The 142844-nt window shown below is 47.7% G+C and overlaps 7 protein-coding genes and 1 non-coding gene across 10 annotated transcripts; 4 read left to right on the top strand and 4 right to left on the bottom strand.

Annotated features, from left to right (window-relative positions):
* Positions 1–7701: 7701 nt before the first annotated feature.
* TRNAC-GCA (transfer RNA cysteine (anticodon GCA)) lies at positions 7702–7773 on the bottom strand. Its single transcript has one exon. It is a non-coding gene; the product is annotated as a tRNA-Cys (tRNA).
* Positions 7774–11262: 3489 nt separating this feature from the next.
* On the top strand, positions 11263–26837 carry PRODH2 (proline dehydrogenase 2). Its single transcript, XM_089684148.1, has 10 exons — positions 11263–11508; positions 13056–13249; positions 14463–14583; positions 16944–17027; positions 17123–17203; positions 18821–18967; positions 20915–21081; positions 21172–21282; positions 23895–23983; positions 26003–26837. Exons 1-10 carry the CDS (start codon positions 11269–11271, stop codon positions 26170–26172), a joined length of 1404 nt encoding a protein of 467 aa, XP_089540274.1. The 5' UTR covers positions 11263–11268; the 3' UTR covers positions 26173–26837.
* Positions 26838–30503: 3666 nt separating this feature from the next.
* Positions 30504–43704, top strand: LOC149457011 (ADP-ribosylhydrolase ARH1-like). Of its 2 annotated transcripts, XM_089684170.1 has the most exons (8): positions 30504–30710; positions 33019–33242; positions 34164–34262; positions 35492–35597; positions 37914–37993; positions 38214–38397; positions 41270–41484; positions 43438–43704. In XM_089684170.1, the coding sequence occupies exons 1-8, from the start codon at positions 30700–30702 to the stop codon at positions 43593–43595; spliced, it is 1077 nt and encodes a 358-aa protein (XP_089540296.1). In that variant the 5' UTR covers positions 30504–30699; the 3' UTR covers positions 43596–43704. The 2 variants fall into 2 exon arrangements, with proteins under 2 accessions (XP_089540296.1, XP_089540297.1); XM_089684171.1 differs by lacking the exon at positions 34164–34262.
* Positions 43705–50816: 7112 nt separating this feature from the next.
* Positions 50817–55099, bottom strand: NUPR1 (nuclear protein 1, transcriptional regulator). Its single transcript, XM_089684169.1, has 3 exons — positions 54799–55099; positions 52027–52179; positions 50817–51207 (listed from the first exon to the last, which is right to left on the bottom strand). The coding sequence occupies exons 1-2, from the start codon at positions 54899–54901 to the stop codon at positions 52034–52036; spliced, it is 249 nt and encodes an 82-aa protein (XP_089540295.1). The 5' UTR covers positions 54902–55099; the 3' UTR covers positions 50817–51207; positions 52027–52033.
* Positions 55100–65895: 10796 nt separating this feature from the next.
* Positions 65896–79077, top strand: SGF29 (SAGA complex associated factor 29). Of its 2 annotated transcripts, none has more exons than XM_089684168.1 (10): positions 65896–66022; positions 68637–68730; positions 70259–70334; positions 72879–72951; positions 73033–73097; positions 73175–73304; positions 73911–74057; positions 74137–74172; positions 74902–75064; positions 76760–79077. In XM_089684168.1, exons 2-10 carry the CDS (start codon positions 68656–68658, stop codon positions 76874–76876), a joined length of 882 nt encoding a protein of 293 aa, XP_089540294.1. In that variant the 5' UTR covers positions 65896–66022; positions 68637–68655; the 3' UTR covers positions 76877–79077. The 2 variants fall into 2 exon arrangements, with proteins under 2 accessions (XP_089540294.1, XP_089540293.1); XM_089684167.1 differs by having other exon boundaries at positions 65996–66134.
* Positions 79078–83684: 4607 nt separating this feature from the next.
* LOC149457008 (structure-specific endonuclease subunit slx1-like) lies at positions 83685–96994 on the bottom strand. Its single transcript, XM_089684165.1, has 7 exons — positions 96884–96994; positions 93287–93511; positions 92137–92188; positions 88499–88840; positions 86799–86926; positions 85812–85896; positions 83685–84205 (listed from the first exon to the last, which is right to left on the bottom strand). Exons 2-7 carry the CDS (start codon positions 93457–93459, stop codon positions 84176–84178), a joined length of 810 nt encoding a protein of 269 aa, XP_089540291.1. The 5' UTR covers positions 93460–93511; positions 96884–96994; the 3' UTR covers positions 83685–84175.
* A 271-nt stretch (positions 96995–97265) lies between these two features.
* On the top strand, positions 97266–101564 carry LOC149457007 (bolA-like protein 2). The gene is made up of 3 exons (XM_089684166.1): positions 97266–97425; positions 100657–100754; positions 101283–101564. Exons 1-3 carry the CDS (start codon positions 97351–97353, stop codon positions 101380–101382), a joined length of 273 nt encoding a protein of 90 aa, XP_089540292.1. The 5' UTR covers positions 97266–97350; the 3' UTR covers positions 101383–101564.
* A 3522-nt stretch (positions 101565–105086) lies between these two features.
* On the bottom strand, positions 105087–137955 carry CORO1A (coronin 1A). The gene is made up of 11 exons (XM_089684164.1): positions 137801–137955; positions 131514–131719; positions 117944–118066; positions 116644–116773; positions 115035–115216; positions 112893–113012; positions 110693–110797; positions 108872–109017; positions 108655–108712; positions 108365–108580; positions 105087–105939 (listed from the first exon to the last, which is right to left on the bottom strand). Exons 2-11 carry the CDS (start codon positions 131709–131711, stop codon positions 105841–105843), a joined length of 1377 nt encoding a protein of 458 aa, XP_089540290.1. The 5' UTR covers positions 131712–131719; positions 137801–137955; the 3' UTR covers positions 105087–105840.
* Between the last annotated feature and the right edge of the window lie 4889 nt (positions 137956–142844).

Here is a 142844-nt window from a genome sequence, read left to right as displayed (position 1 = left end):
CTAATCAGCTCATTCAGCCATAACACCTGCAAAGGGTTCCCGAGCCTTTAAATGGTCTCTCAGTCTGGTTCAGTAGGAATCCCAATCATGGGAAAGACTGCTGACCTGACACCATCACTGACACCCTCCATAAGGAGGGAAAGCCTCAAAAGATAATTGCAAAAGAAGTTGGATGTTCCCAAAGTGCTGTATCAAAGCACATTAATAGAAAGTTGTGTGGAAGAAAAAAAGGTGCACAAGCAGCAGGGATGACCGCAGCCTGGAGAGGATTGTCAGGAAAAGGCCATTCAGAAGTGTTGGGGACTTTCACAAGGAGTGGACTGAGGCTGGAGTCAGTGCATCAAGAGCCACCACACACAGACGATCCTGGACATGGGCTTCAAATGTCGTATTCCTTTTGTCAAGCCGCTCCTGAACAACAAACAACATCAGAAGCGTCTTACCTGGGCTAAAGAAAAACAGACCTGGTCTGCTGCTCAGTGGTCCAAAGTCCTCTTTTCTGATAAGAGAAACCAAGGACCCGGAGTATGGAGGAAGAATGGAGAGGCATGCTTCTACTTTTCAGAGGTCCGATATTGTTCTATGTACAATCCTTGTTTTATTGATTGCATGGAATATTCTCATTTTCTGAGATTGTGGATTTGGGGTTTTCATGAGCTGTAAGCCATAATCATCACAATGATGACAAATCACGGCTTGAACTATCTTGCTTTGCATGTAATGAGTCTCATATATTAGTTTCACCTTTTAAGTTGCTGCACTGAAATAAATGAACTTTTCCACCATATTCTAATGTTTCGAGTTTCACCTGTACATTGCTATTAGTTTATTAGGGTTAGTTATCTTGCAGCAACCATGACACAACATTAACATGAGAGGGTACCTGGATTTGAACCAGGGACCTCCTAATCTGCAGTCAAATGCTCTGCCACTGAGCTATATCCCCCAATTTAGAGATTCACCTATTCCATCTTCTTTTCCAGAGAAATTTGGGGGAAAATAAGTGAAAAATAAGCCTAAGTGCACACTGATTATGTGTGTAAAATATATATATAATTTATTTTTTTGCTCGACTGGTTGGCTGAATGCACGATTCAACATAGATTCCTGCATCCACAGGAATGGTGGATGCAGACATCTCCCCCATTGTGTTATTGTATTCTGGCAGCAGGGACGCTCCGCTCTCAGAATACACTGATCAACAGCTGACAGGTTTTCCAACCCATCATAATGGGCACAGCAAATGTGTAGATCCACAAACTCAGCACAGGGATGGTGGGGACCGCTCATAATGGCACAGCAGGTGTACAGACCCGGGAACTCAGCACAGGGATGGTGGGAACCCCTCATAATGGGCACAGCAAATGTGTAGATCCACAAACTCAGCACAGGGATGGTGGGGACCGCTCATAATGGGCACAGCAAATGTGTAGATCCACAAACTCAGCACAGGGATGGTGGGGACCGCTCATAATGGGCACAGCAAATGTGTAGATCCACAAACTCAGCACAGGGATGGTGGGGACCGCTCATAATGGGCACAGCAAATGTGTAGATCCACAAACTCAGCACAGGGATGGTGGGGACCGCTCATAATGGGCACAGCAAATGTGTAGATCCACAAACTCAGCACAGGGATGGTGGGGACCGCTCATAATGGGCACAGCAAATGTGTAGATCCACAAACTCAGCACAGGGATGGTGGGGACCGCTCATAATGGGCACAGCAAATGTGTAGATCCACAAACTCAGCACAGGGATGGTGGGGACCGCTCATAATGGGCACAGCAGGTGTACAGACCCGGGAACTCAGCACAGGGATGGTGGGAACCCCTCATAATGGGCACAACAGGTGTACAGGCTCCGCCCACACAGGCTGCATCACTCAATCACAGACATATCTTGTTTCCGAGGGTGGGAGAGGTCTGAGGTGTGAATTGGTCATTACAATGTGTGACAAGCTTGGTAGGAACGTCCTGTGTTCAGTGTTTTTGTCCAATTGAGTACCTTGAAAATGCTTTGCATGCATTTTTCATGAAGAAAAAAGGCTCTGGACAGCATCGGGAACTGGAAGAGTTAAAAAAAAAAAATTTCAGACGCAAATGCTTAGAAACACGATTTGCCGCGTTTACAAGCGGTTTGCGTTTGAAATGCTGATAAAATCGACTGCCGATCGCAAGTTTTCTGCGTTTAAATTAACGACAGTAAACTCAACTGCCTGTAAAGGACGATGTGTACATGGACACATAGGGGAACATTAAGGAGAGAAAACAGGTGGCGCACACACCTAGTGCATTATCCAAGGTTTATTGTAGGAGTGAAAGAATAATGAAAACATACTCACAGACGAAGCATGTATCTAAAAAGCATAGAAAAATGACAATGGCCACAACGGCAGGCGAGGTGTTCTCACTGTCAGTGCGGTCAAATGACTGACGCGTTTCGGGGACAAATCCCTTTTCTCAGAGCTGATGACCAAGCTGTATGGAGGTCAAGTAGTATATAACCAGGGCTAGATGCCTTGGGAGCAAAGCTCCACCTCCTCTACTTGTTATAAGATGAGGGGTTGGAGGGGGTTATTTAAAGTGCAATCTTTTGTAGTTTTTATAAATGCATATACATATACACAGTGCGTTTATATGTGTATATATGTATGTATATGCGTTTATAAAAACTACAAAAGATTGCACTTTAAATAACCCCCTCCAACCCCTCATCTTATAACAAGCATACAGGTTGGTCATCAGCTCTGAGAAAAGGGATTCGTCCCCGAAACGCGTCAGCCATTTGACCGCACTGATAGTGAGAACACCTCGCCTGCCGTTGTGGCCATTGTCATTTTTCTATGCTTTTTAGATACATGCTTCGTCTGTGAGTATGTTTTCATTATTCTTTCACTCCTACAATAAACCTTGGATAATGCACTAGGTGTGTGCGCCACCTGTTTTCTCTCTATCCAGTGGCTGATTTCCCCGTCTGAGGAGGGCTGCACCCCTGAAGCATTTTCTTTGGTTTTCGCTTTCCTGGTACCCTTGGCTTTGCATATCCTGAGGCGCTGGAGAGTACATAGGAACATTAAGGAGAGTTCAGGGGCTGCTGAAAACCTCCTAAACGTGAGTTTATCGGCTGCAGTGTACATGAGCCCTAAACCTTCTTGAAGGGTCACTTGGCTTTGGATCAGATTTGGTTCTTTAGTAGCAATCATGATTGAAAATTAAACCTTCATGAGGGGACACCTGGATTTGAACCTGGGCCCTCTCGGTCTGTGGTCAAAGGCTCTACCATTGAGCTATATGTTGTTGAGTTACCATTGGGTGGAGATGGAATTTTTTTCCTCTACTTGTTTTTTTTCAGAAGCCTTGGAGAAAGACCAAGCTGCCTAAAGCAAACGTGTCTCAAACTCATATCTACCTGAAGGGGCCACCTGGGAAATCTCTGAAGCTGATGTTTTTCTGGTTGTTCTGTGAACTATTCCTTGAGTAATTGTAGCCAAGGGGAAAGGGCCAGCGGAAGGTTTAGTTCCCTCACCTGGCAATACCGCATTCCCCATGGCCAGGCCAATTTTCAGCTTTCAGCTCTGTCACACTGACAATTGCGCATCAATCATGCATCACTGTACATAAATGAAACTGTTTTTAATTTTTTTGAGACAGATGGAACTTTTCTTTCGGTAATATTTAATCACTTCTGTTTTTCTATTGTTTGCTAAATAAATTAAAACATTTTGAAAAAAAAATCTTTTTTCGCTTATAAAATTTTGCAAATAATATTTCTTCATAAATTTAGGCCAAAACGTATACTGCTAATTCTCTATGGTAGAAATAACCCCAACCTGTGTATGTTATGTAGTCTGTAGGAAAGCTAAAGAGTCTACAAACTGTGGGATATATATCTGAAAATCGATCAATCCTGATGTACTGATGACCGATCTCATTTCTTGAGGACCTAAAACACCAGGACAGTACAAATACTCCCCAAATGACTCCTTTTTGGAAAGTCTGAGGTATTTATTAAGAGGCATGAGTTTTTTAAAGCTGTCATTTTTTTGGTCACAATTTTGTGGAAAAAGAACAAATGAAAGAAAATTTCTTTTTTCAAAAATTTTTATACATACTGTCACCGGTGCAGTACAGCATTACCATGTGTGGTGGTGATCAGGCACACTGACTGGTGAAATGTAAAAAAAAAATTATTTTTTTACAATTATTTTTTTTTTTTTTTAGATTTTTTTTTTATATACTGTGATCAGTGTTTTTTTTTTTTTTTTAAACGCCATGATTGTTTATAACAGCGATGATCACTGTTATAACCAATAATTTTTTTATGAATGACATCCATTCATCCAGTGTGTACTATTGTGATTGGCCACAGCTATCACATGGTACAGACACACAATGATTAGTCCTGTCTGTACCATATGATCACTGTGACCAATCACAGAGATCAACACAATAAATGATAGCCATTCAATGTGTACTACTGTCATGTGATCGCGATCACATGGTACCGGCAGCGGCCCAATAGAATGATCTGTTATCCGGTGTGTCTGGTGGAAAAATTGTATGACAGCGCCACAGCGCTGCCCCTAGGGCGAGGAGCGATCCTGCGAAGATGTCATATGACAATAGGCCAGGCGGGAAGCAGTTAAACCTACATGAAGGAGCAACCTGGATGTGGAGTAGAGAACTGCAGATTCTTCACAGTAAGAGCTGTGAGAATGTGGAATAGACTCCCTCAAGAGTTGGTTGTGGCCAGCTTAGTGGATTGCTGTAGGAAAGTCCTGGATTCTTTCTTGGATACACAGAATATAACTGGATATAACATTTATAGATAAAGTTGATTCAGGAAATATCCGATTGCCTCTCGGGGGATCAGGAAGGAATTGTTTCCCTGCAGGAGCAAATTGGATAATGCTTGCTGGGTTTTTTGCCTTCCTCTGGATAAACTGTGGGTGTAGGATTATAATCCCTGTCCAAATTATGCCGCCTCAACCTCCGCAATATCTCCAGAATACGCCCCTTTTTAACCAATGACACCACAGAGCTCCCTATTCACTCCCTGATCATCTCTCGCCTCGACTACTGCAACTCCCTCCTAATTAGTTTACCTTTACATAGGCTTACCCCCCCCCCCCCCCCCCTCTAGTCCAACATGAATGCTGCCGCCAGACTCATCAACCTTACCTACCATTCAGTGTCTGCTACCCCTCTCTGCCAATTTCTGCACTGACCTCCACTCAGTGTCCAACATCCCTCTCTGCCAATCCCTCCACTGACCTCCACTCAGTGTCCTCCATCCCTCTCTGCCAATCCCTCCACTGGCCCCCACTCAGTGTCCTCCATCCCTCTCTGCCAATCCCTCCACTGGCCCCCATTCAGTGTCCTCCATCCCTCTCTGCCAATCCCTCCACTGGCCCCCATTCAGTGTCCTCCATCCCTCTCTGCCAATCCCTCCACTGGCCCCCATTCAGTGTCCTCCACCCCTCTCTGCCAATCCCTCCACTGACCTCCACTCAGTGTCCTCCACCCCTCTCTGCCAATCCCTCCACTGGCCCCCATTCAGTGTCCTCCACCCCTCTCTGCCAATCCCTCCACTGACCTCCACTCAGTGTCCTCCACCCCTCTCTGCCAATCCCTCCACTGACCTCCACTCAGGGTCCTCCACCCCTCTCTGCCAATCCCTCCACTGACCTCCACTCAGTGTTCTCCACCCCTCTCTGCCAATCCCTCCACTGACCTCCACTCGCCCAACGAATATAATTCAAAATACTAACAACATCTTACAAAGCCATCCACAACTCTGCCCCCAGCTATATCGCCAACCTGGTCTCAAAATATCAACCAAACCGCTTTCTTCGATCCTCCCAAGACCTTCTGCTCTCTAGTTCCCATGTCACCTCCTCCCATGCTCGCTTCCAGGACTTCTCCTGAGCTTCTCCCATCCTATGGAACTCCCTACCCCAGTCTGTCCAGCTGTCTTCTAATCTATCCACCTTTAGATGATCCCTGAAAACCTTTCTCTTTAAAGAAATCTATCCTGCTTCTACCTAGTAAATCGGCATTTATTTCCTCCATCAGCTCATCCCCCCCACAGATATTACCTTTTGTATCACTCAACCCTTCCTCCTGGATTGTAAGCTCTAACGAGCCGGGCCCTCTGTGTCCTGTTGTACCAAATTGTATTGGAGCTGTAATGTCTACCTTTAATTTTGTAAAGCGCTGCGCAAACTGTTGGCACCATATAAATCCTGTATAATAATAATATTAATAACTTTTTTTTTGGTTGAACTGGATGGACTTTTGTCTTTTTTCAGCCAGACTAACTATGTAATGTAAGGTACATTCTTCCCACTGACCACCAATGTAAGGAGCATTCTTCCCTCTGACCACCAATATAAGGGGCATTCTTCCCACTGATCACCAATGTAAGGGACATTCTTCCCACTGACCCCCAATGTAAGGGACATTCTTCCCACTGACCACCAATGTAAGGAGCATTCTTCCCTCTGACCACCAATATAAGGGGCATTCTTCCCACTGACCCCCAATGTAAGGGACATTCTTCCCACTGATCACCAATGTAAGGGGCATTCTTACCACTGACCACCAATATAAGGGGTATTCTTCCCAATGGCCACCTATAAATGATACATTCTTACCACTGACCACCAATAAAATGAATATTCATCCCACTGACCACCTATTTAAGTAGCACTCTTCCCACTGACCACAATGTAAGGGTCATTTATCCTATTGACCACCAATGTAAGGAACATTCTTCCCACTGACCCCCAATGTAAGGAGCATTCTTCCCAATGACCACCAATAAATGGAACATTCTTCCCAATGACCCCCAATAAATGGAACATTCTTCCCAATGACCACCAATATAAGGGACATTCTTCCCACTGACCACCAATGTAAGGAGCATTCTTCCCAATGACCACCAATAAATGGAACATTCTTCCCAATGACTACCAATAAATGGAACATTCTTCCCAATGACCACCAATATAAGGGACATTCTTCCCACTGACCACCAATAAAATGAACATTCATCTCACTGACCACCTATTTAAGTAGCACTCTTCCCACTGACCACAATGTAAGGGTCATTTATCCTAATGACCACCAATGTAAGGAACATTCTTCCCACTGACCACCAATAAATGGAACATTCTTCCCACTGACCACCAATGTAAGGAGCATTCTTCCCAATGACCACCAATAAATGGAACATTCTTCCCAATGATCACCAATATAAGGGATATTCTTCCCACTGACCACCAATAAATGGAACATTCTTCCCAATGACCACCAATGTAAGGGACATTCTTCCCACTGACCACCAATAAAATGAACATTCATCACACTGACCACCTATTTAAGTAGCACTCTTCCCAATGACCAAAAAGTAAGGGTCATTCATCCTAATGACCACCAATATAAGGGACATTCTTCCCACTGACCACCAATAAATGGAACATTTTTCCCACTGACCACCAATGTAAGATGCATTCTTCCCACTGGCTTGTAACTATCCATGTAACTATGAATGCTCTACCTCCAAACTGCAGTTCTTGAGTTTTCCTGTTTTTGAAGTTGTTTTTGTTTCCAGTCATTCTTTCTATAAACTTTATGGAGGGATTACCAATGCAAAGCATTCCATTCCCATGAAGAAAGTGCAAACCAAAATTTCTCAAGGGGGCACCCAGATTTGAACCAGGGACCTCTCGATCTGCAGTCGAATGCTCTACCACTGAGCTATACCCCCTTAGATGTTTGAGGTGGGTAATGTAACTTTTTTTCAGTAGTAGGTGCACCTGCATCCCATCTGAGATCATTCATTCTGTCATTTACACCTGGACCCTTCCCAGGCCAAGCAAGGTATCAGTGTTATGTACGGCCATCTTCTACAAAACAGGGAAGATGTTCTTCTGCATGCTAGGGAAGATATTCGACCCAGGCCAGTTGTGAGCAGTAAAGAGGCAACGTTTCATCATAGGAATAGCATAAGGCCTCTTCTATCGCAGGTACGTCATTCTCTACAAGTGACCCTGCCAGGGGCGGACTGACCATTTGGAAAATCGGGCACTGCCCGAGGGCCCGGGGTCAGTAGGGGGCCCCATGAGATGCCCCTGGTACCTTTTTCATAGGCTTTTTTGAGTTTGGGCAAGGACACAGGGGCCCCATGATCCCCTATTGCCCGGGGGCCCCATGAGTTGTCAGTCCGCCCCTGAACCCTGCAAAAGGGTTACTTTAATGCATGGTCAGGTATTTTACACCGAACTCCCTGTAAGTCATTTCAGGTCATGACTTGAACCCTTCCTCTTGGAACAAAATTTTCGCATTGGGATGAGCCAAAATCTACAGAACGAGCAAATTATAAACCCGCTTCTCGAAGCTCAGCAGATACACGGGTTAATCAGTTCTCAGAAGTTAATATATATATCGCTGTGCTGTGGGTATTGGGCACTGGTGCTCTTTGGACTTTTTTCACTGCACAATATCCCAAGCTGATTGCTTTACTATTGTTTGTATAATGTAGGATTTAGGCCGGCCATACATGGGTCGAAATTCGACCGATTTTTCGTCCGAAAATCAGACCTAAGAATAATCAGCCGATTTTCGCTCTGTTAGTGGGTCAATGGCGATTTTCGTGGTTCCTCCCCTTTTCGGTGATCGGGCATGTTGGAAAATCTGTGAAAAACGACAGATTTTCTACTCAATAATGGTCAAATCGTACGATCGTTTTTCTGAAAAGAATATGCGCATGAGCCGTGACCTGGAAGGAACAGAAGTTTTGCCTGCTATATGGGGTGAACTTTATGACTCGGTTTGCTGATTTTCGAAATCATTGATGGGTTACTATTACTTCACCTTACACCAATGCTGGGGGTTATTATTGTATGCACTGACACCAATGCTGGGGGTTATTATTACTTCCACTGACACCAATGCTGGTGGTTACTATTGCTTCCCCTTACACCAATGCTGGGGGTTATTATTGCATCCACTGACACCATGCTGGGGGTTATTATTACATCCACATACACCACTGCTAGGGGTTATGATTGCTTCCACTGACACCAATTCTGGGGGTTATTATTGTATCCACTTAAATCAATTCTGGGGGTTATTATTGTATCCACTTACACCAATTCTGGGGGTTATTATTGTATCCACTTACACCAATTCTGGGGGTTATTATTGTATCCACTTAAATCAATTATGGGGGTTATTATTGTATCCACTTACACCTTTTGGGGGGGTTATTATTGTATCCACTTACACCAATTCTGGGGGTTATTATTGTATCCACTTAAATCAATTATGGGGGTTATTATTGTATCCACTTACACCTTTTGGGGGGGTTATTATTGTATCCACTTACACCAATTCTGGGGGTTATTATTGTATCCACTTAAATCAATTATGGGGGTTATTATTGTATCCACTTACACCAATTCTGGGGGTTATTATTGTATCCACTTACACCAATTCTGGGGGTTATTATTGTATCCACTTACACCAATTCTGGGGGTTATTATTGTATCCACTTACACCAGTTCTGGGGGTTATTATTGTATCCACTTACACCAATTCTGGGGGTTAAATTTGAATAAGCTTCTTAACTTTAACGTAATGCTCCTTAAATTGGTAGTAAACTTGACTTTTTGAGAGAAAAAAAAAATCTTTTCTCTCAAGGTAATGTCATAATGTGCTAGTATGCATCCCATACTAGCACATCATGAAACAATTGCCTTACGACAAAGCCCTCCAGTGGCTTCCATCTTCACCTAGTACAAAGCCCTCCAGTGGCTTCCATCTTCACCTAGGACAGTGGTTCTTAACCTGGGTTCGATCGAACCCCAGGGGTTCAGTGAGTCAGTCTCGCGGGTTCGGCAGAGGTGAAGACCCACACCCGACTCATATGATTCGTGCAGTAAATATTCATTATTATGTTTTTGTGTGAAAATCATGTTTTAATGGTTTTGTTCTTTGTTCTTAACGGTTTTGTTCATTTTGTGCACCTATGTATAAATATATACCTATGTTTTGAATTTTAAAAATCATATTTTATTTTTCCAATTAAGAAGGGTTCGGTGAATGCGCATATGAAACTGGTGGGGTTCAGTACCTCCAACAAGGTTAAGAACCACTGACCTAGGACAAAGCCCTCCAGTGGCTTCCATCTTCACCTAGGACAAAGCCCTCCAGTGGCTTCTATCTTCACCTAGGACAAAGCCCTCCAGTGGCTTCCATCTTCACCTAGGACAAAGCCCTCCAGTGGCTTCCATCTTCACCTAGGACAAAGCCCTCCAGTGGCTTCTATCTTCACCTAGGACAAAACCCTCCAGTGGCTTCCATCTTCGCCTAGTCTTCCTTCCAAGTTAGCGGACTCTGGCTGCTTGATTGGCCGAGCCGCAATGACATCACTCCCGCGCATGTGCGTGGGAGTCTCGGCTGCGGCACAGGGCTCTGAAGGAACGGCGTGGGTATGCTGTTCCTTCAGAGTGCAAGGGTTGATGACGTCATTGGCTGCAAGGACACTGAATATCTCCTGAACGGTGCATGTTTAGGAGATATTCCTTCTACCTACAGGTTAGCTTTATTATAATCTTACTTGAAGGTACAAGTGTCCAGAGGGAGTTTGCTTCCACTTTAACACATGAAAATACATTGCTATTGTGTGACCCTTTTGAAGTGTCTTGAAGGCCGTACTTGAGTTGACCACAACTGGTTTTGGAGGTTTACCTGGTCAGGCATATCTGAACACAGCAGGGTGCACTGTTGGTGAATTCTAAAGCAATAAAACGCTTGCTTAGGTGCTTCCATACATTGGAGGTTTAGAGCTCTCGGGGAAACACACACAGCATGTGCCAAGTCCTTCCTCTCCTGTGTTTGCTGGTCCAAATGCAGTGAATCCATGCCATATGTCAAGGCTTGCTGAGATTTGTAGTTCCACTGCCTCTACTGAGCTTCAGCGTTGCCTAAGCCTTCTTCTATAGCTTCCTGTAAAATCTTGTCAAGTTTGGAGAAGTCAATTTTTTTTGTCCACGTTGCAGATGTTGGATTGTTCCTCTGCTGGTCTGGGTTATCCTGTCACGGTTGGGAGGTCACCCACCTATTTACACAGCCACCAACTGGTACCTTCCCGTGCCCTTCTGTCCTGGGAGTTTCCAGCTGCCATTGGCCGCTGGGCGCCCCCCTCCTTCCTGCTCCTGTCTGTCACATTGTCAAGTGCAGGACAGGACCTGGTTTCGCCATGTGGACTCTTGGTCGGTCTCTGCATCCCAGGTTTTCGCTGGTTCCCCCACCATCCTGGACTCTGATATTGTCCTGTACAGGACGGTCTTGTCACAAAGTGTCAGCTCATGGGGACAGCTCAGCACTGAATTTTTCCGATGGAAGGGTCTTCAGACTGAAGAGCCGCTGGGAGGTGATGAGGGGGCTCCTTATGTTTCAGATGTGCTCCTTCCCCACCCTGGTGAAGAATTCTGAGATGGTAAGTCACGTTTTGTAGAACAACTGCAAATACCATTCAGAAATAAAGCTCCCATATCATTTCAATTTGCTAAATTTGGTCTGTTTAGCTATACTGTCAGCCATTTTAGGCTAGAAAGAGCTCACCAGCCTCATCAGGATCTACTGGATTGTAGGTCTGTCAAAAATGATGTACAACACCCCTCCTTAATCATTTTAATATGGAGGCACCCTTGAAATACCTTACCAGCCTCAGGGAAGCCTGATAATATTTTCTATATCACTGAACATTACCGTGATGGTCAGTGGGATGAAAGCTCCTTATATTGGTGGTCATTGGGAAGAATGGTCGTTATGTTGGTGGTCAGTGAGAAGAATGTCCCTTACATTGGGGGTCAGTGAGAAGAATGCTCCTTACATTGGAGGTCAGTGAGAAGAATGCTCCTTACATTGGAGGTCAGTGGGAAGAATGGTCCTTACATTGGTGGTCAGTGGGACGAATGCTCCTTACATTGGGGGTCAGTGGGAAGAATGTCCCTTATATTGGTGGTCATTGGTTAGAATGTTCCATTTATTGGTGGTCAGTGGGAAGAAATGTACCTTACATTACATAGTTAGTCTGGCTGAAAAAAAGGCAAAAATCCATCCAGTTCAACCCACATGTGATCCATTAGTGAACAGTGGTGAAGAATGACCCTTACATTGGTGATCAGTGGGAAGAATGATCCTTATATTGGTGGTCAGTGGGAAGAATACTCCTTACATTGGTGGTCAGTGGGAAGAATGTCCCTTACATTGGTGGTCAGTGGGAAGAATGTCCCTTACATTGGTGGTCAGTGGGAAGAATGTCCCTTACATTGGTGGTCAGTGGGAAGAATGTCCCTTATATTGGTGGTCATTGGGAAGAATGCCCCTTACATTGGTGGTCAGTGGGAAGAATATACCTAACATTACATAGTTACATAGTTAGTCTGGCTGAAAAAAAGGAAAAAGTCTATCTAGTTCAACACACATTTGATCCATTGGTGAACAGTGGTGAAGAATGACCCTTACATTGGAGGTCAGTGGGAAGAATGACCCTCACGTTGGTGGTTAATGGGAGCAATGTTCCTTTTATTGGTGGTCAGTGGAAAGAATGCCCCTTACATTGGTGGTCAGTGGGAAGAATGTCCCTTACATTGGGGGTCAGTGGGAAGAATGTCCCTTACATTGGTGATCAGTGGGAAGAATGCCCCTTACATTGGGGGTCAGTGGGAAGAATGTCCCTTACATTGGTGGTCAGTGGGAAGAATGTCCCTTACATTGGTGGTCAGTGGGAAGAATGCCCCTTACATTGATGTCAGAGGTTACTTTCCTGAGAGGCAGAAAGTGCTTATTGCTCAAGGAAATCCTAGTAAACTCTGGAGGAACCCTGGTTGGTTTTTATGTGATAGGCTCCAGAAAGAAATGTTAATCAGTTTTTAACTTTTTTCCTATTTGCTGTTTCTTATATAATATGGAATAATGTAAGACTTAAGTGTTATTTAAGCAGCTGTACTGTATAAATGACCCCTTTTCCCATCTCTCCAGCTCATGGCAGTCTCTCGCAGGCTTATGGGTCGCCGTCTCTTTGAATGGGGTATGAGAGGCACCGTGTATGGACAGTTTGTTGCTGGGGAGACCCTTCCAGAAATTCAGGCGTCTATGGAAAGGCTCAGAAAATTAGGTATTCGGCCCATGTTGGCTGTGCCGATTGAGGAAGACCTGGGAGAGGGCAAAACTGGGTAAGCAGCATTTTTTAAGTTGAATGTCAAACATACAACTAAAACAGCATTGGAGTGCTGATACATTAACCGTGTTGCCTGCCACAATTTTGAATTCACGTTGGCCTGAATCAGGACCAGACCAATGGGTTGACAGAAAAGCTGGCCACCTTGGGTGCTTCAGCAGGATGTGCAACCAAGGCCGCTAAGGTTCTTCACATCTCATGGTGGGAGGGGGCACACTTTGGTCTTTTTGTTGTTGTCCCAGCATTGGCCATTCTACAGAACTCGTAGATCCCACTTTTCTTCACTGAAATTAATTATTACAACTTGGTCAACATCCTGTCCTCAGGCTGCTATTGGCAAATAGAAGAGAAGTAACACAATCATAAGGTCATCATGTTACGGTTTCCCCCTCTAAGCCAACCAAGAGTTTTTTGGAGTGCTGCCTTGTTAGGGATTCAAGAATCTTAACATAAAAGCCAAACAGAAGCAAAACATTTTTTTTTCAGTTTCGTAAATGCAAAAGCTTTTGAAGCTCTGCCCAGTTTTTGTTGCTGTCACTGGAGATATTTCCCCCTTACTTCCTGTCTTGGTGACCACAGAGGAAGTGGGGGTAATCAAATCAATGGGGTCACAGGCGGCCATCAAAATAAAAACTGACAGAGGTTCTACCCATCTTCACTGTACTGAGCAAATGTGCTTTAATTGTTGTTTGTTACCCATTCAGAGAGATCCCTCGCACTTCCAGTCCAGCCCCCAGTGGGGCCACAGGTGCCAGTAGAAACCTGATATAGGTTCTAACCTTTTTTCACATTATCCACAACTTAAGAACTAAAGAAAAAATCTTTTTAACCAGGAATTGGCTTTTAAGACTCCTATTTTAGCGCTTAGAAAAATTAATTCAATCATGTTTTTAAAGGCTACATGATTGGGTTAAAAAATGTTTTATATCTGCCTGGAGTTCTGCTTTAATAATTTTTTTTTGTGGACAAAATTTCTCATTAGATTTACTGTATCTTTATAACTTAGTAAAGTCAAACTTTATTTCTTGCACTCTCCTGTGGTGGGCGCTGTTGCTGGCAGATGCCAATGGCACCTCCTGGTGATAAGGAGTACTGCACTCTAGTTATATCGCCTAAAACAATGAAATATTTACTATGGTATGCCAATGTCTGTAGCTTGCTTATTAAATGTATTGGTACGTTTCATGTACATCTTTTCTGTCTGGCAGGGAGAGCTGGTACAAGCAGAATGAAGCTGTCATGCTGAACTGCGTGGATCTCTCATCCCTGGGTGGCGATCGTCCCATGATGCAGCTGAAGATCACAGCGCTCATGAGTGCTGATTTGTGCGTGAGTGAGAAACCGAGGAGGATTCACTATATCCGCTCTCCCCCGGACCCTGCATTCACTATATCCGCTCTCCCCGGACCCTGCATTCACTATATCCGCTCTCCCCGGACCCTGCATTCACTATATCCGCTCTCCCCGGACCCTGCATTCACTATATCCGGTCTCCCTGGTCCCTGCATTCACTATATCCGCTCTCCCCGGACCCTGCATTCACTATATCCGCTCTCCCCGGACCCTGCATTCACTATATCCGGTCTCCCTGGTCCCTGCATTCACTATATCCGCTCTCCCCAGACCCCGCATTCACTATATCCGGTCTCCCCGGACCCTGCATTCACTTTATCCACTTTCCCCGGACCCCACATTCACTATATCTGATCTCCCCAGACCCTGCATTCACTATATCCGGTCTCCCTGGACCCTGCATTCACTATATCCGCTCTCCCCGGACCCTGCATTCACTATATCCGCTCTCCCCGGACCCTGCATTCACTATATCCGGTCTCCCTGGTCCCTGCATTCACCATATCCGCTCTCCCCAGACTCTGCATTCACTATGTCCGCTCTTTCCACGGACCCCACATTCACTATATCCAATCTCTCCGGACCCTGCATTCACTATATCCGCTCTCCCCGGATCCTGCACTCACTATATCTGCTCTCCCCGGACCCTGCATTCACTATATCCGCTCTCCCCGGACCCTGCATTCACTATATCCGCTCTCCCCGGACCCTGCATTCACTATATCCGGTCTCCCTGGTCCCTGCATTCACTATATCCGCTCTCCCCAGACCCCGCATTCACTATATCCGGTCTCCCCGGACCCTGCATTCACTTTATCCACTTTCCCCGGACCCCACATTCACTATATCTGATCTCCCCAGACCCTGCATTCACTATATCCGGTCTCCCTGGACCCTGCATTCACTATATCCGCTCTCCCCGGACCCTGCATTCACTATATCCGCTCTCCCCGGACCCTGCATTCACTATATCCGGTCTCCCCGGACCCCGCATTCACCATATCCGGTCTCCCCGGACCCCGAATTCACTATATCCGCTCTCCCCGGACCCCGCATTCACTATATCCGCTCTCCCCGGACCCCGCATTCACTATATCTGGTCTCCCCGGACCCTGCATTCACTATAGCCGGTCTCCCTGGACCCTGCATTCACAATATCTGGTCTCCCCAGACCCTACATTCACTATATCTGGTCTCCCCAGACCCTGCATTCACTATATCTGGTCTCCCCGGACCCTGCATTCACTATATCTGGTCTCCCCGGACCCTGCATTCACTATATCTGCTCTCCCCGGACCCTGCATTCACTATATCTGGTCTCCCTGGACCCTGCATTCACTATATCTGGTCTCCACAGACCCTGCATTCACTATATCTGGTCTCCCACAGTACACAGAACATGCAAATGCAATTATTTTAGTAAATATAAACTGTTAAATACCTTTTCCCATCAGCAGTTAGACCAGTCTTGTGACTTCTATCAGTGTCCAGCAGAGCACATGTTAAAGCTTGTAGGAGTTTTCATTGTGCTCTAGGAGGATGCAGAACCCCTGACCTCTGTCTGGACAGCGCTGATTGGCCATGTACTGATCACAGGAAAAAAAAAACCCATCTCTAGCAATACATACCAAACTGAGCATGTGCAGAGTGACTCCACACGATATGTGTGATAAGGAGATAAGAGGGGGGCACTGGAAGAAGGAGAGGATCAGAAAAGACAGGATCAAACAGCATTTTTACACATTACAGAGGATTAATCCTTTAGGTCCCACAGTGAGTATAGCAAGCATGCTTTCCTGCATCTACAGACTGATTGTACTGTTGGGGGCTTATTAACACTTTAAAATATGATTACATAAATCAACGAATGTGTTTTGGAAGCCAACGCAATCCTTCACCGGGGCTAAAAAATAAATATAAAAAAAGAATGCAACCTATTATACATATTATATACATCGTATACGTACACACAGATAAATATAAGACCAATTATTCATGAAAAAATACATAAACCTAAATAAATAACTTCAATAATGTGATTTATGAACAAATAATGCAAAAACTGCATTATTTAAGTTATTCATTTTTAAATTAATGATATGATTGTGTCTGCTGTGTGTACTTTGTGTTTATAGATTGACATTCTTTCTTAACATCATATTTCGTTTGTAGCCCTGATGAAGGGAGAGTGTGTTGGCCCCCGAAATGTGTTGGAGTCTTTCACCAATGTTCTGGCAGGCCTGTTGTGTTTTCAGTTGAAGCAGGACAGGTACACTTGAATTGCTACAGGCAAGAAGAGGAAATGCTCCTGATTGCATTATTTTCCCTTCGTTTAGAAAGTTCTGTCCGTGTGTTTGTCTGATCCGCCTCGGAGGAAGGAGCTTAGTCCTCACAGGATAGTGTCCATCATGGAGGGTGAGGTGAGTGCCTATAATCCGGAGAGGATACATGTACGTTGGTGGTCAGTAGCTCTGATACAACCACATCTTCCACACCTTTCCCATCTCTGCTGCAGGACTCCAGTTATTCCTTTCTGTCTGAGCAACAGAACCGGCACCTACAGAACTCAGTTCGCAGGCTTAGCCGGGTTGGAAAGGTAGGTACAATACTATGTTATTATTGGTGTAATGGAGGGGGTTTACTTTAAGAGGGCAGAGACAACCTGCAAAGTCACTTTGTCAGAGCAGCAAAGCATAGTTCATCTTCCACTGCTTGACGTAAATGGGAACTTGACTTTTCATTTTTGTTTTTATTGCTGACTTGTTATTGGCCTGACTCAGTTCTTCGACATAAAAAATGAATTCTGTGCTTGTGCCACCACTGCTGCCTAGAATATGACTAGTAGACAATCAGGGCCAATATAAACATGCAGTATATAGTGCTACAAGGCAGTGATGGTGGTGAGTATGGTCACCATACAGTACACTCCGACCCTACAGTGGTAGACTCCAACATTTCCCCCACAGTGCCATCATGGTGGACTATACACTCCGACCCTACAGTGGTAGACTCCAACATTACTCCACAGTGCTATCATGGTGGACTCTATACACTCCAACCCTACAGTGGCAGACACCAGCATTTACCCCACAGTGCTATCATGGTGGACTCTATGCACTCCAACCCTACAGTGGTAGACTCCAACATTCCCTCCCCACAGTGCCATCAAGGTGGACTCTATGCACTTCGACCCTACAGTGGTAGACTCCAACATTTACCCCATAGTCCCATCATGGTGGACTCTACACATTCTGACCCTACAGTGGTAGACTCCAACATACCCCCCACAGTGCCATCATGGTGGACTCTATACACTCCAACCCTACAGTGGTAGACTCTAACATTTCCCCCACAGTGCCATCATGGTGGACTCTATGCACTCCGACCCTACAGTGGTAGACTCCAACATTCCCCCCCCCCCCACAGTGCCATCATGGTGGACTCTATGCACTCCAACCCTACAGTGGTAGACTCCAGCATTTACCCCACAGTCCCATCATGGTGGACTCTATAGACACCAACCCTGCAGTGGTAGACTTTAACATCCCCCCCCCCACAGTGCCATCATGGTGGACTCTACATTTTGACCCTACAGTGGTAGACTCCAACATTCCCCCCACAGTACCATCATGGTGGACTCTATACATTCCAACCCTACATTGGTAGACTCCAACATTCCCCCCACAGTGCCATCATGGTGGACTCTATGTACCCCGACCCTACAGTGGTGAACTCCAACATCCCCCCCCCCAGTTCACCCGCCACCGATACAGTGTTGGACACCAACATCTCCCCCCCCCCCGCCCAGTGCCACAGTGGTGGACTCCATAACCTTCTCCCTCCTACAGTGGTGGACTCTAACCATCTTTACCCTCCCCCCTCCCACAGTGGCCAACTCCCACAGCCTAGGCAGGCTGCTTTTGCCTGCAGACCACCATGGGTAACGCACATATGTGGTGTTGAGCCTCCATGATTGAAAGACTGGAAATCCCATGAATGAAAGGGATGGCCCTAGTATGTATGAATGTGAGTTAGGGACCTTAGATTGTACGCCCCTTAAGGGTCAGGGACTGATGTGAATGTACAACATATGTAACACACTGTTAAATTGATGGCACTATATAAGTACCTGAAATAAATAAATAAGAAAGAAACATTGTAACTGTTTAAGAATAATAATACAGCCCTGCCCATCTCCTGTTTTCTTTCCCAGCATGCCAAGCAGAAACAAGTGCGGGTCTTGGTGGACGCGGAATATACATACATGAACCCCGCTCTCAGTCTGGTCACCATGGCCATGATGGCTCAGTGCAACCGCGAGGAACCGTGGATCTGGAACACCTACCAGTGCTATCTGAAGGTACTTCCTGTGAAGACATTTATGAACTGAGGTTGAGTCTTGGAAATTTAAATATCTGAACTATTCACCCGCCATCCTTCCAGCTTGATAACTAAGAATATATTTTTGGGCTTCTTTGGTAAGAAGCCATTAAAGAGACTCAACATTTGTAATTACCTCCACTCATAAATTTCTTAAAATAATGTAATTACCACTCAGCTATGACTTTGTTATTTACTTGTGAATTTAGTAATTGGCTTGATGTTCAAGGCAAACGTAAGTTCAACTCAAACATCGGCCGTTCATGTGCTTGGCGAGCACACGGATGGTAAGGGCATTCAGCGGGCTGGTCACCCGCCACGTCCCACAATACACTGTCAGAGCACAGTGCATTGTGGGGTGTGGCGGGCGACTAGCCTGCCGAATGCCCTTACTGTCCGTGTGCTCGCCGAAGCAATGCACCTGACCACAGTAGTTCCGCCATAGGGCGTTCGGAAAGCAGTTAAACAAATCCTCCTATATAAGTTGTACCTGTTTATCAGCGGTCCTCCCTTCTCTACATCCATTCAAAGTACTTAATTTATAAAGCCTGTCAAAGAGGTCAGAAAAAAGGGGGCAGAGAGTTGAACTTACAGTGAGGAGAGCTCTGAGAGCTGATTGGAGGGAAGGGACACACCCCCTTTCACACAGCACACAGGAACTGAGCTGAGGCTGTCAATCTGCTGGAGGTCCCTCCCCCGTCACCTTTTTTCTCTTGGTGTCGGGAAACTTGTCAGAAGTGACATAAGCTGATAGCAGAGGAAGGAAGCAGCAGACAGAAAAGACACTGGACTGAGACAAGTACACACTATAGAGGGATGTGCTTTGTTCATATTTCAAGACTTGTCTCAGGTTTACAACTACTTTAAGAATGTTGATCTAAGACTGAGGTTATCTGGGGCGACCGCTCTGGATTAAAGGGGGGAATGGCAGCATGAGCTTCTATTTAAAGCAGTAGTAAACTGCAAGAAAAAAAAAATCCCCTGCAAGGTAATGTCATAATGTGCTAAGTATATTGCATGCAAGCACATTATGTAAAACTTACCTTAACCCCTTGGCGCCGGCGCCTTCCAGCCCTTTAAGGGTTTCAGAAGCCGGGGTTTAGGGTCATGTGACCGCCGTGACACGCCGTCAAGGCGGTCACATGATCGGGAAATGTCCCGATCGAAAGAGGAGATCGGGACCTTTTCGTGAGTACCGGACATGTGTGCTGGGAGCGTGCAGGGAGCGCGCTCTCAGCACATATGTTTTTTTTAATAGAACGCAAATGTGCGGCCGCTCCGCTCCTAGGCTCAGACGCCGGAAGGCCGCACATTTGCATTTGGCCGGTGCCAAGAGGTTAAAACGAAGCCCTCCAACTGCGCGCTGTCATTGCTGTAGAGGCTTCCATCTTCGCCCGGTCTTTATTCCAGGTTCGCGATCTCCGGCCGTCTGACAGTCCCGAGACACGACACACAGCTCTGAAGGACCGGCATGGGTATGCCCAATCACAGAGCATGATGACGTCACAAGGGGACAGGGGTGAACCGCCGCCCCCTTGTGACGTCATGACAGTATATACGAACTGTCATCGGCGGCACAGCTGTCAGGAGCGGATCTTTTTTTTCTTTCTCTTTTTTCGGGGCGGCGGTGGACATCGTGATTGATGTTGGATCTACTCCGAGAGACGTTTTTTTTTTTTTTTTTAATAAAGGACTTGTCAAAGACTGCCTCCTGTCTTTTTTTACAATTAATAATATATCTCATGCTGTATTTTAGTAACTGAGCGGTACCACATACTCGGTAAGATATCGTTCAGTTGTTCGGTTCGTGTTCGAAGTTTGTCAAATATTCTGTAGGTTCGGATGTTAGATTGCGAACCGAACAGGGGGGTGTTCAGCCCATCACTAGTTGGGACCCCATGACTCAGTACCAGCTTTGTCCCTGCAGGATTCATTACGGAACCTGTCCCAGGATTTGGACACAGCAGTGGGTTTGGGACTGTGTTTCGGGGTGAAGTTGGTGCGCGGGGCGTACATGGACAAGGAGAGGAAGTTGGCTGAAGTGAAGGGTTACCTGGACCCCATACAGCCAGACTGGGAAGCCACTAACAGAAGGTACGGCCGCTTCATATCCTCCGTCTTCTCTGGCAATGTCTCTTTTCCACAACCCATTGCATCATGACTTTCAACCTATTGATTCTTTAGTTATAATTGCTCCCTGGATAAGTTGCTGGATCTGATTGGACAGGAGGGGCAGCGGTACAACCTCATCGTCGCCAGTCACAATGAGGAGTCCGTCCTCCATGCAGTACACAGGTGAGCAGCAAGTTCTCCCAATGGTCCTGTGCCTGACTGTAAGCAATTTGTTGATCTAGGGCTCCATGTACACGGGATGTTTGGAAAACTCTTCTGAATGATGGAAACTGACTGCTGGAAAACGTAGGTTAAAAAACGGCTGTTTAGCCACGTTTGCATACCACGTTTAGAAGGGTTTTTAAAAGATAACCTCAGGAGACCTTCCAAAATGCCCAGAATGCACTGAAAAACAGTAAAAAATTAACTATTTCAGACATTTTGATAGGAATAGAGAGAGCAGAAGCAGAGAGAGCAGTATGTGTTGAGATTAGCTGTCTTTTCTGGTTGTATTCCCTATGGATCCCATCATGACCATAATGCAGCGCGTTCTACCATTGTTTCCTTCACGCGAAACCTGGACCTGACTGCGCTGGTGTACCGGGTCCATTTGAATACATGGAAAACACTTTGCATGCATTTCTGATGATGAAAAAAAGGCTATGGACAGCATCTGGACATGGAACAGTTAAAAAACGCTTCTAAAATGCAAACGTAAATGCGGTTAGCCGTGTTTACACGCGTTTACAAGCGTTTGGCGTTTTAAACGCTGATAAAATCTACTCCTGAACGACTGTCAACTCAATTGCCTGTAAGCGACGATGTGTACATGGACACATAGGGGAACATTAGGGAGAATTCAGGGGCTGCTGAAAAAAACACAGAAAGGTGAGTTTATCAGCTGCAGTGTACATGAGCCCTAAGGCTTCATGTAGTTCAGCAGCTGCTCAACTCGAGTTTAGGAGCTTTTGGCATTTCTTTTGCCAAAGCTCCTAAATTCCACTTCATAAAAGCCTGTGTCCATGTACACATAGGCTTTTAGCAGAGTTTAGGAGCTACTGCATTTACATGAGGTTAAGGCACCATGTACACGGGACACTTCTGAATGATGGAAACTGACTGCTGGAAAATGGAGGTTAAAAAACATCAGTTTAGCCGCGTTTGTATAATGCTTTTATGTGCGTTTGTGCTTAGAAGAGCTTTTTACAGATAAGCACAGGAGAACCTCCCAAATGCCCAGAATGAAGTGAAAAGTGGTAAATTATTAACAATTTCAGACTGTTTCAGAGAAATACAGAGAGTAGAAGCAGAGACAGCAGGATGTGTTGCTAGGTGTGAGTTGCTCATTAACATTTATTTTGTCTCCAAGGGTGAGAAGGTGTCTGGTGGGGGGAGTCATTAAGGCCACCTGGCAGGGATCTTCATGAGGAATTTGTGGTGTGAATGTGCATTAACATATCTTTTCTTTCCAAGGGTGGGAGAGGTCTGAGATGTGAATGGTCATTAACATACCCTTTGATTCTGAGGGTGGGAGAGGTCTGAGGTGTGAATGGTCATTAACATATCTTTTGTTTCCAAGGGTGGGAGAGGTCTGAGGTGTGAATCGTCATTAAGATATCCTTTGTTTGTGAGGGTGGGAGAGGTCTGAGGTGTAAATGGTTATTAACATATCTTTTGTTTCCAAGGGTGGGAGAGGTCTGAGGTGTGAATCGTCATTAAAATATCCTTTGTTTCCGAGGGTGGGAGAGGTCTGAGGTTTGAATAGTCATTAACATATCCTTTGTTTCCAAGAGTGGGAGAGGTCTGAGGTGTGAATGGTCATTAACATATCTTTTGTTTCCAAGAGTGGGAGAGGTCTGAGGTGTGAATGGTCATTAACATATCCTTTGTTTCCGAGGGTGGGAGAGGTCTGAATGGTCATTAATATTTCTTTTGTTTCCAAGGGTGGGAGAGGTCTGAGGTGTGAATTGGTCATCACAATGCGTGACAAGCTTGGTAGGAACATCCTGTGTTCAGTGATTTGTCCATTTGAGTACCTTGAAAATGCTTTGCATGCATTTTTCATGATGAAAAAAGGCTCTGGACAGCATCAGGAACTGGAAGAGTTAAAAGAAAAATGTCAGGCGCAAACGCTTATAAACGCGATTTGCCACGTTTAAAAGCATTTTGCGTTTGAAACGCTGAGAAAATCGACTGCTGAACACAAGTTTTCTACGTTCAAAAGAACGACTGTAAACTCAAATGCCTGTAAATGACGACGTGCACACAGACACATAGGAAAACATTAGGGAGAGTTCAGGGGCTGCTGAAAAAAAACGCACAAAAGCTCCTAAACGTGAGTTTATCAGCTGCAGTGTACATGAGCCCTAAACCTCCCTCTCCTGAATGTGAAAGAATCGCGTTCAGCATAGGAACGTTTTGACTGCCAACCGCAGGACCTAATTTTTGCTGCGATTTGCGGTTTCCCACGGTCGGCGGTCAGCGTAGGCTCGTGTACATGAAGCATAATTCTCCTCTACAGAACTCCTCCACCTTATGTTATGGAGATCAAGAGAGGGGAGTGTTCTGTAGTCCAGCAGAAACGAACTCAGGCAAGGCTGACAACACTGCTTGGGATTTCAGTGCAGCAGAGGCAGCGTTGTCAGCTCAAGCAGGAAGTTGGGAACTCCCTGGATATCCAGCAAATCAACAAATATGCTTTTTTTAATGTGTCAGATTGTTTAGTAGAAGCTTTTTTACTGTCTTTGGCAGTTTTGTTACTTATCAGTGAAATGTGATTTTTTTTCCGATCACAGGATGATGGAACTCGGCATTGATAGGCACAGCGGAGCGGTGTGTTTTGGACAGCTGCTGGGCATGTGTGACCACGTCTCACTCACTCTGGGTACGTTTCCCAATAGGACGCTCCAGATATCATGAAGAATGGCTTCCAATTACCTAAAAGGGTCTTTGCTCACTGTGTGGAAGCAGTGGTCTCTCTGCAGAGGTCTGACACGCCCCCTGTGAATCAAGGCTAGAGCTTTCCAATCAGCAAGCAGCATGAACTTTGCTAGTTGGAGAGATTTTGGCAGGGGGCGTGACTTCTTCAGAGAGACCACTGCTTCCACACAAGGAGCAAATGTCCTCCTTCCTTCAGGGCAGATGGCGGGCTTTTCTATTCGGCCGCTTTTGAACGAAAATAAACTGTAAAGCTCTGAGCACCTTTTGGTGCATCTCAAATGTATTTATTACATATATACTATATGTATGTATATATATATTACCTTCACATCAGTCCCCGCCCCTGAGGAGCGTACAATCTAAGGTCCCTAACTCACATTCATACATACACATACTAGGGACAATTTAGACAGGAGCCAATGAACCTACCAGCGTGTCTTTGGAGTGTGGGAGGAAACCGGAGTACGAGGAGGAAACCCACACAGGCACAGGGAGAACATGCAAACTCCTGGCAGGTGGTGCCATGGTTGGGATTAGAACCAGGGGTGGGCTGACCATTTGGGCATTGCCCGAGGGCCCCGGGGTCAGTAGGGGGCCAGGTGAGAGGCTCACTGGGCACAATTCACAATCCAAGTATGTGGTAGGCAACCGCATAGCATTTAAAAAAAAAAGTTTGAATTCTCAAAAAAACGCTACTAAAATAACGCATGAGTTCTTTTATCAAGTCATGTGGTCTTTTAATCATGAAAACCATGCGTTCATGTTTCAGCCGTCAGCGGGGTTCCCCACTGATAGCTGAATGTAAAAGAAAGAATTACCGGCAATTTCAAAAATAATTTAAAAAACGGCGTGGGGTTCCCCCTCTCATCCATACCAAGCCCTTTGGGTCTGGTATGGATTTTGAGGGGAACACCCACGGCAAAATAAAAAAAAATGGAATGGGGGTCTCCCCCAATATCCATACCAAACCCTTATCTGAGCATGCAGCCTGGTAGATAAGAAAAGGGGGGGAGACGAGCGAGCGCTCCCCCCCCCGAACCATACCAGGCCCCATGCCCTCAACATGGGGGGGTACTTTGGGGTGGTGGTTGTTGGGGTCTGCGGGCAGGGAGCTTATCAGAATCTGGAAGTCCCCTTTACCATGGTCACTATATCCCGCAACCCCCCCCCCCAATGTGAATGCGTATGGGGTACATGGTACCGCTACCCATTCACAAAAAAAAAAAGTGTAGTGTAAGAAATGATAGGAGACAGTCTTTGACAAGTCCTTTATTAAAAAAAGAAAAATAAAAGAATGTCCCCCAAAGCATATCCAACGATAACGTCTTAAATATGTAAGAGGCGGGGCCACCCTTGACATTATGCATGTGGCCCCAACTCTTTGTGCCATCATTGACCCAGAATGCCTCGGTTGATGACGCCACAAGGAGGTGGGGTCACACCCCCACCCATGTTGAGGGCATGTGGTATGGTTCAGGAGGTGGGGGGTGCTCGCTCATTTCCCCTCCCCCTTTCCCAACCTGCCAAGTTGCATGCTCGGTTAGGGGTCTGGTATAAATCTTGGGGGGGACCCCCACACCATTTTTATTTTCTATTTTGGCATGGGGGTTCCCCTCATAATTGGCACAAAAGGTGTGCAGATGTAGGAACTCAGCACAGGGATGGTGGGAACCACTCATAATGGGCACAAAAGGTGTACAGACCTAGGAACCCAGCACAGGGATGGTGGAATCCCTCATAATGGGTACAGCAGGTGTGCAGACCCCAAGAAGTAGAAGAAACTGTCAGCATCTACCAACAACTTTGTGTTGATTGGCCCTTTAAAAGAACTCCATGATATCATCCCCTGAACATGAGTTGCTGGCCTTTTTCTCTCTACCTGTTTTTCTATAATAGATATGCTCCATATTGTTCTATTCTCTGTCTTTTACAGTATAACTTACTTCTTTCTATCCTCCTCCAGGTCAGGCCGGCTATTTGGTGTATAAATCTATTCCGTATGGATCGGTGGATTCTGTGCTGCCCTATCTAGTCCGGAGGGCCCAGGAGAACCAGAGTGTCCTACAAGGGATCCGTAAGGAGAGAGACCTCTTACATCAAGAGTGGAGGAGACGTCTGCTGGGCCGAAACTAGGACCATCCTTCAACATGAGATCTGAGACCCGCCCAGACAGGAGACATATTACAGGAGGACTTTGGGCATACATGGTCATCCTGAGTGTTCCCCTGGAAGGATTCTCATCATTCTGAGCACAGTCTAGAGCATCCTTTTTCAACCAAGGTGCCCAGGCGTCCTGGGAAGCCATATGGGTTCCTCAGGGGTTTCTTTTGCAAAATGTCTAAAAATTGCCTAAAATTGTAAAGAATCCAGCGGGTGGATCAAGCTTGCCATTTTTGTTACAAAAAGCCACAGGTTTTTATTGTTCAGGATGACAACCTTGGGCACCGTGTAGGCCAGCATCCTACCAAGCAATGATGTCATCAGGAGAACTACTGCACAAAATGCTTTTTTGCCCCTCCTTTGGCACTCCCCGTTAGCACTGGGAACATGGGCTACTGGGGGGCGGCATGGGATCTGATTATTGTAGAGAGCACCAGACAAAGAGTAAGAACAAGTAAGGAACAAAGACATCCTCCATTGACACGTTTCTCCCACACAACTGGGCTTCATTTGTACCACAAGACAGGCCTCTATGATTAGGACCAGCCTGATGGGTGAAATGTGCCAGGGGAAGTCCCACACAGGGACTTTTTGTTTGTTTAATAAAACTAATAAAGTTGTCAGTGTCTGAATCTTCATGGAATGCAGCTATCTTCTTTTTTTTCCTGGATTTGCGTGGCATGTTGGGAATACGATCAACCATGGCATTCAGCACCTACTTTCTCAGTGGGGTGACCAGGGGCGGACTGACCATTTGGGAACTCGGGCACTGCCTGAGGGCCCGGGGTCAGTAGGGGGCCCCATCAGATGCCCCTGGTACCTTTCATAGGCTTTTTTGGGTGTGGACACAGGGGCCCCATGATCCCCTATTGCCCGGGGGCCCCATGAGTTGGCAGTCCACCCCTGGGGGTGATCCATTTAGGGCTTGGGAGCAGCACACTCCACAATTCTGTCAAAGGATAAAAGTTGGTTTCATGAGTTCCATGGCTTGGTTCACATCCGTGTGGGACCCACACAAAAGTACCCGCAGCAGCACCACCCGCACAGAGGAATGCGGGCGGGTGCCATTAATTCTAATGGCAGGCCGCCCACACTGGAAATTACAATCGTACTGGGAACCTCGTCTGCGTTTCACGAAGAAGTGCAGAGACCTCTTCTCTGCGTGTCCCGGGGCACGGGAGTCCATTCAAATGAATGGGCTCTCGTGTCTGCACAAAACTCGGCCCGCACCACTGCACATATGTGCCCAACCCCCTCCCGATCCATCCATGTCTCTTTGAAAAACACCCCCTAGCATTTCTGGCCATGGCCATCTTAAAGCGAAGCTCCACCCAAAAGGGGAAGTTCCACTTCAAGGTCTCGCCCCTGCTCCCTGTTAAGAATTGTCACCTTTGGGGAGCGGGTACCCAATTTTGACAGGTTCCCGCTCCCACCTAGGCGATCGGAAGTGGACGTTCCCCCTCCCCGCAGTCTTCTGGGACATGCCTGTGGGACTATTCCCAATGCGCAGCACTGTTCGTGTGTTCGCACATGCCCAGTTGGCACCCGACAATGAAGCTGCAAGCTGTCCCAGCCAGGTGCCCACACTTAAGATGCCTGGTGAACCCGGCTGCGACGAGGACACCGCTGGATTGTAGGACAGGTGAGTGGCTTTTTTTAAAAGTCAGCAGCTACAGTTGGGTGCTATTCATTGGTTGTTAAGGACGCCGGTGGGTGGTTGTTAAGGAACTGGAGCTCGAAGGGTCCTTAAAGAGGAGCTCCACCCAAAAGGGGAAGTTCCGCTTTAAGTCTTTGTCCCTCGCTCCCCATAAAGAATTGGCACCTTTGGGGAGTGGGGGGGGTACCCGAATCTGACAGGTACCCACTTCTGCTGCGATCGCCTAGGCGATCGGAAGTGGAAGTTGTCCTCCCCCCTCCCTGTAGTCTTCTGGGACACGTGACAGGTCCCAGAAGACTACGGGGCCATTCACAAAGCGCAGCGCTTCTCGCGCATGTGCTGTAGGCAAGCTGTCACAGTCGGGTGCCCACACTGAAGATGCCGGCGCCGGGGAGAGAAGATAGTCGGTGAAACCAACCATGGTGAGGACACCGCTGGACTGAGGGATAGGTAAGTGGCTGTATTTTAAAAGTCAGCAGCTACAGTTTTTGTAGCTGCTGACTTTTAATTTTTTTTTTTTCAGGTGGAACTCCGCTTTAACAAACAGAGATAACTACATTGATGCCTCCCCCCAGTACCTCCTTGTGGTCAGCACACTCCAGCTCCACTTGTGCAGGAGCAATGCTACCACCTGAGGGGAGGAGAGGAGCCGAAAAGACTGGGCGAGAAAACCGGGAGCATTGGTACTGCCCCTGCAGGAGATAATGGTGACCACCAGGGGGGCGAGTGCATTGTTTGCTTACATATCCACTAATTGTTTTTGGAGCTATCGTGTGCCAGCTCCTTAACCATCAGCTATTCACTGGTTATTAGGGACGCTGGCGGGTGCCTGCTTCTTAACAATCAACATATTTTTGCCATGTGACCCCAAAAACACACCTAAAATGCACCCTGTGAGCATTTTCTGAGCATTTTTAGTGCGTTTCGCATGACTTAAATGGAAGGTGCATCTTTGGTGTTCTTTTGAAAAGTGCACCAAAGATGCAGCATGCAGGACTTTTCAAACCGCAGCACAAATGCAGAGCAGTGATGTGAAAAGTCACAGAGGAGCTAAAGGGGAATTATTTTGTGCTTTGGTTGCACTAGAAAAGCACTTTCCAGCACGGAAAAAATGCATTAGTGCGAAAGAGGTCTAAGCATTCCCATTGCTTGTCAGAGAACCAAGGAGATGGCTAAGGTCTGATTCCCTTGCAGCAGATGTGACTCAAGCCTGCTTGAGGAGTCACTTAGATTTGGATCAGGCTTAGTTCTTGTGCAGCAACCATGACTCAAATTTAGGCCTACATGGGGGGGGGGGGGGTGACTGGTCATGAACCAGGGACCAAATGCAGATATCCCCTTGAGATACCATAGTATGTATTGATTTTTCTTTTGTCTACGCCCCAGAGTCAGCAGGATATAAAAATGCCCCAGGTCAGCAGAAGGCAAAAACACCCCGGGGTCGGCAGGAGGCAAAAACATCCTGATGTCAATAGGAGGGAACAACGCCCCTGGGTCAGCAGGAGGCAAAACGCCCCGGGGTCAGCAGGAGGCAAAAACGTCCTGATGTCAGCAGGAGGCAACAACGCCCCGGGGTCAGCAGGAGGCAAAAACGTCCTGAAGGCAATAGGAGGCAACAATGTCCCTGGGTCAGCAGGAGGCAAAATGTTCTAAAGTCAATAAGTGGCAACAACGCCCCTGGGTCAGCAGGAGGCAACAACACCCCGGGGTCAGCAGGAGGCAAAAACGTCCTGAAGACAATAGGAGGCAACAACACCCCCCTGGGGTCAGCAGGAGGCAAAAACGCCCCGGGGTCAGCAGGAGGCAAAAACGTCCCGGGGTCAGCAGGAGGCAAAAACGTCCCGGGGTAAGAAGGAGGCAAAAAGCCCTGCGTCAGAAGGAGGCAAAATGTTCTGAAGTCAATAAGTGGCAACAATGCCCTGGGGTCAGCAGGAGGCAAAAACACCCTGGGGTCAGCAGGAGGCAATAACGTCCCAGGGTCAGCAGGAGGCAAAACGCCCCGGGGTAAGCAGGAGGCAAAAACGTCCTGAAGTCAATAGGAGGCAACAATGCCCCGGGTGAGCAGAAGGCAAAAATGTCCCAGGGTCAACAGGAGGCAAAAACGTCCTGATGTCAAAAGGAGGCAACAACGCTCCTAGGTCATCAGGAGGCAACCATACCCCGGGGTCAGCAGGAGGCAAAAATGCCCCGGGGTCAGCAGGAGGCAAAAACAGATTTCCAGCAAACGCTTCCATAATAACAAGAAATCTGGATTTACTGCAGTATGTACAGTATAAATGTTGCATTTTATGCGATTTACGTATCCTTGTTTTATACATTTACCAGATATATATATATAAGGGGTTGTAGGAGCATGCAGAGGGTAAATCCAGAATCTACAGGGTTAACATGTGGCCACACCCCTCCAGAGTCTCCTTTGTTATATATACTGGATGTAAAGTTTTAGGATTCAAACACAGATGTAACTTGGCTTTTATTATTATTATTGTGTTTTCTTTTATTTATAAATACAAAGTATCTTTTCATTCCACAGCCCCGGACTCTGCATGGAGCATAACAATGGATCATGTGGTTGGTGAATGAATTAGAGGCAGCTTTGTGTGTTCTCTGGTGAACTTTGACCCTTGGAGGTGGCAGTTTTCTGGCTGGGGGCCCAGAGTGGCTCCTGATCTACAAAAAAACACCCAGCGCTGACCTCCTAGAGAGGAGACCCCGGAACCAGATCCCAGAGCAGGGGGAGGGGAGAGGAGGACTATCAGCGGCTGCACAAGGAGTAGAGAGGAGAGTTTCCAGGGAAGAAACCTTCAGATCCTTTCTTTATTCCTCCATCCAGAAAACCCGCCATGGACGCCAAGTAAGAGAAAACCATGGAATATATATAGATGGCGCTGAGCTGGACGCGCTCCTTACAGTGTAACTAAAGGCAAAACCATAAATATCTCTCTGCAAACACAAACCGGCTTGCTAACAGAATGTCATGTGTGGTTCTCACTTGGATCACAATGTAGATTGCAGCGCTGGGAGTGAGACTGCAGCTTCCAACCACAATATTCACCTTCAGGCTGGGTTCACACTTGTGCGGTGTGGGACGTGGCGTGTGAATCGCACTGCATTCCTGTGCACATGCGATGTGTGTGCGGTGTGTGACGTGGCGTGTGAATCGCACTGCATTCCTGTGCACATGCGATGTGTGTGCGGTGTGGGACGTGGCGTGTGAATCGCACTGCATTCCTGTGCACATGCGATGTGTGTGCGCTGCAATTTGAACTGTACAGTTTGCATGGCTCAGATCGCACCGACGGCCAAAATGCAGGACCCTTTTTCCCCGCACCTGAATCGCATTGGATGGGTGTTCACACATTCTGGTAATCGCATTGCACAGGTGTTCCCACATTCTGGTAATCGCACTGCCTTTTGCAATCTGTTTCGGGGTGTTGTTAATTGAACATTGACACCCGCGACAAATCGCATGGACGCTGTGTGACTGCAATGTGGTGTGGGAAACGCACAGGATAAGCGGCGTTTCCCATATCGCATCAGTGTGAACCAGGACGGGGGGGGGGGCGGGGGTTGATTTTTTTTTTTTTTTTTTTTAATGCGACTTCTAGCTATGTGATATTGCAGCTCCACCACCGCCAGGAGTTCAAGGCGACAAGTCACCAATAGGGATGAGTTCGGGAACGTCTGAAAGCTGTCAAAGCAGACAGCCAATCATAGGTGGTGGAGACATTGTCCACTCCGTAGCAGATCATATGCAAGGCTGCCTATGATTGGCTGTTGGCTTTGAATGCTTCATGGTCGCATGGGTTAGACAGGTTCAGACTAAGGTCCAAACATGCTTGAGGTCATCACTATCCAGCAGTAGTGCTGGGCTTCGTGTTCGACTCGAACATTGGCTGTTCATGTGTTCAGCGCCGTGCCCTGCAATGCACTGCGCCATGACAGTGCATTGCGATTGGCCAAAGCACAGTGCGTGATGATGTCACAAGGGGGCGGGATCACAGTATTTAAGAACTGTCAGACAGCCGGAGCCAGCAGCGATCGCCAATGAATACTGACAGGGGAGAGGTCTGTATGTAAACAACACAGGTCTCTCCCCTGTCAGCACCAGCGTGCTGCTTTGTATGGCTCTGCATAGCACAGCCATACAAAGCAGCACGCTTACATAGTAAAACACACACAGCACACATTAGTACAGTGTCAGCGATTCCCCGCCAGCAACTGCCGATCGCAGAGTATGACTGACGGGGGAGAGGTCTGTATGTAAACAACACAGATCTCTCCCCTGTCATCTCCTGCACACTTTTTTGTATGGCTGTGCATAGCACAGCCATACAAAGCAGTGTGCTTACATAGTAAATCACACACAGCACACAGTTAACCCTTTGATCACCCCGGATGTTCCTTCCAGTGTCATTAGTACAGTGTCGTTGCCTTTTATTAGCATTGATCACTGTATTGGTGTCACTGGGGATGTCCGTGTCAGTTAGTGTCAGATTGCCTGCCGCAGTCCCACTATAAGCTGCTGATCGTCGCAATTACTAGTACAAAAAAAAAATCCTAGTATATATACCGCCATTTGTAAATGCTATAACTTTTTCACTTTCAAACCAATTAATTTACACGTATCGGGATTTTTATAGCAAAGACACGTCGCTAAATACATTTTGCCCGAAATTTGATTTTTTTACATTTTTTTTACTGGACATGTTTTGTAGCAAAAAGTAAAAAAAAATCGTTTTTTTCTCAAAATTGTGGGTCTTTTTTTGTTTATAGTGCAAAAAATTAAAAATGCACAGGGGATCAAATACCACTGAAAGCTCCATTTGTGGGGAAAAAGGATGTAAATTTCATTTGGGTGCCGCATTGCATGACCGCACAATTGTCATTTAAAGTAACGCAGCGCCGTATCGCAAAAAATGGTCTGGTCCGGAAGGAGGGGGGGTCCTCTGGAGGGCAAGGGGTTAAAAAAACTCATTAGCATTTTGATTGGGGGGGGCAGGGAAGGAGTAATCTAGGCAGACTAAACTTCAGCTTTAATTCTTTCCCTCTAAACTAGAACACAGACCTCTGTGTGGCTTTTATAGCAGATTTCCTTTGAAAGCCCACATTTTTGGTTCACCCCTCCAAATTCTAAGCGTTCTGTGCGTTGTGTGTTTCAGTGCGCCATCCTGCGACTCGTACGTGGCGGCCATGCTGCTGAGTGCTGCAGGGGACGCTCTGGGCTACAGGAACCAGCTGTGGGAGTACTGCAAATCCGGAGCCCAAATCCACAGCCAGCTGAAAGATCTGGGGGGGCTGCCGAAAATAACCGCGTCTCTACCAGACTGGCCAGTCAGCGATGACACCGTGCTCCACTTGGCGACCGCCGAGAGTCTGGCTACAGGTGAGCGAAGGATTGTATTATTCATTTACACGACACCAACATCTGATAGTAACATCGGCTACAATTCCATCTCAGATACTGGAAATACTTACATTCTGTGCAGGAGCTTCCTGTAATAAAGACCGCTCACTGCTGCTCTCTCTCTGTGGACAGTGTGACTGGTCTTGTCTCCGCCCCCTCCTGTAGTTTTCTGCAGGCAGCCTGTAGTGGGTGGAGCCTGCTGGGCCCCTCCTTCAGCTCTGCTCTTTCTCCTTGTGCAGGGTGACTGGTCTTGTCTCCGCCCCGTCCTGTAGTTTACTGCAGGCAGCCTGTAGTGGGTGGAGCCTGCTGGGCCCCTCCTACAGGTCTGCTCTTTTTTCCTTGTGCAGGGTGACTGGTCTTGTCTCCGCCCCCTCCTGTAGTTTTCTGCAGGCAGCCTGTAGTGGGTGGAGCCTGCTGGGCCCCTCCTACAGCTCTGCTCTTTTTTCCTTGTGCAGGGTGACTGGTCTTGTCTCCGCCCCCTCCTGTAGTTTTCGGCAGGCAGCCTGTAGTGGGTGGAGCCTGCTGGGCCCCTCCTACAGCTCTGCTGTTTCTCCTTGCGCATGATTTGGTTGGTTCTTGGCTGGACGTTCGATGGCATGCTGGGAGTAGGAATTGTTGGGCTGCAGGGTGAAGAGAACGAATTCATCACTAGGGACCAGGGGCGGACTGACCACTTGGAAACTCAGGCACTGCCCGAGGGCCCGGGGTCAGTAGGGGGCCCCATGAGATGCCCCTGGTACCTTTTTCATAGGCATTTTTGAGTTTGGGCAAGGACACAGGGGCCCCATGATCCCCTATTGCCCGGGGGCCCCATGAGTTGTCAGTCCACCCCTGCTAGGGACTGTATCCATGTATGATGCCAAACTTCTCAGTCTCTTTTTCTCAAAATGCTTCTTGCAGGGAAGCTGGGAGAAGATTTATATCATGAGCTCGCTACGAGATACGTGTCTGCCATGTCCGATATGGAGGGGAGGAAGCCTGGACCCACCAGTATTCTAGGTAAGTTGGTGTCACCTCCTGGCCCTAGCCTCCATCCCTCATAAAACCTCCATCTGGTCCTGCAGTTTAATGCCTTACGCAGGCCATACGCGGGTCGAATTCCAAACAAATTTTCTTTAGGAAATTTTGTGCGTTTTGTAACCCGATGGCGCCGCCATTGATTTTGAAATTCAACCGACCAAGCCTTCAATTTCCTCCCCATGTTGCTACAGAAAAGAATTTTCGTGGCCAAGAATTTTCTTTTCTCTCCAGGTCAGGGCATTTCTTTTTCACTTTTATTTCCCAGATTCTTGAATTCCTAAAGAATTTTCTTTTGAAAATCTTTTCTAAGAATTTTTGTTTGAATTTCGCACCATTAGGGGGTCACAGAAACGGACGATTTTCATGTGACCATCAAATTTGAGTGGTCGGCCATGTTGGAAATTTTTTGAAAAATGAACAAATATAAACGAAAAAGAAATGAGCATGAGAAATGACCCAGGAACTCAGCACAGGGATGGTGGGAACCCCTCATAATGGGCACAGCAGGTGTACAGACCCGGGAACTCAGCACAGGGATGGTGGGAACCCCTCATAATGGGCACAGCGGGTGTACAGACCAGGGAACTCAGCACAGGGATGGTGGGAACTCCTCATAATGGGCACAGTGGATATACAGACTCGGGAACTCAGCACAGGGATGGTGGGAACCCCTCATAATGGGCACCGCAGGTGTACAGACCCAGGAACTCAGCACAGGGATGGTGGGAACCCCTCATAATGGGCACCGCAGGTGTACAGACCCAGGAACTCAGCACAGGGATGGTGGGAACCCCACATAATGGGCACAGCGGGTGTACAGACTCGGGAACTCGGCACAGGGATGGTGGGAACTCCTCATAATGGGCACAGTGGATATACAGACTCGGGAACTCAGCACAGGGATGGTGGGAACCCCTCATAATGGGCACCGTGGGTGTACAGACCCGGGAACTCAGCACAGGGATGGTGGGAACCCCTGATAATGGGCACAGCGGGTGTACAGACCCGGGAACTCGGCACAGGGATGGTGGGAACCCCTCATAATGGGCACAGCAGGTGTACAGACCCAGGAACTCAGCACTGAGGTCTCCCTGACTCCTTTGAGGCATAGAAGAGACTTTCAGGTAGGTTAACTCTCCAGCATCTATGGAACCAGAAGAAAACCGTTTTGGGTGGAGTAATCCTTTACACTTCTATGTATTGTTCAGGAACCTCTCAGTTGCGTCCCGGGGAACCTGGAGGATTCCGCATTCCATTTAACCCTTCGGCGACCGGCTGTGGAGCAGCGATGAGATCCATGTGTATAGGGCTCAGGTCTGTATTATTAATCCTGCATCACACGATGTAAATGGTCACAAACTGTTACTAACAAATGTCCTGATGAGCCTGTGTACCTCCGAGCACCGGTGGGGGTCATGGGTAATATCTGCAAGACAAGCAGCGTGGAAATACATACAAGAATTTACCTGCCAAAGGATTTGCAATTCTGTGAAGCCAGTTTTGTGATTCATTCACCCTGCCAGACAGCGCAGTCAGTGCCTAGTCAGGAACACACCTGCTGCCTGCTAATTGGGAACGTGGCTACTCAGAGAGATCATCTCTTGAAAAAGAGGAAAGGTGTCTACTCATAGAGCGCATCTCTAGAAGAAGAGGGAAGGTGGCTACTCGTAGAGATCATCTCTAGAAGAAGAGGGAAGGTGGCTACTCAAGGCTACTCATAGAGAGCATCTCCAGAAGAAGAGGGAAAGTGTCTACCCAAAGGAAGCATCTCTAGAAGAAAAGGGAAAGTGGCTACTCAGAGAGCATCTCTAGAAAAAAGAGGGAACGGGACTATTCATTGAGAGCATCTCTAGAAGAAGAGGGAAGGTGTCTACCTAAAGGTAGCATCTCTAGAAGAAAAGGGAAAGTGGCTACTCAGAGAGCATCTCTAGAAGAAGAGTGAAGGTGGCTACCCAGAGGGAGCATCTCTAGAAGAAGAGGGAAGGTGGCTACCCAGAGGGAGCATCTCTAGAAGAAGAGGGAAGGTGGCTACCCAGAGGGAGCATCTCTAGAAGAAGAGGGAAGGTGGCTACCCAGAGGGAGCATCTCTAGAAGAAGAGGGAAGATGGCTACCCAGAGGGAGCGTCTCTAGAAAAAGAGGGAAGGTGGCTACCCAGAGGAAGTGTCTCTAGAAAAAGAGGGAAGTTGGCTACTCATAGAGAGCACCTCTAGAAGAAGGAAGGTGGCTACAATGCTTCCTTTGGGTAGCCACCTTCCCTCTTCTTCTAGAGATGCTCTCTATGGGTAGCCATTTGTCCTCTTCTTTTAGAGATGCCCCCTCAGAGTAGCCACCTTCCCTCTTCCTCTACACATGGTTCCTCTGAGTAGTTACCTTCCTTCTTCCAGAGATGCTTCTTAAGGGTGGACATCTTAAGCAACTTGAGTTTCTTAGGCCTCAGCACAGGTCAGCTTAGATTCCATGCATTCCGTGGCTTGGCACAGGCTCTTGGCTGGGGCCAGGCCCAAGAAGAGGAGTCCTTCAACCTGGTATCCTCACCATGTAAGGACAGAACCCCAACAGGCCAGACAAGACTTTTTATAGAAGGTTGGTGCAAATATTTATCCTGTCCCCTCAGCTCACATCATTGGTTGTCAAGCAGGTGTAGGAGGGGTGGTTTTGCAGACTTATCTTAGAGAGGAATGGTGGGAAATATTGGGCTTTAGATTGTTTAGCTTTGCTTCAAACAGATGGAATCTGATTTGCTATATGTATGAGACACTTCCCACTGGTGTTTCCACATGTACTTTGCGGATTCCAAATGTTTTGCCTTTCTGTAGACCCCTGAGTGAGGTGTATAGCAGGAGCGGACTGACAACTCATGGGGCCTCCGGGCAATAGGGGATCATGAGGCCCCTGTGTCCTCACCCACACCCAAAAAAGCCAATGAAAAAGCCAATGAAAGGTACCAGGGGCATCTCATGGGGCCCCCCACTGACCCTGGGCCCTCGGGCAGTGCCTGAGTGCTTGAATGGTCAGACCGCCCCTGGTGTATAGTATAAACAAGCTTTAATAATTCTTTAGCAACATCACAAGACCGCCAACGCATTTCAGGGGACACAGAATTCACCTTCATCAGGGCTGAAAGCTGAATTCCAAATCTGGATATTTTGGCATAGGTACACGGGTACACCTTGGACCAACGTAACTATACATACCTGACCAGTCATTGTGGACGCAGACACTCGCTGTAGTAGCCACCATTACTACAGTGATCCTTGCTGTCTTCCGGATCCTGCTGCCCTGCTGCATAGTGAGCATATGGGGTCACTCGCTGAGATAGATCTGAATGCAGGATAAGAAGACTTTGTTGTTAAAGACTCCAAGTCTGTGTAAGCTTTCCAAACCTTTAAGCCCCGATGAAGGGGGATGTTGTGTCCACCGAGACTTGTTGTGTGTCTTTGTGATGCGGCTAAAGAGCTATTAAAGCATTGTTTTGAACTCTGCCTTTGGCTTGGCACCTCTGTTGTATGTTTGCAATGCCTTCCTTGGTACCCGCTGCAATGGATCCTTGTTTTATGTGAGTAGTATATTCCTGTTACACAAACAGTATATAATAAGACCATTTTATTTGGTGTATATTCCCTTCCCAGATTTCCCCGACCGTCGGAGCTGTCCCTCCTGGTCGCCGTCAGCGTGGAGAGCGGGAAGATGACCCACAACCACCCCACAGGTCGGTCACCATTTCAGGATCAGGTTGACTGCAGTTGTGTCTCCAGTTACCATAAGTATATATCTATATAAAAAAGATGAAATGTATGATAAAAAAAAAAAAAAAAAAACCCTGGACAGGACGTTGGTATTTGTCAGTGGCCACCCAGTTCACCTGCCCCACGTATAAATACTTTGCTCTTTTCATATATTCAGCTTCTTCTCTCTCTGTTCTCTTGCAGGGTACCTTGGATCTCTGGCATCGGCCCTCTTCTTGGCTCTGGCGGTACAGAGAGTCCCCCTGGAATTATGGGGGGTGCGTTTGTTAGAGGCTCTTCCTGTGGCTCTAGAGTATATCCGCTCCACAGGGAGTGACGTGGAGCGCCATGTGGAAGCGTGGGATTACTTCCGAGAAAGCTGGGAGAGGTGAGTGAGTGTGGATGATGGTGGTCAGCTGGGAGAGGTGAGGGAGTGCGGATGATGGTGGTCAATTGGGAGAGGTGAGGGAGTGCGGATGATATATATGCATGAGACACTTCCCACCGGTGTTTCTACATGTACTTTGCAGATTTCAAATGTTTTGCCTTTCTGTAGACCCCTGAGTGAGGTGTATAGCAGGAGCGGACTGACAACTCATGGGGCCTCCGGGCAATAGGGGATCATGAGGCCCCTGTGTCATGGGATCATGAGTGCGGGTGATGGTGGTCAATTGGGAGAGGTGAGGGAGTGTGGATGATGGTGGTTGGCTGGGAGAGGTGAGGGAATGCGGATGATAGTGGTTGGCTGGGAGAGGTGAGGGAATGCGGGTGATGGTCGTCAGCTGGGAGAGGTGATGGAATGCGGATGATGGTGGTTAGTTGGGAGAGGTGAGTGAGTGTGGATGATGGTGGTCGGCTGTGAGAGGTGAGGGAGTGCGGGTTATGGTGGTCAGCTGGGAGAGGTGAGGGAGTGCCGGTGATGGTGGTCGGCTGGGAGAGGTGAGGGAGTGCGGGTGATGGTGGTCGGCTGGGAGAGGTGAGGGAGTGCGGGTGATGGTGGTCGGCTGGGAGAGGTGATGGAATGCGGATGATGGTGGGAGAGGTGAGGGAGTGCGGGTTATGGTGGTCGGCTGGGAGAGGTGAGGGAGTGCGGGTGATGGTGGTCGGCTGGGAGAGGTGAGGGAGTGCGGGTGATGGTGGTCGGCTGGGAGAGGTGAGGGAGTGCGGGTGATGGTGGTCGGCTGGGAGAGGTGAGGGAGTGCGGGTGATGGTGGTCGGCTGGGAGAGGTGAGGGAGTGCGGGTGATGGTGGTCGGCTGGGAGAGGTGAGGGAGTGCGGGTGATGGTGGTCGGCTGGGAGAAGTGAGGAAGTGTGGGTGATGGTGGTCGGCTGGGAGAAGTGAGGGAGTGCGGATGATGGTGGTCGGCTGGGAGAAGTGAGGGAGTGCGGATGATGGTGGTTGGCTGGGAGAGGTGAGGGAGTGCGGATGATGGTGGTTGGCTGGGAGAGGTGAGGGAGTGCGGGTGATGGTGGTCAGCTGGGAGAGGTGATGGAATGCGGGTGATGGTGGTTAGTTGGGAGAGGTGAGTGAGTGTGGATGATGGTGGTCGGCTGTGAGAGGTGAGGGAGTGCGGGTGGTCGGCTGGGAGAGGTGAGGGAGTGCGGGTTATGGTGGTCGGCTGGGAGAGGTAAGGGAGTGCGGGTGGTCGGCTGGGAGAGGTGAGGGAGTGCAGGTTATAGTAGTCGGCTGGGAGAGGTGAGGGAGTGCGGGTGATGGTGGTTGGCTGGGAGAGGTGAGGGAGTGCGGGTGATGGTGGTCGGCTGGGAGAGGGGAGGGAGTGCGGGTGATGGTGGTCGGCTGGGAGAGGGGAGGGAGTGCGGGTGATGGTGGTCGGCTGGGAGAGGTGAGGGAGTGCGGGTGATGGTGGTCGGCTGGGAGAGGGGAGGGAGTGCGGGTGATGGTGGTCGGCTGGGAGAGGTGAGGGAGTGCGGGTGATGGTGGTCGGCTGGGAGAGGGGAGGGAGTGCGGGTGATGGTGGTCGGCTGGGAGAAGTCAGAGAAGGTGGATGATGGTGGTCAGCTGGGATGATGCTGATGGTGGTGAGGAGCAGAAGGTGGACCTTATCTCAATCCATTTCTAGGTGATTTGTGTTCAGCATTGGACTGAAAATGTTAAAGTGGTTGTAAACCCTTCCATATACCCACTGAAGTGACTGGCCTCAGGTGATACACAGAGATGAAACAAATCCTCCTACATAGGTTGTACCTGTTTATCTACAGCTGTCTTTCCCCCAACATCTATTCAAAGTGCAGAATTTACACAGGATCTCTCAGCTCCGAAAAGCAGGGGGCGGGGAGGTGACGTTACATCAGTGAGGAGAGCTCTGAGAGCTGATTGGAGGGAAGGAACACAACCCCCTCCACAGAGCTCACCGCAACAGAGCTGAAGCTGTCAATCGGCTGGAGGTCCCCTCCCATGTCACAATATTTCTCCTGGTGTCAGGAAAATCTCATCAGATCATGCTGATAGCAGAGGAAGGAGGCAGCAGACAGAAACGGCTCTGGATTGAGACAAGTACACACTATAGGGGGGCATGCTTTGTTCATATTTCATGTGTGTGTTACAACCATAAACTTGGGCTTAAGAGGTAATGCTAAGTTTATTATTTATTTATTTCAGGTATTTATATATCGCCATCAATGTACACAGTGCTTTACATATATATTGTACATTCACATCAGTCCCCGCCCCCGAGGAGCGTACAATGTGAGGTCCCTAACCCTCAAGGAGCGTACAATGTGAGGTCCCTAACCCTCAATATATTTCAAATATATGTCAATATATTTGGGAAGAAAATTTTTAAAATATATTTAAATTCTATTTTTCTTCCATATGGGTAACACTGATGTGAAGAGTTCTGTGCATTGTAAAGAGTTGTGGAATGATGGCAGACCTGTATAAATTACATGAAGTCACCAGTCCCACCCCTGCGATTTAAAATCGCACAATTTGTGTGCGATTTCTGAAGCCTTTATTGCGACTTGTGAAGATTTTCAATGATTTATTGCCATTTGCATTGCGATCTCCATTATATTCTATGCATGTGAAATCGCAACTAAACTGCAGAAAAAGTCGTGCGAGAACTACTTTTAGAAATCGCATGGCAGCAAATCGCGCATGATGACTTTCACATTCATTAGATGCGATTTCAATTTGCAAATCTCACTGGTATAACCAGGCGCAAAGACGGGCAATTGATGCAATTTCTATAACTGATGATGTCGCGGCATTGCGGTTCACACTTGTGTTTCCTCATTAGGTACCTCTCAGAGAGGGGTCTATCTCAGGGTACCGGACCGGCCGTGTTCCCACCTCTGTACGGTCCTGAAGAGAGGGACAAGGAGTACGCTCGCTGGTGTCTGGAGGACTGGGCAGGGAGGAGTGGCCATGATGCTCCGATGATCGCATACGACGCCCTCTTGGGGGCAGGGAACTCATGGGAGGAGCTATGTAGTCGCTCCATGTTCCATGGAGGTAAGCCCATCCAATCCCATTATCAGAGATACATAAGCAGGCTCGGCTTCCTACCTATGATCATTATTGGTACATTTTGCCTTCTTAAGACTTCGGTTTTTGGTGTGGGAGTTTCAGTGGTAGAAATGTTGACACCTTTTTTTTTTTTTTCTTTTGGCAAAAATAACTCCTTCCTCTTCTTGCCTGTGTTATACATGTGCTCACCCACAGAATCTAATAATCACTTACTACTATTTATTTATTTCAGGTACTTATATAGCGCCTTCAATTTACGCAGCGCTTTACATATATATTGTACATTCACATCAGTCCCCGCCCCCGAGGAGCGTACAATCTAAGGTCCCTAACTCACATTCATACATACACATACTAGGGAAAATTTAGACAGGATCCAATTCACCTACCAGCATGTCTTTGGAGTGGGGGAGGAAACCGGAGTACCTGGAGGAAACCCACACAGGCACATCCAGGCAGGTGGTGCCGTGGCTGGGATTCGAACCAACGACACAGTACTGCCAGGGGGGAGTGCTATCCATTTAGCCGCTGTGCTGCCCCAAACTCAACATAACCCTTAAACTTAAAGCAAAACTCCACAAGATAAAAATGAAAAGCCCAATAGAAGATAAAAGGTATCATCAGCTCCATGGTTCCCCTGCAATACTTTTTGTACTGCTAGATGTCCTCAGTCTGAAGCCTAGCATCATTCAACCCACTTCCTCTGAGCCCAGGTCATCCTGCACCTGCCCCCAAGCCATGACTGGATAGTGAAAGGAGCAAGCATGCAGTGTTGAGCTCATCTCTCTCTCACTGTGCTCTTCTCCTATTAGCATGTTTCCTGTGCTGCTTCTTCAGCCCTGCTGTACAGGCACCTGCAGCCAATCACAGTGGTCACATGATCGCCGATCCTTCCCACCCCCAGCACTCAGACCTTTTTTTTTAAAGGGACGGGAAGGCATTACTAGTTTATCAGAAAAGAGAGGAATGGGGATTTCCTGATCAATAGCCAACATCCTCAAAATTGCAAGATAGATAAAGGGAAAGAGACCCCCTATGGGACTTGGGATTCGGAAGGCATAGATTTATACCGAAAGAATTATAAAAAGTACAAGCTTTTTATTGTGTCAAAAAAGGATTTTAACATCTAGACAAACCATACAATACATCATCCAAAGTCATAATACAGCATCCCCATCAGAGTATTGATTACTGATGATACCCAGTATGACTATGCTTGACTGGACATGTAAAATTGTTGTGACATCACCATCCATACATATAAATATAGTTTTTATATGATCAACGCGTTTCGGAGTGACTTCACTTCTTCAGGGAAAAAGAAGAGCTCTGCATATGGGCAGGGGCGGACTGACCATTTAGACATTCGGGCACTGACCGAGGACCCAGGGTCAGTAGGGGGCCCCATGAGATTCCTCTTATACCTTTCATAGTCTTTTTTTGAGTGTGGGTGAGGACACAGGGGCCCCATGATTTCCTATTGCCGGGGGCCCCATAAGTTGTCAGTCCGCTCCTACATATGGGTGACCTCATAATACATGAAAGTGCAGAAAAAATAGTTGCATTTTCAACCCAATTTAAAAGACATGGCCGCCTCATATGGCTGGAAGACTGGCTGAACCCAAAAGCAATGGAAACCCCCCCAGGAAGGGATCACAAGGACACACCCAGGTCACATGAAGTGTGTAAACATCCAGCTTTTTTCACACCTCCTCTTCATTACACCCCATAGATTAGGGGATATGATATGGGTCTTCTAAGACAGGTATTCCCACTTAGACCGTCTATCCATTTTAGTGGTTCAAAAGTTGGATATAATGCTCCCCAGTATACACGGGGCAACCCTCCAACGTTTCAAGACCGTATACACCAGCTCATAGAGGTGGGGATGTTCCATAGTTTATCAGTGTACTCTCATGTTTTTTCTTCCACTTTCAGGTGACAGCGACTCCACAGGCGTGATTGCTGGCTGTTGTTGGGGGGCTTTGTATGGACTATCTGGGGTACCGAAGGGAAACTACAGTGAGTTGGAGTACCGAGACCGACTGGAGAGTACAGCTAGATCGCTCCACAAGCTGGCCTGGCCTGGACACTAAGGGTGGAGGAACCGCTCATCTCTTTGCCCACTAATGACTATATCCTGATAGAGGCCCAGTGATGGCCTAGATCAATGTCACTCCAATTAAACACCAATTTACAGACTAATCTGTTATTAAATCATCAGCCCACCCAAATGGGACACTCCAGTCATAGGTAGAGTCTAGTGGGTTGGGGGCCACCTACTCGGTTCTTCTATCTTGTGGAAACTTCCCACTATAATTTTAATCTTCAGTTTCTGATCATTATATAGTTTTGGGTGTTCTGAATCTTGTCTCCATGATATAAAATCCAACAAGGAGGACAAGACTCCTCGTAATGACCATGGATGACATGCAGCAGAACATTCTCACCTTCTTCTTAGCTCCCAGAATATGAATGCTCTGAGTTGATCTAATTGGAGCTTACACAGGGCTAAGTATGGTCCGTTCCCCCACGTGACAGTACTGGGCCAATCACAAGCATTCTCCCAAGAGTGGGTGGGGATTGAGTCCAGTGCTTCCTAGAAGTCCATGTATTCTCTTACCTCATGCCAGGCAGTAGCGTCCCTAGGAGGGTGCGGGCCACACCGGGTGACACCTATTGCACCATCATAGGGGGGTGACACCAAAATGAAAAAATATAATTTTGACAGAGCAGAAATTATATTTGGGCCAGACCCTCGCCACGCGCTTTGCAAGGCAATGGCGCCAAATTCTGGATTGATTAGACAAAACCAATAATAAGCGGGATTAAGGAACAGGAAGGAACTGCGCATGTGATCGAATCTAACGTCCAGACAACAAATCGCAAAGAACTTAAATGCCCAAGTCATGTGATTACATCGTCAGAGGCTCTGAGCCAATCAGCTTCAGTGAAGAACTTCGACCTCGAACAAGCGCGTGACCAGAATTGAAATTCATAGGATATAAGCAATGAGTTTTTACTAAAAAAGGGCTTTTGCTGTTTGGATGCTTTTCGATTGGAGACTGGACAATTGTTGGAAATATTATGGTCTGGTTGACATTAGGATTCGGAGGAGGTCCATGGAGAAGTCTGGAGGGGTGACACCATAGTTTTACCGCACTGGGTGACACCGACCCTAGGGAAGCCACTGATGCCAGGTGAACAGAGTGGTGGGGGAAAGAATGATAGGCGGGTTTGTGCTGCTAGGAGGCATTACAGTGTTTCTCCAGACAAAAGCTAATAGTCTAATGAGCATCGTATATTACATCTAATGAACATTAATGTTAGGTCACGTTTCACCTTCTTTCATATCCATTTGATATCCATCCTATATCCATCCTGTTGACCCAGCCGGGTTCCAGTTGTGCTTTAGACTTCTAATGAAGAACCAACAATGCAAAGAAAATTTCAGTGGTAGCCCAAAAGTGTTGTTGGCCCTTCACCAGAAGTCTCATGGAGCTGGCCGGACCAACTGGTAATGTCAAAGGGCTATAAACGGAGGTGAAATATGGCCATTGCTGTCATTAATGTTCATTAGATGTAATATACCATACCAGGGCTGCTCAACCTTTTGAAGAGCGAGAGCCACCTAAATAATTTGGTAACCGGTCGCGGGCCACAATGAAATGAAATGGTTCAGAATTTCACATTTTTTATTCTGAGGCTCCACGCACACTACCGTGTTTCCCCGAAAATAAAACATCCTCCAAAAATAAGACCTACTTACAGGTTTCCTTCTGGGTGAAATATAAGGCATCCCCCCGAAAATAAGGCCCCCCCCCCCTAGGCTCTGTCTCGGAATGAAAATTAATTTACCGTAAACTGGTTGCTAGGGCCGCCCCGACTGGCGTCTAGCAACCAGTGACGTTACGCGGAGTCCTGACGTCACTGCTGTGTGGAGGCGGAGTGAGCGGTGAGTGCGGGGCGGGAGAGAGGAGGAGACTTTCGCGGATACGTGTAGAAGAACAGGAGGATCAGAGCGGAAGGGACGCGGCGAAGGTGGTGAGTGCTGGTCTGTCTCTGGTGACACTGCCTGATGCTCGCGGCCGCCCTCATGATGACTGAAGGTTCTCAGTCAGTGGCAGACCCTGCTCCAGTCCAGGTCCAGGCCCCAGCCAGCCCAGTGACAGTCCCCAGGCAGGCCCCAGGGGGGAAATGTCTGATAAAGGGGTGGGGGGGATGTCAGTGAAGGTGTTCAGTGGCACAGGGGTGGGGGGAGGGGGATCACTTAAAATGACACAGGAGGATCAGAGGGAGCAAACAAAATGACACAGGAGGATCAAATGGGGTTACTAAAATGGTAATCCCCCCCCCTCTGATTCTCCTGTGCCATTTTGATTCCCCCCTCTGATCCCCCCTGTGTCATTTTAAGCGATCCCCCTCCCCCCACCGTACCGTATACAGGTAATAAATGTGTACCGTATTCTTCTTCATGGAAAAATAAGACATCCCCTGAAAATAAGACCTAGCGCATCTTTGGGAGCAAAAATGAATATAAGACACTGTCTTATTTTTGGGGAAACACGGTATCATCATAGTCCAGATGAAAGAGAATGTTCCTAAAATACAGCTACCAAAACAAGGGTCCCTTGGAAAGAAGACTGAACATACCTCCCCTGGTGTCTGCAATCACTGAACACGGCTGTAACTAAGTCCTCACGCACACGGGACATTTTGATAACGCTGGTAACGTTAGCTGTGTAAAGTCAAGTTAAAAACCAGAGTTTTTTAGCGTTTTTGCATTAGCTTTTAGTAGCGAGTTTTTTTTTTTTTTTTTTTAACAAAAAAATTTTGTTTTTGGTCCAAAAAACATCCAAAAATGCTGGTTTGCGTTGTTTTACCACGATTTTCAATGTTAGAGCATTGTTACAGCTAAGAAAAATCCTTGAAAAACCCACTAATCCTGGGTTTTGTTTTCCAGCCAAAAAATCGTTGATTCCAGTCTGTGTGTGTATGGACACATAGGATAACATGCGGGGGGGTTACTGGCTGTAGAAAAAATTGGCAAAAGCCAAAAACAGCCGCTGTAAAAATGTCCTGTGTGCATGAGGACTGAATAGTATAACAAACATTTTTCTTTCTGCACTGAATGCCGTCTGGAGAGGAGGAGAATCCGACTTACAGCAGTTGCAGGAGGAAAATGGAGAGGATTGGTTCCTGTATATGCGGCCCCGCCTGTCCAAGTGTAAAACCAGAATGTGACAAGGAGGCTGCATAGGCCCTCTGGAGCATGGGGCAGGGTCACCATTGCAACCCCTGATGCTACATCAATGGTTGGGGTGCGTGATAAAAACATGCCTCAACTCTGGGGTTTTATCAGCCCCCAGACTGCAAATGTAAATGAGCACCGAGAGTGCAACTGCGGCTTTTGTGCGAGTTCTCTGTGCTTTGCCTTAGCCTTATATTATATCTTGTGGGTGTGGTGCACTTTCTGAAAGCGCACCATAATTCTTGAATTCAGTTTGAGGTTGAGGGCCACATCATCGGGCTCTGAGGGCCACAGGCTGAGCACCCCTGTATTACACTTTTAGTTGTGCTGCTGTCCATTCATGTCTGTTTCTTTTGATGCACATGTGCACAAGCTCCGACAGTGAAGGCGAACCCCTACAGCTCATCATGCTTTTAGAAGCAGCGGAAGGAGTACTGTAGTAGCAATTTTGGAAAACCAGGAAAACTCCAGACACGGCATTCTGAGGAAACAAGTGATTTATTAAAAACAGCGCTGTTTTGACCCAGCCGGGCTCATGCCTGCAAAGCCGAGTGATTTGTATCTACTTCTTACAAGCGTATATCCCAATGATTACATCATAATGCATACATTTCTTCTTTCACTTTCTATACACTCAAAAGGCTTTCTAAACTCTACAGAATAACATTGGACAGCAGCTGCAGCTAAGGGTACTAGCTACAAGCTGGTACATATCACTCACAGGAAATAAAGGGGGGGGGGGGAATGAGCTGAAAATCTTGCTTTTACAAACACAGGCTGCTAGAACTCTGCCATATGTGGGTGCTACCCAGGGGTATCGGTCCCCCAATCCCCAAGGGGTCTGTCACCCGCTCCCCTAACAAATAGTGAAAGACACAAGGGGAGCGGTCCCCCAGTCCCCAAACTCATGGAACGGACACTATGAAGGCCTCTCCTAGTTGGTGGGACATGAAAGGTTTAGAAGTTTAGCTCCCAGAAGCTTGAAATTAAAATAAAAACTGTTTTAGCCGACAAATATACAGAAACAGCGATGACAGCGGCATTATGGTCTCCCGTGCATTGGAACAGTTTCCAGAGACAACTTTCTGCTGAACCCAATCCTCACCTTTTATCTCCACACTATGGGGTGTTTCTATACAAAAACAAAATTTTCAGAAGGTATTCATCCAGAGAAACTGCTGCTACCAGGGGCGAACTGACAACTCATGGGGCCCCAGGGCAATAGGGGATCATGGGGCCCCAGTGTCCTTGCCCAAACTCGAAAAAGCCTATGAGAAAGGTACCAGGGGCATCTCATGGGGCCCCCTACTGACCCTGGGCCCTCGGGCAATGCTAATAACAGCTTCTAGGAGCTTAAAAAAAATGCCAATGTGTGTGGAGCCTAAGTCAGATTTATAAAAGGAATGAATGAAGCTACAGCCAGGGGTGTAGTTGCCAAAAGTCAAACAAGGCATTTGCCTAGGTTGGCATTTTTCAGGGGGAGCAGTACTGCCCCTCGGAAGAAGGGATGGAAGAAGGGACACGTGTCATGGGGACTTGGTGGTTTCCGAGAGATGCTGTGGGTTTCATGACGGTGTATAAACAGCTCGACTCTCGATCCTGGGGATGTCCAGAGCTGTGAAGGTGAGTCTTTCTCTCTTGCAATGGGGGATGGTGGCTGGTGTATAGGGGGGCAGTGGTAGTGGACGGCTCTCTTGGGTGGGCGGCAGGGGTGTTCTTGGTCAATGTCAGGCTCTCTCTGCCGATTTTTGTGTTGCCTAGGGCAGCACAAAACCTAAATACACCAATGCCTACAGCACCGCTCTAAGCCAAGAGCGGGAGAATAACCCCGCCGGTATCCAGACAGTGAGAGTTGGCGTCCTAGCAACAATTCAGAGAGATGAAAGTGAAGTGGGGCGGTAAGGCTTGATCACAGAGGCTAACAAGACCGACAGAGCTGCTGGTTTTATCCGCATCATTGGCTCTGATCGGTGGTCATTAGCAAGTGAGTGTAAAAGGAAAAAAGAAGCATGCAAAATAAAGCAAACGCTGAACGCAATGAAAAAGTAAATGAATTAAAAAAATAAAAAAGCAAAACCAGTAAAAAAAACAAAACTGCCAGTCTTGTTAGCCTCTGTGACCAAGCTCCGGTGGGTGGGACGAAACGCGTTAGAGGGCATGGCTGAAGCGGCAGCTGAGGCCAACACTATCAACCACACCAGGGGGTAGATGTAGCATCCCAATCCTTCAGATTTATAAAAGTTGTAAAGTGGGATGATTGGCCCATGGTGACCAGATTCTTTGATCCCTGTACTGTGCATTACATGTCACTGACCCCTGAACTCTAAGGTATTCCTGACCCCTGCACTGTGCATTATATATTCCTGACCCCTGCACTGTGCATTATATATTCCTGACCCCTGCACTGTGCATTATATATTCCTGACCCCAGAACTCTGTGTTATTCCTGACCCCTGCACTGTGCATTATATATTCCTGACCCCAGAACTCTGTGTTATTCCTGACCCCTGCACTGTGCATTATATATTCCTGACCCCAGAACTCTGTGTTATTCCTGACCCCTGCACTGTGCATTATATATTCCTGACCCCAGAACTCTGTATTATTCCTGACCCCTGCACTGTCCATTATATATTCCTGACCCCAGAACTCTGTATTATTCCTGACCCCTGCACTGTCCATTATATATTCCTGATCCCAGAACTCTGTTATTCCTGATCCCTGCACTGTGCATTATATATTCCTGACCCCAGAACTCTGTATTATTCCTGACCCCTGCACTGTCCATTATATATTCCTGACCCCAGAACTCTGTATTATTCCTGACCCCTGCACTGTCCATTATATATTCCTGATCCCAGAACTCTGTTATTCCTGATCCCTGCACTGTGCATTATATATTCCCGACCCCAGAACTCTGTGTTATTCCTGACCCCTGCACTGTGTTATTCCTGACTGTGACCTTCACTGTGCATTATATTATTATTATTACTATTACACAGGATTTATGGCGCCAACAGTTTGCTCAGCACTTTACAATATAATGGGAGACAATACACCAACAATACAGTTCAATACAAGAGGGATAGGAGGGCCCTGCTCTTTGGAGCTTACAATCTATATACTACTGACCCCTGAACTCTAAGACATTCCTGACCCCTGCACTGTGCATTATATACTTCTGACCCCCTGAACTATGTATTATTCCTGACCCCTGCCCTGTACATTACATACTACTGACCTCTGTGTTATTCCTGACCCCTGCACTGTTTATTATATACTCCTGACCCCTGGACTCTGTATTATTCCTGAGCCCTGCACTGTGCATTATATACTCCTGACCCCTGCACTGTACATTACATACTTCTGACCTCTGTGTTATTCCTGACCCCTGCGCTGTGCATTACTTACTCTTGACCCCCTGAACTCTGTATTATTCCTGACCCCTGCACTGTGCATTATATACTCCCGACCCGAGCTTTGTATGATTCCTGCACTGTGCATTACATACTGCTGACCCCTGAACTGTTATTCCTGATCCCTGCACTGTGCATTATATACTACTGACCCTTGAACTCTAAGGTATTCCTGACCCCTGCACTGCTTCATATACTCCTGACCCCTGAACTCTGTGTCATTCTTGACCCCTGCACTGTGCATTATATACTCCTGACCCCTGAACTCTGTATTATTCTTGACCCCTGCACTGCTTCATATACTCCTGACCCCTGAACTCTGCTAATCCCTGCACTCTTCAGACTTTCAAAAGAAAAAATGACACACTGCACCCTGGTGATCTTTCATCCCTTTGATGTTTATTATGTAGATCTCCACCTCCCCTGATATAACCTTTCCCAGCCTGCAACCATTGTCTTCGTCCCATGATGCAATGCTTGGGCCTGAGCAGCCAATCACCTGTCCCCAACACTATTATGGGGGGGGGGGGTCACTTTGCCCTGAATGAGGAATGTGACATATCCCTTTAAGATCATTGCTCCCATTCCTGGTCAATATAACGGAGCTGACACTTAAAACATGCAATCTGATTGGACAGACATTCAGACACTTGTGTAACGTGTATAACAAATCTTTATTTACTAATGTGTGCAACAACTTCTTTTGCAGCCATGAAATGGTTAATGCCATTCACTGACTTTGGAAGCCACCTCCCCCCTCCCAGCGCGATGCTCTGCAGCATTTTCCGGTGCTGGGAGGATGGCGGGTGAGATAGTCAGCAGCTCCCGGCCGCTCTCATGCAGGAGTGATGTTCTGCTGCTCGCGGTGGTCGGTAGGAGCGATGCTCTGCAGCAGACTTGTGCCCATCCTCCTCATTTTCGGCTCTGCATCTTCCCTGTGAGCGGCAGACCGGTGCGTCAGCCCACCCTGGCTCTCCGAGATCTCTGTGTCTGTACCGTGCCATCGGTCTGTGCGCCCTGGTGCCGTCCGGAGAGGTAAACCTGTGGGGGGAGAGGGGGCAGAAAATGATCTCAAATGATCCTCCTGAGCAAAAGACTAGCTAAAGTTTAATCTGCTTACATTTGGTCTTTTCCTGGCCCCCCCCCCCCTCCCTTTCCATTTTCAATACATCGGTCATCACTGGGTCTTTGTACTTCTCTATGCAATTCAGGCAGGTCAATGGTGGGAGGGGCCAGCTAGGTTACTGTACATAGCTTCCTGAAAACATCATACTGTCCTGCCCCAGTACTCTTCTCTAACATAGGTAGTGGACTGGCTCTTGCTAATATCGAAACACTTAGATGGGTGGGTGGGTGTGTTTGAAGAAGCAGGTGGTCCTAGGCAGGTGACATTTACATAGGTAACACCCACATGTGATGCTGAGCCTCCATGATTGGTGGGACTGAAATCCAAATAATAAAAGGGGCCGGGCCAGGGACAGTCAGATGATGCTGGACGTCCTCCAGCTAGGAAATGGGGCGGAGCTCTGTCTGACTTGCTGCAGTTTCTAATGCACATGAAGCAGGTGGTCTTAGGCAGGTAACACCCACATGTGATGCTGAGCCTCCATGATTGGTGGGACTGAAATCCAAATAATAAAAGGGGTGGGGCAGGGACAGTCAGATGATGCTGGACGTCCTCCAGCTAGGAAAAGAGGCGTAGCTCTGCTGCAGCTTCTAATGCACATTGTGAGGAGCTCACAGTGTGCGGTGAAATCAGTCCAGGAGAGGAGCCGGATAATTGCATGTTTAGGAATTCTAATTCCACATACATCGGAGGGCACGCCTCCTCACCATGTTGCCCCTCCCCCCGGCACTCACCTGAGTCTCACTCTTTGCCTCCTTTGCCCTTTTTCTTGGCCTCGGTGCGCTGCAGCTTGTCGGCGATCTTCCTCTCGTGGCCGCAGGGACTGTCCCGGTTGGTGTTCTCTCTGGCCTCTTTTTTCGTGCGGCCTTTCCTGGCGGCGGTGGGCACTGCAGGGAATCAATGAACAGGCGTTCGATCAGGAAAACAAATAATTACCATGTATAGGAAACGCTACAATGGAGGAGGACACACGTGTGATACATTGTAACTTCCCCGACCTTACAAAGGAATCACCTACTTCTGCATTCTCTTGGCTTTCATTTTTGTTTTTAATGGGTTTTTTTTATCTTTTTTGAAGGGGAATTTCATTCAGCCCGGGTTCACATATATGTGGCGTGGAATATCACATGTGATACGTGCAGGAACCGCACCGCATTCCCGTACAGATTACATGCCATTTGTGTGCGGTGAGATCGAAGCCGTACATTATGTATGGCTCTAATTGCACCAAAATCATGCAGCACCCTTTTTTTGGGTCCGCAGTAGAATCAGATCGCACGGGTATTCACACCTATGTGATCCGATCTGCACATCGCACCGCGTTTTGTGGACCTCTTTCAGGGTGCTGTTAACTTACACACCTGCATCGGTTCGCATGAACGGGGTGCGATTCCGATGCGGTGCGGAATTCGCGGCAAATACCTCACTGCATCAGTGTGAACCATGGCTAAGGTTCTCAAGAATCTCGCCACCATGCAATTCCATTCTTTTTTTTTTGGGGGGGGGGGTATTTTTAGGCAATGGAACTACATCAGTACTTAGGCACTCTTAGACTGTCCAGTGCTAGTGGAACTAGAAGTCCCAGGCATGGCCCGGCACAGCAAATCCATCATAATAATAATAATGCTACAATGTATCTGTGTCTAATTTTGAACTCTGAACAAGTCTGAACTTGGAAGGAACGGGACTTTTTCACAAGGAGGGTGAACATTTGGATGTGATTTTGTCTTTTTATCTACATAGAGGAGAACCCCCTGAGCTCCACCCTCATTTACTGATTCACTAATTCTATTTCTGGTCCAAAATATTTTCCATTTATTTATTACTTATTTTATATATATATATATATATATATATATATATTATTTATATTATTTATTACTTATTATATATATATATATAAATATATATATTTATATATTATTTATTATTTTACAATTACTTTCACTGCTATTTACAAATTTTCATGCTCCCCCTTCTCCACTTTTTTTTTTGTTTTCTTCATTTTCTAAACATTTTTCCCCCAATTTAAATTCCATTTCTGGTCCAAATTATTCTCCGTTTTATTGATTTGACACTTAACAGCTGTTTACAATTTTTAAACCCTCCAAAAATTCAAAGTCTGATTATATTTTAACATGTTTTTTTCAGTTGAAACAAATTCCCTTATTTATTTCTGGTATGAATTATTCACCATTTAGAAAATGTACACTTTACTGCTATTTACAATTTTCATACCCCCCCCCCCCCCCCCGGAAAAAAGAAGAGAAATAAATATTTTATATATTCATGTGTATATATATATATATATATATATATATATGTGTGTGTTTATTTTTTCTCTAAACATTTTTTCCCCCAATGTAAATTAATTTCATTTCCGGTCCAAGTCTCCATTTAATTAAATTAACACTTGGCCGCTACTTACAATTTTTTATGCCCCCCCTAAAAAAATAAATAAAAATTATATATATATATATATATATATATATAATTTTTCAAACTTTCTTTTACCGGTTTAAACTAATTCACAGATGTAAAACAAACAGGAAATATTGGAGTGTACTCGGGGGTCAGGGGTCACTCCTAACTATGGATACGCTAGTTCCACGTCCTAGTTAACCAGACAAAAAAGGGGGAATATTGCCTATTATCCCCCTTTTTTGTCTAATTCACAAATGTTATTTCAAGTCCAAATTATTCTTCATGTAGAAAAATTACACTTTACTGCAATTTACAATTTTCCCCCCAAAAAATAAATAAAATCTATTTATAATTTTGTAAATATTTTTCCCCAATTTAAATTATATCCCTTTCTGGTCCAAATTGTTGTTCATTTTATTAAATTAATACTTAACTGCTATTTACAAAGTTTACCTTCCCCCCCCAAAAAAAATAAATATGATTATTTTTCAACATTTTATTCCAGCTGAAACTAGCTCACGTATTTTATTTCTGGTCCAAATTATTCTTCATTTCATTCACTTTACTGCTATTTACAATGTTTATGTCCCCTCCCCCCTCCCCCAAGAAAAAAAATCTAAAATGTTTATTTTAAGCTTACTTGCTAATTTTTTCTTTCTTTTTCTTTAGTCCGAACCACTTATATTTTCATGCAATTTGCAAGTAACAAGTACAAAGTAAACTCATTCATTCCATTTCGGCCCAAAGGACTCTTGTTTTTATGTCATTTACTGTGATTTCAAAATTTTCATGACACCCCCCCCCCCCCCCAACAAAGTTTAAATTGGAAATAAAGTGAGAAAAAAAATCTAAATGATATATATATATATATATATATATATATATATTTATTATATACACACATACACTGTATATAGACTTTTTAAATTTTCCCCCCCCAATTTCAACTAATTCAGCGATTAATTTATTTTTTGTTCAATTGATTACCCCACCTCCCCCATTCCCTTGCCGTTTTCCATTTTAATGCCCGCCCCCCAAAAAAAAAGAAAAAATTTTTTTCCAAAGAAATATTTGTTACTTACAGGCGTAGCGATCGGTCAGGTTGTAGTAGTCGTAGTTGTCGAAGTAGCGGACCTCGAAGTCGGTGGGCTGAAGTTTCTCAGCTTCTACGTAGGAGCTGCTCATGTTGGCAATATGTGGGGATCTCCTGTGTCTTGGGGGTCGCTGGAATCGCAGTAGCTGGGTCTGCTGGAATCGCAGTGGCTGGGTCTGCTGGAATCGCAGTGGCTGGGTCTGCTGGAATCGCAGTGGCTGGGTCTGCTGGAATCGCAGTGGCTGGGTATGTCTGTGTTCTTCTCTGTGCTGAGTTGTTATGATGTGAAGTCTTTGTTGGGATTCTTTATAGTCAGTGTGGCTCCCCCTTGGCTCCTCCTCCCAGTGTGCCGCTCCACCTTCACATTGCATCAGACTATATTGTTTGTGTACATTAGATTACACCATCCCTCCATCACCCCACCCGCCACTCTGCAGAACATTGCTCTCCTTTATTGCTGCTGTGCAGGACATCCTTGCAGAGCATTGCATTTCTTTTTTTGATGAAAATCGCAGGAAGACCAGCAGAGCATTGCACCTTTACCAGTGACCAATACTACCTGGAGCTCTGCAGAACATTGCACCTTTACCAGTGACCAATACTACCTGGAGCTCTGCAGAACATTGCACCTTCATGTGTGTCTTGTATTATGATGAGTGCTCTAATGCATTACACCTGGAAGTCCAGCAGAGCATTGCATCCTTGTATGTGACCTATAGTATTGCGAGCTCTGCAGAACATTGCACCTTCATGTGTGTCTTATGATGAGCGCTCTAATGCATTACACCTGGAAGTCCAGCAGAGCATTGCATCCTTGTATGTGACCTATAGTATTGTGAGCTCTGCAGAACATTGCACCTTCATGTGTGTCTTATGATGAGTGCTCTAATGCATTACACCTGGAAGTCCAGCAGAGCATTGCACCCTTGTATGTGACCTATAGTATTGTGAGCTCTGCAGAACATTACACCTTCATGTGTGTCTTATGATGAGCGTTCTAATGCATTACACCTGGAAGTCCAGCAGAGCATTGCATCCTTGTATGTGACCTATAGTATTGTGAGCTCTGCAGAACATTGCACCTTCCTGTGTGTCTTATGATGAGCGTTGTAATGCATTACACCTGGAAGTTCAGCAGAGCATTGCATCCTTGTATGTGACCTATAGTATTGTGAGCTCTGCAGAACATTGCACCTTCATGTGTGTCTTGTATTATGATGAGTGCTCTAATGCATTACACCTGGAAGTCCAGCAGAGCATTGCATCCTTGTATGTGACCTATAGTATTGTGAGCTCTGCAGAGCATTGCACCTTTATTTGTGACCAGTGTCACTGGGAGTCCAATGCAACACTGCACTCTTATACTTGATCCATATGTTACTGTGAGCTCTGCAGAGCATTGCACCTTTATTTGTGACTAGTGTCACTGGGAGTCCAACAGAACATTGCACCCTTATATTTGATCCATATGCTATTGTAAGCTCTGCAGAGCATTGCACCTTTATTTGTGACCAGTGTCACTGGGAGTCTGACGCAACACTGCGCACTGCACTCTGCACATGATTTATATATTATTGTGAGCTCTGCAGAGCATTGCACATATTTTAAGATGAATGCTACAGAGAGCATTGCACCTTTATCTTTGATGAGCTATACTGGGAGTCCAACAGAATGTTGCACATTTATAATCTATATGGTATTGCAAACTCTGCACATTGTTATGATCGATACTGCAGGGCAACAGCAGAGCATTGCACCCTTGCACGTGATGTATATCATAGTGAGCACTGCAGAGCATTGGATTTTATCTCTGAAACGTTATACTGGGAGTCCAACAGAACATTACACCTTTGCGATATATATGGTATTGCAAGCTCTGCAGAACATCTCACTTTTTTTTATAATTGATACTAGAGGGATTCAGCAGAGCATTGCACCTTTCCATGTCACTATATCAGTGAGATTTGCAGAGAATTGCACCCTTGCATGTGACCAAATCATAGGAAACTTTGCAGAGTATTGCACCCTTGCATGTAACTATATTGCAGCGAGTTTTTCAGAACATTGCACCCTTCCATGTGACTAAACCATTGGGAGCTTTGCAGAGTATTGCACCCTTGCATGTGACTATATTGCAGGGAACTTTGCGGGGCATTGCACCCTTGCATGTCAGTATACCATAGTGAGCTTTGCAGAGCATTGCACCCTTGCATGTAATCTATATTATTGGGAGCTTTGCAGAATATTGCACCCAGGAATGTGACTATATCACAGTGACCTTTGCAGAGCATTACACCCTTGCATGTGACTATCACAGTGAGCTTTGCAGAGCATTGCATCTTCATTATCAGCCGATACTACAAGGAGCATTGCACTCTTGCATGTGATCTATATCATTGGGAGCTTTGCAGAGTAGTGCACCCAGGTATGTGACTATATCACAGCAAGCTTTGCAGAGCATTACACCCTTGCATGTGACTAGATCACAGCAAGCTTTGCAGAGCATTACACCCTTGCATGTGACTAGATCACAGCAAGCTTTGCAGAGCATTACACCCTTGCATGTGACTAGATCACAGCAAGCTTTGCAGAGCATTACACCCTTGAATGTGACTATATCACAGTGACCTTTGCAGAGTAGTGCACCCAGGTATGTGACTATATCACAGCAAGCTTTGCAGAGCATTACATCCTTGCATGTGACTATATCCCAGTGACCTTTGCAGAGCATTGCCCCCTTGAATGTGACTATCGCAGTGAGCTTTGCAGAGCATTGCACCCTTGAATGTGACTATCGCAGTGAGCTTTGCAGAGCATTGCACCTTCATTATCAGCTGATACTACAAGGAGCATTGCACACATATATGTTTTTGGTGAGCCTGCAGAGCATTGCACCTCTACCTTACAGCGTTACCACCAGTCGGTGACCCACCAATCACATACAATAATGCGAGGTGATGTAAAAAAGCCAAGACAATGTCGCCTCCATTGGCAGTGGTGTCATCAGTGTGTCACATCCTGTAATTAGCGAGCTATCGTTTCCAGGAGTCGCGGACGCGCGGTCCCTCGATAATTGTCGCAGCGTCATCGCTTCCCTTCTTATCCCCGGAGACCCCAGAAATGTCTTCTAATCCAACACACAGCTATCAGAACAAGGCCTCCCCTCCCCTGCCAAGACCCTCTAATTGTACCTAGCAGGCGGACACCCCCTTTAAGAGGCGGACACCCCCTTTAAGTGAAAATGATCAGAAAGTGAATTTAGCTTCAGGAAGTTTTGCACAGATTGTTCTGTAACTTTCCAGAGTTTTCTCCTGGGGAGTTTCCTGGCTTCCTTCCACCGCAAACATGAGAAGAGCAAAACATCACAAGGTGGGAGGGAGGAGCCAGGCAGGAGTGGACTGAGGTGGGGGAGGGGTTAGAGGAAAGTTGTCAGGGGGGCGGAGAATGAGAGATATGGTGATTCATATAGTCTGAGTAATGTTTGTTTGGTGTCAGGGCGATGAGAGTTCCTGTGACCCCATCATGGGGTAAGCTGCACATGTTATAATAAACACGCGTGAGGAACGTGTAACCAGTGATGTCATACGTACAGACGCCACATGTTCCCCAATTCCATATACATCCCAGAATAGAAGATTTCTACCCTTTTATATTTACATAGCGCCAACATATTCCATAGCGCTGCACAGAGAACACTGAGCTGGTCACCACTCTGTGTATATATACCGCGTGCTGAAAGGCATTTTTTATATATTACAAATTATACAAAAAATATTTTAAAAAATATATATTTTTTAAATATATTCTTCAGAATTTTTTTAACATAATAAAGTAATTTTAACATATATTTGTAAATGCGTTCCAAAAATGTCCATTAAATGTATTTTTAAAGACATACAGTATATTCGAAAAATGTATGTTTAAAAATATTTTTTACGTATTTTGTTTAATATAAAAAACGCATTTCAACATGCAGTATGTTTTGAAATATATTGAATACGGCCAAAATTGTAGTATTTCAAATATATGTCAATGTATTTGGGAAGAATATTTTTAAAATATATTTTTCTTCCATGCAGGTAGATACTTTATCTTTTGTATTACTAAAGAAACGTTAAATATTTCTTTGTTTTTTTTCACTCATTATGGGATTATTTCCTTTGAAAACCAAACGAAAAAGTGGATATAGTTAATGCGGGGTCCGGGGAGACCAGATATAGTGAATGCAGGGTCCGGGGAGAGCGGATATAGTGAATGCAGGGTCCGGGGAGAGCGGATATAGTGAATGCGGGGTCCGGGGAGACCAGATATAGTGAATGCAGGGTCCGGGGAGAGCGGATATAGTGAATGTAGGGTCCGGGGAGAGCGGATATAGTGAATGCGGGGTCCGGGGAGAGCGGATATAGTGAATGCAGGGTCCGGGGAGAGCGGATATACTGAATGCAGGGTCCGGGGAGACCAGATATAGTGAATGCGGGGTCCGGGGAGACCGGATATAGTGAATGCAGGGTCCGGGGAGACCAGATATAGTGAATGCGGGGGCTGGGGAGAGCGGATATAGTGAATGCAGGGTCCGGGGAGACCAGATATAGTGAATGCGGGGGCTTGGGAGAGCGGATATAGTGAATGCAGGGTCCGGGGAGAGCGGATATAGTGAATGCGGGGTCCGGGGAGAGCGGATATAGTGAATGCAGGGTCCGGGGAGAGCAGATATAGTGAATGCGGGGTCCGGGGAGAGCAGATATAGTGAATGCAGGGTCCGGGGAGACTGGATATAGTGAATGCAAGGTCTGGGGAGAGCGGATATAGTGAATGCGGGGTCCGGGGAGACCGGATATAGTGAATGCGGGGTCCGGGGAGAGCGGATATAGTGAATGCGGGGTCCGGGGAGAGCAGATATAGTGAATGCGGGGTCCGTGGAGAGCGGATATAGTGAATGCGGGGTCCGTGGAGAGCGGATATAGTGAATGCGGGGTCCGGGGAGAGCGGATATAGTGAATGCAGGGTCCGGGGAGAGCGGATATAGTGAATGCGGGGTCCAGGGAGAGAGGATATAGTGAATGCAGGGTCCGGGGAGACCAGATATAGTGAATGCAGGGTCCGGGGATACCAGATATAGTGAATGCAGGGTCCAGAGAGAGCGGATATAGTGAATGCGAGGTCCGGGGAGAGCGGATATAGTGACTGCGGGGTCCGGGGAGAGATGATATAGTGAATGCAGGGTCCGAGGAGAGCGGATATAGTGAATGCAGGGTCCGGGGAGACCGGATATAGTGAATGCGAGGTCCGGGGAGATCGGATATAGTGAATGCAGGGTCCGGGGAGAGCGGATATAGTGAATGCAGGGTCCGGGGAGACTAGATATAGTGAATGCAGGGTTCGGGGAGACCATATATAGTGAATGCAGGGTCCGGGGAGACCGGATATAGTGAATGCAGGGTCCGGGGAGAGTAGATATAGTGAATGCAGGGTCCGGGGAGAGCGGATATAGTGAATGCAGTGTCCGGGGAGAGCGGATATAGTGAATGCAGGGTCTGGGGAGACCAGATATAGTGAATGCATGGTCCGGGGAGAGCGGATATAGTGAATGCGGGGTCCGGGGAGACCAGATATAGTGAATGCGGGGTCCGGGGAGAGCGGATATAGTGAATGCGAGGTCCGGGGAGAGCGGATATAGTGACTGCGGGGTCCGGGGAGAGATGATATAGTGAATGCAGGGTCCGAGGAGAGCGGATATAGTGAATGCAGGGTCCGGGGAGACCGGATATAGTGAATGCGAGGTCCGGGGAGATCGGATATAGTGAATGCAGGGTCCGGGGAGAGCGGATATAGTGAATGCAGGGTCCGGGGAGACTAGATATAGTGAATGCAGGGTTCGGGGAGACCATATATAGTGAATGCAGGGTCCGGGGAGAGTAGATATAGTGAATGCAGGGTCCGGGGAGAGCGGATATAGTGAATGCAGTGTCCGGGGAGAGCGGATATAGTGAATGCAGGGTCTGGGGAGACCAGATATAGTGAATGCATGGTCCGGGGAGAGCGGATATAGTGAATGCGGGGTCCGGGGAGACCAGATATAGTGAATGCGGGGTCCGGGGAGACCGGATATAGTGAATGCATGGTCCGGGGAGACCGGATATAGTGAATGCGGGGTCCGGGGAGACCGGATATAGTGAATGCGGGCTCCGGGGAGAGCGGATATAGTGAATGCGGGGTCCGGGGAGAGCGGATATAGTGAATGCAGGGTCCGGGGAGAGCGGATATAGTGAATGCGGGGTCCGGGGAGAGCGGATATAGTGAATGCGGGGCCCGGGGAAAGGGGATATAGTGAATGCAGGGTCCGGGGACAGCGGATACAGTGAATGCGTTCTGATGCATTTTTGATGCGTTTAACCACGTTCCAGTACAGTTCTGTGCAGGAAATATGCAGCCTGTTCTACTTTTTTTCTGCACCCGGAACGCACCGGAACTGCAAGCGCTGATGTGAACTATGACATTGACAACCATATCACCTACTTTCTGTGCGTTTTGGATGCAGAAAAAAAGCAACTGAAACCCATGTAGTGTGAACCGACCCTAACTGCGGACAATAGGTAGCGACTGGCCATGCAATTTGCAGGTCACATGGCAAGTCGCTCCCGGTGAGCCTGAGGTCTAAGAGCCGGTTCACACCATAGAAATGCAGTCCGGATGTGTTTCCGCGTGCGCGTTTTTGGAGCGTTACGGTGTGGTTTTGATGCGTTGTGGTACATTTTTTCCATTCAGGTAACTGTAAATACAATTTCTGGCTGCATGCCGGCGGAAAGCGTCTCTTCAGCATTCTTTGTGTCCATCCATCGGATTCCCGTCATGTCACGACCTCGTGTGACTCAGTGTATGGTATGTACCGTCACCCTCAGGCTGCGTGCCGCGTCGCATGACACACTCTGTATACAAACAGCGTTCACGTGTCGTCTGAGCTCAGCCTGCGCTGCCAATAAATGATACATTTCCCCCTCCAGTAGATAAACAGGTACACAGCCCCCCTCCCCCCACCCCAAGGTTATTCTCTACGTGTGCGCCAGATAAGAGCGCCGAGACCCGCGGTGAAAGATCGACCTACAAATACCGATTAGACGCTGGCTCAGCAATTCCAAACAGAGAAAGTTGTGTACTTTACAATGAGCTGCTTTCCGTGAACAGGATGGAAAATTCCACGGATCGTCACTTTCGCCAACGGGGCGTGCAAATGTTTTTTTTCCCAAAATAAAAAAGATTAAAATAAAAAGGTGACCTAATGGATGGCTAAAGCCTGAAATGTATTTTTAGTTTTGGATCGAGAAAGGAGGGGTTCAAACACTTTTTTTGGAGGGGAGATTTCCCTTCACTTCCTGTCCCAGAGACACAGTAGGAAGTGAGAGGGAGTCTCTTCAGGGTGATTGTCTTATGAACAGGGATCTCTTTTCCCGTCACCTTCTGCTCAGGGACAACTGGAATATTTTCGATTTCCCATTATTTCCTGTCTCGGGGATAATAGTCATCAGGACAAGAAGAGAGAGGAGACTGGCCAGTGGGGACACAGACAGCAATAAAAATCTAATGGGGCGGAGCATGGTGCGCCATGGCTGGTGACTAATGGCAGAGTATGGCACGCCATAGCTGATCACTAAGAGCCAACCATGGTGCACCATGACTGGTAATAGCGTCTAGTTACTATGGGCGGAGTATGGCACACTATAGGTGGTTACTAAGGGTGGAGTATGGAACACTATAGGTGGTTACTAAGGGTGGAGTATGGAACACTATAGGTGGTTACTAAGGGTGGAGTATGGAACACTATTGCTGGTTACTAAGGGCAGAGTATGGCACAGTATAGGTGGTTACTACGGGCGGAGTATGGCATTCTATTGATGGTTACTAAGGGCGGATTTTGGCACACTATAGGTAGATACTAAGGGCGGAGTATGGCACACTAAAGCTGTTTACTAAGGGCGGAGTGTGGCACACTATAGGTGGTTACTAAGGGTGGAGTATGGCACACTATAGGTGGTTACTAAGGGTGGAGTATGGCACACTATAAGTGGTTACTAAGGGTGGAGTATGGCACACTATAGGTGGTTGCTAAGGGTGGAGTATGGCACACTATAAGTGGTTACTAAGGGTGGAGTATGGAACAGTTTTGCTGGTTATTAATGGCAGAGTATGGCACGCCATAGCTGGTTACTAAGAGCCAACCATGGTGCACCATGACTGGTAATAGTGTCTAGTTACTAAGAGCGGAGTATGGCACACTATAGGTGGTTACTAAGGGTGGAGAATGGCACACTATAGGTGGTTACTAAGGGTGGAGTATGGCACACTATAGGTGGTTACTAAGGGTGGAGAATGGCACACTATAGGTGGTTACTAAGGGCGAAGTATGGCACACTATAGGTGGTTACTAAGGGTGAAGTATGGCACACTATAGGTGGTTACTAAGGGTGGAGTATGGCACACTATAGGTGGTTACTAAGGGCAGGGTATGACACACTATAGGTGGTTACTAAGGGTGGAGTATGGAACACTATAGGTGGTTACTAAGGGCGGAGTATGGCACATTATAGGTGGTTACTAAGGGCGGAGTATGGCACACTATTGCTGGTTACTAAGGGAGGAGTATGGCACACTATTGCTGGTTATTAAGGGAGGAGTATGGCACACAATAGCTAGTTACAACTACTCCGTATATTAGTCCCATTTCGGATCTCCATTCTATAAATCTTTTTTGTCAGCAGTTTTGTCAAAGCATCTGATGCACTTTTGTTTCTTATGGGTTGGAAGTCTTTGTATCTCATCCCATGAATCTGGCTCTGGTTTTGATACTACGTGAGCTACATAGGACAGACATTTGGGCCTGGTTTCTCCTTTTACAGTATTTCGATAAGCAAAACATTCACAGGTGAGCTGCTATGGCCAAACCACTAGTGACCGATATTAATGCTCAGAGGAGGAGAGAGTGGTGCAACACCCATAAATCATGGACTATCGATCAATGGAAGACTGTAAGATGGTCCGATGAATCGAGCTTCACACTGTTTCCAACCACCGGACATGTTTACATGTGGCCACCTCCGTCCCAAGCTTACGACCAGGAATGACAATGGTAAAGCACGGTGGAGGAGCAATCAAGGTTGGGACAGCCATATCGTGATATTCTGCAGGCTCCATAATCACCTTGAAAGGTAATCACTGCCAGCGACTATGTACAAATTTTGGCCAACCATGGACTATCGATCAATGGAAGACTGTAATATGGTCCGATGAATCGAGCTTCACACTGTTCCCAACCACCAGACGTGTTTATGTGTGGCCAACTCCATCCCAAACTTACGACCAGGACTTACAACCATAAAGCATGGTGGAGGCACAATCATGGTTTGGGTAGCCATATCATGATATTCTGCAGGCTCCATAATCACCTTGAAAGGTAGAGTCACAGCCAGCGACTATGTACAAATTTTGGCCAACCATGTGCCCCCCATGGTGCAGACATTGTTTCCCGAAGACAGCGCCATTTACCAAGATGATAATGCTCAGATTCACACAGCTGGCGTTGTTAAATCGTGGTTTGATGAGAATGCAGACAAAGTCTTACACCTCCCTGGGCGCTGGACCCCAATATTCTACGGCCACTATGGTCAGTTTTGGAGAACAAGGTCTTGGCTCGTTCTCTGCCAAGGTGTACTTTAGAAAGTGGCCGGTGAGTGTATTTGTCAATTCCCAGAATTCAGGCCAGAGGCGGTCCAGCACCACATTAGGCAATGATTTAGTTCCTTTACCTGGTATTTCCATCATTTTGTCCAGCCCCCCTGTACCTTCAATCATTAGCAGCATTTTCACCTTGGATTTCCAAGACTGGTAGTTCTGGTTTGTCAGGCTTGCAAATGAAAGTGTTGTTGAAGCTGGGTGACTGGCCGTTTTCTTTTATTCTGTTGCAGTCTTCTTTTTGTCGCTGTAGCGGGCTAGGACCGGGCGTCTGGGCCCAGCCATAACCTGGTAACAGACCCTGCACTGTCCGCACGTGCTTTTCTGCTTCACTGCAACAAGGAAAACTTTATTCAGAAACAAAAGGCATAGATGCAAGCTACAAACTTATAACCGCTGCCATCTACTGGTTGAAGAAGAGATCTCTACTGAATACGGATGTAGTTGTCGCACAAAATACATGAACATTGTATACCAACACGAAGGACAGAACACGGCACACTATGGCTGGGTAATGAGGGCCCAGCACAGACAACCGTGATCAGGTCCGGACTGACCGAGGGCCCGGGGTCAGTAGGGGGCCCCATGAGATGCCCCTGGTACCTGTCATAGGCTATTTTGGGTGTGGTTTGAGTGTCGGTAAGGACACAGGGGCCCCATTATCCCCTATTGCCCGGGGGCCCCATGAGTTGTCAGTCCTCCCCTGACTGATCATGATCTGAACATGCCAGCCCATGGTTGATGGATAAGAGCTGAGGATCCCCTATTGCCCGGGGGCCCCATGAGTTGTCAGTCCGCCCCTGACTGATCATGATCTCAACATGGCGGCCCATGGTTGATGGATAAGAGCCCAGGATCCCCTATTGCCCGGGGGCCCCATGAGTTGTCAGTCCTCCCCTGACTGATCATGATCTGAACATGGCGGCCCATGGTTGATGGATTAGTCGAGGATCCCCTATTGCCCGGGGGCCCCATGAGTTGTCAGTCCTCCCCTGACTGATCATGATCTGAACATGGCGGCCCATGGTTGATGGATAAGAGCTGAGGATCCCCTATTGCCCGGGGGTCCCATGATCCCCTATTGCCCGGGGGCCCCATGAGTTGTCGGTCCTCCCCTGACCAATCATGATCTGAACATGGCGGCCCATGGTTGATGGATTAGAGCCGAGCACACCCCCATCCAGTCAGGTATAACCCCCCCATCACTGTATTTCTGATTTCACATTGTTATCAATCTTTATTCATTGTGTTGTCTCCACTGTAATGGACACCTCAGGCCTCCTGCACTCCACTTTCCGCCATGAGGGGAGCGCACACTGCAAAACACAACCCCGCAGTGACGTTGCCGACGCCGCTCTCGGCGCCTGCGCACGCAGCTCTACCCCCTCGGCGCACTCCAGCCGTCTCCCGGACGACCGTGACGTCATCAGTTCGCGCCCCAGCTCTGCCTGCGCTGTTGTCCCCGATGATCGGACCGCGTCTCTTGTGAGGTGAGTGTGCGGCGATATGAATCGTTGGTGTGCGCAGGCGTGTATATCGCGATAGATCGAGCGCTTCCAGCCCTCCCTAGAGACTGTGAGGAGATGCGGACACCACAATGCCGTACGTATTACCGCAGGCAGGGGGCGCTTGTACTGGTGTAATGTGCAAATGACCATTAGGGGGCACTCTGTCCCTCCCACAGGGGAGAAGAACCAGGGGGGCATATCCAGATGTAATACATATATCTGACCAGGAAGGGGGCGCTCTGTCCCTCCCACACCACACACAGGGCTGATAGGGGGGGTATACAGATGTAATACACGTATGACCAGGAAGGGGGTGCTCTGTCCATCCCACAAGGGAGAAGAGCCAGGGGGGGCATGCAGATGTAATACATATATATGACCAGGAGGGGGCGCTCTGTCCCTCCCACAGGGGAGAAGAACCAGGGGGGATATCCAGATGTAATACATATATATGACCAGGAGGGGGCGCTCTGTCCCTCCCACAGGGGAGAAGAACCAGGAGGTATATCCAGATGTAATACACATATGACCAGGAAGGGGGCGCTCTGTCCCTCCCACAGGGGAGAAGAACCAGGAGGTATATCCAGATGTAATACATATATATGACCAGGAAGGGGGCGCTCTGTCACCTCTCACACCACACACAGGGCTGATAGGGGAGAATCAGGGGGGCATATCCAGATGTAATACATATATATGACCAGGAAGGGGGCGCTCTGTCCCTCCCACAGGGGAGAAGAACCAGGGGGGTATATCCAGATGTAATACACATATGACCAGGAAGGGGGCGCTCTGTCCCTCCCACAGGGGAGAAGAACCAGGGGGGATATACAGATGTAATACATATATATGACCATTAGGGGGCGCTCTGTCCCTCCCACAGGGGAGAAGAACCAGGGGGGTATATCCAGATGTAATACACATATGACCAGGAAGGGGGCGCTCTGTCCCTCCCACAGGGGAGAAGAGCCAGGGGGGGCATACAGATGTAATACATATATATGACCAGGAGGGGGCGCTCTGTCCCTCCCACAGGGGAGAAGAACCAGGGGGGATATACAGATGTAATACATATATATGACCATTAGGGGGCGCTCTGTCCCTCCCACAGGGGAGAAGAACCAGGGGGGTATATCCAGATGTAATACACATATGACCAGGAAGGGGGCGCTCTGTCACCTCTCACACCACACACAGGGCTGATAGGGGAGAACCAGGGGGGCATATCCAGATGTAATACATATATATGACCAGGAAGGGGGCGCTCTGTCCCTCCCACAGGGGAGAAGAACCAGGAGGTATATCCAGATGTAATACATATATATGAGCAGGAAGGGGGCGCTCTGTCACCTCTCACACCACACACAGGGCTGATAGGGGAGAATCAGGGGGGCATATCCAGATGTAATACATATATATGACCAGGAAGGGGGCGCTCTGTCACCTCTCACACGGCTGATAGGGGAGAACCAGGAGGTATATACAGATGTAATACATATATATGACCAGGAAGGGGGCGCTCTGTCACCTCTCACACGGCTGATAGGGGAGAACCAGGAGGTATATCCAGATGTAATACATATATATGACCAGGAAGGGGGCGCTCTGTCACCTCTCACACCACACACAGCGCTGATAGGGGAGAACCAGGGGGGATATACAGATGTAATACATATATATGACCAGGAAGGGGGCGCTCTGTCACCTCTCACACCACACACAGGGCTGATAGGGGAGAACCAGGGGGGATATCCAGATGCAATACATATATATGACCAGGTGACGCTTTAAAAGCCTTTACAGGTTACCACTTTGGATTTTCAGGGGAGGTCTGGTGCTCGAGTTCCTGCCCATGATCTAGCATTCGCGGTGATACCTCAAATGTGTGGTGCAATCGCTGTTTACATATGTCAGCGGGACCGATGTGTGCATTTGTCTTTGTGCATGGGGGGTGGGGGCATTAATATATATACATATTTTTTTTCCCCCATTATTTAGTTTTACACTGTCGCTCTTTACTTTTTTTTTTTTTGTCATCACGTGGAATATAAATATTGCCTGTGATAGCAATAGGCAGTGATAGGTACTCTTTACCGAGAGATCTGGGGTCTATTAGAGCCCATATCTCTCCTCTGCCCTTCATGACATCTGGTCACACCAGGATCGGCGTGATCAGATGCTCTCCCAAATTAAAAATGGCCGTTTACATCTGGCGAAATCAGAAGTGATGAATGCTGGTCCCTTCCAGTTTCCTATACCATAAAGATGGTTGGAGCCGTTCCGATCTCTGATTACCTCTATGGTCAGCTGACGGGAGAGACACGGGAGGGGGGGGGGATGTCCCTTGCTGTTTGTAAAAGCAATCCAGCAGCTAATTGGTCATTAGGATTGCTTTTACAAGAGCCAACCACCGACTGAGAAAAGAAACGATTGCGGGATGATACCTGCAGCTGTAGGCACCACCCCGGTATGACCATGTGAAGTCCAGCGACGTGCCAGTAAGTGGTTATACTATGCAATGTATATTTTGTCTGATATCTCAGGTTCTCTTGCAGACCGGATCATCCCCCACTAAAAGCACCTTTCTATCTCTCAGGAGGACAAAGGAAGTGAAGATGGCGCTGGTATCGGCCGACACCCGGATATCGGAGTTATTGAATGAGCTGCACCAACTTATCAAGCAGACACAGGTAAGGGGAGCAGATGGGAAGTGAGCGCTCTGTGCTGATCTGCCCAGATACATTTATAGAGGAGCTGGGCCCCGTCCAGTTGGGGACACGGGAGTACTACACACACCTGATAGACGTCATGTGAGCACACAGGATGTATGTAGTCCTTGTCACCAGTGCTGGATTCTTGTTGTGTGCTTCCTTAGGCATGTGTAAAATCTCCCTGCACAGCCATCCTGAGCAGTGTGATTACAGTGAAGCACACAGACCCCGCCCCCTAATAAAACACTCCCAGCGCACAGTTAATGCTTTGATCTCCCCAGATGTTAACCCCTTCCTGCCCAGTGCCATTAGTACAGTGTCAGTGCTTTTTTTTTTTTAGCACTGATGACTGTATTGGTGTCACTGGAGATGTCAGTTACACCAAGTCAGTTTCCCCTCCCCGTGTCAGAATGCCCACTGCAGTCCCACAGTCAGCGCAATTGTCAGTTAAAGTATGCCCTCCTGGCTCTTCTCCCCTGTGGGAGGGACAACACATAAAATGGCCTGGTCAGGAAGGGGGGAAATCCTCAGGAGGCAAGTGGTTAACATTGTTTATAAACATTGTTCAAAGAGAAGGTACACAGTAACATTGTTTATAAACACTGTTCAGAGAGAGGGGTACAAGGTAACATTGTTTATAAACATTGTTCAGAGAGAGGGGTACAAGGTAACATTGTTTATAAACATTGTCCAGAGAGGGGTACACAGTAACATTGTTTATAAACATTGTCCAGAGAGGGGTACACAGTAACATTGTTTATAAACATTGTCCAGAGAGGGGTACACAGTAACATTGTTTATAAACATTGTCCAGAGAGGGGTACACAGTAACATTGTTTATAAACATTGTCCAGAGAGGGGTACACAGTAACATTGTTTATAAACATTGTTCAGAGAGGGGTACACGGTAACATTGTTTATAAACATTGTTCAGAGGGAGGCGTACAAGGTAACATTGTTTATAAACATTGTTCAGAGAGAGGGGTACACAGTAATATTGTTTATAAACATTGTTCAGAGAGAGGTACAAGGTAACATTGTTTATAAACATTGTTCAGAGAGAGGGGTACACAGTAACTTTGTTTATACACATTGTTCAGAGAGAGGGGTACACAGTAACTTTGTTTATAAAGCTTATTCAGATAGAGAGGGTACACAGTAACATTGTTTATAAACATTGTTCAGAGAGAGGGTACAAAGTAACATTATTTATAAACATTGTTCATTTATAAACCTACTTTGTTTATAAACATTGTTCAGAGATGGAGATACAAAGTAGAATTGTTTATAAATACTGCTGAGGTACAGAATAGCATTGTTACTTTTGTATCTCTTCTCTTTTTTTTTATATGTAGATCAAAGAAATGAGCTTTCATCGTCTGCTTTTTTTTTTTTTTTTTTTTTTTCTACTGAAAAACGCACCAAAAGCGGATTAGTGTGAAAGCAGCCATCATGTGTAATACAACTGTAACTGGAACATAATAAACATTGTCATTTGTCTTTCCAGGAGGAGAGGTCGAGAAGTGAGCACAACCTGGTGAATATCCAGAAGACTCACGAGAGGATGCAGACGGAGAACAAGAGTGAGTGTCCAGGGGTGTGGACATTTTTGAAAAATCTACTTTTCCAGGGACTAAATTGGGGCCACAATCTACTCTACTACTTCTCCAGGGACTAGAGCGGGGCCCCAGTCTACTCTACTACTTGTCCGGGAACTAAATCGGGGCCCCAGTCTACTCTACTACTTGTCCGGGAACTAAATCGGGGCCCCAGTCTACTCTACTACTTGTCCGGGAACTAAATCGGGGCCCCAGTCTACTCTACTACTTGTCCAGGGACTAAATCGGGGCCCCAGTCTACTCTACTACTTGTCCGGGAACTAAATCGGGGCCCCAGTCTACTCTACTACTTGTCCAGTGACTAGATCGGGCCCCAATCTACTCTACTACTTGTCCGGGAACTAAATCGGGGCCCCAATCTACTCTACTACTTGTCCAGGGACTAAATCGGGGCCCCAGTCTACTCTACTACTTGTCCGGGAACTAAATCGGGGCCCCAATCTACTCTACTACTTGTCCAGTGACTAAATCGGGGCCCCAATCTACTCTACTACTTGTCCAGTGACTAAATCGGGGCCCCAATCTACTCTACTACTTGTCCAGTGACTAAATCGGGGCCCCAATCTACTCTACTACTTGTCCAGTGACTAGATCGGGGCCCCAATCTACTCTACTACTTGTCCAGCGACTAAATCGGGGCCCCAATCTACTCTACTACTTGTCCAGTGACTAAATCGGGGCCCCAATCTACTCTACTACTTGTCCAGTGACTAGATCGGGGCCCCAATCTACTCTACTACTTGTCCAGTGACTAGATCGGGGCCCCAATCTACTACTTGTCCAGTGACTAGATCGGGGCCCCAATCTACTACTTGTCCAGTGACTAGATCGGGGCCCCAATCTACTACTTGTCCAGTGACTAGATCGGGGCCCCAATCTACTCTACTACTTGTCCAGTGACTAGATCGGGGCCCCAATCTACTACTTGTCCAGTGACTAGATCGGGGCCCCAGTCTACTCTACTACTTGTCCAGATAAAAATTTTTTTTAGCCAAAACCATATTTAAATCAGAGGTGATTTTAGGAATGTTGGGGGCTTTTAAGAACAAAAGAGGCTTTATGGCGAGATAAATGGGTAATATTTTTACCATTGCGCTGTTTATCTCCTCTCCTCCCTGCCTGTCTCCAGCATCGCCCCCGGGGACTAGCAGGGAGGAGAGAGACCTTGCAGTGTGATGAACAATGATTGGCTGCTCATCAGGAAATGGGGGGGGGGGGGGGTCAGGGCTTATACTTTATCCCTTTCGCTGCCAGAGTCGTTTTTGCTGCCAGAACCGTTTTTGCGTTTTTTGCACACATTTAAAAAATAATTTTAGGCCTGAAGATTACATAAAACCCCCAAACATTGGATATTTTCTGTGAGAAGAGACCCTAGAGAATAAAATAACGGTAGTTCCAATTTTTTATGTCGCATGATTTTACCGCAACATTTTAGTAAAAAATACAAGTAAGTTAATTTTAGGGCACAAAAAAAAGCAATAAATTACCCTATTTTTTTGTAAAATATAAAAGACGAGGTTGCAGCGAGTGAATAGATATCCAACTTGTCAAAGTTTACATTTGTGCGCGCTCGTGAAATGGCGACGAACTTCAGTACCCAATATTTTCTATAGGTGACACTTTTAAAGCTCCTTATAGGTGACCAGTTTAGCGTTGCGGAGGGGTCTGGTGCTAGAATTTTCGCTCTCATTCTGGCGTTCGCGGTGATATGTGACATGTATCGCAATCCTCGGTTTCATGTGTAGGCGCCCCAGTGTGTGCTTTTATGTTTGTACGTGCGTATATGTGAGGGCCTCAATATTTGTTTTGGGGGGGGGGGGGGGATGGTATGTGCTTGGGTGTAACTTTAATTTTTTACAATTTAAAAAAAACAACTTTTTTTTTACTTTTTTTTTTTCTTTACTTTTTTTTTTTTTCATCACATAGGGGACCCCTGTGTGATGAAAAAAAAAACAAAGTGAAGAAAAAAGTGATGATTTTTGGTGACAGGTTCTCTTTGAGACATCCAACCTCTAGAAGACCCTGCCTGTCTCCCCTCTGCTCCACTGAATGTAATGCGGTGCACATCGCACCGCATTACATTCTTTCCCGGGGATTGCATTACAATCTCTCAACGGGGACCCGGAAGTGACATCATAACATCACTTCTGGGTCAGCACAAGAAGGGGAGCAGACTTGTCCGCTTTTCTCCCTCCCCTCTAGGCGACGGTGAGCCAGGCCCGCAGATGGGTAAGCGGAGCTCGGAAGACCTGACGCCCCGGGGCGTGGAGAGGCTGGCACTGTGTGAAAGCAATCAGTGGCAGCGCTGCCACCCGAATACTTCCACCTGACATGTGAGGCCGCTGCTTGCCCGCAGCAGGGCTAAAGGTAGAAAAAAAACTAGCTGCCTGGTGCCCGGAACTACATGTTCCGTGCGTCGGGCGATAGGAATCCAACATCCCTGGTGTCACTGGAGGGGTGTGTCTGGGGCGGCTGGGACTTGTCGGTAACTGTCTCCTCTCTTTGCAGTCTCTCCTTATTACCGCACCAAACTGCGAGGACTCTACACCACCGCCAAGGCCGACGCTGAGGCCGAGTGCAAGTGAGTGCCAAGGGATAGGATGCTGCAAGATCCAATTGAGTTTTCTTATCTTCTTGAACATTTTCTGTGTTTCTTCCTCAGTATCCTGCGCAGATCTCTGGATAAAATTGCAGAAATCAAATCTCTTCTGGAGGAGAGACGGATCGGTGAGTGTTGCAGCTTCCTCTGCACTTCTTGTCTCCGGTCTCTGCTGGATTCTCACTCCTCTTCCTTCTTCCTGCAGCTGCAAAGATCGCTGGACTGTACCATGACTCGGAGCCCCCCCGCAAGACCATGAGACGAGGGGTGCTGATGACACTGCTGCAGCAATCTGCCATGACGCTTCCCTTGTGGATTGGAAAACCCGGAGAGAAGTATGTATAGAAAGAGTGTGGCGGCTGGCGACAGCCCCAGAGCAGATTTACTGCTACAGGGTGGCTCTCCTGTGCAAAATCATGTATATAAACATGATTTTGCAGTTCTGCCTAGGGGGTGTGCATGTGCGCCAGCGGCGGGTCGCTTCCGATGTGAACACTCACAGAAGAAGCCAATCTGCGAGTGCCGGTGAATGGATGTTTACCTCCACCCATTGGGATGAAATCCTTGGACCCATTGTCAGACCCTACGCTGGTGCAGATCTGGGAGGAAATCCCCCAGGACACCATCCGTGGTCTCATTAGGACCCTCCCCCGACGTTGTCAGGCATGCCTACAAGCACGTGGGGGCCACACAAACTACTGAGGACCATTCTGAGTTGCTGCAATAACATTTCAGCCAAACGGACTCGCCTGCTGCATCATTTCTTCACTTTGATTTTCGGGGTGTCTTTGAATTCAGTCCTCTGTAGGTCGATCATTTTCATTTCCATCAAACGATGGGGAATCCTTACGTTCCTAACACATCACCCCATACATTTTTGTTTTTGCAGACGTCTAGCATTGAATCCATTTCTCTTATTACTCTCTGCTTTTGTCACGCAGGCCTCCTCCTTTATGCGGCGCCATCCCTGCAGCCAGCGATTATGTAGCCAAGCCCGGTGATAAGGTAGCGGCGAGGGTTAAGGCGGTGGACGGAGATGAGCAGTGGATCCTGGCTGAGGTGGTCAGTTACAGCCATGCAGCAAACAAGTAAGTCCTGTTGTTCCGGGGGGGTCGGCAGGGAATGGGACGTCCAGTACATCAGAGTAAAATATCTCCTCTGTTCCAGGTATGAAGTGGACGACATCGACGAGGAGGGGAAAGAGTGAGTATCGGATGAGACCTAATGCTGAATTCCAGTCTTCTCTTCAGTCTCACAGATGTACTAATATTGCTTAGGCTAGGTTCACACTTGTGCGGGTCGGGAACGCTCGTGAAATCACACGCACAGACAAAACGCACGGCTCTTTAGCAGACACACTGGGGTACCATTAATTCCTAATGGCATTCTCACATGTTGACAAAACGCCTGTGCTCTCATTCCCAGCACCATGCGATTCTGTGCGGCATTCCTGCAGCCATTAAGAAATACTGTGTGAGTTGTGATTGGTCACAGCTTGTCACGTGGTACAAGGCTGTTGTGAATAGCCCTGTACCATGTGATCTCTGTGATCATTCACAGATTTCACATGTAGGAAGCAATGATGTCAGAAGTGACATCTTGCTTACTACTCTGCATGTGATCACTGATTGGCCAATCGGTGATCACATGATCGATACCTCACACAGAGGTCCCGTATGACGATCGGAGTACACAAGGGGCACTGGATCGCAGTGCTGCGCGCTCCCAGGGAGTGCGCACAAGTGTTGTGCACATATCATATGACCTGAACATTTGCAACCATCACCTTTTTATTCTCCAGGGCCTCTGCTGTCAGATAATTATAATGTCCTGGGGGGTTTAAAGAACTTATTGAGACTTCTTCCATGTACGTGAAAAATTGTTCTGGAGCCGAACTGGATATTAAGTGATATCTCCTGCTTCTGTCTTCAGGCGCCACACACTCAGTCGGCGAAGAATCATCCCTCTGCCACAGTGGAAAGCCAATCCAGAGACAGACCCAGAGGCTTTGTTCCAGAAGGATCAGCTGGTATTAGCGCTGTACCCCCAGACAACATGCTTCTATCGGGCCCTGATACATGCACCCCCACAACGGGTAAGGACAAGACCTATTAGCATTTAGGGAAGCTGTTATCATGTGGATACAAACCACATGCAGCACAAAGGCCTACATACTCCTCCTGCTTTTCATGAATGTAGAAAATACTGTGGACAGGTCCTCTTTAAGGGCTCATGCGCACTGCAGCTTAAATGAAAAGCCCAAACATAAGTCTAAAGAAACTTGCGTTAAAAAACGTGCGTGTTTGCGTGTTTTTGTGCATACGTGTTTTTTTTTTTTTTCACAAACAGTCCCCTCAGCTCATTTTCCAACCTCCAATGACCACAATGCATTGCAAAATTAGTTCCAGCTGCCATTTTGATTGAGAAAGAGAGCCCTGTGAGAGCAGAGAGACATTTTTATTTATTACTGCAATCGTCATGGATCCCCTAATTGAATGATTCGTGATATAATGCTTGTATTGGCAGCTGCAAACCGCTGAGGCTGATCCTGCGGATCACTATGGGTTTCAAGATCCAATAACCTCGTATAGGTTGATCCTGTACGGGGTTAACTGATCCTGTGATCTGTGTGATCAGCTTCAGCGGTTTGCAGCCTGTAAGGGGTTAACTGATCCTGTGATCTGTGGGATCAGCTTCAGCGGTTTGCAGCCTGTAAGGGGTTAACTGTGGCAGCTCTGTGCTAAAATCGGAGATCGGCGATCGACTTCTTCGGCCTGAAACCAGCACATGCGCAGTTGCTTCAGGGGATACATATCTTCACCGAATACTCATTTTACCGCTACGCCGGGGGCAGCTGTCACTGTGCCGGGAATCCGGGATCACCCCTATAACCGTCCAGGACCTTCACAGAGCCCAGCTCTGCTGGCATCCTGCACCCCCTGTGATGGTGTCACCCGGTGTGGCCCACACCCCCTAGGGCCACTGCTTACCCTCTTGGTCTGGCCTAGTTTTGATCCTTCCCGTCAGAGGTGTTGGGGGCAGTGAATGATATCCCTGTCTCTGGGGATGTGCCAGGCTAAAACCACTTGACTGGTGGCACTAGGTGTCATTCATCTCTGGATGGGGTGATTTTTTTCTTCCTGAGTGCCACAGCTCCTTTTCCTAAGCTGTTACAGCATGCATGTCCCTGACCAAGTCTGCTGACAATGGCGGCATGAACAACAAAAGCCCCCCCCCCCCCCCTTTTTTTTCCCCTCCACAGAGCCCCTGCTATGTTCAGCACTGGCGGTGACAAACGCCTGCAGCACCAATGACATGTAGGCAAGTCTGGAGTCGGCGTGTTGTCTCCACCAGGGGCGGACTGACCATTTGGAAACTCGGGCACTGCCCGAGGGCCCGGGGTCAGTAGGGGGCCCCATGAGATGCCCCTGGTACCTTTTTCATAGGCTTTTTTGAGTTTGTGCAAGGACACAGGGGCCCCATGATCCCCTATTGCCCGGGGGCCCCATGATCCCCTATTGCCCGGGGGCCCCATCAGTTATTAGTCCGCCCCTGGTCTCCACACTGCCTGGTATTTTAGCAAAACTGATTTTGTAAATACGTTTTACTACTTTATTTATGTAGACTTTCCCCATAAAATCAAACTATTCTAAACGTGGATAATTCTATTATTTTTGGAGATGGTGAAGGTTTTGTACTCATTTAGCTGAATTCTAGAAGTAGACGTTTAGCCTGGGGTATTGGGAAGTATTGGGCTGTCTCGTTGATACTCCTCTGCTTTATCCCTCAGCCCCAGGATGATTACTCTGTACTGTTTGAAGACACATCGTATGCTGATGGATACTCTCCCCCTCTAAACGTGGCACAGCGATATGTGGTCGCCTGTAAAGAACCGAAGAAAAAGTGAAGTTGGTCGCTCCATGTGCAGTATGCAGAACTGCCAAAAATGTGGATGTTACCTAAAGTGGCTGTCACTAAAATGGAACTGCCAAAGCAAGGGTCTCCTGGAAAGAAGAGTGTAAGTACTCCCTGCCGGAGCCTTGCTGAAATGAATAGAAACTGATCCTGAAGACTGATTCATGCTTCCCTGCTGTGCTCGGTGGTTTGATCCGCTGGCCCCTACTTCACTTCTGTGCCCTGTGATGACATAGCTGTCATTGGGATCATAAATACGATGGTGCAGCGCTAACTTCATTCAAAATAAAACTATAAACAATACATGTGAAAATAAACGTGAACTTGATCCTAGGTGGGATCTTAACCCCTTGGCGGCGACTCCTCCCGGCCCTTTAAGGGTTTCAGAAGTCGGGAGGTGGGCGGGGTTTAGGGTCACGTGACCGGCGGTCACATGATCGGGAAAGGTCCCGATCGAAAGAAGAGATCGGGACCTTTCCGTGAGTACCGGACATGTGTGCTGGGAACACGCAGGGCGTGAGCTCTCAGCACATATGTTCTTTTTTAATAGAACGCAAATGTGTGGCCGCTCAATGTCTAGGCCCAGACGCCGGCAGGCTGCACATTTGCGTTCGGCCGGCATGAAGAGGTTAAAGTGATATATATTATTTGACCAATAAATTCAACCAAGTCCAAATGGGACTAGAAACAAGTGTACAAAGTGTACTGATCCACTAGGGATCCCATGTGATATCAATAAGTGCTATAATCAACCAGGTTCAAAAAAAAGGACTGAAAGTGTATAACGTGAACTGAACCACTCAGGGATCCAATGTGATATCCAAAAGGTGAAAAAGACCATAAAAGTAAAAGAATACTAAAAAAGTAAAGTCCAAATGGGACTGGATAAAGGTGAAAACAGTCAAAAATAGAACTGAATAAAGGTGAAACAATAAATATAGAAGTGTCACAAAACCCTAAGTACCACTCAAACACAGAACTCCATAGAAAACAACATTATCCCATAATTTTGGATAATGATAATTCCCCAAAAATTATAAAATATATAAATAAAAACATAAAAATAAATCCAAACTACAAAAATGTGCCAAAAAATGCAAGATTTGAAAAAAAACAAAACACGTGATTGTCATTGGGATCAGCCATTGAGTGCAGCAGGGAAATGCAGGAATCTGACACGTCTGCTTCTGACGTCTTCAGGTGGCATCTATTAGTCCTCACGCACACGGGACGTTTTTACAGCGGCTGTTTTTGGCTTTTGACGTTTTTTTTTCTACAGCCAGTAACCCCCCAGCATGTTATCCTCGGTGTCCATACACACAGACTAGAATCAACTTTTTTTGGCTGGAAAAAAAAAACGGACTAGTGGGCTTCTAGAGGAGTTTTTAGCTGTAAAAAATGCTCTAATGCTGAAAAATGTGGTAAAACGCCGCAAACTGGCCTTTTTTGACTTTTTTTGACCAAAAAAAACAAACTTTTTGGTAAAAAAAAACGCAGCGTTTTCGCTAAAAAAAGCTGAAAAACTCTGGTTTTTAACATGACTTTACACAGCTAACGTTACCAGCGTTATCAAAACATCCGTGTGCGTGAGGACTTAGTTACAGCCGTGTTCATTGGTTGCTGACACCAGGAGAGGTATGTTCAGTCTTCTTTCCAAGGGACCCTTGTTTTGGTAGCTTTATTTTAGGAACAGTCTCTTTCATCTGGACTATGGGGACAGCTGGAGCTAAATTTTCATATTTTTTTTTTTTATTCATTAAGAGATCACACATTCTTTTTAAAAATAAAAAAAAAACAAATTATTGTAGTTGGATTTACAAATTACATTCACAAAAATGTAACTGAACTGTCAGTCGCCGATCTGTACTCACCGGAGCACCAGACTGTGAAGGGGGTAGGAGTGGCTGGCTCAGGCTCTCAATGACATGCTGATCAGGCATCTAGGCAGATCCCAACATTGTTGTCGAGATTCCTGCACAGCATGAACCAGCTTTGTGATGTTCATGACTCTGGGTCACAGGAGTACAGAACTAAGTGCACTCCTGTGACCCAAAGGAGAAGAATGATCAAAAGAGCTTTGGCCATACTCCTCTTTTTTGGCCATATTTCTCCTTTAGCTTCCCCCAGCATGGTGCCCAGTGTTGGGGAGATGTTAATAAACGTCCTTTTTAATAAAAGCCCTGATCCAACTTATGGCACGGCTGCTGACTTCTTCTTGGCAGCTCTGGTCTCCACTGACTATTCGGAACCAATTAAAGTGGTTCTCAATCATGTGATCACATTTTTATACACAACACAGTGATCACATGCAAGCTGGAAGCTCCATCAACTTAGCCAACTGACACTGCTTAAAGAAGTTGTCTCCAAAGTTTTTCATAGGCACTCCTGACCCTCAAGGGACAAATGGCATGTTTCTAGGTGGTCTTTATCCTGAGCTAGCTTGTTGAACAGCTGCCCCTACCACTGCCTGCCTGACCGTGCTGCTCACAAGGAGATGAATATTTCATTATGGCTGAGTGACAGCGCATGTCTCCGACAGGAGGCACGCGACCCAGACGAGCACTGTCAATATACATGCAGAGGGAGAGAAGGAAGTGGGGAGAATGAGATTGGCAGTAACAAGAGTGACTTTACATGGCCAAAGCAGTAGGGGGCAGTAGTTACTGGGCTCTGCTGGCCCTCCGCTTTCGGAACGTCCACAAATGGGGCTTCATACAGGAGTTCTGCTCAGAGACAAAAAAAAAAGCATTTATTCTTGCTCAGTCTTCCTTAAGGGATAAGTTCACTTTTTGGACAAAAATAATAAATGCGCAAATTTTTGCAGGTAAAAAAAATGTGCATTTATTATATTTGCCCACAGGAGCCTGGAAAGGATTGCACCAATGATCAGTAGATCACTTGACGACCGCAGATAGCCGAACGACGGCTTCGCTGCGGCCGGCCCGTTCTGGGAGGGTGTCACATGATGTCCTCCCAGAACACGCTCTCCCACGCAGCCGGCGATCTCCGTGTCCACAGCTGATCAGGTGATGGGGTAAAAGGCTAATCACAGCAGCCTTTTAGCACGTGATCAGCCGTGTCCAGTGACACAGCAGATCACCGGTAAAGGCAGTTGCCGGTTATCGGCTGCACTTTCCTCACACTGTCACAGCATGAGGAAAGTACTGCCGATAACTGGCAATTGTCAGAGGACGGAAGGGCACAGATTATCAGTGCCCAGCAGTGCCACCAGTCAGTGCCCATCATTGTTGCATATCAGTGCCAGCTCATCATTGCTGCCTATCACTGCCCATCATTGTTGCATATCCGTACCAGCTCATCAGTCCCCATCCTTGTTGCATATCACTGCCCATCATTGTTGCATATCAGTGCCAGCTCATCAGTGCTGCCTATCAGTGCCCATCATTGTTGCATATCCGTACCAGCTCATCAGTGCCCATCGTTGCATATCCATACCAGCTCATCAGTGCCCATCAGTGTTGCATATCAGTGCTGCCTATCAGTGCCCATCATTGTTACATATCAGTGCCGCCTATCAGTGCCCATCATTGTTGCATATCCGTACCAGCTCATCAGTGCCGCCTATCAGTGCCCATCATTGTTGCATATCCGTACCAGCTCATCAGTGCCCATCATTGTTGCATATCCATACCAGCTCATCAGTGCCCATCAGTGTTGCATATCAGTGCTGCCTATCAGTGCCCATCATTGTTACATATCAGTGCTGCCTATCAGTGCCCATCATTGTTACATATCAGTGCTGCCTATCAGTGCCCATCATTGTTGCATATCCGTACCAGCTCATCAGTGCCGCCTATCAGTGCCCATTATTGTTGCATATTAGTGCCAGCTCATCAGTGCCCGCTTATCAGTACCACCCCATCAGTGCCGCCTGTCAGTGAAGCCTCATCAACGCACATCAGTGATAGAGAAAAATTACCTAATTTGCAAAATTTTATAATAGAAACAAAATTTCAAAATTTGTGCTCTTTTTTTTTTATAATGTGAAAAATAAAACACCCAGGGGTGAGTACATACAACCAAAAGAAACTCTAATTGTGAAGAAAAAAAAAAGATACAAAATTTCATATGAGTACAGTGTTGCATGACCGTGCAATTGCCATTCAAAATGCGACAGCGCTGAAAGCTGAAAATTGGCCTGGGCAGTAAGGGGGTATAAGTGCCCGGTAGGCGAGGGGTTAAAAAAATAAAAACAGGCGCTTTCTTGCCTTGGCCTAGTACTTGGCATGCAGCTAGAATGACAGCATTCTTGTAAGACTTCTCACACACGTACGAAAAATAACGAATTGGAAGCGTCCGTCCGATAGTCTGGTCGTTAGTACACGGCTGATCACGACAGTTCATGCAAAATTATTATAAGGGACAAACATGAAACATTTTCCTCATATGATTTTCATCCCCAAATACAACACATTACTTCCAAAATTCTACTCTGATGTACGAGAATTTCCGTCATTTGGTTAACATCTTCATTTTCAATATGAGACTAGCGTTCAAAAGAAAAAAAAACAATCAACCGTCTGATCGTCTCATCGTGGGTACAGGGCTTTCGCTCGATCTGCTCTTTTGGAGGTGAAAGACCTTTTACATGAATGGATTTTACTGATATTTCACTATAGAGAAAGGAAATTCTCCTGGAGTCTGGTTTTTATATAACAATTTTGTACAGACGCTGAGATAAAAACTCGGCACAAGGAACAAAGATCTCCAATAAATACGTACAGCAAAGCACAGCGAGCCCGAGTCCACCGCTCTGATTGTCCATGTGTTTGTAAGGAATCTGTACTGGTCTCTATGAAGAGTGCTACATTTAATCCGCTTATAATTTTGCCTTCCTTGATTTTATCTCCTCTCTCATCAACATGATAAAAACATGTTTAATAAACCCTTCTATTTTCATAACATACCTTTTTAGACCCAGTAACATCATGCTACTCTATGCAATGCAGGCAGATCATGGCTGGTGGGAGGAGCCAGCAGGGTCATGTGCATAGCACCCCGCCCCAGTACTCCTCTCATGAGCCCTCAGCCCTGAAAAGCAGTGGGCTGGCCCTGGGGAGGAGGTATACAAATATCAAAATGTGGGTAGCATTAATAGTGAGTGTTCTTAGGCAGGATTCATTTACATCAAGGGTCTCCAAACTATGGCCCTCCAGCTCCTGAAGTACTACAAGTCCCATCATGCCTCTGCCTCTGGGAGTCTCGCCTGTGACTGTCAGAGTCTTGCAAGGCCTCATGGGACTTGCAGTTCCTCAACACCTGGTGGGCCATAGTTTGGAGACCCCTGATTTACATAGATAACACTCACCTGATCCTCCATGATTGAAAAAACTGAAATCTAATGAAAGGGGCGGGACAGGGACATTCAGGCTGGGGAAGAAGGTGCTAGATCACGGGTGTCAAACTGGCGGCCCTCCAGCTGTTGCCAAACTACAAGTCCCATGAGGCAATGCAAGATTGACAGTTACAAGCATGACTCCCAAAGGCAGAGGCAGGATGGGACTTGTAGTTTCAAAACAGCGGGAGGGCCGCCAGTTTGACACCCCTGTGCTAGATGATGCTGGATGTTCTCCATCAAGGAAATGAGGTGGAGCTCTGTCTGACTTGCTGCAGTTTCTAATGCACATTGTGAGGAGCTCACAGTGTGCAGTGAGAGCAGAAGCAGTTGTTTCAGTCCGGGAGAGAAGCCGCTAAAACTGCAAGACTGGAGGGAAGCCCAGAGGTCAGATTTAGGGGAATATGTGATGTCCATGCAGTACCTAACCAGTTCCCACCCGATCCATGTATATAAACGGCTGGAGGGTGGCAGTGCAGGGGAGGGTTGCTGTTCATAAACAACGCCCACCATTTTGGACTGTGTGCTCTCCTGCTGTACATGACCTCTCTGTGAGGTCCAGATCATGTGATCACTGATTGGCCAATCAGTGATCACATGAAGAGTAGTAAGCAAGATGTAATTTCTGACATCATTGCTTACTACGTGTGAAATCTGAATGATCACAGAGATCACATGGTACAGGGCTATTCACAACAGCTTTATACCATGTGACAAGCTGTGACCAATCACAGCTCTCACAGTATTTCTCAATGGCTGCAAGAATGCCAGATAGGAGAAATGATTGCTATTACAGCCTTTATGGGTATAAAAGCAATCAGTGTAAAAAAAAAAATTCTTCATCACCCCCCACAAGTAGTAGTGTCACCATGGTGACGCTGTACTGCTACGGTGACAGTATGCAAAAAAAAAAAGTAACAAAAATGTTTTGAAAAATTATAATTTTTGGTTATAAACTAATTTGGGTTTTTATTTACTAAAAAGATAACCGAATAAATTTTGGCCAAGATTTATGAAGAAAGATTATTTATTTGCACAATGTTATAAGTAAAACACTTTCTTAAAATTTTTGGATATAGCAAAAAAAATAAAATAAAAATCCCAGCGGTGAATAAATACCACCAAAATAAAGTTTTATCTGTCTCAAAAAAATGCTAAAAAATGTCATATGGGTACAGTGTTGCATGACTGCGCAATTGTCATTCAAAGTGTGATAGTGCTGAAAGCTGAACATTGGCCTGGACTGGAAGGGGGGGGGGGGGGGGAAAGTGTCCGGACTGGAAGGGGGGTGAAAGTGTCCGGACTGGAAGGGGGGGGAAAGTGTCCGGACTGGAAGGGGGGGGAAAGTGTCCGGACTGGAAGGGGGGGGAAAGCGTCCGGACTGGAAGGGGGGGGAAAGCGTCCGGACTGGAAGGGGGGGGAAAGCGTCCGGACTGGAAGGGGGGGGAAAGCGTCCGGACTGGAAGGGGGGGGAAAGCGTCCGGACTGGAAGGGGGGTGAAAGCGTCCGGACTGGAAGGGGGGTGAAAGCGTCCGGACTGGAAGGGGGGTGAAAGCGTCCGGACTGGAAGGGGGTGAAAGCGTCCGGACTGGAAGGGGGGGTAAGTGTCCGGACTGGAAGGGGGTGAAAGTGTCCGGACTGGAAGGGGGGGAAAGTGTCCGGACTGGAAGGGGTTAAAACAATATTTTATTTTCCAGACACATGATTAATAAATACAGTTGCAGACCAGCAAAGATCTCATATTAACATCATTTCACGTTTTCATAGATAATAGTTCATCATACACATACAGTTCACAAAAACTCATTTTTCCAAAATAAAAACCAGTAAAATATTTACAAAGTGTCTTATGCCCTGTAAACAAATGTGGAAGCCCGCTTCCTGGTATCCTGGTCATGTGACCCACAATCCTGCGCACTGATTGCATAGTCGGGGTCAGCTGTGTAGTTCGTCCACCCAGTGAGCCTGCAGAGGGAGGAAATGATGACATTACCTGAGCATACGTATTGCAGATTTTAGAGACATCGGTAAAAGGGAATATACATCTCTACTTTTTGGTCAGTGCCAATAAAAAATTGTTAAAAGTTTACAAAGTTTAACCACTTCCTCTCCAGCCGCTGTATATAAACGGCCGGAGGGTGGCAGTTCAGGGGTGTGTTGCTGTTCATAAACGGCACCCGCCATTTTGGACTGTGTGTGCTCCCTGGGAGCGCACGGCACTGCGATCCGATGCTCTGTGTGATGTCCCGATCATGTGATCGCTGATTGGCCAATCAGTGATCACATGAATAGGTGTAAGCAAGATGTCACTTCTGACATCATTGCTTACTACGTGTGAAATCTGTAAATGATCACAGAGATCACATGGTACAGAGCTATTCACAACAGCCTTGTACAATGTGACAAGCTGTGACCAATCACAGCTCTCACAGTATTTCTCAATGGCTGCAAGAATGCAGCCAGAGAGAAGGAGAAAGGATTGCTTTTACAGCCTTTATGGGTGTAAAAGCAATCAGTGTAAAAAAAAAAAAAAAAAAATCTTCATCACCCCCTGCAAGTAGTACAGTGTCAGTATGGTGACACTGTACTGCTAGGGTGACAGTATGTAAAAAAAAAAAAAATAAAAAAAAAAATAAAAATGTAAAAAAAATTTTTTTTAAAAATTATAATTTTTGGTTATAAACTAATTTGGGTTATTTTTTATTTTATTAAAAAGATAACCGAATACATTTTTGCCAAAAAAATAAAATGGCAAAAGCTAAAAACAGTAGCTGTAAAAACATCCCGTGTGCATGAGGACTCAGCCTAATTGAACAAGCTGAAGCTAGAAGCTGATTGGTTCCCATGCACAGCTGCACTGGATTCTGAGTGCTCCAGTGTAATGCAGGCCATACATGGTTCGAATTCCAAACGATTTTTCTACCGAAAATCGGAAACGTTCGCTTGGTAATCCGATGGCGCCATCATTGATTTAGAAAATCGGCCGACCGAGTCAAAGTTCACCCCATATAACAGGTGAAACTTCTGTCCCTTCCAGGTCACGGCTCATGGCGCATATTCTTTTCGGAAAAACGATCGTACGTTTTGACCGTCATTGAGTTGAAAATCGGTCGTTTTTCACAAATTTTCCAACATGCCCAATCACCGAAAAGGGGAGGAACCACGAAAATCAGCCGATGCCATTGACCCACTAACAGAGCAAAAATCGGCCGATTATTCTTAGGTCCGATTTTCGGACCTAAAAAAAAAAACGGTCGATTTTCGATCCATGTATGGCCGGCCTTAGTAAAATCAACCCCTTTGTGTACCTTCGACTGATCTAGAACCAGCTCAGTGTAAGGCCTGGTTCACACCAACGCAGTTTGCTTTTGATCCGTTTTTTGCATTTCGCTTTGCGTTTTTACACACGTGTTTTGCTTTTTTTTTTTGTAAAAGGGAAATGTTTTTGTTGCTGGGCAGAATAAAAACATAAAACGTGGCAAAAACATACTACATGCGTTTCCATTGAGATGCCAAAAAAACGAATTGATGTGATCCAGGCCTTCCAGGACAGACCTCAATATTTGTGTACCTGGGAATTTGAAACTTCCTCCAGATCTCCATAGCAGCCTTTCTTGTGTCGGATCAGATCCCCCCACAGCACAGAATTTCCACAACTGGAAGACAAATGCAAAGAGTTCAGAAGAAATTTAAAAAAAAAAAAAAATGTCTGCCACTTGTCCATTGTTCAGAGCCCGGGAACGCGGGAGGTGCAGCTCACAGGGTCCGGCGCTGGAAATATTAGTGGGCAGTTGCTGTGTAAATGTAGCAACAGCTAATGCTATGAAAAAGGCTATGAAACATTATAAACATTGCTCAGATGCAAGCTAGGGAACAAAGTAAACATTGTTCAGGCAGAGCAACAGGTGGAAGCCCTTTCCGCCCCTCTGAAAAGTAATCTATGGTGGATCGCTTTTCAGAGGGCGGTAGAGCAGCCGCTGCCAAGCTTTCTGGAGTGATAATGCTGCCTCCTAAATGCCTTTTTTGAATATGAATTCTGATTGTAAATGCCGCACAGCAACTGGGAGGCGAACGTTTGGCTCGCAGTTACGGAACAGCCCCATTCACCTGCATGGGTTGCTTTGGCCGGGGTACTATTGTTGCTTCTTGTTATGTGTCGTTTGCTGCTATTTAACCCTTAGGCCCGTCACATGGGGCGGACTCTGCTTGCTGAGGGGGGAACATGTCTGCCGATCCCCCACTGAGCAGAGCAGAGCGGGTGGATCACTGGTCCTCATATGCTGGAAACTGACCCATAACAGGAATATAGAAGTGGCTGTGGTCTCTGGGCGTTGTACAAGCGTGAGATCTGAACTGGATAGAAGGGGTTAGAAGCAGGGGGGGACTGACCATTTAGAAACTCAGGCACTGCCCGAGGGCCCGGGGTCAGTAGGGGGCCCCATGAGATGTCCCTGGTACCTTTTTTGAGTGTGGGCAAGGACACGGGCCCCATGATCCCCTATTGCCCAGGGGCCCCATGAGTTGTCAGTCCGCCCCTGGTTAGAAGAGTTTTCCGCACCTTGGACACGGACCCTCCACGGGGAGAAGCTGTTGTGGCTGCTTCAGGAGGAAGAGTTTAGCCAGACAAATGATATGTGCGGTCAGAGTGCAGCCGGGATGGAAGCAGCGCAGGGCGTCCTCTTCACTCTGTACAGGAGACAAAGCTCAGTGGTAATGACAAGGACTTCCAGTGCGGTCTCCTACAGCAACACTGATCTGGGATTGAAGATCCAATCAGAGGAGAATCCATCCAATCAGGACACGGCCCTGTGCACTCCTTGCTCCTAGTGCTGCTTTGCTGAATAATAGAGAGGAATGATAGGAATAAGGCTCAGTTCACACTAGCTTTGTCAGCAGGCATCAGACAGGCATTTGGGAAGCGATTTTTTTCAATAAAAATTCAGCACATGGCAGCACACAGCGCTGTTCACACTGAAGCGTTAGCGTCGCGGCAAAACTGACTCCTCGTGTGGAGTCAGGAGGAGTTGAAGCCTCCCATTCAAGTCTATGGTGCCACTCCTGGCAGGTGCTCGCAGTGCGGTTGCAGAGCGTTAATACCATTTAACCACTTCCCGTCTGGCTGTTGTATATAAATGGCCGGACATTGGCAGTGCAGGGGAGGGTGTCTGTTTATAAACGGCCTCCCCGCACCCTGCTTGTGTGCGCTCCCTGGGAACACACAGCACCGCGATCCGGTGCCCACTGTGTCCTCCGGAAACAGTGGAATACCGATCATTGTACGGGACCTCTGTGTGAGGTCCCAATCATGTGATCACTGATTGGCCAATCAGTGATCACATGCAGAGCAGTAAGCAAGATGTCACTTCTGACATCATTGCTTACTATGTGTGAAATCTGTGAATGATCACCGAGATCACATGGTACAGGGCTATTCACAACAGCCTTGTACCATGTGACAAGCTGTGACCAATCACAGCTCACACAGTATTTCTCAATGGCTGCAAGAATGCAACCAGAGAGAAGGAGAAATTATTGCTTTTACAGCCTTTATGGGTGTAAAAGCAATCAGTGTAAAAATATAAAAAAAATCTTAATCAGCCCCCACAAGTAGTACAGTGTCACCATGGTGACTCTGTACTGCTAGGGTGACAGTATGTAAAAAAAACAAAAACGTAAAAAAATTTTTTTAAAAAAAATATAATTTTTGGTTATAAACTAATTTGGGTTATTTTTTATTTTATCAAAAAGATAACTTAATAAATTTTGGCCAAAATTGATGATGAAATATTTTCAAAATTATAAAATTATTATTAATTAAAACACTATTATAAAATAAAACACTTTTTTTACAAAATTTTTGGACTTTTTCATTTATATAGCAAGAAAAATAATCCCAGTGGAGAATAAATACCACCAAAATAAATCTTTATCTGTCTCAAAAAAATGCTAAAAAATTCATATGGGTACAGTGTTGCATGACCGCGCAATTGTCACTCAAATTGTGACAGCGCTGAAAGCTGAAAATTGGCCTGGGGGGGAAAGTGTCCGGACCGGAAGAGGTTAACGTCATTATAGGCGTTTGTGGTGCAGTTTTAATGCCTATCAACCTCCTCAAAACCGCGCAGAGAGCGTTAAAAACGCTTCCCAAACGCCTGTCAAACGCTATAGGGGCATTTGGCAAGAGTAAGAAAAAAAGTCAAGTGTGAACGAGCCCTGAGACACCCAAATATGACCGGCTGCCGGTTCACAGGGACTTACCTGCACTTTATCGTAGCACACCCGGCATCGCTGTGGGGAGGGTAGCTGAGCAGTCCCTTCCCCCCCTTGGCCCTTCTCTCCTTGTGTTTTAGAGATGGGACGTGCCCTCACCTGCCCGAAAGCCATGGGCATGTGAAGAGGAGGCTGGAGCAGAGGGGGCAGCTCCCTATGGTACTCCTGTCGCAGCCAACGCAGGGTGAGTGGTAGGCGATTCCACGGGGCCACACGAAGCATGTGATAGAGGACCGTCAGGTGGAAGTCAAAACTGGACTGTTTCTTTGTCTTACGTGGCACGTGGGTCAGCCTGCGGGACACGTGGGGGTGCTGCCATGCCCACTCAAACTAGAAGGAGAAAGACAGAGAATGAGCTGATTGCGGACCACAGTGTGCACTCCACTCCCGTGCTCCGCTGCTACACCCCGCTCCCGCGCTCCACTCCTGCGCTCCACACCCGCGCTCCACTCCCGCGCACTAAATGTTCTCTTGTACTGACTGGTAAAGGACGGGACTACCAATGGGAATAATCAAATTGTTTCATCGACTACAGCAGCGGTCTCCAAACTGTGGCCCAGGGGCCAGATGCGGCCCTTTGCTTGCCATTTTCAAGCCCTTGGGAAACTATTTCTCTCACTGACATTACCAATGGGGCATAGTTTCTGGCACTGACACCAAAAGATAAGACACCATTCCTCCCACTGACACCAATGATGGGGCACTATTCCTCCCACTGACACCAATGATGGGGCACTATTCCTCCCACTGACACCAATGATGGGGCACTATTCCTCCCACTGATACCAATGATGGGGCACTATTCCTCCCACTGATACCAATGATGGGACACTATTCCTCCCACTGATACCAATGATGGGGCACTATTCCTCCCACTGATACCAATGATGGGGTACTATACCTCCCACTGACACCAATGATGGGGCACTATTCCTCCCACTGATAGCAATGATGGGGCACTATTCCTCCCACTGACACCAATGATGGGGCGCTATTCCTCCCACTGACACCAATGATGGGGCACTATTCCTCCCACTGATAGCAATGATGGGGCACTATTCCTCCCACTGACACCAATGATGGGGCGCTATTCCTCCCACTGAAACCAATGATGGGGCACTATTCCTCCCACTGATACCAATGATGGGGCACTATTCCTCCCACTGACACCAATGATGGGGCACTATTCCTCCCACTGATACCAATGATGGGGCACTATTCCTCCCACTGACACCAATGATGGGGCACTATTCCTCCCACTGATACTAATGATGGGGCACTATTCCTCCCACTGATACCAATGATGAGGCACTATTCCTCCCACTGACACCAATGATGGGGCACTATTCCTCCCACTGATACCAATGATGGGGCACTATTCCTCCACTAACACCAATGATGGGACACTATTCCTCCCACTGACACCAACAATGAGTCTAGGTGAAATGTATCTGTGGAAAGATTTTAGCAAATACTACGAAATCCTCCAAATGAAAATAAGCGCTCCATGCAAGGCCCGATTCACACCTCTGCAGGTTGTGTTTGAGCTGTTTTTGCACCTGCGTGTTTAAAGCATTTTTATGCGTTTTTTTTATTTGTTTCTATTTTTCTTGTTGCTAGGCAGATTTAAAAACGCATCAAAACGCGGCAAAAACACAATACATTCTTTTTTGCAACGTTTCCATTGAAGTATATAGAACCAAAAAAACGCAACTTTTTGCATTCAAAAAAAGTCCGACCCTTTCCAAAAAACGCAGCGGGTGAAAACGCGGAGATGTGAACGTGTCCCGTCACACCAGCGACTAGAATCCTCTATTTACAGCTGCAGATAGGCGTGGCTCGGTGCAGCTGCCGGCCCCGTTCATCATGGCAGCTCACTGGCGGCTGCAGCTATTCTCGGCTCCCCGCACAGCCAGCGATCGCTGCTGAATGCAACACTTTTATGTAATGTTACAGCAATGTTTTTTTTTTTCTATTTTATAATAAACATACTTTATTTTAAAGTGGTTGTAAAGACTGAACTTTTTTTTTTTTACCTTCAAGCATTCTATTAATCTTCTGCATAGAGGATTTTTGATCCCGCCTTCTCTGATCCTCCCCTTCTTCCACAGTCCCCAATCCATCTGCTGATAGAACAGAACCCTGGAGGGCAAACTGCACATGCTCAGTTTGCTGTTTATTGCTAGAGAGTTTTTTGGGAGAGTGCATGTGATCAGCACAGAGCCAATCAGCACTGTCCAGTCTAGAGGGTCAGGGGTCCTGCAGCTTCATAGGACAATCAGGGGAGAATGAAAACTCCTCCTACAAGCTTTAACCAGTGTTCAGCTGGACACTGATAGCAGTCACAAGACCATTAGACCCCCCCTCATCTTTCCTTTGGGCTCCAATGCAGCCGATCAGATACAGATCATTCTGATCTGCTTTCTTGGGAGAGTGCATGTGACTATCAGACCCCCCCAGTGGCGGACTGACAACTCATGGGGCCCCTGTGTCCTTGCCCAAACTGAAAAAAGCCTATGAAAAAGGTACCAGGGGCATTTCATGGGGCCCCCTACTGACCCCGGGCCCTCGGGCAGTGCCCAAGTTTCCAAATGGTCAGTCCCCTTCTGGCCCCCCCCCCCCATTTTTCCTTTGGGCTCCAATGCAGCTGATCAGACACGGATCATTCTGATCTGCTTGCTTGTGAGAGTGCATGTGATCAGCACAGAGCCAATCAGCACTGTCCAAACAAAGGGTCAGGGGTCCTGCAACCTCAAAGGACAATCGGGAGAATGAAAACTCCTCCTACAAGCTTCAACCAATGCTCAGCTGGACACTGATAGAAGCCAAAAGACTATTAAACCTCCCCCCTCTCATCTTTCCTTTGGGCTCCAATGCAGCTGATCAGACAAAGATCATTCTGATCTGCTGCTTCACTGGCCAGTAAACAAAGAGATGGAACCAGAAGTGACATAATCATTGTGGCATCCAGTTTCTGAAGTCACACAGTGGGAGGAACAATTTCAGTTCCTCTCACTGTGGGCCGGGCTTTGGACCCGGCCGGTCGCAGCCTTTTTGGGCTCCCTGGTTGTTGAGAAGAGCCCGGTATACGTGGCGGCCCGTAAAAGTAATCCAGAGGCTGCTTAGCCGCTCAGATTACTTTTACATTAAAGAGAATCACCAGAGCTTTAAAAATGATACCGCGATCGGAACACGACTGCAGCCTCACCCATGACCCCCACTTCCTTCCAAGGCTGGATATTTACATACGATGGTCGGGAAGTGGTTACTTCTGTTAACATCATTTTTCAATATTCAGATAAAAAAACAGAACTTTAAACTTCTTCATGCCGGCCGAACGCAAATGTGCAGCCTCCTGGTGTCTGGGCCTAGACGCCAAGCGGCCGCACATTTGCGTTCTATTAAAAAAGAACATATGTGCTGAGAGCACGCACCCTGCGCGCTCCCAGCACACATGTCCGGTACTCACGGAAAGGTCCCGATCTCCTCTTTTGATCGGGACATTTCCCGATCATGTGACCGCCGCGACGGCGTGTCACATGACCCTAAACCCCGCCTCCCGGCCGGGAGGCGTCGGCATGAAGAGGGTTAATAAAAGTAGGAGGAAGTAACACATTGTATCTTACCCTCAGGGCTGCAATATCATTGGGGAAACCATGAACAATCAGGACCATGTCCCTGTATGGGGGGAATGAAATGAAAGGTTAGGACATACATATGAAAAGTCTTCACACCCCTAATAAAATTACAGGATTCTGAGATGTAAAAAAAAAAATGAGACAAAGATAAATCATTTCAGAACTTTTTCCACCTTTTAATGTGACCTACAAACTGAACAACAATGGGCAGCACAGTGGCTAAATGGTTGGCACTCCCGCCTAGCAGTACTCGGGTCGTTGGCTGTAATCCCATCCGCGGCACCACCTGCCTGGAGTTTGCATGTTCTCCCTGTGCCTGTGTGGGTTTCCTCCGGGTACTCCCTAGTATGTGTATGTACAAATGTGGGACCTTAGATTGTACGCCCCGTGAGGGTTAGGTACTGATGTGAATGTACAATATATAAATGTAACCTGACGGCGCTACATAAGTGCCTGAAATAAATAAACTGAAGCATTTTAGGTGGAGGGAAGTAAAAATGAAAAAACCTAAAATAATTTGGTTGCATAAGTGTTCACACCCTAATACTAATCCTTTGTTGAAGCCCCTTTTGATGTGATTCCAGCACTCAATCTTTTTGGGGAGGAGTCTATCAGCATGGCATAACCTGACTTTGCCCGCTCTTCCTTGCAAAAACACTCCAAATCTGTCAGATTGTGTGTCATCTCCTGCACACAGCCCTCTTCAGATCACCCCACAGATTTTCCATCGGATTCAGGTCTGGGCTGAATGACGAATTCTTGTCACACATTTACCTTTGAAAGCTTGCCTGCAACACCCTGCCCACCCCTTTCCACCCCCCCCCCCCCAACATTCTTAATAACCCACAACTGTGATGGGCTGCCTCCTTGACCAATAGGAATGGGTGTGAGGAGGGAGGAGCTAGGTAAGCTTTTTTATCACAAGGGTGCGCCAGAGTTCTGCCGGTTGCAGATTGGCTAGTGTGATTATGGCGGTCACATGACCCTAAACCCCACCCCGCCTCCTGAAACCCTTAAAGGGCCGGGAGGCGCCGGAGTGAAGGGGTTATCACCCAATATGCCCCTCCCCATTCTAAATCCTCGAGTCCTTGAGATGGATCACCCACCACCCAGCATGCTGATGCTTTGTCCTCCTTACCAGGGCCCTCTTCCACTCGTCTTCCAGGCTCCACCTTTGTGCTTGCCCCCATTGTGTTGCTGGATGCGCCTCTCTGGGTTCACCGTGAAGCCGATGTAGACGCGCCCTTTGTATTTTGGGTTGGTGCAATATAAGAGGTAGACACCATAGAAGCTCTCCACCTCCACCACCATCCTCTCCGCTCGTCAGGAAATCCCCAAGATGGAGCAGCAGCACGATGTGTTCCTGTACCCGGACCAGAGACAACACAGGAAGGAGTTAGACCAATGAAACAATATGTCCGTGACACCGGCTCCCCCTCCCGGCTGCCTCTGTGCTCCCCCTATGCCCCAGCCACCAGTAACATCCAAATGGAGAAAAGGACAGTCACACTGTTAAAATTCAGTGCAGCTGTAACTTTATTGTTCTGGACAAGCAGACACAAAGGGTGAGGGCCGTTCTGCTCTGGACTGTGTGTCTGCTTGTCCAGAACAATAAAGTTACAGGGGTTGGACAAAAATATGGAAACACTACATGATTTGCAGGTGTGAAAGTGATGATGTGTTCACGTTGATGTAACATTGTTTCTGCTGTGTGATGAGACACCTAGCTAACAGGTGGGAAGCCTCACTTTCGTCATTCTAGTAATATGGAGTCACGTCAGAGCTTGCTGAGGGTAAATTGTTGGTGCCGCCTAGCTGGCGTCTCTGTGGCTGAAGCTGACATGTCAGAGGTTATGGCGGCAAATACAGTTTCCGGGAAAACATAAGCGTGGTCGCCATGGTCAACCGACCACAGGACATTGCGCAGGATTGTAACCTGGAATAAAAAAACAACCACTGCAAAAGTGACTGCAGAGCTTAATCTCAGTGCAGAGCTCAATCTCAGTGCAGAGCTCAATCTCAGTCTTCACAGGATCGGTCAGAAAGAGGGGGGTGGGAATGGAGAAATGTGTTAACCCGTCAATGTGACACCAAATATAAAAGGAGGCGGCTCAGCAGATCTGTATTTGGGGAGAGCGGTCTGCAGGCGAGCTCCTGTCTCAGCAAATTCTTTACTTTCCTTTAATCCCCAATGCAATGTCAGCCTCAGTACTTGTATGGGGACTTCTCTAGTACGGTCATCTGCAGCCTTGGCGCTCCCCACCCACCGGCTGTGGTGAACCTGCCTGTTGGAACATGTAGCAAACCAGTGATATATAATATACGAGGGGCATTCACATCAAACCGGGACTTCTGAGGTTATAGAATAAAAGAACAAGTTTCAAGGAGGGAAACTGAATTTATTTTTCAACATCCTCCCCTGCTACATTTATACACCTATCTCAGTGTGTAACTAATGCCTGGAAAGCTTCGGCACAGAAAGATTTGTCACTAAGTCTGAACCATCCTAGGACGGCCGGCTTCACTCTGACATCATTGTGTTCACCGTTCCCACAGAAAGATCGGTCTCTTCGATTCCAGGACAGGTTCTGCGTCGATGATCCAGGATCCGGCAATCCTCGCGCTGAATGTTCACAGGAATGACTGCTGTGGGCTGGGAACCACCACGGCCAGGATCCTCACTGAGGGACGGCCATCTTGGAAACGTTTCCACCATTCAGATGTCTTACTGCAGCTGAGCGTCTCATCACCGCACTGCGCCTGACGTCTTCTGGAGATACTGGCGGGTTTTACGCCTTCATTCACCAGAAACGTCATCACCCCACGCTGTTCCAGGAACTTACTAAGATGGCTGTCTGCCATCCTGATTAATGGTCTCTGGACTGACCCAAGGCATGTGTGCCCCCTATCAGCAATAGTACCTCCCCCATCCCCTCCTCCTGCATTCCCTCCTCCCCGCCTCCATTCTCCCGTTCCTTCCTCCCCTCCTCCATTCTCCCGTTCCTTCCTCCCCTTCTCCATTCTCCCGTTCCTTCCTCCCCTCCTCCATTCTCCCGTTCCTTCCTCCCCTCCTCCATTCTCCCGTTCCCTCCTCCCATCCTTCATCCCTCTTCCATTCTCCCAGTCCCCTCCTCCATTCTCCCATCCTTCGTCGCCTCTTCCATTCTCCCGTCCTTGGTCCCCTCCTCCATTCTCCCATCCTTCATCTCCTCTTCCATTCCCCCATCCCCTCTTCCATCCTTTGTCCCCTCCTCCATTCTCTCGTCCCCTCCTCCATTCTCCCATCCTTCATCTCCTCTTCCATTCCCCCATCCCCTCTTCCATCCTTTGTCCCCTCCTCCATTCTCCCATTCTTTGTCTCCTCTTCCATTCTCTCGTCCCCTCCTCCATTCTCCTGTCCTTCATCTCCCCTTCCATTCTCCCATCCCCTCCTCCATTCTCCCGTCCTTCGTCCCCTCCTCCATTCTCCCGTCCTTCGTCCCCTCCTCCATTCTCCCGTCCCCTCCTCCATTCTCCCGTCCCCTCCTCCATTCTCCCGTCCCCTCCTCCATTCTCCCGTCCTTCGTCCCCTCCTCCATTCTCCCGTCCCTCGTCCCCTCCTCCATTCTCTCGTCCCTCGTCCCCTCTTCCATTCTCCCGTCCCCTCCTCCATTCTCCCGTCCCTCGTCACCTCTTCCATTCTCCCGTCCCCTCCTCCATTCTCCCGTCCCTCGTCACCTCTTCCATTCTCCCGTCCCCTCCTCCATTCTCCCGTCCCTCGTCACCTCTTCCATTCTCCCGTCCCCTCCTCCATTCTCCCGTCCCTCGTCACCTCTTCCATTCTCCTGTCCCCTCCTCCATTCTCCCGTCCCCTCCTCCATTCTCCCGTCCCTCCTCCCCTCTTCCATTCTCCCGTCCCCTCCTCCATTCTCCCGTCCCTCGTCACCTCTTCCATTCTCCCGTCCCCTCCTCCATTCTCCCGTCCCTCATCACCTGTTCCATTCTCCCGTCCCCTCCTCCATTCTCCCATCCCCTCCTCCATTCTCCCGTCCCCTCTTCCATTCTCCCGTCCCCTCCTCCATTCTCCCGTCCCCTCCTCCATTCTCCCGTCCCCTCTTCCATTCTCCCGTCCCTCGTCACCTCTTCCATTCTCCTGTCCCCTCCTCCATTCTCCCGTCCCCTCCTCCATTCTCCCGTCCCTCCTCCCCTCTTCCATTCTCCCGTCCCCTCCTCCATTCTCCCGTCCCTCGTCACCTCTTCCATTCTCCCGTCCCCTCCTCCATTCTCCCGTCCCTCATCACCTCTTCCATTCTCCCGTCCCCTCTTCCATTCTCCCGTCCCCTCCTCCATTCTCCCGTCCCCTCCTCCATCCCTCGTCCCCTCTTCCATTCTCCCGTCCCCTCCTCCATTCTCCCGTCCCCTCTTCCATTCTCCCGTCCCCTCCTCCATCCCTCATCCCCTCTTCCATTCTCCCGTTCCCTCCTCCATCCCTCGTCCCCTCTTCCATTCTCCCGTCCCCTCCTCCATCCCTCGTCCCCTCTTCCATTCTCCCATCCCTCCTCCCCTCTTCCATTCTCCCGTCCCCTCCTCCATCCCTCGTCCCCTCTTCCATTCTCCCATCCCTTGTCCCTTCTTCCATTCTCCTGTCCCCTCCACTTACTACTGCGTGTAGTACTGCCATGCTAGCATCCCTTTTTAAACCTGGAAAATGAAAAGTTTGACTTGAACGCCCCGTATAATATAATATTCCACTAACCAGCTGCCAGTCTGTCTTGCCCTTCTTCCGCCTTTAGTACGTCACTTCCTGTTTACATCCAATTTCGTCGCTTCCCTAACAACTGGGTTGACCACTTATACGCCTGATAGATTCACTCCATCCACCGAGAGATTTAAAGCAAAAATAATCAGCGCTTCATCTGAATAAATATATAATTCTTACATATGACGGTTTAAAGACCGGAATCTTGCTCAACGGAACCCGGAGTAAAAGATTATTAGTATCAGGCGGATCAAGGACATCTCAGGGACTGGAGGGACTTCACTACTTTCCAACTTTGAATGGGTAGATTCATACTAGTCCCCGCCCTGCCTTGGGCAGAGTGCGATTGCTATTGGTCCAGACAAGTGTCGGACTCACGCACACGTCGGTACGGCCAATGATGAGGCTGGAGGTGTGGCAGGGCGCGCAGGCGCAGTAGTGTAGCAGGTTGCCGGTCCGGTATCATGGCTGGTGAAGGAGCTGTGAGCGCTGAGGCTCTGAAGGTGAAGCTACAACGGGAACTGCAGGCTGAACACGTGGTAAGCACAGCTGACGTCACCAGTCTCTGGAAGAGAAACTCCCATTTTGTAGTCTCCCTTCTCCATTCCCCCTTTCCTTCATCCCCTCCTCCATTTCCCCTAGTCCCCTCCTCCATTTCCCCTTCCCCCTCCTCCATTTCCCCTTCCCCTAGTCCCCTCCTCCATTCCCCCTTCCCCTCCTCCATTTCCCCCTTCCCCTAGTCCCCTCCTCCATTTCCCCTTCCCCTAGTCCCCTCCTCCATTCCCCCTTCCCCTCCTCCATTTCCCCTTCCCCTAGTCCCCTCCTCCATTTCCCCTTCCCCTAGTCCCCTCCTCCATTTCCCCTTCCCCTAGTCCCCTCCTCCATTCCCCCTTCCCCTCCTCCATTTCCCCTTCCCCTAGTCCCCTCCTCCATTCCCCCTTCCCCTCCTCCATTTCCCCTTCCCCTAGTCCCCTCCTCCATTCCCCGTCCTTCGTCCCCTCCTCCATTTCCCCTTACCCTAGTCCCCTCCTCCATTCCCCTATTCTTTGTCCCCTCCTCTATTCCCCCTTCCCCTCCTCCATTTCATGGTCCCCTCCTCCATTTCCCCTTCCCCTAGTCCCCTCCTCCATTCCCCCTTTCCCCCTTTCTTCGTCCCCTCCTCCATTTCCCCTTCCCCTCCTCCATTTCCCCTTCCCCTCCTCCATTTCATCGTCCCCTCCTCCATTTCATCGTCCCCTCCTCCATTTCCCCTTCCCCTCCTCCATTTCCCCATCCCCTCCTCCATTTCATCGTCCCCACCTCCATTTCCCCTTTCCCTCATCCCCTCCTCCATTCCCCCGTTCTTTGTTCCCTCCTCCATTCCCCCGTCCCCTCCTCCATTTCCCCTTCGTCCCCTCCTCCATTCCCCCTTCCCCTCGTCCCCTCCTCCATTCCCCCGTCCCCTCCTCCATTTCCCCGTCCCCTCCTTTCCCCCTCGTCCCCGCCTCCATTTCCGCTTCTCCATTCCCCTCCTCCACTCAACCCGTCCTTTGTACCTTCCTCCATTCACCATCCTTCATCCTGTCCTCCGTTCCCTCGTCCCCTCCTCCATTCCCCTTCTCCGTTACCCTTTCCCACGTCCCTTCCTCCATTCCCCCTTCCCCTCCTCCATTTCCCCTTCTCCACTCAACCCGTCCTTTGTTCCCCCCTCCATTCATCCTTCGTCCCGTCCTCCTTTCCCTCATCCATTCTCCCTCCTCCATTTCCCCCTTCCCCTCCTCCATTCTTCCTTCGTCTCCTCTATTCCCCCCTCCCTCATCCCTTCCTCCATTCCCCCCTTCTCTTCCTCCCCGTCTTATCGCAGGGTAGGGGGTTCTGGGAGGACATCATATGAGGACCGCACTGTTCGGTTGTAGCGCACTCCGCAGGTGGTTACATCCAGAATCAAACATTATATAGCAGCCTATAACTCTTACATGTGATGGCTGCATTAGTTTTCTTTTTAATATTTTCACTTGGTGATGCGGCCAATAAGTCTTTTATTTTTCAGCAGCACCGCCACCAGTGGTAAACGGATTGTCTCAACCTCTAACTGCTACATCTGCTGGAGAAGCAGATGTAGCAGTTAGAGGTTGAGACAATCCATTCACCACTGGTGGCGGTGCTTACAGTGATCCGTTTTCATTTATATAAAAAAATTAACTCAAATGGGAAAAAAAAAAACAGTTTTGGGTTTTAATTCGGCTTTAAAATTGTCTGCAGCCAGAGATAGCCCCATCCGGAGTCATAGGACGGAGCCGCCATTGGGACCAGCGCCCCCTAGTGTCACCGGAGGGAGCGCTGTCCTGTTCTCTCAGGCCACACATGCGCAGCGTGCTCTCTGTCCGGCCGCTGAGCTCAGCATAGACGAGGTGGAAATGATCTCCGGCTCATCCGGAGCCCAACTACCCTGCCTGTCCTGGGGCTGACCCAGAGCGAACAGCCCCACCCCCAAGTGACAGTTGGCTGCTTAGGGGTTGAGCGCTGCATTGTGGGAAGAAGGAGGGCGGGGCAATCGGGAGAGCCTGTCAGTCTGCCCTGAATGCACAAAGTGACAGACTTACTGAAACTTGTACTGTCCTTCCACTTAGGACTGGAGTAGGTTAGGCTGCAGTGACCGTTTAATGTCGGAAGGGTGGGGGGGGGGGGGGGGGGGGGGGGGGTGGAGGTACCAGAGGACTACAAGTCCCAGCACCCCTTCTGTAAGTCTCTTCTGGATTCTGTGGGGAAGGGGGGGGGGCGGAGGTACCAGAGGACTACAAGTCCCAGCACCTCTTCTGTAAGTCTCTTCTGGATTCTGTGGGGAAGGGGGGGGGGGGGCGGAGGTACCAGAGGACTACAAGTCCCAGCACCTCTTCTGTAAGTCTCTTCTGGATTCTGTGGGGAAGGGGGGGGGGCGGAGGTACCAGAGAACTACAAGTCCCAGCACCTCTTCTGTAAGTCTCTTCTGGATTCTGTGGGGAAGGGGGGAGGAGGTACCAGAGCACTACAAGTCCTAGCACCTCTCCTGTAAGTTGCTGCTGGATTCCTTGGGGAAGGGGGGGGGGTGGAGGTACCAGAGGACTACAAGTCCCAGCACCTCTTCTGTAAGTTGCTGCTGGATTCCGAGCGGAGGGGGGGGTACCAGAGGACTACAAGTCCTGGGGCTAACCCAGAGCTAACAGCCCCAAGTGACTGTTGGCTGCTCAGGGGTTGAGCGCTGCATTGTGGGAGGAAGGAGGGTGGGGCAATTGGGAGAGCCTGTCAGTCTGCCCTGAATGCACAAAGTGACAGACTTACTTAAATTTGTACTGTCCTTCCACTTAGGACTGGAGTAGGTTAGGGTGGAGTGACCAATTAACGTTGGAAGGGTGGAGGTACCAGGCGACTACAAGTCCCAGCACCTCTCCTGTAAGTCGCTGCTGGTTTCTGTGGGGAAAGGGGGGTGGGGGATGGAGGTACCAGAGGACTACAAGTCCCAGCACCACTTCTGTAAGTTGCTGCTGGATTCTGTGGGGGGGGGGGGGGGGGGGGGTGGAGGTACCAAAGGACTACAAGTCCCAGCACCTCTTCTGTAAGTTACTGCAGGACTCCTTGAGGAAGGGGGGTGGGGGATTGGAGGTACCAGAGGACTACAAGTCTCATCACCTCTTCTGTAACTCACTGCTGGACTCTACAAGGGGGATGGGGGAGGGCATGTATCATAGGACTACCTACAAGTCCCATCACCTCCTCTGTTATATAATAATTGTGTGTTCTTTTATCCCCCCCAGGAGGTGGAAGACACGTCCCCCAATCACTGCTCCACCAGCTTCAAGGTTGTGGTGGTGTCACCTCTGTTTGAAGGGAAACCTCTGCTGCAGAGACATAGGTGAGGAAGAGGAGGATTCTGGGTACTTGTACTGTATGTGTGTATGGGGGGGGGGGGGTGTAGTACAGAGACATAGGTGAGGAAGAGGAGGATTCTGGGTACTGCTTGTACTCTATGTATGTATGGGGGGGTGGGGGGGGGGTTCGTAGTACAGAGTACACAGGTACAGTATGTATGGCGGGAGGGGGGCAGAGGGGTGTATTACAGAGACATAGGTGGGGAAGAGGAGGATTCTGGGTACTTGCACTGTATGTGTGGATGGGGGGGGGGGGTGTAGTACAGAGACATAGGTGGGGAAGTGGAGGATTCTGGGTACTTGCACTGTATGTGTGTATGGGGGGGGGTGTAGTACAGAGACATAGGTGGGGAAGAGGAGGATTCTGGGTACTGGTACCTTAACCTGTCAGTGGTCATAAAGTTCTGGCTGATTGGTGTATATATATTTGGGGGAGATGTGTCCCCGCTGTGTATCAGACACATTGGGGTCATGGTGTGATGAGCATCGCTGACTCCGCCTCCCTCTTGCAGGCTTGTCAACAGCTGCCTGGCGGACGAGCTGAAGATCATTCACGCCTTTGAACAGAAGACTCTGACGCCAGCTCAGTGGGAGCAGGAAAAGCAGAAGTAAGACCTGACCGCCCCCGCTTACTTACATAACCGTCCTCAGCGGTCCGCCTGCCGCCATTTTTTCCGTGGACTGTAGCATTCTGTAGAAGGATGCTGGTCTCACATGGACACTCCCGGGACCATATGGGGATATCTAACCCACTTCAAGGGGAAATGAATACACAATAAATGGAGTTCCTGTCAGAGGTGCCTTATTACTATGATCTGTTCTGTATCACCTTTCCATTCTGCAGCGGTTAGGCTAGCCATGCATGTGACAATCTGATCTACCTTTGTGATCCAACTTTCAATTCTGTTTTTTGTTTCTTTGATTTTTTTTTAATTGAAGAAATGTTTCACAAACATCTTTTGATTCCATTTTTGGTTGAACTTGAAGTGGCAGGTTTGATCTACAGCAAAGAGATGGGATGTTTGACAGGCCAGAAGACTCCTGGTCAGTCTGGCCCCTGATGACCTAATGCATGATTGACAGGCCAGAAGACCTCTAGTCTGTCCCTCCCACGAGGACCTAACACCATTACTGATAGGCCAGAAAACTCTTGATGTGTCCTGCCCACGAGGACCTAACACCATTACTGATAGGCCAGAAAACTCTTGATGTGTCCCTCCCACGAGGACCTAACACCATTACTGATAGGCCAGAAAACTCTTGATGTGTCCCTCCCACGAGGACCTAACACCATTACTGATAGGCCAGAAAACTCTTGATGTGTCCTGCCCACGAGGACCTAACACCATTACTGATAGGCCAGAAAACTCTTGATGTGTCCTGCCCATGAGGGCATAACACCATTACTGATAGGCCAGAAAACTCTTGATGTGTCCTGCCCATGAGGGCATAACACCATTACTGATAGGCCAGAAAACTCTTGATGTGTCCTGCCCACGAGGACCTAACACCATTACTGATATGCCAGAAAACTCTTGATGTGTCCTGCCCACGAGGACCTAACACCATTACTGATAGGCCAGAAAACTCTTGATGTGTCCTGCCCATGAGGGCATAACACCATTATTGATAGGCCAGAAAACTCTTGGATCTGTCTTGCCCATGAGGGCATAACACCATGATTGGTTGAACTTGAAGTGGCAGATTTGATCTACAGCAAAGAGATGGGATCAAAGTTGCCCTGAAAATGTGACCAGTTATGGCAAAATTGACAAATTTGTTTTTGATTTCTGATTTGATCTTTTAGTAAAGGAACCATTCACACAGACGGCTGCCAGCAGAGAGACCAGCCCTATACCATGTTTGACAGGCCAGAAGACTCCTGATGTGTCCTGCCCATGAGGGCATAACACCATGATTGGTTGAACTTGAAGTGGCAGGTTTGATCTACAGCAAAAAGATGGGATGTTTGACAGGCCAGAAGACTCCTGGTCAGTCTGGCCCCTGAGGACCTAATGCATGATTGACAGGCCAGAAGGCTTCTAGTCTGTACCGCCCACGAGGACCTAACACCATTATTGATAAGGCTAGAAAACTCTTGGATCTGTCCTGCCCAGGAGGGGATAACACCGTGATTGGTTGAATTTGAAGTGGCAGGTTTGATCTACAGCAAAGAGATGGGATCAAAGTTGCCCCGAAAATGTGACCGGTTATGGCAAAATTGACAAATTTGTTTTTGATTTCATCTTTTAATAAAGGAACCATTCACACAGACGGCTGCCAGCAGAGAGACCAGCCCTATACCATGTTTGACAGGCTAGAATACTCCTGGTCAGTCTGGCCCCTGAGGACCTAATGCATGATTGACAGGCCAGAAGACTTCTAGTCTGTCCCGCCCACGAGGACCTAACACCATTATTGAAAGGCCAGAAAACTCTTGATGTGTCCTGCCCACGAGGACCTAACACCATTATGGATAGGCCAGAAAACTCTTGATGTGTCCTGCCCATGAGGGCATAACACCATGATTGGTTGAACTTGAAGTGGCAGGTTTGATCTACATCAAAAAGATGTGATGTTTGACTGGCCAGAAGACTTCTAGTCTGTCCCGCCCACGAGGACCTAACACCATTATTGAAAAGCAAGAAAACTCTTGATCTCTCCTGCCCATGAGGGCATAACACCATGATTTATATCAATTATATGAAAATAAATATAACCACAACAATAGCACTCACAAAATATAACTAATTAAATAAATAAAATAAATAATAATGATAATATTAATACTATTCATGCACCACCAAAAACAATAAAATGTGTGGAAAACAAAACAAATTTAAATAAATTTAAATAATAGATCCTCACTGAAGTCCATTCAATAAAGTCCACATAAAGCATATATGATCTTCAATCAAATGAAGTAATGGAATCTTTAACTTTTTTAACAGTGCTCAACAAGATACTGGGATCTGGTGAGTTTTCACTTCGATGGGGTGTTGAGCACTGGAATATCTATTGGTGAAAGAAAAGTTAAAGGTTCCATAACTTCATTTGATTGAAGATCATATATGCTTTATGTGGACTTTATTGAATGGACTTCAGTGAGGATCTATTATTTAAATTTGTTTTGTTTTCCACACATTTTATTGTTTTTGGTGGTGTATGAATAGTATTATAATTATTTTTTATTTTATTTAATTCCTTCTATTTTGTGAGCGCTATTATTGTGGTTATATTTATTTTCACATATTTGATCTATACCTCTGGGTTATTGCTGTATAATAGCAGCTCCTATTTCAAAGAATTTATTCTTTCTCAGTACTACATTCTGAAGGCGCGATGATGTAGGCTTTGGAATATATTGATCTGCTATTAATATAATTTACCAAAGTTTATATTATTTCCATAACACCGTGATTGGTTGAACTTGAAGTGGCAGGTTTGATCTACAGCAAAGAGATGGGATCAAAGTTGCCCCGAAAATGTGAGCGCTTATGGAAAAATCGACACTTTTTTTTTTTTTTTTTTTGATTTCTGATTTGATCTTTTACTAAAGGAGCCATTCACACAGACGGGAGGCCATCCCTATACATACATTGTGTGGACAGATTGGTACCCTATACAAACCAATGGGCAGCACCACCACTGTTCATGTAACCGCTCCTCCGAGCAGCTAGGGCATCTGACAGAAACTTTGGGGGTCATCTACTAAAACCAGAGCATGCAAAATCTGGTGCAGTTCTGCATAGGAAGGAACCAATCAGCTTCCAGATTTTATTGTCAAAACTTAATAGAACAAGCTGATTGGCCGCCACGCAGAGCTGCACCTAATCCTGACTGCTCCAGTTTTAGTAAGTCGACCCCATTGTGTCCAGGGATGGTGTTTCTGGCTACATACAAACCAACCGTGGCTCATTGTCCATGTACGCTGCCACGGATTGGTGCCAGGAAAGGAATTCTGGTAAGTATTTGATACAATTTTCAATTTCCTTTACAATGACTTCAACGCCCGTTTGCAGCACATCTGTGTCAATGGATGTTCTGTGCAGAGAGCATGCTCCCAGCACTCCAACCAAGCTGTCAGCGACAGTTCCTGGCCGCTGTTTACTGTGGGAGGGGCCCACAATCCTACGATAGCCAATCACAATGGTCACATAATCTGGAGCTCCGCCTCCCTTTGATCAGAACCCCCTAAAAGGGGTGGTAGCACGGGGTTAAACACAGGACGGTATGTTGTGGTGGTAACGAACTGCCATTCTCAGTGATCCGGCCTGTTCATCATGTGATCTTCCCCTACAGATCTGGATTTACTATTCAAAGTAAAAACATTTTATTCAGTTTGCACAAGGTTATGAATTTTCCATCTCAGATACAGAGCAGACGTGGGATCGTCCGGTGGGCACCACCAGATTCTGGACAGCGGAGTATTTACACCATGATGGACACACCCAATCAGAGCTGTGGGGGAAATCCGCATTTAAAGTGGAGCTCCAGCCAGGGGAAGGGTTTTTATTCTTGTCATTCCTCCATCTTATCCCAATCCGGCAATAAAAACCCAACAGGCAATCAAACCCTTCCCCAGTCTATCCAGGTCTAAAACATAGGACTTTGTAGGAGTTCCACTTCAAAGGGGCTTCCTGCACCCCCTCCCCCTTATTTCCCAGTACATTGCTAGGGCCCCCGATAACCACACGAGGGAGAGGCCCACAAAGGGCTTTATTTATCAAAGTTCATGAAATAGAAACTGTCTGTATTGCCAAACAGCAACTGGTTAAGATGTATTTATGTTTTGGGTCCAGCTGTAATCCAGGTTGCTGCAGGGACAACATTTTCATGCCAGACGCATACAGGCCCAATTAAAGAGGAAAGGACTCCGTTATCAGTATTTTAAAGTATTCATTGCCCATAGTAGCCAATGAAATTCTTCCAGCGCACTTTAGAAAACGAAAGAAAAACACTGAGTTATGCAATACAGGCAGTTTTTATTTCAGGCGCTCTGATGAATGGCATTGACAGTGTTGTCCTGCCAATGATGGGGTGGGTGGGGGTGGATGATGTGGTCTGTAGCTATTTGGCGTCTTCCAGCTGTGCGATCCTCTTCTCTTGTTCAGCCACGGTCGCCTTCAGTTGTTTTATATCCTTTAAGAGCTGCTCCAGGGTGCAGTCCTGATAGAAAGAGAAATTCTGAATTATTCTCCAAACTAGCGTGCCGCGTTCAAATGGACAGCAGAGGCAGGAAAGTTGTTCCAAGTCAGTCTCAACAGCTTGGATCCCCCTCCCAGCAGTGACTCAGCAGCTCAGCTCCTGTGGTCTCCCTCCCAACAGTGACTCAGCAGCTCAGCCACTGTGCTCCCCCTCCCAGCAGTGACTCAGCCCCTGTGCGCCCCCTACCAGCAGTGACTCAGCCCCTGTGCGCCCCCTCCCAGCAGTGACTCAGCCCCTGTGCGCCCCCTCCCAGCAGTGACTCAGCAGCTCAGCTCCTGTGGTCTCCCTCCCAACAGTGACTCAGCAGCTCAGCTCCTGTGGTCTCCCTCCCAACAGTGACTCAGCTCCTGTGCTCCCCCTCCCAGCAGTGACTCAGCAGCTCAGCCCCTGTGCTCCCCCTCCCAACAGTAACTCAGCTCCTGTGCTCCCCCTCCCAGCAGTGACTCAGCAGCTTAGCTCCTGTGCTCCCCCTCCCAACAGTGACTCAGCTCCTGTGCTCCCCCTCCCAGCAGTGACTCAGCAGCTCAGCCCCTGTGCTCCCCCTCCCAGCAGTGACTCAGCAGCTCAGCCCCTGAGCTCCCCCTCCCAGCAGTGACTCAGCAGCTCAGCCCCTGTGCTCCCCCTCCCAACAGTGACTCAGCAGCTCAGCCACTGTGCTCCCCCTCCCAGCAGTGACTCAGCCCCTGTGCGCCCCCTCCCAGCAGTGACTCAGCCCCTGTGCGCCCCCTCCCAGCAGTGACTCAGCCCCTGTGCGCCCCCTCCCAGCAGTGACTCAGCCCCTGTGCTCCCCCTCCCAGCAGTGACTCAGCCCCTGTGCTCCCCCTCCCAACAGTGACTCAGCAGCTCAGCAACTGTGCTCCCCTTCCCAACAGTGACTCAGCAGCTCAGCCCCTATGCTACCCCTCCCAGCAGCCACTCAGCAGCTCAGCCCCTGTGCTCCCCCTCTCAGCAGCTCAGCCCCTGTGCTCCCCCTCTCAGCAGCTCAGCCCCTGTGCTCCCCCTCTCAGCAGCTCAGCCCCTGTGCTCCCCCTCTCAGCAGCTCAGCCCCTGTGCTCCCCCTCTCAGCAGCTCAGCCCCTGTGCTCCCCCTCTCAGCAACTCAGCCCCTGTGCATCCCCTCCCAGCAGCAGCTCAGCCCCTGTGCTCGCCCTCTCAGCAGCTCAGCCCCTGTGCTCGCCCTCTCAGCAGCTCAGCCCCTGTGCTCGCCCTCTCAGCAGCTCAGCCCCTGTGCTCGCCCTCTCAGCAGCTCAGCCCCTGTGCTCCCGCTCTCAGCAGCTCAGCCCCTGTGCTCCCCCTCCCAGCAGCAGCTCAGCCCCTGTGCTCCCCCTCCCAGCAGCGACCAGCAGCTCAGTTTACCTTGCTCCCCCCTCCCAGCAGCTCAGTTCACCCTGCTCCCCCCTCCCAGCAGCTCAGTTCACCCTGCTCCCCCCTCCCAGCAGCTCAGTTCACCCTGCTCCCCCCTCCCAGCAGCTCAGTTCACCCTGCTCCCCCCTCCCAGCAGCTCAGTTCACCCTGCTCTCTCCTCCCAGGAGCTCAGTTCACCTTGCTTCCTCCTCCCAGCAACTCAGTTCACCCTGCTCTCTCCTCCCAGGAGCTCAGTTCACCCTGCTCCCCCCTCCCAGCAGCTCAGTTCACCCTGCTCCCCCCTCCCAGCAGCTCAGTTCACCCTGCTCTCTCCTCCCAGGAGCTCAGTTCACCCTGCTCCCCCCCTCCCAGCAACTCAGTTCATCCTGCTCTCTCCTCCCAGCAGCTCAGTTTACCCTGCTCCCCCCTCCCAGCAGCTCAGTTCACCTTGCTTCCTCCTCCCAGCAGCTCAGTTCACCCTGCTCCCTCCTCCCAGTAGCTCAGTTCACCCTGCTCCCCCCTCCCAGCAGCTCAGTTCACCCTGCTCCCCCCTCCCAGCAGCTCAGTTCACCCTGCTCCCTCCTCCCAGCAGCTCAGTTCACCCTGCTCCCCCCTCCAAGCAGCTCATTTCACCCTGCTCCCCCCTCCAAGCAGCTCATTTCACCCTGCTCCCCCCTCCCAGCAGCTCAGTTTGCCCTGCTGTCTCCTCCCAGCAGCTCAGTTCACCCTGCTCCCCCCTCCAAGCAGCTCATTTCACCCTGCTCCCCCCTCCCAGCTGCTCAGTTCACCCGGCTGTCTCCTCCCAACAGCTCAGTTCACCCTGCTGTCTCCTCCCAGCAGCTCGGTTCACCCTGCTCCCTCCTCCCAGCAGCTCATTTCACCCTGCTCCCCCCTCCCAGCTGCTCAGTTCACCCGGCTGTCTCCTCCCAGCAGCTCGGTTCACCCTGCTCCCTCCTCCCAGCAGCTCATTTCACCCTGCTCCCCCCTCCCAGCAGCTCAGCTCACCCTGCGGAGTCTTCCCAGGGGCCCATGTCATCACTTACCACATTGCCTCCATCGGATGACTGGCTGCGTTTGGGTAGGCGGGTGCTGAGGATATTTTTGGTGACTTTGAGCTCTCTGCTTTTGCTGGGAGTGTATCCGTCCTTCAGTGAGATGAGCAGGGGCTCGGCGTTCTTCCCCGACAACCATTCCTCCGCGGTGAGAGCCGGATCCGGGCCCGCAGTGTCTGGGTACAGGTCCTCCTGAAAGAGGTCCGACTGCAAGAGAGACATCGCTGGTCACATGATGACTGCATGGCTCCTCCCCATCCCATAGTGGGGGCCGCTCTTACCTTCCTGGGCACAGTCATGCCGATCGGCTCACACTTCCTCTCATGCAACTTGTAAAACCTGAAAAGAAAAAAAAAAAAAAAAGATCCAGCTGTAGTTTGCCTGGCTGAACGTCCATAAGCTGACCATACACATTACAACCAGATTGTACAACCTGCTGACAGGTAGTGGGAGGACCTGATTGTTTCGCTGGGGTAACAGAGATACAAGTTTTCTGACCTGGCAACCTCGCACTTGTTGACTTCCAGGCCCCTCTTGGGCATATAGCCCTGCCCCCGCTGGGACTCTTTGCTGCTGTACACCGACAGGTAATGAACGTACGGAGCCTCGTCCGTCACCTCGAAATAGCGGATACTGCTGTCCCCCTGTGAGTAGAAGGAAATGTTATACAATGTAGTGGGCTATACACCCCCCCCAATAAGTAACCAATCACTCCCTACCGACAATATAACCCTCAACAGTCATTAGGACTCCTTTCTCTGATTGAATTGCCTTCCTCTGTCATCTATCCACACACGTTTTACGATGCGACATCCATGCATCCGTCCCGTCCCCCCGCTTCCCTCCATTAGTATTGTACAACCTGTCTCTGGCATCGAGCGTGTCAATGGCTGACGGGTACTGAAGCTGCATTATGGGAATTTTAACACCTTGGAAGACCTTGAGCCTGGGTTCACGCTCATGCTTAGTTCACCTTGTTCCCTCCTCCCAGCAGCTCAGTTCACCCTGTTCCCTACTCCCAGCAGCTCAGTTCACCCTGCTCCTCCCCTCCCAGCAGCTCAGTTCACCCTGCTCCCCCCCTCCCAGCAGCTCAGTTCACCCTGCTCCTTCCTCCCAGCAGCTCAGTTCACCCTGCTCCCTCCTCTCTGCAGCTCAGTTCACCCTGCTCCCTCCTCTCTGCAGCTCAGTTCACCCTGCTCCCTCCTCTCTGCAGCTCAGTTCATCCTGCTCCCTCCTCCCAGCAGCTCAGTTTACCCTGCTCCCTCCTCCCAGCAGCTCAGTTTACCCTGCTCCCTCCTCCCAGCAGCTCAGTTCACCCTGCTCCCTCCTCTCTGCAGCTCAGTTCACCCTGCTCCCTCCTCTCTGCAGCTCCGTTCAACCTGTTCCCTCCTCCCAGCAGCTCAGTTCACCCTGCTCCCTCCTCCCAGCAGCTCAGTTCACCCTGCTCCCTCCTCCCAGCAACTCAGTTCACCCTGCTCCCTCCTCCCAGCAGCTCAGTTCACCCTGCTCCCTCCTCCCAGCAGCTCAGTTCACCCTGCTCCCTCCTCCCAGCAGCTCAGTTTACCCTGCTCCCTCCTCCCAGCAGCTCAGTTTACCCTGCTCCCTCCTCCCAGCAGCTCAGTTTACCCTGCTCCCTCCTCCCAGCAGCTCAGTTTACCATGCTCCCTCCTCCCAGCAGCTCAGTTCACTCTGCTCCTTCCTCCCAGCAGCTCAGTTCACCTTGCTCCCTCCTCTCTGCAGCTCAGTTCACCCTGCTCCCTCCTCTCTGCAGCTCAGTTCACCCTGCTCCCTCCTCTCTGCAACTCAGTTCACCCTGCTCCCAGCAGCTCAGTTCACCCTGTTCCCTCCTCCCAGCAGCTCAGTTCACCCTGTTCCCTCCTCCCAGCAGCTCCGTTCAACCTGTTCCCTCCTCCCAGCAGCTCCGTTCAACCTGTTCCCTCCTCCCAGCAGCTCAGTTCACCCTGCTCCCTCCTCCCAGCAGCTCAGTTCACCCTGCTCCCTCCTCCCAGCAGCTCAGTTCACCCTGCTCCCTCCTCCCAGCAGCTCAGGTCACCCTGCGGAGTCTTCCCAGCAGCTCAGCTTTTTCTGTGCGAATTCCACACTGCATCACAATCGCACCCTGTTCGTGCCAACCGCCGTCAATTCGCGGGGCAAAAAGGGCTTAAATTTCATTCGGGTGCAGCATTGCATGACTGCGCAATTGTCAGTTAAAGTAGTGCAGTGCTGAATCGCAAAAAAATGGCCTGGTTAGGAAGGGGGGTGGTGAATCCTCCGGAGGGTGAGGGGTTAAAGGTGGAGTTTTCCTCCCAGGTCATTTACCTTGCCGCACAGGTAGACGATGTTGGTGTCGGGGTCGAAGAACGGGATGAGGACCCCACTGCTTGTGTCCAGCTCCTGCAGGGTCAGCGGCTCGTCCAGGGACTTCTGTAAGGAGAGGGATTTAGGTTATGGGAAGGTCACAAAACCTCTCCTAGGATGAGATATCATCAGTCTGCTGCAGGCGGGAGGGAGCACTTCACCTAGATTCACGTGTGTGCGGCTCTGCAGGTCGCGGTTTGCGTGGACACGGCAGAACATTCATCTGAATAGGCTGCTGTGCCTCCTGAAATGCAGGGAAAAGGTCCCTGCGCCATTTTTGGAATCGCAGTCCGCACGGGAAATGTCATTACAGTGCAGTTCCCAGCGTGGGCGGCATTAATGGCACCCGCATGCACCTCCCGTGTTCCACTGTGTGGATGGTTGCGGCTGCAGGAACAGGTGTGGATCCCGCGGCAGCAATCGCCTGCAGAGGTGTGAGCCGAGCCTTCCTCAGTCTCCTCCCAACCAGTGATCAGACTGTACGCTCTACCTTTGTCGCAAGTCACAGGGTCGGAGGACGCAGCGCGGGCTGATCCGTGTCAGGCACTTAGCGCCCGGTCATACTGGATTGAAATCGCATCTAATGAATGTGAATGTTGGCGTCTTAATCTGCGCGATTTGCTGCAGCGACATTTCTAAAGTAGTTCTTGCGTGACTTTTTCTGCAGTTTAAGCAATTTCACATACACAGGTCGCAATACAGTCTTCAGAAATCGCACGACTGTAAATCGCAGTGGTGTGACCGGCGACTTAGTGACTGAAGGATAAGCTCACCTTTGGGAACATGTACCAGGGTGGAACATGTACCATGTTCCCATAGCTGCAGCCGCCGCCCATCGACCCCTCCCTCTGACAGATAGTACGGGGAGAAGTCTCCCCGTACTATCTGTTGGATTTGAAAACAGCGCAGCCGTCAGGGGCTCCGCCCACACAGGTGCGTCATTTATCAATTAACTGCGAGTCCTGACAGCCTTAGTGGCTGTGAGCTTGTAGTTTTCAATGAATTACCATGGCACTATGGTAGTTCATTGAAGCTTCCTGCCAGTATATCTGCTTGACCGTACACCCCGTACACCCCGTACATCCCCTACACTCCGTACATCCCCTACACTCCGTACATCCCCTACACTCCGTACATCCCCTACACCCCGTACATCCCGTACATTCCCTACACCCCGTACATCCCCTACACCCCGTACATCCCCTACACTCCGTACATCCCTTACAACCCCTATACCTCGTACACCCCTTACCTCCCTTACACCCCCTACATCCCATATACCCCGTACATACCCTACAACCCCTACACCCCATACATCCCCTACACCCCGTACATCCCATACATTTCGTACACCCCGTACATTCTGTATACCTCATACAACCCCGTACACCCCATACATCCTCTACACCCCATACATCCCCTACACGCATACATCCCCTACAACTCCTATACCCCGTACATCCCCTACACCCCGTACATCCCCTACACGCGTACATCCCTTACAATCCCTACACCCCATACGTCCCCTACACGCGTACATCCCATATACCCCGTACACTCCATACAACCCCTACACCCCATACATCCCCTACACCCCGTACATCCCATACATTTCGTACACCCTGTACATTCCGTATACCTCATACAACCCCGTACACCACATACTACACCCTGTACATCCCCTACACCCCATACATTCCATATATCCCGTACACCCCATACATTTCGTGCACCTTGTACATTCCATACATCCTGTACACACCATACATCCCGTACACCCCCTACATCCCATATGTCCCATACACTCTGTTCATCCCATACGTCCCGTATACCCTATACACCCCCTACATCCCATATGTCCCATACACTCTGTTCATCCCATACGTCCCGTACACCCCATACATCCCCTACATCTCGTACGGCAAGCAGATATTCTGACAGATCTGCAGAAGACCTGCATAGCATCAGTAATCTACTAACCACTGGTGCAATGTTCTCCAGGCTCCTGCGGACAAAAATAATAATTGCACATTATTTTACCTGCAAACAAAATTGTGCATTTATTATTTTTGTCTAAAAGGTGAATTTATCCTTTAAGAACACAGCCAAGAACTGCCATAATCAGAGGGGGCGGTCTTGTCATATACATGTGTCCACTTACCGTGTCCCATAAGGCCACCTGCCTCTCGCTCATCCGGCTGAATCCAGTGGTCAGGATTTTATCATCGGCCACAAAGATGGCCCGGACCGGTCTGCTGCCCTCATGGGGCTTATCCTTCTCCTGCAGAGACAAACACAATACGGGGACATGAGCCTCTTCTAGGCAACTTAAAGCAGAAACTTAATTAGCTTGTTTTTTCCCTTGGTTCCTGCCTCCCCCCTCATCTTCAATTTTTTTTTCGTTTCCATTACATACCCTATTTTAGTCTCAGTGATATCATCACTGGTTCTCTGTGCTTCTCTATGCAAGCAGAACATGACTGGTGGGAGGGGCCAGCGGGGTGCTGTACATAGCTTCTTTAAAACATCACAGCACTCTGCCCCAGTTCTCCTTTCCAGAACCCTCAGCCCTGATGGAAGCAGTGGGATGAGTTTTGCAAATATCAAAATGCCTCGGTGAGTGGGAATCAGTCTGGAGGAGTGGGTGTTCCTAGGCAGGCATTTGATACAGACCACCCTAGGTAACGGCCACATGTGCTGCTGGGCCTTCCTGATTGAAAGAACTGAAATCCAATGAATGAAAGGGGCGGGGTCAGGGATAGGATGGGAAGGAAAGAGCTAGTTGATGCTGGATGTCCTCCAGCCAGGAAAGAGACGGGCTGGTAGCTTTGGTTGCGGACATCCCCTTCTAAAAACAAAAAAGAAAAGTATCTTTTATTTCTTTTCTTTGTTGTAAATTATATTTTCTTTTCTTTTTGGGCCACTAGGTGGGGCTGTAGGCTCATGTCTACCACTCTTACCATGGCCATGCTGTTGAAAAAAAGGTTTGCAGACCTCAATAGCTCAAAGAAAAGTGCTAATCTGAGCAGTCACCCCCCCCCCCCCCTGCCACTCTGAGATTTGTTTTCTGAATTCTGCAAATAACCTGGTTGATCCTGCTGTTCTTTGTCTTCCTCTCCTGTTCATGTCCCCAGTACAGTTGGTGATTTTGCAGAGCAGTGGTGGCAGCTCTGCACATGCTCAGTTTTCAGCGAGTTTCTATGCTGAGTATTTCCTCCCTATCACATCAGAGCCACCCATGTGACTACAGAGTCACCCATGTGGGCGTTATACACAGTATGACAGCCCACTGCCTCTGGAGAAGGGGACATGCCACTCGAAGCTTCTTCATAGCTCTGGAGAAGGGGACATGCCACTCGAAGCTTCTTCATAGCTCTGGAGAAGGGGACATGCCACTCGAAGCTTCTTCATAGCTCTGGAGAAGGGGACATGCCCCCCGAAGCTTCTTCATAGCTCTGGAGAAGGGAACATGCCCCCCGAAGCTTCTTCATAGCTCTGGAGAAGGGGGCATGCCCCCCGAAGCTTCTTCATAGCTCTGGAGAAGGGGACATGCCCCTCGAAGCTTCTTCATAGCTCTGGAGAAGGGGACATGCCCCCCGAAGCTTCTTCATAGCTCTGGAGAAGGGGGCATGCCACTCGAAGCTTCTTCATAGCTCTGGAGAAGGCAGCATGCCCCCCGAAGCTTCATAGCTCTGGAGAAGGGGGCATGCCCCCCGAAGCTTCTTCATAGCTCTGGAGAAGGCAGCATGCCCCCCGAAGCTTCTTCATAGCTCTGGAGAAGGGGGCATGCCCCCCGAAGCTTCTTCATAGCTCTGGAGAAGGGAGCATGCCCCCCGAAGCTTCTTCATAGCTCTGGAGAAGGGGCATGCCCCTCAAAGCTTCTTCATAGCTCTGGAGAAGGGGACATGCCCCTCGAAGCCTCTTCATAGATCTGGAGACGGGGATATGCCACTCGAAGCTTCTTCATAGCTCTGGAGAAGGGAACATGCCCCCCGAAGCTTCTTCATAGCTCTGGAGAAGGGGACATGCCTCACAAAGCTTCTTCATAACTCTGGAGACGGGGATATGCCCCTCGAAGCTTCTTCATAGATCTGGAGAAGGGAACATGCCGCCCGAAGCTTCTTCATAGCTCTGGAGACGGGGATATGTGTCTTAGATTTTAATTTCCAAAAATGCCCTGAGGTTACCTTAATGTAAAACAAGATCTGATTGGTCGCCTATCATCCCTGTCTGTGATTCTGCCATATAGAATAAGCTCCATATGCGTTGCTGAGGTCATCAGCACAAATTTTTGCAGACGTACCGCTACAATGGTACCGGCTCTGGGTTCCATGACTCGAATTTTTTTGTCTTTACATGAGCTGCAGATGAGACTGCCGTCCCGGTTCCAGGCCACGCTGTATATGAGGTCCGTATGTGTCTCATCTATGGAGATGATGGACTGCCCGCAGCCCACGTCCCAGATCAAGATGACATTGTCACAACCTGGTGAAGGAACAGCAAAGATTAAAAATTAGTCAGGCTACCTGGGATGGGTATAGAGCAAAAGAAGGCCTTTCCTGGAGAGCATGATGCTCCAGTCTCCCTCCAGTGCTGCTTCCAAACCCCAGATATTTGGTCATATGATCTCTGCTGGAGGGGAAGACTTGGGAAATCTGATCTCTGATCTTCCCCTTCAAAAGAGAACATAGGGCAAAACACCTAGACTATAGAAACAGCAGTAGAGGGAGCTAAATGAAGCTTTATCTCCAGGAAGCCAAAAAGAAATGATGCTGCTTTTTAGGCTTGAAATTGCTCAGAATGACTATAATAAGAGTGGCCACCCCTGCCCACTTCTCCCTTTATTGATCCTTACAAATTGACAGTATATTTTCATTCCCATTGATGATCACCAAATCAAGGAGGACATAATGATGACATGGCTTTTGTTAATAAATATAAGTCAGATGACCAATAGGTTCTAGCTTGACCTGGTGGTCACCAGTGGTTTGTTAGTAAACCAAAAGCCATATGATTGAGATCACATGGCTTTCTTTATCAACAAAGCTATTGATGATCACCAGATCAAGGAGGATATAATGATCCCACGGCTTTTGTTAATAAATATAAGTCAGATCACCAATAGGTTCTAGCTTGACCTGGTGGTCACCAGTGGTTTGTTAGTAAACCAACAGCCATATGATTGAGATCACATGACTTTATTTATCAACAAAGCCATTGATGATCACCAGATCAAGGAGGATATAATGATCCCATGGCTTTTGTTAATAAATATAAGTCAGATGACCAATAGGTTCTAGCTCGACCTGGTGGTCACCAGTGGTTTGTTAGTAAACCAAACGCCATGTGGCTGAGATCACATGGCGTTCTTTATCAACAAAGCCATTGATGATCACCAGATCAAGGAGGACAGAATGATCACATGGCTTTTGTTAATAAACATAAGTCAGGGGACCATTAAGTCCCGGCTTCACTTAATAGTCATCAATAGTTTTTATTGCCTTAATATGGCTTTGTTTATAAACAAAGCCATGTTACACATAGTGATCAGTTCTTTTTTCTGGGTCTTTTTTGAAGATTTTCGTGATATTTTGGACATATCTAAATCATTTCATCAATAACGATGGCTATAGACTATATCCTGAAATAAGCAAACAGAGACAATCGAACCATCTTTGCAATATGGAGTTTATCATGTTGTTGAAATCAATTGTTATCACAGAGAAACTTTCTGGTCTGTTGGAAGATCTGCCTATAAGTGATATACAACTCTTCCCTTCGAAGGGGTAAAGTGAAGTATTTATGTTTGGTTCTGGCCGGGACGAGACAAGAAGATAACCTCGCAAGCCAAAGATACCCAAATGAATCTTCTCCTTTCTTAATAAATCCTTTCTTTAGTTTTTGGTTTTTACCTGCACTCAGCAATATATTCTGGGCGGTCGGGTGCCAGAGGACAATTCCCACCCGCTTAGTGTGCCCTTCCAAGGTGACAATGGGTTCTGTGAGTGAGCGGGTCAGACCTCCATCTGGAATCTCCCACACCTGAAGGACAGAAGGAGACATTGGCACTGGTGAACACACACAACATAAAGGAGATGAAATACAAATCCAATTCCAAACAATTTGGGGCACTGTGTAAAATCTACATAAAAATATAAAATGCAATGATTTGCAAAGGTCATAAACTCATATTTTATTCACAATAGAAAATAAAAAAACATATCAAATGTTTAAAATGAGATAATGTACCATTTTAGGGGAAAAAAAGGTTGTGTTGAAATTGATGGCAGCAACAAGTCTCAAAAAAGTTGGGGCAGGGCAACTAAAAGCTGGCCAAGTAACAAGGAAGAGCTGGAAGAACATTGTGCAAGTAATTAGGTTCATTGGCAACAGGTCAGGACATGATGGGGTATAAAAAGAGCATTTTAGAGAGATAGAAGTAAAGATGGGCAGAGGGTCACCGATCTGTGAAAAGCTGCGTATAAAATTTGTTGAATAATTTCAAAATAAAGTTCCTTGCCTACAGTACAAAATATAATCAAACGATTCCGAGAATCTGGAGAAATCTCTGTGCGCAAAGGACAAGGCCTAAACCGAATATGGTGACACTGTACTACTTGTGGGGGGTGATGAAGATTTTTTTTTTTTTTACACTGATTGCTTTTACACCCATAAAGGCTGTAAAAGCAATCATTTCTCCTTCTCTCTGGCTGCATTCTTGCAGCCATTGAGGAATACTGTGATAGCTGTGATTGGTCACAGCTTGTCACATGGTACAAGGCTGTTGTGAATAGCCCTGTACCATGTGATCTCTGTGATCATTCACAGATTTCACACGTAGTAAGCAATGATGTCAGAAGTGACATCTTGCTTACTACTATTCATGTGATCACTGATTCGCAAATCAGTGATCACATGATCAAGACCTCGCACAGATGTCCCATACAGCGATCGGTGTTCCTAGGACAAAGAACATTGTCAGCAAATCCCTCCATTGTGTCAAGGGATTTGCTGACTATTATGGAAAAACATTTCCAAGGAGAAACTTTCACACACATAGGATTCTCCCCTTGACACCATGGATGGAAATTTTACTTGATTCAGGCCACTCCTTTATTCTGGTTTTAGCTTTGGCTGCCAAAGTACATATTGTCTGTGAAACGGTTGTTTAGAGTCCTGTGCGGCACACGGCCTCCCTGTTCCGGATCTTACCATGACGCTGCAGTCTTCCGAGCCACTGGCAATGACATTATCGTTGTGGGGGCACCAATCGATGTCCAGCACTGCGGCCGTGTGACCACAGACCTGGGGCTGCGACTTATCCAGGCGACCCGTCTGCAGAGAGAAGACACAAGGGTGACATTATTATTTTCAGTTACATATCCGGTAGGTTAGCCTTTCTCAACCAGGGTTCATCTAAAGGTTTCTAGGGGTTCCTTCAGCAGTGAGTACCAGAGAATTAAGTTCCCATTTATACAGGCCATCAATGTAAGGGGGCACGTTTTCCCTAATGCCCAATGTAAGGGGGGCCCTTTTTCACTGACCATCAATGTAATGGGGAGGCCTTTACTGACCACCAATGTAAGGTGGGGCCTTCTTCACTGACCACCGATGTAAGGTGGGGCCTTCTTCACTGACCACCAATGTAAGGGGACCCTTTTTCACTGACCACCAATGTAAGGAGACCCTTCTTCACTGACCACCAATGTAAGGGGACCCTTCTTCACTGACCACAAATGTAAGGGAACCCTTCTTCACTGACCACCAATGCAAGGTGGGGCCTTCTTCACTGACCACAAATGTAAGGGAACCCTTCTTCACTGACCACCAATGTAAGGTGGGGCCTTCTTCGCTGACCACAAATGTAAGGGGACCCTTCTTCACTGACCACCAATGTAAGGGGAGCCTTCTTCACTGACCACCAATGTAAGGTGGGGCCTTCTTCACTGACCACAAATGTAATGGGGGGCTTCTTTACTGACTAATAATATAAGGGGGGCTGTACTTCATTGGCCACCAATGTAAGGGGACCCTTCTTTACTGACCACCAATGTAAGGGGGCCTTCTTTACTGATCAGAAATGTAAGGGGACCCTTCTTTGCTGACCATCAGTGTAAGGGAACCCTTCATCACTGGCCATCAATGTGAGGGGGTGCCTTCTTCACTCGCCACCAATGTAAAGTGGGGCCTTCTTCACTAACCACCAATGTAAGGGGACCCTTCTTTACTGACCACCAATGTAAGGGGGGCCCTTCTTCACTGTCCAGCAATGTAAGGGGGCCCTTCTTCACTGTCCAGCAATGTAAGGGGACCCTTCTTCACTGACCACCAATGTAAGGGAACCCTTCTTCACTGACCACCAATGTAAGGGAACCCTTCTTTACTGTCCACCAATGTAATGGGAGGCTTTCTTTACTGACCACCAATGTAAGGGGAACCATCTTTACTGATCATCAGTGTGGGGCCCTTCTCACCACCATTGTAAGGGGACCCTTCTCCACTGACCATCAATGTAAGGGGTCACTTCTCCACTGACCATCAATGTAAGGGGTCACTTCTCCAATGATATAAGGGTACTATTCATTCTATGACCTTGTGACACCCATTACCTCTCATTTCTTGTCTAAGTAACCTTTTCTCTTTTACTTTTTTCTCCTTGTGACACCCGTTCCCCCTCATTTCATGTCCCTGGTGACACACGTTCCCCTCAGTTTATGTCCTGGTGACACATGTTCCCCTCAGTTTATGTCCTGGTGACACTCATTCATTCTCATTTCTTTTCCTGGTGACACCCGTTCCCACCATTTCGAATCCTGGTGACATTTGTCCTCTCCTCATTTCATATCCTAGTGACACCAGATCACCCTCATTTCTTTTGTTGGTGACACCAGATCTTCCTCATCCCTTGTGTTGGTGACACCCGTTTCCCCTCATTTTACGTCTTGATGACACCCATTCCCTTTCATTTCTTATCTTGGTGACACCCATTCCCTTCATTTCTTGTCTTGGTGACAACTATTCCCCATCATTTCTTGTGTTGGTTTTTACTGGCACCATAGACATGAGCCCTTCTCTGGTCGGTTTTGGTGCTAATTGTATACAAACTGATCCTTTTGCTGGCCACACACATTACAATTGTTTCAATTTCTATCATTTACTTTTTATTACAGTCGTCTGTTCTTCACAATATCTTTTCTCGCCTTTTTTAATTACATTCAATCTTTTTTTTTAACTAAATTGATGGATAAAATATTCTCATTCGATCCCAATGCAAAGAAAAATGGTTTGTCGCAGACACATTATGGATGCCAATCCAAAGTGGACGCACGAGCGCACAACACACATTACAACTGAATCCAACAGAACATCTGATCAGTAATCCTTTGATCTGACCAGAAATCCTGACCACACTTGACCGAACATTCTTTGATACGTTTTTAAAAAAAACAATTGCATAAAATAGGACCAGAAGGAAAAATCAGAGCCACCGTGGCCAATCAGATCGCTCGTTTCCTCTCGCACAGTGCAGCTCGGAGACTAACGTTTGAATCTTGGGGCCTTGCTTCAGTTTTTAGAGATCCTTCCGGCAGTTGTGCAATGCCCTATAGGGGAAGTGTGAGGGGCCCGGCTGGGCCTGCGACAGAGGTGCGATGTTGTCACACGCGTGTTTCACGCTGGCCCCGCCCCCTCATTACAGAAGGTAAAGCGGCAGAAGACTTACATCACCAAATAAGGACATGACTACAGTGCGGAGTCACACTTCCCTTATTACGGAAACACTCAGATCTGCTGATAACATTGCCGCACACAGAGAAGAAGAAAAAAAGCGCGCCAGACCTGAAAATACAAATGTGACACCTTGAGAAAGAGATCCGAGTGTCATCTGTCACCAACGTTCCCACAACTGAGCAGAAAGTGACATCTGACTTGTCTGACTTAGCTGTGCAGTCCATTACATGAAATGAGAGGGAACGGGTGTCACCAGGGACATGAAATGAGGGGGAACGGGTGTCACCAGGGACATGAAATGAGGGGGAACGGGTGTCACCAGGGACATGAAATGAGGGGGAATGGGTGTCACCAGGGACATGAAATGAGGGGGAACGGGTGTCACCAGGGACATGAAATGAGAGGGAACGGGTGTCACCAGGGACATGAAATGAGGGGGAATGGGTGTCACCAGGGACATGAAATGAGGGGGAACGGGTGTCACCAGGGACATGAAATGAGAGGGAACGGGTGTCACCAGGGACATGAAATGAGAGGGAACGGGTGTCACCAGGGACATGAAATGAGGGGGAACGGGTGTCACCAGGGACATGAAATGAGGGGGAACGGGTGTCACCAGGGACATGAAATGAGGGGGAACGGGTGTCACCAGGGACATGAAATGAGGGGGAACGGGTGTCACCGGGGACATGAAATGAGGGGGAACGGGTGTCACCGGGGACATGAAATGAGGGGGAACGAGTGTCACCAAGGCAAGAAATTGGGGGCAATGGGTGTCACCAGCGACATGAAATGAGGAGGAACGGGTGTCACCAGCGACATGAAATGAGGGGGAACGGGTGTCACCAAGGCAAGAACTGAGGGGGAATGGGTGTCACCAGGGACATGAAATGAGGGGGAACAGGTGTCATCAAGGCAAGAAATGGGGGGCAATAGGTGTCACCAGGGACATGAAATGAGGGAAAACGGGTGTCACCAGGGACATGAAATGAGGGGGAATGGGTGTCACCAGGGACATGAAATGAGGGAGAATAAGTGTCACCAAGGCAACAAATGAGGGGGAAGGGGTGTTACCAGGAATAGACATGGGGGGAACAGATGTCACTAAGACAAGAAATGAGGGGGAACAGGTGTCACTGGACTTGAAATGAGGGGGAACGGGTGTCACCAAGGCAAGAAATGAGGGGAAATGGGTGTCACCAGGACGACATGTAGGGAATAGGTTTCACCAAGACAAGAAATGAGCAGCAACAGGTGTCACCAGATTTGAAATGAGGGATAACAGGTGTCACCAGGACTAGAATGAGCAGGAACAGGTGTGACCAGGATTAGAAATGAGGGGGAATAGGTGTCACCAAGGCAACAAATTAGGGTGAACAAGTGTCTCCAGGGACATGAAATGAAGGGGAATGGGTGGCACCAGGACTAGAATGATCAGGAACGGGTGTGACCAGGATTAGAAATGAAGGGGATCAGATGTCACCAAGGCAAGAAATGAGAGGGAAGGAGTGTCACCAGGACTAGACATGGGGGGAACAGGTGTCACCAAGACAAGAAATGAGGGGGAACAGGTGTCATCAAACTTGAAATGATGGGGAATGGGTGTCACCAGAACTTTCTATGAATGTGCTTTGATACAGCACTTTGGGAACATCCAACTTCTTTTGCAATTCCCTTTTGAGGCTTTCCCTCCTTATGGAGGGTGTCAGTGATGGTGTCAGGTCAGCAGTCTTTCCCATGATTGTGATTCCTACTGAACCAGACTGAGAGACCATTTAAAGGCTCGGGAACCCTTTGCAGGTGTTATGGCTGAATGAACTGATTAGAGTGGGACACTTTGAGCCGAGAATATTCCACCTTTTCACAATATTCTCATTTTCTGAGATTGTGGATTTGGGGTTTTCATGAGCTGTAAGCCATAATCATCACAATGATGACAAATCACGGCTTGAACTATCTCGCTTTGCATGTAATGAGTCTATCTCATATATTAGTTTCACCTTTTAAGTTGCTGCACTGAAATAAATGAACTTTTGCCCGATATTCTAATTTTTCGAGTTTCACCTGTAGTTCATCTACCTTCAGTTGGGTCTGTACAAGCACCTCACAGCCAAGCCTTTCTCCAGTAGGGAGCCCCTATGGACTGGACTTCTGGCCCCCTTGCCACTTCTCACACTGTGCTACATTTCAAGGTTACCTAAACCACAGGTGTAAAGGAATCCTTCTTGTCCTCCTGGCCTTTATCAGGTTACATATGAAGGAAAGTCAAACCAGATGAATACAGTTCACTTTGGTTAACGTTTCCTCCAATCAAGTCCTCAGTGTGAAGGAGTAGTACCAAGGGCGGACTGACCATTTGGAAACTCAGGCACTGCCCGAGGGCCCGGGGTCAGTAGGGGGGCCCATGAGATGCCCCTGGTACCTTTTTCATAGGCTTTTTTGAATTTGGGCAAGAACACAGGGGCCCCATGATCCCCTATTGCCCGGGGGCCCCATGAGTTGTCAGTCCGCCCCTGAGTAGTACTTTGGCCCGTGAAATGCGTTGAATGTTTTATATGTTACAAATAATAAAAAGCATCCTGAACTCTAGAAATAAAAACCCGAGAGGGTGTCTAGTCTTTAACTACTCTAATCTCCTAGATTGTAAGCTCCCAGGATCAGCCCTCCTGTCCCTCTTGTATTGAACTGTATTGTTGCTGTATTGTCTCCCGTTATATTGTAAAGTGCTGAGCAAACTGTTGGCGCCATAAATCCTGTATAATAATAATAATAAAAACTAAAGAAAAAAGTATCGACTATATACAGGAGTACCTCGGTTTACGAATTTAATGCGTTCTCCCAGACTTTTCATATTGCGAAAAATTTGTAAACCGAAACACGGTTTTCCCATAGGAATGCACTGAAAACCAATTAATCCATTCCGGTGGTCAGAAAAAAAATTTAAAAAGTATTTTATCTGTTCAAAACTCTGTATAAAGTGCACTTTAAAGGCATAAATACTGTACAGGGACATGATTAAAAAAAAATTGTAAATACATTGAAAACAATTAATCGGTTCCAGAGGTCAGTAAAAAGTTTAAAAAAAGTCTTTTATCTGTTCAAAACTCTTTATAAAGTGTACTTTAAAGGCATAAATACTGCACAGGGACATGATTCAAAATTAATTCGTAAATGCACTGAAAACCAATTAATCCGTTCCAGAGGTCAGAAAAAATAACAAAAAAGTCTTTTATCTGTTCAAAACTCTGTACAAAGTGCACTTTAAAGGCATAAATACTGTACAGGGACATGATTCAAAATAAATTCGTAAATGCATTGAAAACCAATTAACCTCCCTAGCGGTATGATTATTTCAGATTTTTGGTGCTGAAAGCGGTACATTTTTTTGCATGTATAGTAAACATCCCGGGGATGATAAAACTTGAAACACAAAATCATAAATTATAATTTAATAAATAATCATAAAAAATAATAATTTAATAATAAATTTCAATAATATAATCAAACCAAAAACACTGAAATGTGAAATATAGCGCCAAGTTCGCACATCGCTGAGCAAAGTCGCAGAATAGTTTTCAGTGTCTGATGAGGAATTTCCCCCACGAATCATTATCACTCAATTCTGCAAGTGGTTCTGATTTACTATCGCTGTTCTCTAGCCGGTCTAAAACCGCGTCTGACCTAAAGGGACGCTTTTTGGACGCCATGGACGTTTATCAGTTTCCAGGCAGAAAGTAAAAATGTAGGCAGGGCGCCGGACAAAGCACTCGGGACACAATGTATGTGAAATGGTTTGAAACAGCAATGTTTTACTATATAATAATCATTTTTAAAAAAATTACATTTTAAAAAAAAATTCAAATTTGCCGCCGGTTCCGGTGCCCGTACGTCCCGACGTCACAGGGACCGGAACACAGAAGCCGGATGCCGGCATTGGCCGGAGGAGATGGCCGGGGACGCTGCAGGGGACACATCGTGGGAGCGAAGGACAAGGTAAGCGCTGCAGGGACTCCCTGAGCAACGCCGCAGGGTAAGCCCGAGTGTAGCTCGGGGGGGGTTACCGCTTTTGGTACTGAAACTCTACCCCGAGCTACACTCAGGAATACCGCCAGGGGGGGTTAATCTGTTCGTATTGTGAAAAAAATTCATAAACCGAGGCATTATTTTCAATGGATTTTCATTCGTAAACCGTAAATTACGTTACCCGAGGCGTTCGTAAACCGAGGTTCTCCTGTATACATTTTAGGACGGATATTCAGATTCCTGTGTCAGCCCCGCCAGGACAGGTCCTCTTTCAGAGAGGTTTATAAATAGGAACACAACTGCCTCAAGCATTGATTTCCATGAAAATCTGCAGGTTGTAGGTTAGGTGTTGGGGGCCGGCCTTAAAGGGTTAATCCTTAATTGACTGTCTGCTCCGCTCACATTGCATGTCGGTCATGGGATGGCTTGGTTTCCCCGCAGCGATGTCACCCCCCCCCCCGGCTCGCACACAGCGAGGGTGTCACGGGGACACACAGAGAGCATTGTGTGCGGATATCACAGCTGGACTGCGCGTGTGCGTGTCTGCGCTCAATGTTGCATTTGGAAAGCGGCAACGATCATCAGCCGTTCGCCATATTGTCGGTCACACACGGTACAATTTAATCGTGGAATCAGAATTTTTCTTTTTTAATTTTTGATTGTAAAAAAAAAAGACTGAAATGTACTTCGCTTAACTCATAACAGCCAATCACAGCTCACTGTTCTGCAGGCTGGTATGTGGCCGGATGGGTTGCTGGAGTTTCCTAACTGCTTTCCTCTGTTTTCATTCGGTGATCCTTCCAGTAACACACTTCCTGTATGTAGTATGGGGGAGCAGCCTTTAGAATAGGAAATGTTAGAACTACAGAACACCTCCCCCTGCACTCATCTCCATTACATGTAGGGAGGAGTTATGTAGCTGGGAGGGCATTGTTTTAGATTTCAATACAGAGCACAGGAAGTTACGGGCACACTGGATTTCTGGCAGGATCAACGGATATTTAATCTGTAACTACAGAGATGCATGAACACAGAAAACTAATGCAGCCACCACATCTAAGGACTGCTAAGCTGCAATATATTTTTGTTCTTGGGTTTAGATATACTTAATGGGTATACGGATCACCCCCCCACATCAGAGTCCACCCATACATCAGAGTCCCCCCCCCCCACATCAGAGTCCACCCATACACCAGAGTCCATCCATATATTAGAGTCTTCTCTTAAATCAGGGACCCATTTAGAGTTCACCCTTACATCAGAGTCCTCTCTTACATCTTGGTCCCCATTAGAACCCCAACCCCCCCCCCCACATCAGGTTCCCACCTTATATCAGAGTATCCCCTTACATCAGGGTCCCCATCAAAGTCCCCCTTACATCAGAGTTCACCCAAACATTACAGTCCCCTCTTACCTCAGAATCCATGAGTCAGAATCCCCCCTTACATCGCAGTCCCCATCAGAGTTCCCCTTTGTATCCTGGTCCCCATTAGAGTCCCCCCTTACATCAAGGTCCACCCTTACATCAGAGTCCACCCATACATCATGGTCCCATTTAGAGTTCACCCTTACGTCAGAGGCCCCTCTTACATCTTGGTCCCCATCAGAGTTCCCCTTTGTATCCTGGTCCCCATTAGAGTCCCCCTTTTCATCAAGGTCCACCCTTACATCAGACTCCACCCATACATCAGAGTCCACCCTTACATCATGGTCCCATTTCCAGTTCACCCTTACGTCAGAGGCCCCTCTTACATCTTGGTCCCCATCAGAGCCCCCCCCCGCGCATCAGGTTCCCACCTTATATCACAGTCTCCCCTTGCATAAGGGTCCCCATTAGAGTCCCCCTTACATCAGAATCCACCCAAACAGGACAGTCCCCCCATACCTCAGAATCCACCCATAAGTCAGAATCCCACCTTACATCACAGTCGCCATCAGAGTCCCCCTTTGTATCCTGGTCCCCATTAGAGTCCCCCTTTACATCAGAGCCCACCGTTTCATCAGACTCCACCCATTACAGAGTCCACCCTTATATCAGAATCCAGCAATAAAACAGAGTCCCCCTATACATCAGAGTCCCCCCTTACATTAAGGTTCTGATCAGAGCGCCCCCTTACATCAGAACCCACCCTTTAACATCAGGGTCATCATCAGAGTCCTCTTTACATCACGGTCCCATTTAGAGTCCACCCTTACATCAGAGTCCACCTTTACAGCATGGCTGGGAACCATCCTCCTGTGAATGCTGAGGCAAGCATGTGATTGGTTGTAGGGTAGCAACCAACGCCACTACAATGACATTACAGCCAGGGGAACTGTGCTGGAGAGCGGAGGGGAATGGAGGATGTAGAAGCTGGGGAGAAATGGAGACCATCACCTGTCCCGAGGATCCGTGTGACAGCCCACTGACCCCAGCTGCAGGCCACCTTCTGCAGATCCTTGGTCTACGGTTCAACTTTAAATGACAAATGTAAAGAGGAGCTGCACTGGACTTATAGATGGAGGTTTTCTTTACAGATCAGACTGTAAAAAGCCAATACTAACCTTCTCTTGCTTGTCTGCCACCCTGATCTGCTGCAATACATACTGGTACTTATATGGCGTAACATGTGACACCCCCACCTCCCTACACTGCAGCGCTCATTGCCACTCAATAGGATGTTGTCCCATTGGGGAGATTTATCTTCACTTCCCATCGTAGAGACCAGGGGTCTTCAAACTTTCTAAACAAAGGGCCACTTTATTGTCCTTCAGACTTTAGGTGGGCCGGACTGTAGCCAGCGGGAGTGGAAATTTTCCTGGAATCAGTGGTAGAAAACATTTCCACATTTGATGCCCCATAATTGGTATCATTGAGACGAGAGTTGTCCATCACTGACATCAGTGGGAGGACTAGTGCCCCATCATTGGTATCAATGGGATGACAGTGGCCCAACATTGACGTCAGTAGGAGGATTAGTGCCACATAATTGGTATAATTGGGACGAGAGTGGCCCATCATTGACATCAGTGGGAGGACTGGTGCCCCATAATTGGTATCATTGGGATGAGAGTGGCCCATCATTGATGTCAGTGGGAGGACTAGTGCCCCATAATTTGTATCATTGGGATGAGATTGGCCCATCATTGACGTCATTGAAGGACTGGTGCCTCATAATTGGTATCATTGGGACGAGAGTGGCCCATCATTGACCTCAGTGGGAGGACTCGAGCCCCATAATTGGTGACAGTGGGACGAGAGTGGCCCATCATTGACGTCAGTAGAAGGACTGGTGCCCCATAATTGGTATCATTGGGATGAGAGTGGCCCATCATTGACGTCAGTGGGAGAACTAGTGCCCCATAATTGGTATAATTGGGATGAGAGTGGCCCATCATTGTCGTCAGTGGGAGAACTAGTGCCCTATAATTGGTATCATTGGGATGAGAGTGGCCCATCATTGACCTCAGTGGGAGGACTCGAGCCCCATAATTGGTGACAGTGGGACGAGAGTGGCCCATCATTGACGTCAGTAGAAGGACTGGTGCCCCATAATTGGTATCATTGGGACGAGAGTGGCCCATCATTGACGTCAGTGGGAGAACTAGTGCCCCATAATTGGTATCATTGGGACGAGAGTGGCCCATCATTGGTGTCAGTGGGAGGACTAGTGCCCCATAATTGGTGTCAGTGGGAGGAATAGTGTTTCATTGTTAGTATCAGTGGGAGATATGGAGCCCCATTGTTAACATAATTTGGCAAAATTGTGTCTCGTATCAGTGAGAGGAATCGTGTCTCAAGGGCCGGATAAAGGCAATCAAAGAGCCGCATCAGGCCCTTGGGCCACAGCTTGGAGACCAATGGTATAGACTCAACAGAAAATGGGAAGAAATCTCTCCACTGAGTGGAAAATCTCCTCTTAGACAGTTTACAAGATGAAGTTTATCAACTTGACCCCATTGATACACAAGGCGCCCACAACCAATCACCTTTCGGCAACTCACAGATTGCAGCCCTCTGCATACTCAGCCCTCTGTAGACAAGATACCCAGAGTCTCGTCTTCCGGACTGGGAACTCTTCTGTTTTCTTGCAGCTTCATTTATGTACATATATGTCTATAATGCTTGCAGAATGATTGTTTCACCTGCTCTGCCTGCCCACATCCCGTCCCCGACCACAGCTTCCTGACACACATAGGACATGATCAGACGTTTGTGAACTGCGCTCTCATGAAGATACCAAATTCCCTTGATAGAAAAGGCAATCTTATTCACAATACAATCGGAGGGGATGAATGAAGAGATTTGTCAATTCGGATTATAGCTTCCTCCCCGAATCATAGATGATTGGCCAGAATGTTTGCACGCAAATACGTCTGATCTGCAGATAATCAATTCATGGATCTGGGCAACTGTGATTGGTGATCTGCACGATTATTCTCAGAGCGGATGAACCCGAGGAGGCTTCGGCAAATAGAAAGATTGCTGTTCTCTAAGAAGACAGGACCAACCAATGCCCATAGAAATGCCTATAGAAATGCCCATAGAAATGCCTATAGAAATGCCTATAGAAATGCCCATGGAAATGCCCATAGAAATGGACATAGAAATGCCTATAGAAATGCCCATAGAAATGCCCATAGAAATGCCTATAGAAATGTCCATAGAAATGCCCATAGAAACGCCCATGGAAATGCCCATAGAAATGCCCATAGAATTGCCCATGGAACCCATCTCAACATCTTATTATTTTATGAGGATTCATTGTGATGGCCTGGATGATAGATTTTACCTGCCTTATTTGCTCTTGTGTTATTTATTTATTTATTATTTATTTCAGGTACTTATATAGCACCGTCAATGTATGCAGCACTTTACATATATATTGTACATTCACATCAGTCCCTAACCCTCAAGGGGCGTACAATCTAAGGTCCCTAACCCTCAAGGGGTGTACAATCTAAGGTCCCTAACTCACATTCATACATACACTAAGACCAATATAGACAGGAGCCAATTCACCTACCAGCATGTCTTTGGAGCGTGGGAGGAAACCCGCACAGGCACAGGGAGAGCATGCAAACTCCAGACAGGTGGTGCCGTGGTTGGGATTCAAACCATCAACCCTGGTACTGCCAGGAGGAAGTGCTAACCATTTAGCTACTGTGTTACTATCAATCATTGACTGGAGGGGGGCTATACTGTTGGAGGGATCTCCCTGTATAAAAATAATTGGTTTGAAGGTAAGTGGGAGGGGTGGTATAATGGGGAAGGACAGAGGAGGGGCATTTAGGTTTTCTTAGTTTCTGGTACCCTAGGTTCACACCTATGCAGGTTGCATTTTGTGCATTTCTGCATTGCGTTTTGCGTTGCATTTTTTGCACATTCGCATTTTTGCTGTGTTTTTGATGCATTTTGTGTCTTTTTTTTCCATTTCTTAAATTTTTCTTGTTGCTAGGCAGATTTTAAATGCAAAACGCATCAAAAACGTACCAAAAATGCAATACATGCTTTTCTGCAGCATTCCCATTGAAGTCTGTAGAACCAAATACACAACGTTTTGCGTTCAAAAAAGTCCCTGACCCTTTCCAAAAAAACGTACCGGGGTGAAAACACGAATGTGAACCTGTCCCATAGGAAATCATGTTAAATGGACTGTACTGCAAAGCGCTGCAGAAAACACATAGGTGTGAACCTGTCCCATAGGAAATCATGTTAAGTGGACTGTACTGCGTTTCTGCAAAGCGCTGCAGAAAACGCGTAGATGTGAAGCTAGGGTAAGTCAGTCTCTGTGATTAGATACCAATACAAGTTAATCGCACTGTTCTTGTAATTGTTCATGGCCCCGCGAGGCGTGGATCACGTTTGGCGCCCTGTGAAGCGCAATGTTAAGTTTTTATATCTGTTTTTATGCAAAATTTAATAAAAACAATTAAAAAAAAAGAAGACAGTATTTGGCCACATTTCAGACTCTCCATCCTTGTGCAGGAGGCCTTAGGAACTGAAGCAGCATTAGCGTTGGTCTAGAAAAATCTTTATTCATTCAACATCAGGCTACAACAATACATATTTGTAATGTGCATCCTTGAATGGACTTATCTGCCAAAAGATTTATAATTCTGTCCATCCATATTTGTGACTTACACACCTCTGCCAGACAGTACTGCCAGGACTGAAATGTGCAGCACTTTCTCTATTAGAGTTAAGGAAGGTAGTGTCAAAGTCTGCTCACAGCTTGCATATTAGACAATGGATGAGCAGCAACACACTAATGGGTCCTTGGCTTTGCTCATTCCTCATGTTGGCACACATGCATGCAGCTGATTGGCTTTTAGTGCAGCCCCTCCCACTCTTTTTGATGTGCTGGGAGCTAAGCCTTGTAACGGAACCGGACCCCAACTGCACTTGGGTATTTTTGTTAGACTCCTGCTTCCCCGTCCGCACACCGACCACAGACACCACTCTTGAAGTAAAACCAGGAAATAGACTCCTTTATTTTAACACAGATACAAAATATATACATTCAAGGGAACAACCCCCCCTCCCTGCATAATGACACAGGGCGGGGCAATCTACATTTAGTAACAAGAGACACACCAGCAGACAGTCCCATCAGGAGGGAGGGCTGCTGGAGACAACCCCCACCAAGCCAATACACATAAACACATACATCCCATAATAGTTTGCTCCCAAGCAAGACACACAATAGAACAATGGGATGCAACCACATGACATTAAACAATCCACAACCCCCCCACCCCAATATTAGCACAGATCACCCTGTACCCCTAACAGGCACAGGGTGACTTACACATAAGAGGGATATGGGGAGCTGAGACAGGGGTCTCCCCACCTCTCCAAAATGATCTGTGTTCCATGGGCCCCCCACCCAAAGTGACTCCCGGCACAAGATTTAAATACACACATCAGCATAGAGGTTGGAGCTACCTTCAATGACTTCATGCCATGACAACAGTGTCCTGCAAGCAAGAAACCACACACTCAAATTTAACAACAGAAGAAGCCACCCGAATTCCCTCTCTGACCTACCTTAGATAGAGGCAAGACCAGGAAAGCTCCACCCCCGCTGGCCTCTACCACAATGGCCAAAAACTTGGGGTTGACAGCACAGAAGTTGGAGTCCCAGGTGTTCTGTGACACTCGGATATCATCATAGCACTGGTCGGCTTTCACTGGTTGGCCGAAGACATGACGGAACTTGCTGGTGCGAACAACTTTCCGGCTCATGGCGAGGGCTGTGGACAGATGAAGATGAACAAGATAGGTGAATTGGTGGAATGATGTAGAGGAAGCCAATGAAACTGTGATGCCTCACAGTTTCCAATAAGTCTTGAACAATTAGAAGTGGAGGATGAGATCTAAAACGGAGGAGGAGAAGGGACATCAAGGGGGACAAGTGACTTGGGGGAGGTGAAGAGACCTAAAAGAGGAGATAGGGTTTAAAAGGGAAGGTGACTTGATGGAGAAGTAGTGTTCTGAAGAAGGTAAAGTGACCTGGTGGTGGAGATGTGACCTGTAGGAGGAGACATAACCTGAATGTGGAAAAGTGACCTCGAAGGAAAGAGGTGAACTGAAGGGAGAAAAGTGAACTGGAAGAACAGAAGTGACCTGGAGGAGGACACATGACCTGGAGGAGGAGATGTGACCAGGAGAAGGAGACATGACCTGGAGGAGAAGTGGCCTGGAAGTAGAGAGGTGACCTGTTGGAGGAGATATGACCTGGAGAAGGAGACATGACCCGGAGAAGGAAATGAGAACTAGATGAGAAGTGACCTGGAAAAGGAGAAGTTACCTGGGGGGGAAAGTGACGTGGAGTAGGAGACATGACCTAGAGAAGGAAATTTGACATAGAGGAGGTAAAGTGGCCTGTATGTGAAGACGTGACCTATAGGAGGAGACTTGAACTGGAGGAGAAGTGACCTGTAAAGAGCAGGAAAAGTTACCTGGAGGAGGAGACCTGAAGGAGGGAAAGTGATCAGGAAGAATAGAGGTGACTTGGAGGAGAGATGTGACGTGTAGAAGGAGAAGTGACCTGGAGGAGAAGAGATATGGAAGTAACCTAGAGATAAAAAAGTGACTTGAAGAAGAAGCGCCCTCAATTAGAATTAGCAACCTGGAGGAGAAGAGGTAAAGAGGAGCAAAAGTAATCGGGAAGAGAAGATGTGCCTTGGAGAAGGAGATATGACCTGAAGGAGAACTTAATTGGAAGAGGACATGGAAGTGAGATGTGACCTGGGGAGGAGAGATTACTGGAGGAGGAGACATGACCTGGAGTAGGAGATGTGTTCTGGAGAATAACTGACTTAGAGGGGGAAAAGCAACACAGAGGGGTAGATGTGACCTGGAAGAGAAAACGTGACCTGGAGGAGCAGATGTGACCAGGGGGAAGAAAAGTGTCCTGGAGAAGGAGATATGAGCTGGAGGAGGATATGTGCCCTGGAGGTGATTTGGTCTGGATGAGGAGACATGACCTTTAGGAGGAGAGGAGATCTGGAGCATGAGAGGTTTCGGGAGGAGACCTGGAGTAAAAAAGGTGAGGAGGAGGAGAAATGATCTGGAGGAGGAAACGTGACCTTGAGGAGAAGTGAGCTGGAGGAGATGTGACCTGGAGGAAGAGAAGTGACCTGGAGGTAGAGACATGATCTGAAGGAGAAGAGGTGACATGGAGGAGAGACATAACCTGGTGGAGGAAAAGTGACTTGGAGAAGTGTCCTGAAGAATGGAAGGGATTCTAATTATCAGGGCTTTTTTTTCAGCTGGAACTTGATGGAACTCTCCCTGCTCACCACTATCCAAGTGATAGCTGCACCCTCTGTGATCTAATTTTTATCCAATGTGCCCGAATGCCAACATCCCCACTGGATGATCTCCCTGCAAGTGAGACAGGCGAAGCCACCTACAGTGTGGGAGGAGATACTAGAGCCAGTTGGGTGCTTCAGCTTAATACTGCAACAAAAGTAATACACGTGGAAAACGGTGGAGCTTTTAAGGAGGGGGGTTCTGTGCAGAGATCAGAGCTGAAGAGGGGCGAAAGTGAGATATCAATGGGGGATGCGGAGGTAGGCAACTGTGGAAGAGAACTGAACTCTGCACTCAGTGTGTAGTGCACCCCTGAACTCTGCACTCTGTGTGTAGTGCACCCCCAATCTCTGCACTCAGTGTGTAGTGCACCCCTGAACTCTGCACTGTGTGTAGCACACCCCTGAACTCTGCACTCTGTGTGTAGCGCACCCCTGAACTCTGCACTCTGTGTGTAGCACCCCCCTGAACTCTGCATTCTGTGTGTAGCGCACCGCTGAACTCTGCACTCTGTGTGTAGTGCACCCCTTAACTGTGCACTCTGTGTGTAGTGCACCCCCAAACTCTGCACTCTGTGTGTAGCGCACCCCCAAACTCTGCACTCTGTGTGTAGCGCACCCCTGAGCTCTGCACTCCGTGTGTAGCGCACCCCTGAGCTCTGCACTCTGTGTATAGCGCACCCCTTAGCTCTGCACTCTGTGTAGCGCACCCCTTAGCTCTGCACTCTGTGTGTAGCGCACCCCTTAGCTCTGCACTCTGTGTGTAGCGCACCCCCGAACTCTGCACTCTGTGTGTAGCGCACCCCTTATCTCTGCACTCTGTGTGTAGCGCACCCCTGAGCTCTGCACTCCGTGTGTAGCACACCCCTGAGCTCTGCACTCTGTGTATAGCGCACCCCTTAGCTCTGCACTCTGTGTAGCGCACCCCTTAGCTCTGCACTCTGTGTGTAGCGCACCCCTTAGCTCTGCACTCTGTGTGTAGCGCACCCCCGAACTCTGCACTCTTTGTGTAGCGCACCCCTTAGCTCTGCACTCTGTGTGTAGTGCACCCCCGAACTCTGCACTCTTTGTGTAGCGCACCCCTTAGCTCTGCACTCTGTGTGTGACGCACCCCTGAACTCTGCACTGTGTGTAGCGCACCCCTGAAGCTCTGCACTCTGTGTGTGATGCACCCCTGAACTCTGCACTGTGTATGTAGCGCACCCCTGAACTCTGCACTGTGTGTAGTGCACCCCTGAAGCTCTGCACTCTGTGTGTAGCACCCCCCTGAACTCTGCACTGTGTGTAGTGCACCCCTGAAGCTCTGCACTCTGTGTGTAGCACCCCCCTGAACTCTGCACTGTGTGTAGCGCACCCCTGAACTCCGCACTCTGGACATAATGCACTCCTGGAATGTAATGCCCTTTTAAGACCCTCCCACTCTTAGTGAAATTTGACCACACCCACTACCTGATGCTACTTGTACATACATGTGTGTGGGGGGGGTTGTTTTGACGGGGAAATGTTTGAGTTCCTGTACCGATTTTCTGAGAACAAAAAGCCCTCCTGAATATAAATGTATTTAGATAAAGAGGGGACATTTGGAAGTGCAGACTGTGGGTACAAAGCTGGATCGTTATCACATTGTATCCAAATATCAGCCGTGATTTCAGGAGGATACATTGTATATAAACGGAAACATTTCTACTCTTTATGCAGTTCTAACCCTATGACTATCCTTTTGGATCCAAGCAGGATTGTTTATTTCATAGCATGTTTTTATTAGATTATGTTTTAATCTGGAGCATCAATAGTCACGCACACGGCTCTTTGATTCAGGGTGGAGGGATCTGTGGAATATAGCGACCAATTTGTGGGATCTGCGTACGTTGGATGTTTGAATATGGCAGAACAATGGCCAATGGGTCGGTTTAGTTGCTGCCCTTTTCAGAGTTGTGTCTCAGGGCGGTGAAAGGGGCTCTGGGCTCGGTTGGAGTAATTGGGAGACGGAGAAGAAAGTAAGAGCTTTATAGCAAAAGCAGAAGAGAGAAGTGAAATGGATTAAAAAAAAAAGAGCAAAATCAGAAGGAGGAAATATATTCAGCAAGAGGCATGAGCCAAGTCTTCTCCTGCAGCAAAGCCTCATCACTGCCTGCACATTACCCAGGACTGTGCCTGACCCCCAAACACCCCATAATATGGCTCAGAACACTGCCGGACATCCCCTGATTTGTATGTCTTATGTTCACATTGCCGGGGCAGCTGTTAGAAACCACGGGGCCCCATACAGCCAACCTGACAGCCCCCCCCCCAAAAAAAATAAGTTACTATGCTTCATTTATGAATGAACACAGCGAGTGGTCAGTACTGATCATTCATTGTGTTCATTCAGGAAAGGAAGGGGTTGGTAAATGTGACATATTTACCAGATCCTTCCCCACTCTGCCTCCTGAAGGATCCTATTGTGCGCTTGTAGCTGCTGTTGGGATGGAGAGGAGCGAAGCCGGAAGCACTGCCAGGTAGGGGAACACAGGCGGTCCTGGGCAGCAAGGGGAATGTATAGTACACAAAGAGGGTTATAGGTGCAGCGGGGGACAATTACTGGAACCGATCCCCTGTACGGCTCTCTCTTCAGCAGCTGAAAGACAGTGGGAGGGAGAGGAGATGAAGTCAGCTTTCAGCTGCTGCAGAGAGAGCCATACAGGGGATCAGTTCCAGTAATTGTCCCCCGCTGCACCCCACCCTCTGTGCCTATATCCAATTCACCCAGCTGCCTGGGCCCCCCTGCTGTCCTGGGTCCCGTATAGGAGGACTGGTGGTATCCCCTTATTCACGGCCCTGCATGTTGCTAAAGCTGAGTACCCAGCAGTGGCCAATCATCCAAGTCAACCCTGAAATCTCTAACAGAGAGCAAAAAGCTGCAAGGAGTCAGAATAGTCACAGCCGGGGTGAACCAGTATTACATCACAACATCTGAACATCAGATATGACAAACCTCTGTGCCTCATCTCATTTGTGGACTGCTGCATTTTTAAACTGACATACATACATATACTTTATATATCTATATATATCTATATATACATTATATATATTTATTTTGAGCATAATTTACTGACGTGTTTAAAATTAAAAAAACAATGCTCCAATGTTATGGATGTGTATTAGACCTTTATATGATTAGACATCAGGGGCGGACTGACAACTCATGGGGCCCCGGGCAATAGGGGATCATGGGGCCCCTGTGTCCTTGCCCACACCCAAAAAAAGCCTATGAAAAGTGAAAGGCACCAGGGGCATCTCATGGGACCCCCTACTGACCCCGGGCCCTTGGGCAGTGCCTGAGTGCTCGAATGGTCAGTCCACCCTGTTAGACATTATATATTGTATAAGACCTTTATATGCGTAGACATTATATATTGTATTATACCTTTATATGATTAGATATGATATATTGTTTGGGACCTTTATATGATTGGACATTATATATTGTATTAGACCTTTATATGATTAGACATCATATATTGTATTAGACCTTTATATGATTAGATATTATATATTGTATTAGACCTTTATATGATTAGATATGATAAAAAAAAACCTCTATAATATTGCAATCCCTTTTTATGACATTATATGCTCTATTACTTGTTTATAACATCAGACATTTGCCAGATGCTATGTAATCAGTTTCTTGTATCCACAATCATTGGCAGCAATGGAGATCTGACCTTTCTAGGTGACACCAATCTATGTGCCAGGCTGTGTTTCATGCACCAATGGTGGAAGTTTCTGGTCATTTCTATAAAGTGTTATATAAAGGACAGAAGTCCCCCCGTGGGCTCTTCATAGGGCAGGGTTGCTGTATAGAAGTCTTACAGCTCCATGTCCTTGCCACTGGCAGAGTTCTATCTGTATCACCCCCCCCCCCCCCCGTCTGGATACAGCGGCACAGGAGGTGGTGGCACAAATCACAAGTTCTAATGATAGCGGCTGAGAATGTGTGACCATCTAGGTATTATTATTATTATACAGGATTTATATAGTATGAACAGCTTGTGTAGCGCATTACAATATAAGTAGTTGGTTAGGGATAGCTCTGGTTTGAAGGTTAATATTGGTCAGGATCGGGGCGGACTGACCATTTGGAAACTTGGGCACTGCCCAAGGCCCGGGGTCAGTAGGGGGCCCATGAGAGGCCCCTGGTACCTTTTTCATAGGCTTTTTTGAGTTTGGGCAAGGACACAGGGGCCCCATGATCCCCTATTGCCCGGGGGCCCCATGAGTTGTCAGTCCGCCCCTGGTCAGGATGACAAATTCCCCGAAAGATGCCACCTGGTCACCAGCACCTGTCTGTGGTCTGTAGATGTCCACCAATGGACCAATAAAGGAGACCTTAGGCCACTTTTCTGATCCTCTCTGTCTCCACCATTCAGTCCAGCTTTGTCTAATGACAGGCAGCCCCTCTATCACAAGACTTCCATCCACCCCCATCATCCTGCCTTTCTCCCTGTGTTTGGTCTGTGCATGACCACATACCTGTGACTGCTGATCGGCCCCGGGTGATGCTCAGTGCTTCTCTGTCAGCTTCCTGCCGTCTGTCTTAGAGTTCTGCTTTTCTCAAAAAAATATTCTGCAAGAAAGAGAAGAGGGAGGGCAGGAAGCGAGGGAGGGGGGGTCTTGTGTTCTCTCTAGCAGAGGAGGGGTTAACCCAGATATGGCACCATGGCCAAGCCACAGAGGGTTAATATAGTGCCCATGTTCAGGTCAAGTAAGGCGGTTAGTGACGTTGCGTTGGAAGGCTGGTGGCTTCTCGTCTCTAGAAATGCCTATTGCTTTGCTGTCATGCTGATCAGCCAATGCAGTGCTTGTCAACTTATGAGCTAAAGGGGGCCTCAAATGTGGCCCCTGACATCACCAAAGGGCCACACATAATGTTCAAAGTAATGCTTGAGAGGACTGTCAGACTGCAAGCCTGATAGAGGAGATGAGGGTCAGAGAGTGTGGACATAGCTGGAGATATGCTGCAAAAGACAATCTGAGTCTGGGACCGCAGGTCTCATGAGCCTAGTAGAGATCAATGCTATTACCCCAATCAATGTTCCCCCTACAGACTGGTGAGCAGTACCGGGAGAAGTCCACCTAGTGCCCAGGGCAGGGATGCAGAACTGCACCCCTCCCCCACTATTAATTCATGCCATAGAATGGGTTTCCTGTCCGGTGTCCATTCTCTGTCCCCTTGTTACGCTGTGCCCCGGGCCACTGTCCCTCCTGCCCACCCCTTGACCTGGCCCTGCTGCTGAGGTCCGAGGAATGCTCATCATATACCAAAGGGCCGCAGGTCGTGCACCAGAGATCTGATGGCTTCAAGTATATAGATGTAACTATAATTTCTGATTGTAGATTCATTTTTTGGTTATTTTTCCATTCTGTGATGACTGAGGTAAGGCGGGGGGAAGGGGGGTACCTAAAATTTGCCACTAAATGTGTTTATCTGTTCTATCTCTGGAAGTATGTTACCAAGAGAGGTCATAGACCAAAAGGCCAACATGTTCAAGCCAACATGACGTTCACAGCAGATCCAATCATTTCTGCACAGAAGGCTGTCTATGAACACCCAACCCATTAAACCGTGAACAGGACCGGCTATAGGACCAGAGAAAACCATCCCTCCCATCACCAAGGAGAGGCCAATGGGACCACAGTGGGCGTTGGTTTGTCAAAAATGGAAAACTCATGAAATTTCACCCCGGTTCTTGGGTTTGGGCATACACATGGTCAATGGTGCAGTCTGCTGGTTGCAGCATCATGGTGGCCCCTTATTCCCACCATCAGTATAAGCTGAATTAGGATCCATTCACATCTGAGCGTTTTGTAGCGCGAAGCTCCAAAACGCTCAGGGAGGACAAATCAATATTACTCTATGGAGATGGTTCACATCTCCACTCCAAGTTGCCTGAAACAGAACGCCTGAAGCTCCAAAAAGTTTTGGAGCAACTTCTGGTGTGAATGTCTCTGACCAATCAGAAACAGACTTCATGAGGGTGGCCTGAGGGTCGGACGTCCTCTAGTGGGCCCTGTACTCACTGCCTGGCACCATAGAACTGGATTGGCATTTGCCATTGAACACCAGAATTGGCAGGTCCACCACTGGCACCCTGTGCTTTTCACAGATGAGAGCAGGTTCCCCCTGAGCCCATGAGACAGACGTGAAAGGGTCTGGAGAAGCCGTGGAGAACGTTCTGCTGCCTGTAACATGGTTCAGCATGACCGATATGATGGTGGGTCAGTGATGGTTTGGGGAGGCATATCCATGGAGGGACACACAGACCTCTACAGGCTAGACAATGGCACCCTGACTGCCATTAGGTATCGGGATGAAATCCTTGGACCCATTGTCAGACCCTATGCTGGTGCAGTGGTTCCTGTTTTCCTCCTGGTGCAGTGGGTCCTGGGTTCCTCCTGGTGCAGGGGGTCCTGGGTTCCTCCTGGTGCAAGGGGGTCCTGGGTTCCTCCTGGTGCAGGGGGTCCTGGGTTCCCCCTGGTGCAGTGGGTCCTGGGTTCCTCCTGGTGCATGGCCTCATGTGGGGAGAGTATGAAGGCAGTTCCTGGAGGATGAAGGAATTGATACCATTGAATGGCCCCCCACGCTCGCCTGACCTAAATCCAATAGAACCCCTCTGGGATGTCATGTTTCGGTCCATCCGACACCTCCAGGTTGCACCTCAGACTGTCCAGGAGCTCAGTGATGCCCTGGTCCAGATCTGGGAGGAAATCCCCCAGGACACCATCCGTGGTCTCATTAGGACCCTCCCCCGACGTTGTCAGGCATGCATACAAGCACGTGGGGGCCACACAAACTACTGAGGACCATTCTGAGTTGCTGCAAAGACATTTCACCAACATGGACTCGCCTGCTGCATCATTTTATCACTTTGATTTTCGGGGTGTCTTTGATTTCAGTCCTCTGTAGGTCGATCATTTTCATTTCCATCAAACGATGGGGCGTCCTTACGTTCCTCACCCATCCCCCGTCCATGTCAGTATAGAGATCCAGCAGGAGATTCCTCCCCATTGAGATCTGATGGGTTTTTAGGTGTTCCTTTCATTTTTTTTGAGCTGTGTATTATACAATATTTTTTGTATCTTCCATCATCTGTGTAGAGGAGGAGCCTTCCTGATTTCATACTAATTGAATAGACCTGTTTGGCTTGTTCTCATAGTTTTGGTAAAGGAAATTGTACAGAGATTGTATGGTGTATGGCCCTCTGCACTTTGCCCTCCATTTCTAGTCTGATGTCTGTGCCGAGCGCTGCGCTCTCCTCCTTCCTCTCTCAGTTGATGTAATCGTCTTGTGTTGCTTCACACATTTCCTCATTACATCAACCAGATACCACTTCCCCACCGTCACATACAACGGCTTCTTCCTCGGCCTCCCGTGTCTCCCATGTCCACACGTCCTGTTCTAGCTTGTGGCATGGTTGATGTAGGGACTCTCAGGGGTCTACTTATAAAAAAAAATGATTGTATAAATGTCTCAACAAATAATCCACCCAATGCACTGAATATATTCATCCCCGTTATCGTCAGCGCCATCTATTGGTCAAAATGCTTTACCTAACTGAAGTGTTTGCAGAAAAAAAAACGCATTGTGTCCACTAGATGGAGCTGATGATCAAAGGAAGTTTTTTTTATATCACACAGCAAGTTTTTTATATCAAGACTTCTCTAAAGCAGTGAAAGTGATTAGCCAATTAAAAGATAAAATCTCAAAAACAGTTTTTCTGTAATGGTCACCTTTTATCTGGAGTAGTGATGTGCACCACGGAAAAAAAATGTTTTGTTTTGGATTTATTAATTAACCCCTTGCCCTCCAGAGGATTCCCCCTTCCTGACCAGGCCATTTTTTTTCGATACGGCGCTACGTCACTTTAACTGACAATTGCGCGGTCATGCAATGCTGCACCCAAATTAAATTTACGTCCTTTTTTCCCACAAATGGAGCTTTCTTTTGGTGGTATTTGATCGCCTGTGCGTGTTTTTTATTTTTTTGCACTATAAACAAAAAGACACTGACAATTTTGAAAATAAAAACTATATTTTGGATGTTTTGCTATTAACCAATACACGCCCGGCCAATAGCCAAAAGGGGGCCGGAAAAATGTATCGGATTTCCAGGTTGGACACCAAATGGCGTCCTCCCGCACATGCGCACTTTTCGCACTTGCAGAGCCGTGCAGCGGCGCGATCTGTCACCGGCCGTGTACCTCGGACACGGCTGATGACAGATCTGAGTATCGGCCCCGTTGCCGGTACCATGTGACCTGCTGTGACCAATCACAGCAGGTCACATGACAGTTGTATACAATGGATGGCTTCATTCATGCCATCAATTGTATACTAGTGTCTAGCTGTGAATGGTCACAGCTAATCACATGCACATGTCATGTGATTAGCTGTGGCCAAATCACAGCTAAGCACAAAAAAAAAACCCTGAATGAATCGATGTCATTCAGGTAAATGCTTGCTTATAGCAAAGTAATTCTTTGCTATAAGCAAATTGTGTAAAAAAAAAAAAAATACTGATCACTTCCCCAAAGTAGTACAATGTTACTATGGTAACATTGTACTACTTTGGACATAGTGAAATATGAAAAATAATCTTAAAAAAAAGAAAAAAAAGTAATAAAAAAATTAAAAATAATTAAAAAAAAAATATATATATATTTTTTTTCATACTGTCACCAATCAGTGTCCCTGATCACCACCATGCCAGTTATATGATGACGCTGTACTGCAGTGGTGACAGTATGTAAAAAAAATAGTGCAAAATACTTTTTTGCATTTTTTCATTTTCCGAAAAATGACAAAAAAATACAACTTCAAAAAACTTGCCATTCTTCTTATGAAGTACGTCGGACTGTCTACTCTGCAAAAAGGGGTCATTTGGGGGATATCTGTACTGTCCTGACATTTGGGGGATATCTGTACTGTCCTGACATTTGGGGGGATATCTGTACATTTGGAGGATATCTGTACTGTGCTGACATTTGGGGGATATCTGTACTGTTCTGACATTTGGGGGATATCTGTACCGTCCTGACATTTGGGGGATATCTGTACTGTTCTGACATTTGGGGGATATCTGTACTGTTCTGACATTTGGGGGATATCTGTACTGTCCTGACATTTGGGGGGATATCTGTACTGTCCTGACATTTGGGGGATATCTGTACTGTTCTGACATTTGGGGGATATCTGTCCTGTCCTGACATTTGGGGGATATCTGTACCGTCCTGACATTTGGGGGATATCTGTCCTGTTCTGACATTTGGGGGATATCTGTCCTGTCCTGACATTTGGGGGATATCTGTCCTGTCCTGACATTTGGGGGATATCTGTCCTGTTCTGACATTTGGGGGATATCTGTCCTGTCCTGACATTTGGGGGGATATCTGTACTGTCCTGACATTTGGGGGATATCTGTACTGTTCTGACATTTGGGTGATATCTGTACTGTCCTGGCATTTGGGGGATATCTGTACTGTTCTGACATTTGAGGGATATCTGTACTGTTCTGACA

Source organism: Staurois parvus, unplaced genomic scaffold (assembly GCF_062004578.1).
Source record: "Staurois parvus isolate SC_StPar_1 unplaced genomic scaffold, SC_StPar_1.0 ptg000338l, whole genome shotgun sequence".
Lineage (NCBI taxonomy): Eukaryota > Metazoa > Chordata > Amphibia > Anura > Ranidae > Staurois > Staurois parvus.
This window is presented reverse-complemented; position numbering and strand designations above follow the sequence as displayed.

Excerpts from the sequence above, each read along its gene's own strand:
- PRODH2 (XM_089684148.1), top strand. The coding sequence starts at position 11,269 with ATGTGGACTCTTGGTCGGTCTCTGCATCCCAGGTTTTCGCTGGTTCCC. Across the intron at positions 11,509-13,055 it reads TGGTGAAGAATTCTGAGATG|CTCATGGCAGTCTCTCGCAG; the intron begins GTAAGTCACGTT and ends CCATCTCTCCAG. Across the intron at positions 17,204-18,820 it reads GGCTTAGCCGGGTTGGAAAG|CATGCCAAGCAGAAACAAGT; the intron begins GTAGGTACAATA and ends TTTCTTTCCCAG.
- LOC149457011 (XM_089684170.1), top strand. Across the intron at positions 35,598-37,913 it reads TCCATGTGTATAGGGCTCAG|ATTTCCCCGACCGTCGGAGC; the intron begins GTCTGTATTATT and ends TTCCCTTCCCAG. Across the intron at positions 41,485-43,437 it reads TCGCTCCATGTTCCATGGAG|GTGACAGCGACTCCACAGGC; the intron begins GTAAGCCCATCC and ends TTCCACTTTCAG.
- NUPR1 (XM_089684169.1), bottom strand. The coding sequence starts at position 54,901 with ATGAGCAGCTCCTACGTAGAAGCTGAGAAACTTCAGCCCACCGACTTC. Across the intron at positions 52,180-54,798 it reads CCTGACCGATCGCTACGCCT|TGCCCACCGCCGCCAGGAAA; the intron begins GTAAGTAACAAA and ends GATTCCCTGCAG.
- SGF29 (XM_089684167.1), top strand. Across the intron at positions 73,305-73,910 it reads ATTGGAAAACCCGGAGAGAA|GCCTCCTCCTTTATGCGGCG; the intron begins GTATGTATAGAA and ends TTTGTCACGCAG. Across the intron at positions 74,173-74,901 it reads ATCGACGAGGAGGGGAAAGA|GCGCCACACACTCAGTCGGC; the intron begins GTGAGTATCGGA and ends TTCTGTCTTCAG.
- LOC149457008 (XM_089684165.1), bottom strand. The coding sequence starts at position 93,459 with ATGGTGGTGGAGGTGGAGAGCTTCTATGGTGTCTACCTCTTATATTGC. Across the intron at positions 88,841-92,136 it reads ATGATATTGCAGCCCTGAGG|TTTGAGTGGGCATGGCAGCA; the intron begins GTAAGATACAAT and ends TTCTCCTTCTAG. Across the intron at positions 84,206-85,811 it reads AGGAAGTTTCAAATTCCCAG|GCTCACTGGGTGGACGAACT; the intron begins GTACACAAATAT and ends CTCCCTCTGCAG.
- LOC149457007 (XM_089684166.1), top strand. The coding sequence starts at position 97,351 with ATGGCTGGTGAAGGAGCTGTGAGCGCTGAGGCTCTGAAGGTGAAGCTA. Across the intron at positions 97,426-100,656 it reads AACTGCAGGCTGAACACGTG|GAGGTGGAAGACACGTCCCC; the intron begins GTAAGCACAGCT and ends TATCCCCCCCAG. Across the intron at positions 100,755-101,282 it reads CCTCTGCTGCAGAGACATAG|GCTTGTCAACAGCTGCCTGG; the intron begins GTGAGGAAGAGG and ends TCCCTCTTGCAG.
- CORO1A (XM_089684164.1), bottom strand. The coding sequence starts at position 131,711 with ATGAGCCGGAAAGTTGTTCGCACCAGCAAGTTCCGTCATGTCTTCGGC. Across the intron at positions 115,217-116,643 it reads GAATATATTGCTGAGTGCAG|GTTGTGACAATGTCATCTTG; the intron begins GTAAAAACCAAA and ends TTCCTTCACCAG. Across the intron at positions 113,013-115,034 it reads GAGCCGGTACCATTGTAGCG|GAGAAGGATAAGCCCCATGA; the intron begins GTACGTCTGCAA and ends TTGTCTCTGCAG.